Here is a 135,218-nt window from a genome sequence, read left to right on the forward strand (position 1 = left end):
TGGGAGTCAAGGTTTTGGTAATACACCATGTGACTCAGGAATCATCGCAATGATAAGGAAAACCGGAAACAGTTTCACACAACACAAGGCATGGGTGGCTCTGAGCAAAGGGAATAATAGAGACTGGCTCCTAGTCATTGCAGTACGATTGTGTCGACCACCAAGCCAACCCACATCCCAGTCGCACAACGTAGGTGAAAAGGTACACACAAGTAACATGTATTTTGTATGCACGAGCCAGGTTAATTGGTTTGAGCCGAAATCCAATCAAAAGCCGTTAGTGTTTGGGTATGAATATATTCCGACATTTTGTGGCTCTCCCACGGCAATCCGAATTAGTATATCGGCTAGTATGACCGCCTCTCACGCACGGTGCGCGGTAGAGACGGGTTCGATTCCCGTATTCGGAACATGTTTTTGCGTGCTGGGTTTAGTTGTTTGACCTTGATCCCTTCTGTCTGAGCGTTTATACTTTTCTCCCAGTAAATCACAGTGTGGTTTCAGGCCTTTCAGTTATGGCTTGATTGCTTTTGACCTGTATTTATCACATTCACTACTACGTTTCCCGTCAAAAACTGTGGGACGGGTCCAGAAACCATCTCAAATGGACATGCGGCCGCACAGAAAAGACATCAGAGCTGTTTGCACCTTGCAGCTGTTGACTGCCCGCCTGGACAGTTCCAAGGCTCAGAAGCTGGCTGGTGATGTCCAGTCCACCCAATGACATCATGGGTGTGCCTGGTTGCTTCTGCCAGAGCCCATAATGCGGGGTTGGCTCTTTAATGGCACTAAATGACAGGTGAGCCATACATATCAGATATGTTGATGTCGGACCTCGAGGCTTTGAGCACAGGAGTGTTGATGGTTACACCGCGCAACATGCATTACCTTACGGAAGCGCCAAACATGCTTTGCTGGGGCCCTCACAAACTCATGAAAGTTTTCTGGGAGGAAGGAACTGGGGAGCAAAAGACTCCCCTCTACTAAAGCTCTCACTGGCAATGCTGGGCCGTTTTGCTTACATTCAAAAGAAGTGCTAGCTCATCAGCCATTTTCTTTGACCGCGGACACCTCCTTGTTGGCAGGCTTCCACTGCGCCCCACCGCGTTTAGTGAAAAAAGCCTGCGCGCGTAGTGTTAGTGCAAACCTGCTTGGCAAAACTACGCTGCACTAACACTTATGGTTATAAGACTAAAAGTCTTTGATGAGATGAGGCATGGTTAGACACAAGCAAGTAGCGGTGGCAAACGAGCAGAGGCAAAGCAAACCTTTGATGAGATGAGGCACGGTTAGACACACGCAAGTAGCGATGGCAAACAGACAGAGGCAAAGCAAACCTGAAGACGGGAGTCAAGGGTGAGCAAAGTTTTTGAGTGAACAATAGTTGAGTGTTGAATTTCTTATGCAGACCTTTGATGAGATGAGGCACGGTTAGACACAAGCAAGTAGCAGTGGCAAACGGGCAGAGGCAAAGCAAACCTAACAGACAGCATAAGATGAGACCGGAGACTAATGAGAAGAGAAAAGATAGAAAACAGACCTGAAGACGGGAGTCATGGGCGAGCAAAGTTTTTGACAAGGCTGAAACCGCTGCACTAAAAGTAGTGCAGCGCAGCGGAAATGGGCTCACTGCGCTGCACTTTTTTATAGCGATTTTCCGCTAACGCTTCAGCTTTTTGAAAACGGAGGGAAAATTCCTCTTTTTTTAGCGGACCACAAAAGCGCCTCAGAAGCGCAAAACCGCTGCGTGGTAGCGCAGCGCAGCGGCACTTCGCTAGAAAAGCGGGATTTGCAGCGGCAAATCCTGCTTTTATAATCTGGGTTCCTGCTTTGCGCGCTTTTCCGCTTTTCACGCCTTATTAGTGCAGCATAGCTAATATTACTGCATGTTTGCCGCGATAGAGAAAAAATATACTCAAAAAGAAACAGAAACTAAAAAAGTGACCTATACCCCCCGAGTCTTGGTTGATTTTTTTGGCTGTTTAGTCTTCTTGATGTTGGACGGAGAAGATAACTTGGGGTTTTTTTTGGCAGCGTCCAGAACAGCCTGACAATCTTCAAAAACCCCACCCAACTTGACCCCGCCGCGTAACCACAAGTGGCTGCTGATAGCACGTTCAATTGATCGTATCGCAAGTCCGGCCCGCCCTGATGAACAAACATTGGCGGCAGCTGAGAAGGTGCGCTCCACCGTTGCTGAGCTAGCTGCGCAAGCAAGATAATTGCGCTTGCTTTTTGAGCTGAATTAACTGCGCAGCGCCAAAAGTGCGGAAGAAGTATCAGCTAAAAAGTGGTGCAGCGCGCAAAAGCGCCCCAGTAGCGGTTGAAAGCGCACACCGCTATTGCTGCGCTTTCCCGCAGCGAAAGCGCCGCTTTTTTGGCTGCGCTTACGCTATGTCATCCAAGGAAATAGTGGTGTTTCGCTGCAGAAAGCGGTAGCGCAGCGCGGGGACGCTACCGCTTCAGCTTTTTGGGCTGGGGGGTTAGCGGCGCCCGCTGCGCTGCGCTAAAATAGCCGCTTTCTGCAGCGTAGCGCAGCTTTTCAGTCTTGTTTTTGAGCAAACAGTAGTTGAGTGTTAAAGAAACAGTAGGAGTGGAAAGGAAAACAAGCTTTAACTGGACAACTAGGTTAGATCAGAAACTGCGGCAGAATACATGTGAGAGTATAACTAGTGACATGTAGTAGAAAACCCGTGAAACCGTCTAATAATGGTAGCCCCAGGGTTTCTCTCAGGCTAAAAAGAAGTCTTTCCTTTGAAAGATGATTTTGCAAGGAGAGCTTTGCGCCAACTCAGGCTGCAGCAGGGCCCTCCGGCGCGAGGCACAGCCAGTATGTTAGGAAGCTCATGTTTTTGTTTTTGAAGAAGTCAGATAGGAATGATTAAAATTCGGTATTAGGTTGATTAAAATATGGAATAGGTTAGTAAGCCCATGATTGTTTTGTAGAAGTAGCTACTAGAATAAGGAATATTAAAATTTGGTCTAGACAAAGATGTATTAGGGGAATGAAAAGTGAATGGAATAAGGACATTGAGATAGGAAATGATTATTGGGCAGATAGACCCGCGGAGTCGAAGTCGCTGACAGAAGTTGATCCAATAGGGCCAATTGCGGGGGTGTTGTCTTGAAGAGGTGAAAGGTTTGCAGCAGTTCTGGAGACAGCACGGGTGACTGTTTCTACGGCTCTTTTGGTTTGAGGGATTGACAGGTTGTTAGAGATGCTGGAGACGGGCGATGGAAGCGTAGAGGTGACAGCGCCAGCTGGGCTTTCTTGCAACACTTCCTCCCGGTAGTGCTCGATAGCTCGCAGAAGGGCCGTGGTAGGTTCTCCACCTTCTTTGATGTTATCAACCGCGTCGACGACTGCTGCGCTTGGCTTGATTTTCTCCGCAATAGTCGTTGTTACTTCGGCGGAAATTGGCTTGATGATGTAGACAGGTGAAGGTTGCTCTGCTGCAAGCTGGTTGGATTCAGCATTGGCCAGTTTGATGGTAAAAGCTTGAGGAAGTTTGTCGCCTATTGTCGAGGCAAGTGATCCTTGAGCTACTGCTGATACCGGAGTAATGGGGATCGATCGTCGTCTTGAATCAGGCTGAGAATAAGCATGAACTCGCGAGCCGTCATCTTCAGGCTTGGGAGCCGATTTCTTGGGGGGAGGTTCGGGCATGTTGGGTGATGATTTAGCCTCAGCTGCATTTGGACGTGAAAGTATGTCTTGTGGTGCTTGGGTTGCATTTTCTTGGATCAATGACCTCCTGGCAATTGACAGATGGATAGGCGTTCCAATCCGGATGTTGAGAGCTTCTGTTCTGACTAAGGTGGTTCGGGCATTCTTCGATGGAGTGAGTGGGACAGAGCGCGCATCAGAGACGGAAGCTGGAAGAATCAAATGCATGAAGGTCAGCTTCAGTAAGAAGAAAACACACGCATCGATTTACTTACCACTCAGCACCAGGGCTCCGGCAACAAGGGCGAAACGCATTTTAGTGGATTTGTTTGGTTTGGGAGGAGTTTAAAAGGGGCTTCTTATATTTTGAGATACCGGCTGCGAAGAGCACGAGGAAATATATTGTAGAGGTGTTCTGTGGGGTAGGATAGAGAAAGCTGTGGGAGATGTTGGTGGTGATAGAGGATGGTTCAGACCCAACCACTCGGCCTTACCCCCTCTATTTATAGACTTTTCTGCGGCACTATGCTTTCATTTGGCCCTTGCCATAAGATGACGGCCTGATTGGTGCCAATGTGTTGGTTCCGTCTGCCCACTTCTGGAGGCCGACCAGGAAGTGAATGTGAGGGAAAGATGGCTGTCAGCGATCTCAGGTCACATTGAAATCCTGCCTCAGAATTGGTGGGATGGCCGGTTTTCATGACGGGTCAAAACTGGACGTGGTTGGTCCAGGGGTAGTCAGAGCTCTGTACCTGAACTGGGCACAGACAGTGGCTCAAAGATGGCGGGGGGATTTTACCTTGACAAGCTATCCGAGAAGAAACATGGCTCTGAGGAGGGGTGAGCAGGAAGCAAGGTGCACCGTGAATAACCAAGGGCATGTCCAAATAGTTCGGTGCACTCCACATCAGGCAGGATTGGGTGCCCCTACAATTTGAGAATGATGGGTGATAAACCCAAGAACAACATAAAAATGCGAAAGAAAAAAACAATGGGATATTCCGTTTGACTTCATTTTCATGGCAGTGAAAGGAAGGATCGGCCCATCGGAATGGACCCCCTCCCGGCCTCCCCTCGGGTAATTGCCATCAGTCGGCACACCAGGCGGCAGCAGAAGCCTGCATCACGCCAGTTCTCAACCAGGCCTTCCCTCAGCTATCCATCATGGCCGATCTCAAAAAGGTGCCGGTTACGATTCTCTCTGGACAACTCGGCAGTGGCAAATCGACCCTTCTGCGCCGGCTACTGACCAACCAAAGCCAGCTCAAGATCGCGATCGTCATGAACGAATTTGCGCAAACGGCTAGCATCGAAGGTCTCCCTCACCATCTGTAATCTTCCGTCTGAAGTCCTGGTCGAGAACAGTCAAAATCTGATCTCTCTCCTGGGCCATAGGGAAATCCATCCAGCTGACCGTTGCTAACGAGGGAACTCAGGTTCAAGAATGGCTAGAACTAGATGCGAGTGACCACACTATTTGTATCCCACTCTTCCCTCTTATCTCCAGACGAATCTCGCAAAAATTAATTTTTACCCAATATCAACAGTTGATTTTGCTTATCCCTTTGGCACGCGCCTTGTGTTATCCAGAACGGCTGCTTGTGTTGCAGCGCCCAAGATCAAGGAGTCCTGGCCATAGAGTCTCTCATGCAACGACGGGGCACATTTGAGTAATGAACTACCATAAAATCAAGGAAGCATCATTTCTGGACTGACATCGGGCTTCCTAATCTTTGGCATTCGCAGTCACATCATTGTCGAAACTACAGGTGAATTTTGGATCATTGGAGGGAGGAATACGCAAGACCAGCGGTAGCACTCACCCATTTTCCAAATCGTCAAGGTATTGCCGATCCGTCTCAGATAGCTTTGCTGTTTTGGATTGATTCAGCCCTCGAGTCTCTCCTCTATCTTGATGGGATCGTTACGGTGGTAGACTGCGCACACTTGGAAAAGGTAGCTCAGCCGCTCAGAGGCATTAGTCACGATCTCTGCAGTTTCCTAACGTATTTGGAATTCGCGTTTAACCTATGCATAGCAACTGGAAGAAGAAGCCACCGCCAATAGTGGAACTGTGACCAAGTTAGGCTTCATAACAATTTCCCCTCGCTTTTCTGATTCCTGATTCCTCATCTATTACGCTTTCCGGGTATTCGAACAGACAAATAGCGGTCGCGGATTCGTTGTACTTGTCAAAGATCGACTTGGTATCTGAATCCAGACTCGAGCCGTTAAAACGGTTGATCGAGTGAGTGAATCGAGGTGCCCATCAATAGAGAAGAGATTTTAGAATTAGCACTGACAGCAACCTTCTAACCTCCAAAGTTCCTTGAACGATTCGGCACTACTGAGTCAATCAGATGACGATCTAGAAATGGTTTTGCCCAAGGTGCTCAGTCTGGATTCATTTTCAACCTATCGCGGATTGCCCCAGTCACTTGCGACGCCAGAGAGGAACACGGAAAACGTGGATTCGAGCCTAATGGCCAGGTTGACACGTCCAGTAGGCAACTCAACAGACCCGAGCTTTCGGACGACTCACGATAGCTTTTCGACGATTACCATCAATCTGCCTGCTTTCGCGAACGTCAACACCAGTGATAGCAAGTTTGATCGGACGTTCCGCAAACTACTCTGGGAGGGAATTCTGGGCGAAGAAGGAGAGCCGCGTCCTGCCGAGCCGGGCTCAGAAATTGGGGAGCCATTAATCCTTCGAGCCAAGGGCTTACTGAAAGATAATGACGGGAACTGGTTTATTCTGCAAGCCGTCCGGGAAACTTATGAGATCCAGCCGGTCCATCCTGATGTTTTGATGGATGAACATGAGCACCCCAAATTGGTTTTGATCGGCAAAGGACTCGATACTCAGTTGGAACAGCGCTTCCTCAAAGAAATATCATGATTTCTACATACGCGACTTCCTCAATGAACTCCATGGGATGCACATGCTCAATGACTTGTCCCGTTTTCGAGATTTTAAAGGTTTGAAACATTTATGAATCACCAGACCAATTCTGCAGAGCATGGCACTTATTCTCAACGGAATTAATAGTTGAGTATGATTTAACAACCTGGTGTTTTGCACGGCTCTTTATGTTTGCCCTGAATGAAAGGGTTTGTTTTCTATCGCAAAAAAAAAAGCGATCAACTAGACACGCGTGGGTCTAAGGAGAAGCCATCTGTCATTTTTTGCGAAATTACAACTGACAAACGCAGTCAAGTTGGAGGATAATTGGGGTACATGAGATTGAAAAGAAAAAGAGCATATAATCGTACGTATATAGTACTTTTGAACCTTTTGTGGGGGTTATTTTTCTCTTGCATTCAGCTGTTTTGGGCAATAATGCTTTCTGCAATAATATTTTGTACAGCTTGGAATTCACCGTCGGGTATGAGTCCTGCATGAAGCCACTGATTACAGTTCACCCATCTCTCGATGGTATGGGCTACGACGTTTTCTCGGTCGCCTGCACATGTATCAGCAGCCGCTGAGAAACAGCGCTCAAGACTCGTCGCGGTTGAGCAGCAAGCGAGGTAGTCCCGGGCCAAGAGTGACAGAATCGGGAAATCGTCCTCGTGGTCCTGTCAGAACTCAGATTAGCCAGGGCCTTAAATTTACGACGTGGTAGTGAAGCTTAACAAACCTTCCACCATTGTAGCGAGTTGTGTGCTTGAGATGCTGGAAGCTTATACTTGCCTCGGAGATATATGGATAACTCGTCCTCGGATTCCATCCCATTAGTGTCCGGAAAGAAATCGACTTCCTCGAGGGAGCCCTGCCTTCGAAGTGGTTGATCGTCCACTCGTGATGGTCCTGGTTCCTTGAACCGTAAGTTAGCCTCATACTCAATCTTGCGCTGGTTAAATTGCGCTTGGATGAGGGATTGGGCGTAGGCGTAATTTGATGGGAACCACATTTGAAATATTGAAAGTCGGTAGCTGGGATTCAGGATTGTCGCAAGGATTACTGTGTCGCAGGCCATTGCTTCGCCAAGATATTCATACGTTTTCTCAGACATCTTGGCAAACATTTTGTTGAAGTCGGTGTCGTCTGGCGAGGCATCTATCTTCTTTGCGAAATAGTTTTTGATGCCCCAGTATTCGGCAAGCATCATACTGGCCGATGGGATGTCACCCTCCATCTTCTTGGCGATATAATAAAATTCCTGTTATGTTGATCGAATTCAACCTTCGACAATTCAGCTTGGATATGTATTCAAATTAAAATAACCCACCCCAAGAACATCGTTTAGCTTTTTCACAACCTCCCAATCGGTCGAAGTGATTTCATAGTCCTTGTAATACTTCGTGCCCCCCTCTGTGCTGTGCCGTTCTTTTTCGTTCTCGATCAGTTTGTTGATCACATTTCTTGCGTTGTACGCTCGATCGCGACTTTGGAATAGGATATCCCATCGAGACAGGTAGCCCGCAATCAGGCGCGGCCCTGAATAGCCAAGGTTCTTGGACCAAGTAGCGAAATCTATACGTTTAGCCTTTGAATCGGTGATCCTTCGGATCACATAGTCCACCTGAAGATACATCAAAAACAGAGGCAACATGTCAATTAGTTTTGGGGGAAACATCGGAAAGTTAGAGCAATGAATACGAACCTTTTTTAAGACGGCATCAATCGGATTGTTCCTAACTTGGGTTTCAGTTCCGTCGATATCGGAGTCATTTTCATCGTCCGTGTCGTCATCATCAAAGCCAACATCATCATCATCATCATCGAATGTACCTGATTCCTCGGTTATTTCGGATTCTTCGACAAAGGGATCAAGTATTGCAACGAATCCAAGAGGTTCTTTCTTTGATTTTATCAAGCCAGCATCCGCAAGCGGAACCGCCTTGAAACCGGCACTCAGGATAAGTTCTATGTTATCAACAAAGCACCGGATATGGTTTCGAGACAAGTTGAGCTGAGTACCAGTTTTCGAAAGAACAAGTTGGTCGACTTCTTCGGTCATCGTGACATGGTTGGAGCCAGGCTGGGTGGTCTGAGCCAAGATGTATATACAATATCTGATGTCAATTTTGGATAACTCGTGAAACAATTCGAAGGCAGAAAAAATCACTTATCTTGGTATGAAGGTCCGACTGGGTTATGATATTTCCAAATGGAATCGCGATAGACTTTCCGTTGCGTGTCCACGGGATGTATTTGAGACCAAGATGAATGGTTTTAAAAACCCAGTCATCCGTGACATAAGCTGCTGAGATACCCAAAAAGGCCCGAGGTTTGCCCTTTGTAGCCCACACATCGTTTATAAGTGTAAACTTTGATTTGAGTTTCTGCATACCCAGGAAACACATCAGATCAATTGTGGCTAATGATAAATGAAAGAGAGAGAAAAAAGATTACCTTGAGTGGTGCGATTGCTTTGACCTGCAAATTCCGGTAAAGCATGTGGACTTGGGTTGCAGCCCAAACTTGCGAGAAAAACTTGACGCCCGGTCGAGCGTAGTTGAAAGCACATTCTAGATATTCGTCCATCCGACTCCAAGGCAGCGAAGCTCGAACTAGCCACATGAGCAACATCTGATTCAAGATTTGCAGATCGAAGCTCCCTGATGGAGCAGGCTTCGATCTAACCGTTTTCGTTTGTACAAGTTTCGTCTGAACAAGTTTTGTTTGAAAAAGTTTCTTCGTTGCTCCCTTTCCTTTCTCTTGCGTTTTCTTTTCGATCTCGCTGGTTCCCTCTCCTTTCCCTTGTGATTTCCTTTCGGGCTCTTCTACTCCCTTTCCTTTCTCTTGTTTTCTCTGTGCGATCTCTTTCGGAGTTAACGGAAGTTTGGCACCCTGGGCAATGGCTTCATTTCGTGAGGGACATGGCGTTCGGTGAAGATCCCCATCACGATGCTTGTACAGGTTCCCACGGCTTCCTGTGGCCTTCTTATATGAGTTTCCGCACCATCGACATTCGTATACCATGGGCTCACCAGAGGTCTGCCCCAAAGAAAATGGTAACAGTGAGTGGTAAAGCAAGATCCTTAATGTAAAAGAAGCCGATGTACATACCTGACCCTCCGCGAATCTTGGCTTGTGAAAATAATCATCTACATCATCCACATCAAGACCATCATCTCTCCTTTTCCGCTTCTTTGATACCTGTGAGCTATTTTGAACGACGTTCTGGGTCGAGTCCGGGACGATCGAAGTTGAGGGAAGTGATTTGCGAGAATCATTGTTTGGGCGGACGAAGTTAGTATCTGCGCGAACAGGAGTGATTGCCCGGGTAGAGTGACGGGATGGGGGGTGGGAGGCAGAGGGAGAATTAGGAGATCGGGGCATCTTGGATGATGGAGCTTCTGACCAAGTTTGGATGAGATGGGATGTTGATCTCATCCAAATCATAGATCGGGGTGGCTGGCTGGTTCGGGGTCGGCTGCCCCGGTCGTATTGCGCCGGCCGTAGGGGGCAATCCACCATTTTTGGTGGTGCAAATCTTTGCACCCGTGTCATCTATGCTTACTTTTTACCCAAATCATCTACACTTGATTTATTTGAAGCCCATGATCTGGCCTTCAATCCTACATAGTTTTTATTATCATCACTCACCGCATTACAAAGATGCAGGCAATCATAAAACCCCTATTTATCCCGCAAGGGGCTGTGGGAAACCTGACAAGCCCTGTTGAACCGAGCTTAACCAAGCCTCTCTGGAGGAGAGCCCCGCAGGGTTTCTGTCTCACAGAGAGGCTTGCCCCCAAGCCACCGATTTTGGCATGAGAGCTGACAAGCCTGGGGCCCAGCCAACCCCCATTTTTCCTTTTATCCATGATCTCACACCCATTTTTTGCCCAATAGGGACATGAGTGGTGCGGCCTTGTAGGCTTGCTTCTTGCGCCGGCAGCCATCCACAAATCAGCTTCTTATCCTCCCAGCTGGCCGCTGGGCATCCTTGCAAAATCACTGCTGAGCTCGGTCCAACAAATCAAGGTTTTTTTCCAACTGTTGTACATCAAGCATATCAATATAAATATTATGCATTGATCATGAATTGAGAATTGAACTTGTTCAAAAATATGCATTTTCATTTAATTACAAGCAGAAAATACTGCTTCCATGCACTTACTAAAGATACAGAAGTGTACAATCATTGCCAGAATCTTGGAAGCATGATTTTAAAAGCTTTGTAACTTCAAGACCTTTCAAGATAAAAATATATGGCCTATGTAGGTTTAAAGGCCAGATGCAGGGCTTCAATTTGGCACCTGGGCGGCCCATATGGCTCACAGGATGCTATGGTGGTGTGGTGTTGAAGTTTGACACCAGTCAAATGGGTTGAGGCGGTCCTCACCGCTCATGCCAAATTTCCCCACTTACTCCCAAGTCCCTCCTTCGGAGGCTTGCGCTTCGCGCGAGGGGCGCCAGCCTGCCAACTCAGAAGGAAGGACTGACTAAGTTTGCTGTTGAACCCCTCTGATTTACAGAGCAAACTTAGCCCAGCCTTCACTTTCTTGTTTTCATCCCCAGTTAAAGGGTTCAGTTTGTCAAGGTTACAAGAGATAGATGTTTATATGCACAACATGCAGGGTTATGAGCCCCTGAAAACTAAAAAAGAAAAATCATTTCCTGTGAGGTGTACAATTCAAAAGCCAAATTGGAATTGATGAATTAGGACAGTTCACATCTGAGTTTTTGACAAATCTGCTGATGCCACATCAGCAAACCAATTTAAAAAAAGTTGTAGAACTTATCTGTAATTTCATTCAGGTCAGCAAGTCACCAGCATAAACAGTTCCATCTACAGCACTGATGTGTAATGTGTTCCACTGTATACCTATGAATCATAGGTATATTTACTCACAGAAGGCCCCAAGATAAAACCAAATGGACCCCATAAATGGAATCTACATCCAAATTAACCCTCAGTCACCACTGGAAGCATAAATGGCACTCTGCTACAATGGAAGTTAGACCCTCTGGAAATCCTGAAGCACCCAGTCATCCCTCTGTCACAAATCTTGAGTAAGGATTAGATCTGGGAGGTCAAGTCCGGTACCGGGTATGCCAACATGAGATCTGGTGTACCTGGCAGTAGGCGGTACCTTATGTTGGGTACACCAGGTCTTCTCATCATAAATTTGCTGGTGGCGACATTGAATTTGTTTTGAAATTTGGCCAACTTGGTAACTCAATAAACCCTCTAGCAAGATGGCTTCAAAGCAAACCCCTGACAAAATCAAGGACCCCTCAAACTCAGACCTTGAAATGTTGACCCCCGCAGCCAATGAAACACCAAACCGGAGAATTAAGGAGAGCTGGCTCTGGCAGTTTTTCAAATGGTGATGGTTGAAAACATCTCTTACAATATCTGCCAGGTAAACTCCAATCTTGAAGGTACCAGCATCTGCAACTCAAAACTAGCAGTTGACAAAGAGTGTGGTGAATCAATTGGGTCACAAACATCAGATATATGAACAAAATGTAATTACTGGTGTGATCAGCAATTTCTTGCACAAAGGTGAGCTACTCAACCGTGACTCCTTGACTTTGGTGGTGACTTGCTTTTTTGAAACCTGCAACATTTCTTTCTACACCATTGAGGATGAAAACTTGCACTGAAAACCAACACTTGAGAAGCTTCTCTGCGGCAAATACACCATCTTGCTTGTGTTTGGAAAACCTCCTGGGATGGGAAGAATGCCCTTTGTGAGCAGCTTCAACAAATCAAATCAAAGATCAGCCTGACTTGTGACACTTGGACTTCCCCAAGCAATTGCTTGGTACTTGGAGTTACAGCACAGTGGATTGATGCCCAATTCACTCTGCATTCAATCATCCTGGGTGCTTGACTTGTGCAGGGAAGTTACACAGGAGTCTCACTTGCAAATCATTTAGGCAACATGCTCCAAGATTTCAACATGGGCAACAATTGTTTTTGCATTACCACAGACTAGGACAACACATCAAACAACCAAACAATGGGAGATCATCTAGACTATCTTGTATCATTTGATAATCAGAAGTGCCTTCTCAATTGTCTGGCACATGTGTTTAATCTTGCTGCTCAAGCGGGAATCAAAGCATTCTTCAAGCCACCCCAACCTCTGGCATCAACATCATTGGCATCAGATTGTCTATCATGCACACCCTCTCGTAAACCCACCTCATCCTCTGGGGTTCACAAGGTGTCATCAATTGAAACCTGCCCTGTCACAGACTTGTAGAGATCCGTTCTCTTTACTTCCTTGCCTCAGCAGAGAACTGACATGCAGTCTCTCTCTTTACTTCTTCTTCCTCTCAAGAGAGAACTGACATGCCGTCTCTCTGAGCCAGTGCAATCTCTGACCGGTGCTGGACCGTTGGCAGTTACTGGAAGGGAGAGTTGCGCTGGTACACCGCCTTCACAGTGGTCCAGTGAGATCTGAGGATTCAAGTGATAGCAGAAGTTGGAGGGGGGAATTTGTTGAGAGACAACAATGGATTTTTGTCGGCTGTATTTTTAATGTTCATGAGGATCAGAACAGGAAGAAGCTTGGTGTAAGGGGTCAGAAGATGTGATTCAAAGAAATGAATTGGGGAGGTTGGACTCAGGGTGGTGAGCAGTGAGAGTTTTGAACTCACAAGACACACGGACACAGAGAGGGGGATCAATAAGCTTAAGATTTGGGATTCTGAATTGACGGATGATCTGAAGGAAAAATTTGGGTTCAGACAAAGTCCATGCCGCCCCATCATCTGATTTTGAGCTGAACTCAGACTCTGGGGGCTGTGACATGCTGCAGACAGGTCATCATACATCAACAACAGCTGAAGACAGAACAGGAAGGAAAGGAAAACAAAACAGGATAAAACCAAAGAAACACACAAATAAAAAACACCAACCCACCACATACACCTCCATCCAACATATGCATGTAAGAAAATAGAAAGGAGAAAAAACAAGAAAGAAAAGAAACACAGAAAAGAGAAACAACAGAAAGACGGGGCCATAGCCAACTGAAATGCAGCCATGCACGGCCAAAGAGTTCCTGAAATGCCTTGAATCCTGTGCACATGCTGATCTTGACATTTCTTGAGGGCTGAAATTGATCCTGAAGACGCCTGGAAAGCTGAGAGTGGGAAAACCTTGGAAATCTTCTGTGCCATGGGCACCACCAAATTGATCACCACACCGGCCTCATTTTTGTTCCCCAGTTTATTAATCATCAGTGATTGACTTCCAACTTGTACTCACAACACTTACAACTTACTACTATACTCATAACAACCATTACATAGCAATAAAAAGTCTTTATACTGTGTCTTGAACAAACTCATCTTGAGCATACCACTCCTATCACCTGATCAAAACTTGCCAAGCCTATCTTGGTGGGTCTTTTAGCTTGTAGTACAGAAGGGCAGAGCTTGCAACTCCTTCATCACCTTTTCCATTCAGCAAAAGGGTTTCACAACCAAGTTTGAGTTTTACTCTGCCTGAATCAACAGTCTATGATATGGACTACTGTGAAACATTGGTGACAGCTCAGGACATCTGCTCCCAGGCTGCTAAAGGCAAGCCAATCTACCCCCAAATAAGGTTCTGATATGATGCCCCAGGTCTGGGTATAGCCTGCTCAAGATCTGTACCTGGCATATCCAGTCCCAACACCGGGTACACAATGGGTATGGCCAAAAGTTGAGCTACTGGGGCTCTGATGTGTGATGGTGGGAATACATGCTGTTTTGATCACCACCACCACCCAGAAAGCGCCCCCCAAACATGCTGCAACAGATGCCTAACCAATTGACATTCAGTTGAGCTCCAAATGCAAAGAGGAATCTTGTGATCCTCTAATCTCTTGGAAGACACATTCCAAACAGTTCCCAAAACTTGCAACAATGGCTCAAACATACCTTTCAGTACCTGCATCCAGCGCTCCAACAGAGAGAACTTTAATCTCAGCTGGTCAATACATCCAAGAATACACCCAAAATCAAAAGAAAGTCAACAGCCTTGAGCCCCTTATCTGCCTCAAAGATTGTCTTGCTGAGGCTATCATTGATGTTGATAACATCAAATTACCCACTTCACAGTTTTTTTTTGTTCCAATCCCCTCTCACACAACCAAAAAGGAACAGAATGGTAAACCATTCCTACTTTGAGAGACTTCCCTGTGACATGGCAGCAGAGGTCCAAGCAACTCCAAGCAGAGGATTGGATTTGAGGGGGTTTCAAAGTTGGTCAGATGCAACTTGCATGCACTTTTGCAAGATGGTGTTCAAGTGCATTCTTGAACATGGAGTTACAAAAGTGCATACATGTCACATTGCGAGCGTGTACAGCCTCTCCGTCAACTGCACAAAGTGCAGGAGAGGCTTGTGTCTAAAACGTGCATGCTTGCGTGTCACGGTTGGGCTTCCGAGGTCCTTTTTTTTGTAAAAATCCTATAAAATACACCCAAATACCCAGTCAATAATAATGTTGGGCAAGGTGTGCCCAAGATGGGTCTTCATCCCCATCAAGAAGGATTTTGAATTTTTCAAAAATTGTATGTGTAGGATTTTTTACAAGCCAATTTTAGTTCAACATGACTTTGTTTTTTTTTCTTCAAACCAAACCATTCCTTATGTAATCAATAGAGGACAAGATGGCCATCCCAGGATAGTAAACAGAATTTTTTTTGAGGAATTTTGTGAAGGAGGGATCCTGGTTGAGAAGCCAAGAATCAACTTCAGTTCAATCCTGAAGACAACAATGGGCCTTTACTATACAGATATTGGTATACTATAGTCATTGTATTTTTTTTGGTCCAATAACAGTACTGTTATTTCCATTTTCTGTAATGAAATTTTAATACTATATCCAATTGCATGAGGATTTTCTTTTTTGAAAATACTATATCCAAATGAAGGAAGAAACAAAAAAAATCTCAATACTATACTGGCCAGATGTGGCCAGTACCACTACTCAGTAGGGATGCAAATCTATCTATTCATTGGGCTTGGGGATCAGAGCACCCAATGCCTTTCTGGCCTCAGCAAAGTCCCCTGAGAGGGAAAAATCCTCACAAGGCCACATAAGGCTGCTGAAGGATTTTGAAGTAGTTGAGGGGAACAGACCACCATGTCTGGAGCCACAGAGAACAATCTCTCAACAGAACAAGACCTACCCAGTGTTATTGCCGCAAGGACCAGGTAGGTGGCATGGTTCACCTGTACAATCATCAGGAGCCCACATGTCATTGCCTTATGTTTACACCTGGTTAAGTGCGTTATTGCGGTAACCAGGGTCAAAAAAAGTTACTATACCTGTATTTTTTGTTTCAGAGAAAAACCACAGAATACTATACGGGCCAATTGCAGCAAGGGCCAATACTAGTACAGTTATTAGTATAGGGTGGTACAACCAGACCTATACAATAACAAAAAGGCCTGGTTATAGTAAAGTATAGTATAGGCCCATTGTTGCTGAAGAGTCAGATTTTCAGATTTTCAAAATCTTGAAAAAATTCCTGCTGCTCCAATTTTCAATATTTTCTTTTGAAAAGTGGATGAGGAGGTCCGCACCACCCTCCTCTATCTCTGACCCAACTTTTTACCTCCGGGGAGATGGATGTACAGGAGGTGCAGCCATCCAAAAGTCAGCTACACCAAAACTGGCCAACCGTGACGCGGTTGTAAGTCAGTTTTAGACTCAAGTCCTTGCTCCGCGACCAGGGCTGCCCACCCCCCCGCAGAAGAGGGACTTCCACAAGTTTGGTCACATTGTACTACACCTCCCAAACCTGCTTGAATGTTTTTTTGAATTTTAGTCATGCATGGCCAACTTTGAAGTGCCTCTCCTCTTCCCCTCCCCTTCTACCCAATTGGATACCGGGTATATTGTTTTCAGGACCCATCCCGCAACCCGACTCAACATGGTACCCGGTCGGGTAGCACCGGGTGTTCGGGGCTCGGATCGGAACCTTACCCCCGGATCGTTGGAGATGCTGAAGGGCTGCTCACGTGTTAATATTCTCACAAGGGCAGCCACTCTTCACGGGCAAACTTAACTAAGTCCCTCTCTTGCCTGAGGCTTTGCCGGAGTTAGAGCATCTCCACCGCGGGCCCTAGTTTGGGGTCGCTAAAATTCAATCTTCGGGACTGCGCAGCAGTTTTTACCGCCCCAAACTGCTGCGGCATACACCGCGAGCCTCCAAAGGGAGTCTCTAAAAATCACTGACACACCACCGATGTACAGCAAAAGCGAAAAAGCTTGCGGTCCGGCAGGCCCAATTTTGGAATCTCAGCCACGGCCCTTCAAGCCTGTATAGGTCCTGTATGTCAAGCTGCATACAGGAATATCATCGGAAGAAAAATGCTATTTCCTTCATTATTAACATTGGGGTATTGAGGGTTGCATCATTGGAATCCTGGTGCAATTTTACCCCCATCGGCCGCTTCGCCTAGATTAGCTGCCACACCCAACAGTCGGCCTGACATGCAAATCAAGCTCAACCAGTCGCCCGGAGGCGATGTGACATCCTGTACAGCGGAGCTGTACAGGTGTGTGGCTGAAATGCAGCAGGCAATTTTCGGCCTCCCGCACCCGCAAGCTTTTTCGCTTTGGCTGTACATGTATTCCATGACAGGCACAAACCGGTCATCCAGAACAAATGTACTTTGTGTGATGACCATCCGAGGTGGATACATAAATAACACTCCTTGATGGCCGTCACTAACTGGTCATCCAGAACATTTGCATGTTTTTGATGACCGCCTCGTTTGATGGCCTTCCATGGCGGTCATCGAGAAATCATGAAGTGGACTCACCTCAATGACCGGTACGAACCAGTCATTGAGGATTGATTGGTGTGTGTGTGGCTGACAACCGGTTGGTCGCTGCTGCGATGGCCGGAACGGAGCAGTCATCGAGAGGATAATAACTCTCCTCGACGGCTGGTTTGTTCCGGTCATTGATAGGAGCAATAAATCTCCTCGATGGCCGGTTCGTTCCGGTCATCAAGATGAGTAATAATTCTCCTTGATGGCCGGTTCTTTCCGGTCACCGAGAGGAGCAATACATCTCCTCGATGGCCGGTTGGTTCCGTTCATTGAGATGAGTACATATTGTAAGATTGGTTCCGTTCATCGAGGAGGTGACCAATGGAGTTTCACAATGTTGTTGTTATGTGACAGTGTCTTTTGGGTCGTTGGAGAGAGTCTCTAGGAGTCCCTACATGTACGGACTCGGGCATGAAATTTGGGGACACCTGTAAAATTTTGACGCTAATAGCGCCCGCGGTGGGTCGGGTTGAGTCGGTAAATTCCAACTAGAGACCCAATTTAGGGCCCGCGGTGGAGTTGCTCTTATGTATCAAGGCGCTTCACAGGCCAGAGCAAAACAAACAGGAAAATGACTCATTGTGGCTATTCCGGAGCTACAACATATCTTTAAAGCCACCCGGAGCCATTCCGGCCGATTCTTTCAAGACTCAACAGCCCTCCCCATCCCCCAAGGACTCTCCGGAGGCTGGACTCCACGAGCTGCAGCTGATCGGGATCTGATTAACAACGTTGGTCCTTGGGAATAATAATTGAACAGGCTCATCTCCTTCCTGGTCTTGGCTTGTGTTTATGTGCATCGCGTTTACACACACATTTGCAAGCTCACATGTCATGAGCCGGTCGTTGACTGGCGGCGACCTTCGGGCCTCCTGCTTCCGAGCCGAGGCCAGCCCCCCCCCAAAAGCTCACTGTGCTCCGGACGCTTTCTGCTTCCTGACAGTCGTTGGAAATATCGAGATTACCGGGACCGGAAGGTGATAAGAGGTAACCACAGCTGTTCAAGTTCTTCGGACTTTTGAAGTCTTCCCTGCCCATCCTGATTCTCAACCTCCAGCCCACCACACCACCTATTCCAATCCAACGTCAAGATCTTTCCGTGGCACCCCCGAGAAACGTCCAGTTATGGAAAATGCCCGAGCCGATCCGGGACCCAGTGAGACATCATTCCCCTACCTTCCGGGCGGGGGGATGATGGGTAGTACCGCGTCCCTTGTCGGGATGCTCAAAGCTGTTAGTTGCGCCTGTTGTGATGTCTCCCCATGCCAAACACGCAAATACATGCTTACAATCTGCTGCAATATTTTTTGATGCGCCTGGCGCCTATCGTTCTCTCTGAAATCAACGACAGGCCGCTTTGAGCAGCTTTCAAAATTTAGACCAGACCCTTCTCCCTGGAGACCCATCGGATGCCCGCTCAACCGATTCAAACAACGAGGAGGAAGTAATCGACGAGCAGACCATCCAAGAGCCAGCATCCGATGCCAACTCACCGTATGATGATGGTCTTGGTCCGCAGGACGCCCAACTGCGTCATGCTAGTCGAATGTTTATCAATAAGTTTGCATCCACGCTTGTCCACCAACACGACTCTGGTTCCCAACTCAATTTCGGCCCAGTCAGTCCCCAGTCGCCAAACATACTTCGGCAAGATGTAACACTATCGGCAAACAAGGAATCTGTTGTCACAAATCAAGAGTACTTCCAGTCGGTGATCGATGATTTTGGTCCTTGGAAAGGGACTGACAGCCATGGGCATCCCGAACCGGAAAGCTGGATCAAGCAGGTCCCTGGTATACTCACTCGCAGCGTATTGGTTCAAGGTTCTATGCTGCTCACCAATCGCCGGCTCTGCTATGTTGCTTATCTCCCGCCGGTTGACACCAAGGACATTATTCGCGTGAGTAAATTCTTCCGTTACTCAAGGCCGTGTCATCTTTTCCAGCCCACTATCCGCGTGTGCTAAGGCCTTTCCGCCCCGTCGGTTTCCTCGTCTCCCAGAGTGGATCCATCACCGTTCGATTGAATGGGCTGTTCAAAAGGCCAACGCGAATGTGGGTCGAGCTACGTACCGAGTGAGTCTCGTTCCTAACGACTGATTTTGCTCGGATAGGCCACTTAGAGAGCTACTCAATCTTTTCTTGGTAATGTCAGTTGTGTGACCCTGTATAGATCAAGCACGAAACTCTTCAGGCCACTCCACTCCGTTCACCTCTCTGAGATCAAGCATGTGTTACCAATCTCATCAACTCATCCCCACACCCTGAGGGTCAGATTAAGAACGGGCGAGATTGTGGACTCCAAATTCGATACTGCTGAAGCGACGAGTGCCTGGCACGCTGAATTCGTTTCCACCCTGTTCAACTTCAAGACACATCACTCCAAGAAGATTAAGATAATGATCCCTTTGCGGCGGATTCGTAAGCTCCATCGAAACACGTTTGAAAACATGGCCAAAGTCATGAGCGTGGATGTCGATTGTGCACCGTCCGCCAGAGACGTGGTTGATAATGATATAATCGAAGGGAAATTCACACTTCAAGACTTTGATCGGACTCGAATTCAACTGTCATACTTCCTCAGTCACGGCAATTTTGATGATTTGATACTTGATGCTGTCGTCCGAGCTAAATTGCAAGTCAGCCAATCCAAATCGACTTCGAAGCACCAAACTCCACCCCCCTTGCTCAAGATCACATCTAGCCAGAGCGACGGGGAAGATAGTGAAAATGAAGAAAAGCTCTCAGATCATACAGAAAACGCTGACAGCTCCGAGCATACCCTGGCCGACAAATTCGGGAAAGCCTTTGGTTTGGAGGCCAATACAAAGCTTGCAAGTACGTTGAGTCATTCTCATCATTCCGAGCCTGATGGAATCAGAAAACTGTATACTGATCAATAAATTGTGGTCTAATAGTCTACCCTTGCTCACTCCTACGTACTCTCCCCAGCCCTGGCCATGTGGCCATTAGTAAAGACTATCTGTGTAGGTGCCACTTCAATTTCTCCTCTTCCATAGTTTGCTCACGTGATGGTTTACAGGCTTCTGGTATCGAGGCATTCCTGTCCTCGGCTCAGACTACAAACTAAGGATTCCACTCAAAAGTGTCGGCAACCTCAAGCCGACTAGTGCCTTTGGCTTCCACCGGTTCGGCTTGGCCATCGAAACTTTAGGAGCACCCGATATCAGGCTAGATTTCACATCGAAATCGACGAGGGAAGAGGTGATCGAAGTACTCAAAGCTGCGGTTCAAGACTTATCCTCCAGGGATCCTAAACGGCTTCAAGACTTCCAGCCCGCAGCGTCTCGGTCTTCAGTCCCAGCCACAGAGCCGGCCAGCTATACGATCCCCATATGTAGCAGAGACAGCATGCCGGTCCTGATCAGCGGAGCCAAGATCACAAAAACTATCAGACCGCTGCGGATAGTGTGTCTTACCATCGGCAGTCGTGGCGACGTTCAACCTTATATCGTATGTCTAGCTGTTCTATAAGCTCGACAGGGAGAGGAAATTCATGACAAAAAAACGATGCGTTTCTAGTCCCTGGCAAAGCGCCTCATGCAAGACGGACACACAGTCACCATCGCTTCCCATCCAGAATACCGTACTTGGGTCGAATCGTTCGGAATTTTGTACAAGGACGTGGGGGGTGATCCGGGTGCATTAATGGCAAGTGACATACCAGCAATTTCTCACCTTCGGCTGGTCCCCAACACCTCTGAGGACTTTTCTAACTGGTAATATCTTGAATTTATCAGAACTTTTCTGTCGAGCATAACTTTTTTAGTACCGGTTTTTTCAAGGAGGGCTTGGGTTATTTCAAGACCTGGTTGAACAATTTGTTCATGGAGTCCTGGATGGCCACCAAAGAATCCGAAGCCGAATTGCTAATCGAAAGTCCATCCACTTTCTCTGGAATCCATATTGCTGAGGCATTAAGAATACCGTATTTTCGAGCGTGAGTTCTGGTTTCCTCGTGATTTCCTTGCGTCTGGTCAAGCAACATCACGCGGGAAAGGTTTAACGTTTCACCGTGTTTTTTATAGGTTTACGATGACATGGACCAGTACAACTACCTACCCACAAGCTTTTGCTTCCAGTATCGACCTTGGACCATCTTACAATTTGCTGTCCTATTCCCTTTTTGATAGTTTGATTTGGTATGCTTGGAGCCTTTTGCCCTTCAAATCGCACCGGGCTAACCTCGAATAATAAAATCAGGCGCGCAATGTCCGGACAAGTCAACAGATGGCGTAAAGAGACTCTAGGGATACCTCCTACATCGTTAGAGGTATGTTCATCGTTCTTTGCAGTAGGGTAGAATATCACACTAATAGATGGTCTTTACCGGGCGCCTAAAGCAAATGCAAACTTATAAGGTGAGCGATTTCGAGTGTATATATTCCTAAAAGAGATGTTCTGGCTGACCATAGCCAATCCTAACGTTCTAGGTCCCCTTCATGTATAACTTCAGTTCTGCTGGTAAGCGATCATTCCGATATAAACTCATGTTTCTCACATCTCTTACCCAAATTGTCTCCATTTCCGTTAATAATCAATTACCAGTCGTTCCCAAGCCGCTGGATTGGAGAGATCACATAGAAGGTAAGTAGACCAATTGATCTGCGCATCTCGGTCAGCTTGACAACTGACAAAGTGGCTAATTTCACCAGTCACGGGGTACTGGTTCCTGGACCAATCACACGGGAATTTCCAGCCACCAGATCCACTCTTAAAGTTCATCGCCTCTGCCAAGGAAGACAAAGTCCCATTGATCTACATCGGCTTTGGTAGCGTGACAGTCCCTGATTCAACGGCAGTAACCAGGTCTATATACGCTGCAGTTGTCCAAGCTGGCGTGAGAGCGATAGTTGCCAAAGGATGGAGCGATCGTGCTGAGGCGAAATCCACAAAGGAAGATATCCCATCACCACCAGAGGTTTATGTGTTACAATCCGTTCCTCACGATTGGCTGTTTCCCCAAGTGGATGCCGTTTGTCATCATGGTGGTGCTGGAACGACTGGTATATCGCTTAGGTTTGGAATTCCAACCATCATCCATCCGTTCTTTGGAGGTCAGTCTTCCAGATACTTTCGCTCGCCTTATTTATCAACATATCGTGACTGACAATGTTGTTATTAAACCCTTCTAATTCCAGACCAAACCTTTTGGGCTGATGTGAGTGTGTAGAGCTGAGACAACCCAATTATGCGCCCCAATCATCTAACATGACAAGTTTCATTCTTACTCAACACAGCGGGTTGCGAGACTTGGAGCCGGGTTGAAAATCGATTCTTTGTCTGTCAACACGCTGTGCGAGGCTTTCAACAAGGTAACGTCGGACAGAATCATCAAGGAAAAGGCTGAACAAGTCAAGGAGCAAATTCAAGCGGAAGATGGACCAAGTCGAGCCGTGCAATTCATGTAAGAATTAATCGAGAATGCAGCTCTAGCCAAGGATTATTGACTTGCACATTACTTACTTGGACATCTTTCTAATTTATCCAAAAAATAGTTATCAGCATTTGGATTTCGCACTCGAAAGAACTCTACATCGTATCGAAAGAACTCTGCCTAAAAAGGTCAGGCGATCCAAATCAGCTGGCAGTCCGAAGCGGGAGGCGAATGGTGCCATCGGCGGCGATGACGAGACTCAGATAAGATCGTCGCGCCGACAAAGTATGATCATACGAACGTTTAACAGAAGGGGTCGATCGACCAACAGGACAGGAACGTTGAGCGGCTCAGAAGCTGAGAAACAGGAGTCCAATCTGGGCACAAACTCACCAATCTTGGTAGGCCAATCCACCGGGATTTTGGGTCAGACATTCACCCCTGAACCCGGCTTGATTGCGCCCTCGAACCAGCCGAATCGTTCCGTCAGGAACAGACTCTCTAGATTATATTCTTGACCAGATCCGCCACTCATATTTATGTCGACCTTGGATACGAGTCCGATTGACTTGCATTCATCTGCATGCGACCCATTGACTGCCTCGCCGAGGAGATGGTCTAATCCTCTCCCGTTCTGAAGGAGAAGCTTGTTAAGGAGAAGCTTGTTGCCCTCTCTCCCTAGAGCAGGACTAGCGCACGTGTCAGTTCGGTATCCCGAATTCTCAGGATGACTTCTCTCTCCAATCACTTTTCATCATCCGGATCCACCTCTTTTTCTCCCACTCACCTATCATGAAAGGTATTTGCAACTTGTACTCGCTATTCGTTTACCCTTCTCTCTTGGAACTTATTAATACTTGCAAACTTTCTGTTATCTTGTAGTTGTCGTGTTTTCAAGGCGGAGTCATTCCATGAGCCTTCTGGTTGAAAGCAATTCATTTCGAGTTGATCTGGGCTATTCTATTTACATATTCAATTTTTTTGAATGTAAATACATGAAATCCGATGCACAGATATTCTTCAAGATGGGTTAATCAGATTAAAAATCTGGTACTGCACTCAGAAATCGTAACTTGGTCACCTGGGAGTGGATGACTTCCCATTGGCAAAAATGTTTATTCTGAGGGGACAGACTAACTTTACTGGCTTGTGCAAGCTAAATGAAATTGAGTTTTCACCAGCAAACAAGGTTTAGCATCTCCCTCTAAATCAAGCCATTTAGAGCATCCACCACCGTCTCTGTAAACCCGCTCGGTAAGGCATATTTAGAGCATCTCCAACGGTCCGGGGGGCAGTTGGCCTGAGTTCCCCGGCCCGCGACCCCATGTAACAGCAGTCGCGGCTCAGGTCCAATTATGGACTGGCACTTCGAAGCCGCTATCCGACTACTCCGCACCCGCCTCTGGAAATCAAATCATCATCACTCAACACCATGCAAAATATCAAAAATGTCCTCGAATGGATGGACGATGAAGACGATGTCCTAGCCTCCCAGCAAACGGTACTCAGCTTAATGATCAAAACAAAAGAGAGAAGAAAACATGGCGGTTCAACACCCGGAAGAAGAGAAATAAACCGGAATCGACTTCAGGGACACCAGCAGCTATACGATGATTATTTTGCTGAGAACCCTGCATATCCTCTTGACGTCTTCCGCCGTCGATTCCGAATGCAAAGGAGCCTTTTCCTACGAATCCTTGACGATGTTGAAAAAGCAAACAATTATTTTGTACAGAAACGTGACGCAGCTGGGAGGTTGGGCTTTTCTCCTCTTCAGAAGGCCACTGCTGCAATACGAATGCTTGCGTATGGATGTAGTGCAGACTCTGTAGACGAGTACCTTTGTATGAGTGAGTGAAATGCGTCTCTTATGTCTAATCCTTGCAATCTTATAGCCAAAATCTAACCATCTATCTGTATGACAGGTGAATCAACTGCAATCGAGAGCTTGAAGCAGTTCTGCCAAACTATTGTTCGGGTTTACAGCAAAGAATACTTGAGAAAGCCCAACGAAAATGATGCCGCTAGGCTCCTGGAAGTTGCGGAGGAGCGAGGTTTTCCCGGTATGATGGGATCTATCGATTGCATGCACTGGTGCTGGAAGAATTGTCCAGTTGCTGATCAGGGAACATATAGCGGCAAGGATAAAGAACCGACGGTTGTCCTTGAAGCGGTGGCCTCGTACGACACTTGGATTTGGCACGCATTCTTTGGACTGCCTGGTACCCTCAACGATATCAACATTCTTGATCAATCTCCCATCTTCGACCAGATTCAAGAAGGTGAAGGACTCTCAGTTTCATATGAAGTCAACGGCAATCGATATGGCCTCGGCTACTACCTTGCGGACGGCATTTATCCTCCTTATGCCACATTCATCCAAACAATCTCTCATCCGCAAGGAGCCAAGAAGAAACATTTTTCCAAATTGCAAGAAGCCTACCGGAAGGATGTTGAGCGAGCTTTTGCGGCCCTGCAATCTTGCTATGCGATTGTGCGATTCCCCGGTCGATTTTGGAAACATGAAGTCCTCTCTGATATTATGTTGGCGGTGATCATCCTTCATAACATGACAGTTGAAGATGAATCAGGAAGTGAAATGGAAGGAAACATTGAATATGAACAAACACCACGTACCAAAGCAGATATAACCACTAACGGACCGAACGACTCAACTTTTGAACAGTTTATGCTACGATACCAGGCTATTAGAGACCACAAAGCACACAATACCCTTCAGAACGATCTCATTGATCATTTGTGGAACAAACATGGCTCCGATGAAGATAGCTCCCCCAGTCCTCTTTAGCTTATTTGTTATTCTCATTGCTCAACATTAGTTTCTCTACTATTTAGCTCTTTTGTTTTATTTCTCTTGATCTTTTCGCAATTGACTTATGATTTAAAAAAAAACGGCCCAAGTTTCTCTAATATTTCTTTCTTTTGTTTTCTTTCTCTTGATCACATTGCAATTGACATGTGAATTTAAAAAAAAAAAAAAACGGTGAAGTACAAAGAGAAACAAGCAGATTCTCATTCTGTGTCTTTGCTGTCCTCGTCTTCTTCCTCGGACTCCTCCTCCATATCGGCTTCTTCTCTCTCTCTTTTCTCATTTTCTTCCCTCTCTTTTTTCTCGTTTTCTTCCTTCTCCTTTTTCTCCTTTTCTTCTTTCTCCTTTTTCTTCTTTTAGTTCGCGTTCCATGATCAGTTTTTGCTTCTTTGCGTAATAAGCTTGCCTCGTCTCGTCCGTTATTGAATCGAGATCCTTAGCCATGATGGTCTCTTCGAGTGCCATTTCGGATGCATATTTCATTGAGTTAAGGCGGTCGCGCGCAATGGTAACCAGCTCTTGTTGCATGGTCATCATCTTCCCGAGTGAGACATCCTCAGCCCGTTTTCGTTTAGCGGCTTTTGAACCCTCCATTTGTACATTCCCAAGAACCGATCGACTGGCATCAGACTCGTCGTCATCCAAATCAATTACGGTCGGGCTAGAGGCAGCAGGAGTAGAGCTGGGAACGTCGGCAGGTGGAGCTGTAGTCGATTGTTTTGCCTTCTTGCCTCGGGCTTCATTCTCTTGCTGAGTCGCCTGCCACTTTGGGGTGTCCTTCAAGATTCCCCAGCAGTGGTCGAGGTTGAAAGTGGATCCAGAGGTGGCCTTGTATAGTTCTTTGGCCTTGGTGAGCTACATAGAACAACAAAAAAATAATTTTAGATCATTGCGGCACTCGAAGCGAGAAAGCTGGCAACACCAAGATGTACATACAAGATCTTTGCGAGTCTTTCCGCTTTTCAAACAACGCTTGGTAGTTGAATAGCAGCCAGCAAATTTGTTGACATTTTTGAGAATCAGAGCCCAGCAACATTCGACGGCACTGACAGGACGCACTGGAAGGTCTTTAAAGTTTTTGACGTGTTTTTGGGACTCGTTGTATTCCTTGATGAGGTCGGCAAGATGGTCGTGGATTCGCTCCCAAAAAGTCGTGGCCTTCTGCCCTCTCCCAACGATGGCGTCTCGACTCGTGTTCAACCAAGAAATGCAGAGCTTTTTGTCTTCCTCAACCGACCAGCGAGGAAAGCCCTTCTTGGGTGCTGTTTTGTCGTCGGTCTTTGGTGTGTTTTCAATGTTGATGAGGGGGTTTTCTGCTGGTGTTGGGGTATCCACGTCGTTGGGTTGGTGCTTGGGAGTGGATTTGGCGGCCTTTGTTTTTTTTTTTCTTTCTTGGAGAGCTGCGAGTAGCAGTTGATACCGTGTCGTCCATCTTTGCGGTGTATGAAGTCGAGCGGATTCTGGTCAATTGCGGCCGGGAGGTGACCCGCAGAAGTCAGCAGGTGATTGCGGGTTGGACTGCCCCCGGCGATGTTCCCAGGGTCGTTCCGCGGGTCTGTTAGCGCGCAAAACAGGAACCCGGGCGGCCAAAGTTCGCCCCCAAACGCCCAGTCGCGGCTCCGTTAGAGATGCTCTTACCGAGTATGTAAGCAATTTTCTACCCCTAGGGCTCTTTAGCTAAATAGTTGCTCGGTAAATCTTTAAGGCTTGCTAGATTTACCAACGGCTACAGAGCCTCTGTAAGACCATTCTAGCGAGCCTGCCAACTGCCCTCGCCACAAGACCCAGCACATGTACATACACAGCAGATAAATACTTACATGCCAGTAGCTCTCCACCCCTCAACCGGTCATCGATCAACCGGTCATCAATGGGATGATTGGTCATCAATCAACCGGTCATGATAGGATAACCAGTCCTCATAACGGCCAGTCATGACCGGTCATTCAATAGGTTGACCGGTCAAATATTAAGACCACCACACTGCACTTGAAAGACTGCCGTTTGAACGGCCATTGATAGTATGACCGGTCATTTGACTGGATGACCGGTCATTCATCTCATTCATCAATCGGATACTGAACAACCGGTCATTCGACTAGATAACCGTTGATCCGATTGGATGACCGGTCAGTTGACTGGATGACCAGTCAGTCAACTGGATGACCGGTCACGGTCATACGATTTGATAGCCGGTCATCCGATTAGATGGCCGGTCATTCGATTGGATGACCGGTCAATCAATTGGATGACCGGTCAGTCGACTGGATGACCGGTCATTCAATTGGATGACCGGTCAGTCAACTGGATGACCGGTCATTCAATTGGATGACCGGTCAGTCGACTGGATGACCGGTCATTCAATTGGATGACCGGTCATTCAATTGGATGACCGGTCAGTCAACTGGATGACCGGTCATTCAATTGGATGACCGGTCAGTCGACTGGATGACCGGTCATTCAATTGGATGACCGGTCAGTCGACTGGATGACCGGTCATTCAATTGTATGACTGGTCAGACGAGTTGATGGCCGGTCATTGATGGTACAATGACCGGTCACCAATAGTATGACCAGTCAATAAGGCGACCGGCCACCAATTGTATGACTGGAGGGTGTCATCAGCGGTGTCGTGTTCCTTACAAAGGGGTGTATGTATGTACATACATAAACACAAGGGTGGAGTTGCTGCTAGTTGGTGTCGTTATCTAAATCCACGTTGCCTACCGAGCCGATACCGGCTGGCAAGGGTGGATTATTTCTTTAGCTAAGCAACCGAGCCTTGCAAGACTTGCTGGCTACCTAAAGATTTACCTAGACGGTGGTGGATGCTCTTACACTGCAAAAAAAACTTGTTCAACTGCTTGTAGTTGACATGCAGGATACTCAAGCCAAGCTGCCATTTTAATTACACCTGAATGCACAAGTGCCTTTGTTGGCACAGTCACTGTGCATGCAAGGTGCACAGTGACTGTGCATTGAAGCTTGAATTGAGTCAAACCTTGAGTAAGACTGGCTTAAGACCACAAGCTTCCTCAGAGTTACCGCATGTCAACTGCTCACAGTGGAGGACTTCCCGTCACTTTTGAACAGATCTGGAATTTCAGATTTTACAGGGAAATCCGGAATCTGGAACTCTGGATCACTTCGGGGATCTATGGGGACCCAGATTTCCCTGCAAAATTTGATATCTGGTGGCTCAGATCTGACTTTCCAGATCAACAGGAAGTCCTACAGTTGACAGAGTTTTTTTTTGTACAGCCATTCCAAAAAAGCTTGGCTTTGTTGGAAGGAATTTCCACCCAAACTTTGTATTGGATTTGCCAATAATCACTGGCAAGGTTGGACATATGTATATTCATGCCCACCTCATTCTTATATGCAGGGTGCATATACAGCAGCCAGATGCCCTCAATCATCTTGTTCCTTTCATTTCTTTCCTAATTCTGAGTTCAGAATTGAGCGATTTGGCTGATTCTACCCTGGATGGCATTCTGGTCATGGTTGCAAGGTTGGAAGGTGCTGGTCCCAGCGGCCGGCGTGTTTTTTTTTTGCTACCAAACAGCTTGATTGGTGGGATCCTGCAAGTGACTGCGCTCGCAGGTCAGGATATCATGTGTCCAACCTTGATGTTGGATGCACATACATTGGCAAATCCAGAACAAATTTCCAGCGGAAATTCCTTCCAAAGAAGCCAAGCTTTTTTGGAATGGCTGTAGTGTTAGGCAACAAGAAGTCCTTCCAAGTTCCCATTGAGATCTCCCAGATCTGAGTCAAAACGTCTACATAGATTATTGCAGGGAAGTCTAGGCTTTTGGACTCTAGATCACTTCTAGGAGGCCCCCATATCTTGATAAGAATTCCTGCAATGGATGACTTCCCACCGTGATCTGGGAGGCTCTCAGAAGTGATCAAGAGCCCAAAAAACTAGATTTCCCTGCAGAAATCAAGACTTTTGGGGTCCAAACCAACATCTGTGGGGGCCTCAGATTGCAGGCTGGGAAGTCTTCCAAGGATTATGGAGGACTTCCCATTGGCCTTTAGAGAGCTCTAGATGCTCTTCTAAATCCTAAAGACAGCTAACAAAAAAACAACAATTGCATGTGAGAGCAATGATTCCCACACATTCATTTTTTTGCCAAAAGAAAGGGGATGTGTAAATTGAAATCTGGGAGGGATGCAGATCCAAAGGGAAGCCATCCAATCATTGTCATGCTTACTCAAGAAGTTCTCCCTCTGGTGTTTGAGTAGGACTGGAGGGGACACAGATGCAGGCAAGAACATTTGCTGATTTCTGGCAACTTTAACGCAGCGAACGGCATTGGTCCGGGCTAACCCCGGGTCAGCAACCTCAGGCTTGAATCCAGGCTGAGGTCAGCTAAATTTAGCTAGCCTTGCCTGAAATCAAACCTCAGGTTAACTTGATCTGAAAATTTAGCGAACCAATGCGAATGCTCTGAGGGGATATTCATACTTTCCTCGATGGGAAAGGACCACGTCGAACCATACAACCGACGATACCACGACGATGTGTCTCCGATGCCGATGAGCCAGTCTGATCGAGGCATCGGTATCGGTGAAGATGTTTCGTTGTAACGGCAACCCGTTGTGATGTGGAAGCTAGGAAGAAAAGGTATGGATTTATGTGGGGGTGGTGTGCACGGTGTATGGTTTTAGCTGAGCTGGAGGCGGTGTGCGCTGGCTGGTTTGGGCAGTAACCCAACCGAAAAAAGCAAGCCGAACCGCCAACAAGTTGCTCAAAAGTAAGTTACCCAGCCTCCGTCGGTTAGCACTGAACGATCGAAGCTTATCCTCCATCTTCCTCCTCTTGACCATCCAAGCCACCACCAACCAACCAACCCCTTCCCCAACACAGACAACACACTCTCCAAACATGGGTGACGCTACCTCCTACGACTTCTTGTTCGTAAGTAGATATCACCACTCAGACTCAGCCGCCAGAACATCCCAAGCTGATCGCTCACCACCACCTTCCTCTCTTCTAGAAAGTCGTCCTCATCGGTGACTCGGGCGTAGGGAAATCGTAAGCCTCAAGTGGACCTCATCGTGTTCTAGTCTCGTGCTAACCCCTCTCTTGTCTTCTGTTTCCCGCTGGGTTTGATTCGTAACAGTAATCGTCAGTCCACCTCCAAGCCTCCACCTCTCTCATGGGGAAGAATGCTACTCTAACTTCATGACTTCAATCCATTCATCCTGATCGCAAAACCCTGGTGATAATCAACAAGTACTCTCGCGATTTACCAGGAACGAGTTCAACATGGATTCAAAGTCTACGATCGGAGTCGAGTTTGCAACCCGTAGTATCTCGGTTGATGGCAAGACGATCAAAGCACAAATCTGGGACACTGGTCTGTCACCAATTGGATCATTCATCTGCCCTGATACAATTCAATGCATTCTGACTGCATTCTTCTTCCTTCGACATATCTAGCTGGTCAAGAGAGGTACAGAGCAATCACGTCGGCCTACTACCGAGGCGCAGTCGGAGCTCTGCTGGTCTACGATATCTCTAAACACCCAACCTACGTCAACGTCCAAAGGTGGTTAAAAGAACTCAGAGATCATGCGGACAGTAACATTGTCATCATGCTCGTCGGGAACAAGAGCGATTTGCGACATCTGAGGGCCGTGCCCACCGAAGAAGCCCAATCTTTCGCCACAGAAAACAATTTGAGCTTCATCGAAACCTCTGCGATGGATGCTAGCAATGTCGAAACCGGTTTGTCGCTCTGGACCCGCTTTTTTTTTTTTATAACTAATCGTGCATCTCCCGTCTCGCTCGTGCTGAATCTGTTTGACATTCCCCCCCTCCTCCCCTCCAGCATTTCAAAATATCCTTACGGGTTAGTCGCCTTTTCGCCATAGAATAATAATGATTCAGAGATCACAGACTTGATTCAATGCTGACGACATGACCAACGCTTGTTACCCAACATAGACATCTACCGGATCGTATCCAGTAAAGCACTAGAATCATCGGCAGATGCAGTAGGACCCACGTCGGGCTCTACGATCACTGTCACGCCTACTTCCGATGACGCCTCAAAAGCATCCGGTGGTGGCAAGTGTTGCTGAAAACCAACTTCACATCTCCTCTGTAGCCAACTTATCACCCAACCGCAGATTTTTTTCCCCCAATCATTTTGTTTTTTTATTCTTCAAAACAAAACAAAGAAAAGTATAAGTTCTTGTGAACAAAAAATCAAGTGCGTTGGTGTGGGTGGTTTCGGATTTTTTTCTTAGTATGGCGAGTTGGGATGTTTTTTGTCTCCTTTTTTTGTCTTTCCATTCGCTATCTGGTAGACTACATTCACATACAAACTTGTTTTCACTCCGTTTAGCGCACTTCTTTGATCTAGTAAATGTTCTTATATACATTCGATAAACTTTAGGGGCGACATTTTTTTTCTAGTTTTATATAATTTGGCCTCCTCTTCCTTCTTATGTTTCTTTTTTGTTGTGTGAACTGACTATAAATATGACTGCCTAACTATAACTACAAACTCCAATTGATTGATTTGGATAGAAGCTCTGTGGCATTTGCATCTGTTTTGTTGGAACTTGATGTGACTTGTCATGCTGCTGCCATACAATTATGGTATTCAAATAGGGTGTTCAAAGTTGACTTGCATAAAATCATAACACCATAAAATTGTAAAATCTAATCTGAAAAAAATATGTTGCAGCCAAGCACTCAAATTAGAGCAGCATTTCTAGAATGATACATATGAAATCATCACTTGAAAGTTTTATGATTTTATGCATTGAAAATTTTATGATTTCAACTTTGAACACCTTAAATTGCATATGTCACTATTTATTGTGTTTTGTTGAAAGGGTGGACAAATGAGGCACTCAATGGCTTAGAGTTATGTGCTTACGCTGCACAGCAGCCTATTTTTGCCTTTGGTTTTTGCCATGCACAGCGGCAATTGATACAATCACATGCCCCGCTGGCAAGCGTCCCACCCCATCCAATCACCACCACGACGACCAACACTGCAGCCTACGGTCGGCCTCTCTCAACCACAGTAGCCTCCGATACAAATATTGCAATGGTTTTCTTGTCATACGCCCCGGACACCAAAGTTCACGCTGTTCGAATGGCCCTCAAGGGCCTGTTGTTTCCAGACATCTGACGCCTTCTCGGATGTTTGATTTTGCGGCAGTCATTTGCTTGGTGGCTTGGCCTTTACCAAGAAACTCATTGTGTGATCCGGGACCCGGATACTTACAAAAACCGTGGTCGACCGGCAGAGCTCTCAAGAGACAATTGCACCTTGATGATTGAGCTCGTGCGACTTGAACCCGGCTTGTTTCTGCACAAGATTTGTGAGAAGCTGTACGACACGACCGAAGTCCTGCTCAGCACCACAGGTGTTCACCGGAACCTTGTCAAACGGTTGTTGATCACACTCAAAAAACCCAAAACCAAGAACATTCAGAAATGTCTGGTCACTAAATACTCCTTCATGGAGCGGATGGAGTTCTATCCAGCCGAGTTCTTGGTCTTTACAGGTGTGTATCTCTAAATCCATTTTTTTTTGGCTCTCAAACCTGTTTTTTTTTGCTTTGCCGGATTTGTAGACAAAAGTGCTTTCTGTGACAAGGATCTCCTCCAATCCCTTGTCAGATCGCCACGAGGCACCCCCTTGGAGTGATTCCTTGTTAATCAGAGCGCAGCAAGACTCAGCCTTCTCCCGGCAATCTCAATTCAAGGACTGGTGACTCTGACCACAACATTTGAAACATTCACTGGTTGCCCATTTGAGCATTTTTTGGAATTCGACTTGGTGAGTTGTGCTGCTGTCAGTTTCAACAGGGTCTTCACTGACATTCTACACATTTAAAGCTCCCTCGAATGAATCCCTACCCCAACAAGAACTCGGTCCTTGTATGCGATAACGCTTCTTACCATTGAGGTGACCAAGTTCAAGCCTTGTGTGACGCCGCCGGAGTTCGACTGATGTATCTGCCTACATATTGCCCGGAGCTGAACCCAATCAAACTCGGATTTGGAGCAATCAAGCAAGAGTTGCGAGCCTCACAAGTATTAACCCGCTTGGACGACCCCAAGTGGGATATCATTCAGGTTGTTACTCAACAACTCACTGCACCACATTGCTACAAGTAGTACAAGCACTGCGGATATTGTGTCCCATCCCTCTAATGTCATTGATTACTTGCATCAAGGTCCTTGACCCACAAAAAGTTTTTTTTTTTTGTTTTTAACATCACTCGCTCCAAAGTTAGTCTGCAGCCTCTAACCCTACCAGACCTGTATCTTGTCCTTGAATGTTTTGAATTAATCTTACTGAATGAATCAAGCCAAGGCTATCTTCTCATCCAGTCTTGAAAATTTCTTTGGACCCTTGGCTCCTGTCAAGGCCCACACCGGGCCAAAAGAATCAACAAGTTGATCTGAGAAATTAATTTAAAGCTTGTCTTGGCGTAGATACGACGCGCCCGGGGTTTCTGCTTGAGGGCGGGACAGTGCACCAACACAGTTGACAGAAAGTGGTCCGATTATGCAAAGAACCAGACAAGCTCAAAGCTGAGAATGCCGCCCAAGAAAACAAAGGAGCTCCAACAAGCCAAGACAGCGCGAGTTTTGCAGAAGAAGAAGGAGCATTCGGTTGCACGAGCTGGCCGCAAGAAAGCAATGCAGCCAAGCAAAGCACCAAGGGAGGACGTGCAAGCATTGACAACTGCACCAGTGCCGCCGGTTATCAATCCATGGGACCAGGCGCAAAAGATACTCCACGTGAGCTCAACGCCCTTGTGGCTCCCATGCAGGGAGGAGGAGTTTGCGGAACTGGAGGGGGCCTTGACAGAGTCGATCTCGGAATTGAGCGGATGCTGCTCATACATCTCTGGCGTACCCGGAACCGGGAAAACGGCAACGGTCCACAGTGTCATCAGCTCTTTGCAAGAGAAATTACGCAATGGACAGCTCAATCCGTTCAAGTTCTTTGAAATCAACGGGATGAAAGTCACCAAACCAAGCCAGACTTTCATCTTATTCTGGGAATTCATCTCACAAAATCTCCTCGCAGACAATTGCAATTCACCTAGTGTTGTGTTAAGATGTGCGTAAGAAATGGGCACTACAACTGCTGCAAACCAGCATTGAATAATTCAGCTAAGTGGATTGACAAGTCTACAAGGAAAGATTGTACAAGCACTGGGTATGGTAATGATAAACTATTATAAGTGATAAATTTGGATAATAAAATGAGAGGAGGATGATAAGATTGTACAACAGTCACAAGTTGGGCTAAAGCTATGGATATTATGCACAACGGAATAATTGAGTGAAAAAAGGGGCTAGATTGACTATGGAGGACTTAAGTGGTGTCTAGATTTACTGTTGAGAATTTAAGTGGTGTTGAAATTTTGATACATTGTCGCAAAGCTGAGCAACAATGCCATCACTCAAGCCCCACTGAGTCATCTTGTCCGCTGTGATGCTCTTCAAAAGGAACATTTCTGGATGAGTGATATCTTTCTCATCAAGCACGGCAAGGACCTGATCTTGCTTATTTGGACAAATCTTGACAAAATCAATGTATTTGCAAAGCAATTGTTTGTTGGGTTCAATGACCAAAGCAGTAGAATCTGCTGATGGGCTGCGGTGGCAACGACCATTATTGACATGTGAATCGTTTAGCTTTCTTTTTTTACTGGAAGATAGTTTCTTGAATTTGATGTCGCCCGGGGGTGCACAAACGTTCACCCCCTCGGTTTTTGCGATCTAAAAACAATGGAACCAATATTACTTTAAGCATTTGAGAATGGGATCATTCAAAGCCACTCACTATGGCTTGAGCCCACTTTGTGACCACCCCGCCGGTCAATGGAATGTAACGAGTGGGATCCTTTGGATTGATGTAGACCGGCATTCGATCCTTGTACTTTTTATTGGGCGGGTGGATAGCGTAGATTTGGTTCATGACCACATTTCGGGCTTGAAAATTGCCAGGGACGAGATCTTGGCCTGGAGGGACATCATTTGATCCTTGTGAGCTGGATCCACTCGCCTCAATCACAGCTCGCTGAGTCAACATGTGATTTTGGAACGCAGCAGCAAACTTGCGTTGTTTGGCTTTTGTGGCTGGGTTCTGCATTGCGATCTCCAAAGCTGCGGAGGTGTGGTCCATGCCAAGGTCCACAACGTACCTCATCCATCTGATGAATTTTTTGTTTTCATTCAGATTTTTTGTATTCGGGGGTGGTCTTCAGACCCATTGATATGTTCCAGTCAATGTCCGATTCAGAAAATCCCGAGGCAACAGGGTTAAGAATCAGCTCTCCAGCCTCATTGTAGATCTTGTTGCATTCAGCTGCAACAATCATCCGGAACTCTTGACGGTTCATTGAGCCCGCTGAAATCGAGACATCAAAACACTTCTTGGGTTGGATCATGTTGTAGGCCTCTTTACCTGGCTTACAAAAGAAAAGCTTGAACATTGTCTTGCAGTGGATGACCTGCGCCTACATGCAGCAAAAAAAGAGAAAAAAAATCAGCACCCGTTGGAAAGGATAAAATGCTCAACTCACATTGAGTCAAGCTGGTTCTGGGCCAATCTGACGAATGCGCCAGAGCTCGTTATCCAAGAGATATCCCGGCGGTGGGTTTTCCCTACAAAAAAGGTTGATCCCAAATCACGACATTTGATGGTGGTTGGTGGGGGGATAGACGCTGGTATGTTGTGGCCCGGGTGCACTGGAATCATTGCTGCTGTGGCCAAGATGATCATTGATGACGCCATCATGGCCTTTAAGGGGTAAAAATCTGAACGAAAGAGACCTGAACAGCCTCAAACCTTGGGGGAAAATACAGGAAAATCCTGCAAATCTATCCAAGGATTATTCAAAACACAATACATAAAATCATAAAGCCAATTTTGGCTGAGAGATGTCAGTGTGCATAAAACTTTAAGTGACATCTCCCAGCCAAAATTGCAGTTTATAATTTTATGTAAAAAATTCTTATGCAATTTTGAATACCATAAATTCACCCTTGATTATTTTTACCAATTTTGGGTGTACAACTTCAAAAGTACCTTTGAACTTCATAGGAGTAATGACTCACTGAGACTCTACAACAGATATTAGGGGGGTTCACAATTGGATTTTTGGTTGCTGGTGGCCCCATAAAATGTTGCTTGCTGGTGCACAATTTGGGCCATAAAATTACCACCAGAAATGGTAAAACTTTGCTGGTCATCCAACAGGGACTAGCAAAATTTTAGACTCACAAGTGAACAGACAGGCACCCCTTCAATACCAGTCATCACCTGGAATGCATACCTCCATCCAATGGCCGGTGATCAACACGGGTCATTGGGTCGAGTACACACTCAACTCTTCCCCAACACCGGTGATTGGACACAGGCACACACCCCACTCAATGACCAACCCGGTCATCAAGTGGATACACACTCCACTCAATGACCAATTACCCGGTCATCGAGTGCACACACACTCCACTCGATGGCCGGACCGGGTCATCGAGTGGGTACAGTGTACACACTCCACTCGATGACCCAATTGGGTCATCCGTACCAACTTGATGGCCGGACCGGCTCATTGAGTGGATACACCTCCACTCAATGACCAACCCAGCCATCGAGTGGATAACTACTCCACCAATGGCCGGATTGGTCATCAAGTGGACACATACACTCCACTACACTCCACTCAATGACCCGATCCGGCCATTGAGTGGATAACTGCTCCACTCGATGAACTGATCCGGCCATTGAGTGGATAACTACTCCACTCGATGACCCTGTCTGGCCATTGAGTGGATAACTACTCCACTCGATGACCCGGTCTGGCCATCAAGTGGATAACTACTCCACTCAATGACCCGGTCTGGCCATTGAGTGGATAACTACTCCACTCAATGACCCGGTCTGGCCATCGAGTGGAGTAGTTATCCACTCGATGGTCGATCCGGGCATCAGTGGAGTAATCCACTCGATGGTCGATCCGGGCATCGGTGGAGTAATCCACTCAATGGTCGATCCGGGCATTGGTGGAGTAATCCACTCAATGGTTGATCCGGGCATCGGTGGAGTAATCGGGCATTGGTGGAGTAATCCACTCGATGGCCGGATCAGGTCATTGAGTGGAGTGTATGTGTCCACTCAATGATTCGGTCCGGCCATCAAGTCGGTACGAGTGACCCAATTGGGTCAACAAGGGGAGTGTGTACCCACTCAATGACCCAGTCCGGCCATTGAGTGGAGTAGTTATCCTCGATGACCGGTAGTGGTGATCCACTCGATGACCCAAAGGTCATCGAGTGGGGTATGTATCCACCCGATGACCGGGTTGGTCATTGAGTGGAGTGCATGTACAGCAATGTCAGAAAAGCTTGCCTAATTTTGTGGCTGAAATGACTTCTGCATTTCAGCCACAGGCCTGTACAGCTTCACTGTACAGGCAGACAAAACCCGTTCGGGCAGCTGGTTTTGCTTGACATGGGTGCAGGGCCGGGCAAGGGGCGGCAAAGGGCCGGATCGCAGTGAAATTGCTCCAGGAATCCAATGGTGGGGCCCTCAAGGCCCCAAAGTGGAAAACAAAGAAACTGGGGTTTTTCTTCTGATGGCATTCCTGATGTACAGGAGCCATACAGGCTTTGAGGCTGAAATCAGCGGTCCAAAAGCTGGCCGCAAGCTTTTCTGACATTGCTGTACATATGGGTGTTGGCTGACCCGATGATTGGCCTTTCATCAGAGGTGTATGATAAATACATACATGATGGCCAGTCTTGACCCGCCCGGGTTCAGTGTGATGGGCACCAGTATGTTTCCGTTGCTCAGCCAGCATAAAATCCTCCTGGTGTGAGGTTAAAAATTTAATTGCGCAGCGTGCGCATCTCTACTGGTGAGGTGATAAAATGTTGCTGGTGAAATCCAATCGTGAACCCCCCTATTACAAGAACTACCATGAGTATGATTCTGAAATCCCCTCTAACTGATTGGGAACAATTAGCTATCAATCTGAGGGTCCAATAAGCCTCCTTATCCCTCCTGTCCAATGGACAACTAATCCCCTGCAGAACCAGACCAAGGGTGAAAGCGCTGCACTGCCCAAAGGCAGCACAGCACAATTTGGGCTTGGTGAGCTGCACTATTCCTGCTGCGCTTCAGCTAATGGGCTTGGCGCAGATTTTTTTCAAAATTATAGCGCAATGTTTTAGCGGCAAAGTAGAGCCAAATCACTATTTTATATTGATAGTGCAGCGCTTGTGCGCTACATTAGCGGCTAAATAGCGGGATCTTTGCGCTATATACATATAGATTACTTGGTCCGCTTTATAGCAGGCTTCGATAAAACAGTGGGTAGTCATGTTATGGATAAGGGTAACATAACATTATATTTTATGTGCCAGTCTAAAAAAAATCTGTTACTAATAATGTAATGGGCCGCAGCAGGTAACAAGGATCATTATGTTACAAAAATTATGTAGATAATGTAAATTAACATAACTACTCACCACTGCATTGATGGTGGGCCTGGGTTGGGGGGGGGGGGGGGACAAGGCAAACAAAAAACAGTAAGACAAAAAACTAGCAGATGGAAACTTCTTACAAAGCTTGGGGTTCTTCTCAGCTGCACCATTAATAATCACCTGGCAGTCTTGAGATTCCCCTTCAATTTTAACACCATTCTGGAGTCACACATGGCTGCTAATACACCACTCAATTGTTTGGATTGTGAGCCCTGATCTCCCTGGCCTGCATACATTGGCTACAGCTGAGAAAGTCCATTTGACTGTTGCCAACTTGGCTGCACAGACCAGGTAATCCCTAGCCAAAAATCCTAGGATGGGGAATTACTTGCAGTATAACTATTCAAGAGAGTCACACATACTGGTTAGTCAAAAAAATCTAGAAGTTGTATACAAAATGAGGCTTACCTTCCCTTTACTATCCATAGGAAAGTTGCCCTTGCTGTAGTGTTCCAATTTGGTGTTCACTTTGGGAGCTTCAAAGTTGGGCAGGTAGAATTTGAACTCTTTTCAATATGAATTGGCATCTGAATCTGATGTCAAAGTAGCACCTTTCATTCAAGAATCCTTTGGGGTGCTTGTTAGAGGTTGAGCAGATTTCAGCTTAGTATTGCAAGCATCAAAGATTCCCTGGATGAGGTTGTTGATTTGGTACAAGTCACTGCAAAAAAAACTGTGTCAACTGTGAGCAGTTGACATGTGGTAGCTCTGAGGAAGCTTGTGGTGTTACACCAGCCTTACTCAAGGTTTGACTCAACCCAAGCTTTAATGCACAGTCACTGTGCACCTTGCACAGTGACTGTGCCAACAAAGACTTTTGTGCATTCAGGTGGATTTACAATGGCAGCTTGGCTTGAGTATCCTGCATGTCAACTGAAAGCAGTTGACCAAGTTTTTTTTTGCAGTGAGTGACTTTCAAAGTGCTTAGTAAATGGCATCAGTTGCCAGGCCGGGTGAAGGAATGTTGTGATGATGACATTATCACAATTCATTGTGATTTTGATTTACTTGTCTGCCAGCTTCATCATTGGTTCAAAAATTGGCAAAAAGGGCAATGACAAAAATTTGGCTGCTTCTGCCTTTTTTCCGGAGTGTCCCGGTGTGGTAGACGGAAAAGTGAAAAATCAAAAGTTTTTTCTCATACATATATTTACTCACAAGACACCTCAACATACCATCAAACAGACCTCAGAAATGGATTCTACAGCCAATTTTATCCCTGGTCACCACTGGAAGCATCACCTGAACCCCACTGGATTGGAACCTACACTTCTTTGGACACTGGACACCCATCACACATTCAACATACCCAGTCACCAACCTGTCACAAGCAAGGATCACAGCAGTATGCTTATACACATCACAGGATACAAACGTACATCTCCCCATCAGATTACAGTCATTACATATTATCAAGTACTCTTCTATTTCCATATTATGATGTCATCACACACTAACTCTGCAGCCTCAGACTTCATTTATGCACCCCCTGCATCCACCTGTCAACTCATGTAGTCTACTGTCACTTTACGCAGCCTTCATGCGGCCCTACTGCATTCTTCTGACATCATTTATGTACCCTTGACATATTATGACATCATTTGTATCTACTCCCACCAGCTAAAATCCCTCAAACTGTTGTCTAGATTAGTTGAAACCCTAACCCACAAGCCCTCTGGGGCTCCACTTTCGTCTATATAAGGAGCTCTCTCCTCCCCAGTTGTCAGCTCCTCAGCCCAGTACTCACCAGTTATTTACATACCACCCTTCACACTTACCATCACCACCACACATCACTACAACCCTTATATTTGCAAATAACTACTGAACTCACTCTCAAATCTCACATACCTGTCATCAAACAACTTCATCTGGAACTAGACCAGACCTATCATTTGATTAAAACTTGCCAAGCTTAGCTTGGTGGGTCTCGTTATCTGATAGTATAGAAGGGCAGAGTTTGCACCTCTATCATCCCCTTCTCCATTCAGCAAAAGGGTCTCACAACCGCTTTTGAGTCTCACACTGGAGCCAGACATACTTTTACAGAACCATGGGCAGTAGAGGGTGGTATTCTTCCATCTGCTGGGTCATCTCCAAGAATTCCTGCCATTGCCAAATGATAAAATTATGTGATAAGAAATCAATTTATTCTTTTAGAATGAAAAATATGTACCTTTAGTACTTTGTTCAAGCTATTTGTGTCCTTTCACTCCATTGAGGACAACTTGTAAGATTTAAAAAAGTGTTCAGTGGTGTGGTAAGCCAATCCTGAATATGGACCCAAAATTAAATCTTTTTTCCCCTAAATATCTGTCTGGACTACTCAAGCCCCCACTTCCCCCAAGAATCAAGGACATGAAAACTCACACCCACAGACAGGCCCCCACTACTTCTAATTTCCCCTTTTTCCCACCTCTGGGATACCCACCTATACCACATCAAAATTCCTCAAAGAACCAAGCTGGGCACATGTGGGAGAATTTCACCCATCAGACAGAGCCAGACTATTAGGATAGACCCTGCAAAATCACCATATTTTCTCTCTTCCCAATCCAGAATGGCAGTTCCCCTTATGAAATTATCCACATATTAGCCATAGAGATCCCAGCTCGGTGACTCCTTGTTCTCTTTATTACATCATACTAGCTCAGCTCCCTGTTTCAGAAGCTACATCAACCAATGATTACATCATGTATCCTCCCATGGCACCTCCCATGGCAGATTAAACCATTCATCTCACCTGTATCTTCCCTTTTTGGTACTTCTTATCTCCTTCAAGACCCTGATTCAAGCCTTGTGTTCCCACTTGGTCCTGGTGCCACATCCTTGGTTGTTTCCTGTTTTCACCAGTCACTCATTTCCCCACTGGGCCTTTGCCCATTTGTATAAAGCCTCTTGTGTTCTCCCATGCTTTTTTCCCCCATCAGATCCTGCCCCAGAAATTCAGATAGCTGTTCACCATTCATCAGCCAGCTTATGCCAATAAATCCAATTGGAAAAGCTTGAAATCCCTATTTTCTACTTTCAGCTTAGTATCCACAAAGTAAACCCTACAGAAAAAACCTCAAGAATCTCTGTAAAGCCACACCTTTCCTCAATAGTTCATGCTCTCACTGAAAGAAAAACTCTAGAAACTGCTTGCAGTTGAGATGCAAGAGCACAAGGCAAGCTGTGCCTCATGCAAGAATCAAGCACTGGTTAATTCCATGGACATTGTATAATTTATGCAAGAGTGAGTCTGAGGTACAAAAAACTGAGTACATGCAGGCTCCAAAATGCTGAGTTGATACCTGTGCACATTCCCCTTTCATGTCAAAATTCCCCTTTTATGTGCACATACCCCTTTCACGTGCACATGTCCCTTTTTTATGCATTCACCCCTTTCATAATGTGTAAATACCCCTTTATGTGCACATACCCCTTTCATGTGTGTGTATCCCTTTCATGTGTGTGTATCCCTTTCATGTGCATGTATCCCTTTCAAAATGTGTACATTCCCGGTTCATCATGCATTCATGACCCTTTGATGTTTACATGTCCCCTTTGAGTTTTTTACATCCCTTTCAATACCCCTTTCATCATTCAGGTGATTTTTACATATCCCTTTCATGTGCAAAGACCCCTTACTGCACATAACCCTTTCATGCATACATACCCCTTGAATCATTTGTGTCTTTTATGTGTCAATACACCTTATCACATTCCCCTTTCATGCGTACATATTCCTCTCATATGTAGATATCCCTTTCATGTGTACATACCCCTGTTATGCTATTCTGGCTGGATTCAATGGCAGATGGAGTGTTTGCTAAAAGCAAATAAAAGGTTGCTCAGGGGTATTCTCATTTTCAAGGTTGAAAATTTGCCTCAGCCTACTGCATGTTCAGCGTTGAGATGCTGAACAAGGTACACACTCAAGGTGCACCAGCATGGAATTTGGGTGCTTGACTCCAGCTTGAGCTGAGGCTTGATTCAAGCTTGCTGCATCTCAACTGCAAACAGTTTCTAGAGTTTTTCTTGCAGTGTCTTATACTATTTTCTTGTTCCCCTGTGAGGCAGCTCTTCAAGCACCAATCCCTCTCAAGCTCTATCCCCCCCAAGAGTAGTTCCACAGTGTCTGATTCACCTGGAAACCTCACCAAATTTTTCTCAAGAAGTTGTTTGATGACCTGGAATTTCAAAGTTTCCCAATCTGAAATAGAGTTAAAGAATGAAAGATCTTACCATTCTACCCTCATAAGCTCTTTGAAAACTCTTGTAAGCAATATTCCAAAACATTCTATAGCCACTGATGATGCGGCAACCTTTGTATCCTCATTTTGAAGCCCATAGCTTTCACTCAGCCTGCTTCTGGGGTGAGGAGGCAATTTGCCAGCAAATATAGTCAGTCTGCTCAAAAACAAGAGACATTTTTGGCATTTTTTGGTGCCAAAAGAAGTTAACACTAATACCACATAAAAAAGGGTCACTTTTAGCACGGCTACACTAACAAAACATGGCTCCATAGTTTATTTTAGTGTATCAGCCCACCCTTTGAACTACCAAATTAACACTTTAACATCATTGGGGGACAGTTCTTCTTCTTTGATTTCAAACTCTTTCTGGACTTGAGCAAAAAATGTGAGGTAGTCCTCTTGAGTCTTTTTATTTGAATCTCATGATGATGAAATAATACACTGCTTGGATGCTCTCCTAATTCCACACATAACAGACATAGATTGCCCCACTAAATAAAGAAGTTGATGGCCGGTGCTGTAACTGCTTATGTCAAGGGGAAGTGTGATCCTCAAAAAGTGATTTTTGGCTTAAACCATCTTGAGAGCGGCCTGGCAAATGAAATAAATTGTTTTTGTTTTTAATTTTGATGTAAATTGAATTTCTGTTAGCTTTCCTCTCCTATCTTTTAGTAGTTTGGTTGGTTCAATTGAAATAAAATCTGTGACAAACTTTCTTGATAGCTGATTTATTAGTGAGAAAAGAAGCACGGGTTCAACAGCAGATGAAATTTAGTCAGGATTGATTTAAAAATGCACAATCAGTTTTCTTCTAGAGAATTTATAGAAATAAATCACAGTATGGCACTCTGTAGGAAGTGCCACAGACATTTAGGACAACCTTTAGCGCCTCTTGTGGAGGAGCTAAATTGGGCCCAGCCTCAGATGACTACTTTTTTTTGTCCCCCAATTTAGGGCCCGCAGTTGAGATGCTCTTACATCACTGGTTTACTGATTTCACCTGGAGCTCCCATACTGTACTCACTTGTGGAGGGGGGGGGGGGGGGGGCAAGTTATCAGATTGAGAGTGCTGTAATGGTGTACCCCAAGTCTTTGGGAATTTTTGGCGGGGTGCCTCCATAGATGAATAAATTTGAAAAAACAGGTCAAAAAAGGAAAGTCATGAGGGTGCCAAAAATTTCAAAACTCAAATATTTAGAACTCAAGAAAAAAAAAGGTTTAGCGTTCAAGAACCATGAAAAGGAACTTGACTGGGGGATCCATATATGGCTATGTGAACTTAGACCACCTGGATGGCTTTTTCATTTTTTCAGCTTCTTTTATCCGCATTATCTTGATTTTTTCATCAAGCCACTGATGCAACCTGTTGGGCAAAAAACTACCGTGTGTACTTGTTGAAGGAGCCTTATTTTGGTAGTCAAGATGGACTTCAAGGCGCCTAATGAGTTCTTCCCAATTTTTGGCAGGAATGGGATAAGCTTGAACTTGAAGGTCCACTGTAGAATCATAACCAGTCCTTTCAAAGAGATTTCTGATCTCTGTCTTGAGTCCTCCAGGAAAATTATGGAGGAAGTGACATGGTTGCGCAGGCACGGGACCATACGGTAGACGGTACCTTCTATTCCAGGTGTCTCTGCCGAAGAGATACGTCTTTGGGTTCCCTTTTTCTAATAGTTCATCGATTTCTGTAGGTTCGGGAGTGATTGGAACTGCTTGCCTATTCAAGTCAGCCAGTATTGGCATCCAGACTGAAGGATCTGATTCCCACGACGCAGCTTGAGCCGAATTTTGATCTCCTTCATAGCATTCCTGAATTAGAATCTTTCTCAGGTGTTCCATGTCGGCCTGCCGGGCGACACCCAATACCGCTACCAACTCCTTTCTTCCATCCGATAATATGTTTATAGTCCTGCTTTCGGGTCGTGTAAAACGGAGCCTGATGGATGTGCTAGTCGTCATGTGCCCATATAACTCGGGGAGTGTTGATTCACAGATGAAATTCGAGATCCAAAGAAATTTCTTCAAAACTTCACCGTCTGATCGCCTTCTAAATTCAGTTTCAGGCTTTTCCTCATGCCACAGGTTACGCCATACCAGGAGGATCCTTGCCCAGTTCTCAGTATTAAGTGGTTTCATCAATAATCTATAGGCAAACGGAATCAAGATACGGTTTGATCGGTTTAAATGTTGCAAGGAAGCCTCTCCGGAAATGTTCGACAGTGCTCGCTGAAAGTGAATTGCCATGAAGTATGCAGCAAGCCTGGCTTTCTCGCTAATTGGTGGTGGCGTCCACTCTCGAGTTTGCTTTGACAATTCATCCCAAAACTACGTCCATTGGATCGAACAGGGGTCAGAGAATGTACACATTTCAAGATTAGTCATTTGTTGACTCTGGGGCAAAGAAGGACTTACTTCTTTTAGTTCACGTTTTGTTTTTATCATTGAGGGAGAGCCCGATTGAGGATTAGACGTAGTCGTTTCAGCATGAAGGAGAGACTTTCCAGCTGTGAAATCCATATAAGGCGCAGCTGTTTGTTTAATGATCCGATATACCGCGCCTGGCTCTTCAGGGTTCGGTAAATGCAGCCTGGCCCCATCGAACCGCGTTATCGAGCTCGGGAATCTGCGGTTTGTATATGGGGGTACATCCTGTCTCTTGTTGTCTAGAAAATGTTGAGGATATAGCCACTCAGAACGCTGTACAACTGGTGCTCGACCGTTCAGAAGATCATCTTCCTGAGAAACCAACTCGCGAACACGTTTCCGGTTATCTGTTCTTCCCCCAGCGGCAACGGAACCTACCGGCTGAGCCTCGTCTTGGGTGCCGGTGTTGATTGGTCCTGGACGGTTTGGAACATGGCCTCCCTCAGCCAGACCCTGGGGAGAAGACGATCTTACTTCTTCTTCCTCGCCTCTCGAGTGCGAATGAGGTTCAGGCATGGTCTTTTCGGAATCACTCAGATGCTTTTCAGCTATCGCATTCATAGGCGCAGCGGTTCGTAGATCGTTTTGAGACACCGGGCTTGATTCTTCGGGCTTTGGTAAATTTGGTCTAGCCTTGTCGACCCGATTTGTCAAGCTCGTGAAGATGGAGCTTTTAACGCTTGTGGCTGGTTGCTCTCTATCCTCGGCGGAAAGATCTTGATGATGCCCGTCGTCATGTGGTTCACTTATTCTTGGACGGTTTGGAACATGATCTTCCTCAAAAAGAATCTTCCGGACTCGTTTCCGGCTATTTTTTCCTTCCTCGGGGGCGTTGATAGCGACTCGAAGAGGCTCTTCAAATGCTGACTGCTGGTCTTTATGGGCGGAATGATCTTGAAGATACTCGTCTGCATGGTGTTCACCGAGGGTGATTGGTCCTGGACTGTTTGGAACATGGCCTTGCTCAGCAATAGTATTCCAATCACGTTCGTGGTAGGCTCTTGCTCCCCCAGGAGCGAGGGGAAACAGTGACAAAAGCTCTTCATGGTTTGACTGCTGTACTACATTGTTAGCGGAGATATCTTGACGGTACTCGTCTGCACGGTGTCCGCCGAGGGTGATTAATGGTCCTGGACTGGTTGGAACATGACTTTCATCTCGATTCCGGTAGTCCTTTGCTCCTCCAGCAGAAAGGGGGAAAAGGGACAGAGGCTCGGCGATAGAAAAGTGTTCCCGTTCATGGCTCTCTGGCCCCGATAGCGGTACGAAGTCAAAGCTACTGTCGGACCGGTCGATGAGTGGTTGGATCACTGAATGGTCGTTGCACGGGACTTGGGCAAATGCCCAAACGGACAGCAGAAGTAAAGCGCAATGCCGGAGTTTCATTCTTGATGGTTTTGTGGAACGAACTCTGCTGGGGCTGGGTGACCATCAGCGGGCGGAAGAAGGCTGCTGAGTGTTCATCCATTCGGCCGAAAGAACTTCAATTTCAGCTGAGTTTCATTCACCACGTTCCCAGTGCAGTGGAGTTTTCCCACGAATCCAAGCTGAGATCTGTTTCATGCTTATGGAGCGTGACCAGCAGAAGAGAAGAGTTTTGGAAACCATTGGGTGCTATTGTCCACCATTGGGCCTGTATTCGGAGCCGCTGCAAGTTTTTGGGGTGCACGGCTGAGCACTCTTCATTTTTGAGAGCACTTCTATGTGCAAATGCATTCAGCTAAACTGGGGAGTGCATATAGCCAGCTCCTCAATTTAAACTAAAATCGTACGGATCAGGTCCGGGTATCTTAAGAGAACAAAAATGCATTTGCTTTTTTTATCTTTGCCTGGGAAGAGTAGTGAATTGGGTATGAGAAGATAGAAGAAAAGTATGGCCTTAAATATATAACTACAGTCTACGGGCCCAATTGAGTTTTGGGGCTCTTGATATGATAAATATTTTTCCAATCAATGATCATGTGTTAAGGTCAATCAAGAGAAATGTCTATTGAGATGCAGGATTTCCAAAGACTGATTTCGAGGAAACAGACAGGTTAGCAGGAGGTGTGCTCGGGGTGACAGCTTGTGCCTAGACATATCCTTTTTTAAGACATCGTCTGTGCCATATATTCACGTGCTTCGTCTGATACTCTTCTGTTGCCCACAAGCAATCTGAAGTCCTCCGATTTCGCATCACTTCGGCCACTATCGGCGTTCAAATTCGTGCAAATCAATTTTATCAGACAAGATAGATTAGTAAGTTCATTTTTATAAAGGTTGGGGGCAGTTTGAAAGTCGCTTACGGTGCTGTTTCTGATTTTATTATCTCGAACTGTCATACCGCAACAGAATTAATGGGAGAGCCCCGCCGTGCATCATGTGGAAAAGGGTAGGGAGAGGGTAGGGGGCAAAAAAGGAGTTCAGATTTTTTGTACTCATTCGAAAGGCGGATTAGAAAGACAGATCTTAGTTGACTAACCCAAGAGATTGCCTTCAAATCAGGTACCGCTTGTTTCATATCTCGCGAGAATAACTGTTTTAGCCATGTGATCTTGATTTCTCTTTCCGATGCCCCTCCACGCTCAGGTTGCTTGGTGGAAATCAATCGAGTATAAGGAGCTGATGTCTCGGCCAAAACTATCGGTTTCCCTTCCCCTTCTGAGCCGTAGAGCTATGGTTTTAAATCAGCTTAGCGGCTCACCAATTGTCAAGAAACAAACACAAGGTGATCTTACCTTGGCGAATTCTTGAACTTTTTCCAGGGCTTGATGCTCTTTTGGAACCAGGTTCCGTCGTCTGGTGCCTATAAAAGGAAAGTGGTGATTGAGTCTCAAAATCTTTCGACAGTAGGGACTCTTTGGTGATATTATCCCCAGTTGCGCGCTTACCTCCAAAATGATAGTAAGAAAGTGCTAAGCATGTTTATGAAACTCATTCAGTTCAACTATTGATGGCGGTTTTCGAAGCTCTCAAAACTCCTCACAAACCTGCTATATCCACGTACTCCGCTCCAGGCCAGTATTGTGTGTAGCCACCCTTTGTGGAATTAACGTAATCCCCAAACCTAGCATTAGGAGACCACATCATATCTACGGTTAAAATTGATCAGAAGAAGCATCGGCATGGTACCATCTGTTTGTAGGCTACTTACATGTGTCCGGGGCTGCCCTCCTTACAGCAACCGCTAAAGCTCTCCATTTGTCCTTGAAAACTGGAATGAATCGGGAGTTAATCAGCCGATTCTAATCGTGAGTGGATAAATTAGTAGGGTAGCCTCACGCCAAGGATTTAGACCCCAGTTGTACCATTGACCATTCATCTGCAAACACCGCCAGAGACTTTTAGAAATTTATGCAGACAATTTCTTCGACAGACGTATACACACTTCATGTCCAAAGCGGAGCCATACGGTAACATTATTTCGATTTATCTCGGCCATTTTAGCCGCTATCCGGTTGATCTAAGAAACGGACAACCTCTGATTAGGATCGTGTGACTGGATAACACTCAACCAACTGTTGAAGGAGTAAGATTTCAAGTGAGATGAATTTTTCCAAGCGCTGAAAACTGAACTACGAAAGGCGAAACACTCAAGAGACCATGGTTCGGCATCAGAGCGATTTGGTAGACGGGCTTTCCAGGTAACTTCAGAAGTGTGTCCATGTGCTGGGTAAGAGACAAAAATTACAATCAACACCAAATTAACAAACGTCTTTCCCGTCATGATTAAATGAGCAAAAATATACCCAATCGATTTTTCTGAGTCCTTCTGCGTTTCTGTCAAGCTCAACATAGTCGCCCATCTGAGTGAAATCGAGCAAGAGAGGATAGTGCGATTAGGGGATGTTTACTTGAAAGCTGAGATGTACTAGTACCATTGACCAAGTAGGACTGGGGAGGGGTAAATCCAACAAAACAACTTACAATTGAAATAGGGCGCGGTAGCTTAGCATTAATCTCATCCGGCGTGTTAGCATAACTCCGTTCCTTGAAAGCGGGTATAGCGCCAAAGGCAATTCCATTTAACTGCAGGTTAGACGAATTCAAGCCCAAATCTGGAGACCTATCCGCGTCAACTCCAGTGGTATAGATGGCTGACAGGAGTAGCGATACCTCGAAAAATAGAACCTGAACTCGCATGATCAACCAACTGTTCGAATTTCAGAGACCCCACGGCTTTTTATGTAGATGGATCCAGCTCTGGAAGGTTTTCTGAGAAGGTAACCTGTGTTTGGAAACAAGGACTTAAGCTGAGTTGAATGGCTCTATCTATATAGCCATTGTCAGACACTCCGCGGCGATTTCTTCAAGAAGACGCTGTGTATTGGAAAGAAGAGAAAAGAAAACTCTGATCAGCTATCCGCTTCAGTCAAAGCCCTGGTAGCACATTATGATCATGATTGGATGTCTTCCGAACGAGAAACAACTTTGTTTTTTGAAAGAGGGTAACTTTGACAAATCTCTCCTACATAGTATGCGTTTACATCTGCACCACATGGTGGTCCCCTTGCAGACTCGAAAGTGTGGACTGTCCCTGAGAGGAGTACCTTTCATTGCTGGGAAGAGAGCTCGCAGAAGAGTTTTCCCTTTTTTTTTTTTTGAAAACCTCTGGAGACAGAAGAGGAGACTTTTATTGAGTGGATACTCCGCACACCTCGTCGCAAGGCGCGGGTAGGTTTTGGACTGGGCGATGTGATGAAGGGCACACATGCTGCATCGCGTCATTCTGATCACAGATACAACATAGGAATGAAGCAGAGGAGTGTTGATCGGGTTATACCACGTGGCGGAAGCCGACGGACAAGGGGTTTCGAAATTCGAATCGAAAAAGGTAGAGATATTTTAACTTGAAACCCTAATCTCTCATCCCAGAGACAACCGACAATCACCCTGTCGCCAGCGAGTGCATAGCCTGGCAATCGGTCACCCTCCACAGGCCGAGTACATATGTGGTGGGTAGATGGACGCGGTACCTGAGACCGGAGGTCTTAAGTTGAGAAATACATAGACTGAGGATGGCTCCTGCATTGCAATCATTGACCTGGCCGCGTGCCACAGGATTGCTCGTCCCTTCGCCGAAAGATAGCCGGTCGGCTTGTTCGGCTACGGCGGACTTCCGGTGACATAGTCGCTGTCTTGAATATCCTCGGCTATCCAGCTTGATTGTCTCCAGCATGGTCTCTGAAGTCAGTTGGACTTGTGAGTTGTCAGCGTTGCCTGTTCGTCTCCACACACCTGATCTCGAATCGGCACTCAAGGGAAACTCAGCATGAAGAATCAGATCACTGGTTTTACCCAAATACTTCATCATTCGTGGAGACCGATACTTCGTTAGGCGAAGCTTAGAGAAAAAAGCTTTCTACAGGGTTTGTGTGTGAGGCATCAGCTTGTGCCGAAAAGCTTTCTTTCGTCTCTATGATGAGGCATAGCTAGTATAAGTTACATGGGAACATAGGCTGTCAAACTGATGATGTTGTTGAATTTCTCGATTTTAAGCGTTTCAGTCATAACATCTTGCGTTCTTTAGATTATAAAGAACATTGTTTCGAAATTTTTGCTAAAATCTAGACTAAATGCCACTGGTCAATTTTACTTAGTATTTACCGTTCAATCCATTCTTTTTAAGGGTATACTTTTTTAAAAAAAATATCTATCTCTCTTTTTACTGCCAGCACATTTACTGCTACTAAATTGGGAAAAGCTGTGCGATTGAGAGTAAAACTAGCTTAAATCAACACATTTGTGCCTAGCTGTTGGTATCTTAAGCTGCTGCATGTACTAGAAACTGTTGGAAGTCTTCAGAGCCTCAGTCTTCAGGGATTCAGGATTATCCGCACGTAGGGGAAGATGTGGTGGAGCAGCTCATTCTTCACTGGCCTTGTCGGTCGTGAGATCCGAGGCTTCTTGACTTGAGATCGACCGACCCTGGATCCCGTCCGGCTGCGAATTGACCGCCGAATTGCCGGGTTTCCCTAAGAAGCTATCACCGTTCTTCGGGTTTTCTCCGGCCGGGGTAACACCCGTCTTGGACTTTTTGAGCGCCTCGTAAAGGGGCACAAGAGTTGCGCTCCCATCATCATCATTAAACGGGATCTTGTATGCGGAAAGGACACCCTTCATTTGCTGGATGTTCAATCGACCAGACTCTGGATAAAGTTTGTGGCCTTGATGAGCAGGGTACACTAAAATAGACAATTCATTCGAATTATATAGGAATTCAAGATTACCTGGAAAGAAGCGTTCAACTGATCCGACCTGATATGGAAGTAAGCAAATCAGCCAGCGTGTGTGAATCTTGCAAAAGATGAAATACAAACAACGTGAAGTTCCTCGCAGGTGAGCTCAAGCTTGGCGGCCAGATCATTGACGACCTATGCAGAATCAGTCAGGGAGTAAGTAGACTGATTTCAAAATCATTCAATTACAAATGTCGGGACTTACTCGGGTAACCTCTGCTCGACTTTCAAAGAGCCCCGCGTCACTTTGAAGCACATCCCTGTTCACAATGTCGAATGAATTTTGAGACGAATTATGATGATGAGAAGATATAAAATCTTTATCGGATCACTAAGCCCATCAGCTCACCGGTACGTCAAGATCTTCTGGTCCAAAATTGCACCTTGTGAGAGCGACATGATGGAAAACATTTTGGCTGGAGCATTCAAATGCAGCGGGGGCAACAGGTTTAATACTAAGACCACATATTTATTTAGGTTTAATCCAGCCGTCAAAAAGGATGTTTGATCCTACCAATATCCTTTGATTCCTTTAATGTGGATCCAACACAATCCTGTCCCCGGCGCGTCGGAAACAGTACACTGGGCAAACCCAGATCAAAACCAGGTCGACCTCCGGTTGATTCACGTAAGCCGGATTGCTGTAAGAAGGTGATTCGTTGCAGCCAGCCAAGGACAACATTTTCCATTTTATTCAAGCTGCTCAACGAGTGATAAAGTTTGGGACATTGTCAGTGCCATGCACGTACGCAGAAGTGCTTCCGACGGTGATAGCTACGAACGCTGCTTGATCCCGCGCATCACCAAAATTGAACACCACGGGGTCCGCATCATCGGCGACTGACTCCTTTTCCTCATCCTCTTCCTTGTTGATGTCTGAATTGTTGCCGTGCGAGTAGGATGGCGAAACATCGCCATACCAGCTGTGGGTCATTACTTCATCAGAGGAAACAGACACTGGCGACTCGAATCCGAAGAGTTCCTGGCCTATCGAAGAGAGGGTGTGAGCTTCGTTTGTAAATTGGTCTCCCTCGAGGGGTGAGGGGGTACTTTCTGCTCGTCGCTCTTGACCATCAGACATTATAGTGTTTACTGGTTCCGTTTGGGGGGAGATGGGACTCGGAGGGATGGGGAAGCGGGGAAGTGGGGAGAAGATAAGGAATTCTTGATTCTTGACGGAAGGTGGCTTCCGAGAGCGGTCATTGAACTTTTTAACTCATTGCCGCCCAGTCTGACAAGGCGTTTTGGGCGGGTCCCTGTGGAAGAAAAGTACCAGAAGATTCCGCGATGAACTTTACTGAAGGTCTGCATAAGCAGGGAAACTCAGCAGTAAACAATCACCTCTCCGGCCAACTTGCCACGGTTTTCGGCCAGAGCGATGCCGAGCTGAAAGAAGGTGGTAAGGATCACGATTGGGGCGTTGAATTTGACCGTTGGATGAGAAAGGCTTACTCATAAGGGACACGCCCTCTCCTACGTTCGCAACTGCCTTCCCGTGCCATCCTATATATGGACTGCCGGTCCCTTCGCCGATAGGTAACGGTCGGCTTCTTCGCACCACACACAACGCTGTGTGAGCGTGCGCAGCGCAGCGTCCATTCGGGCGCCAAAATGCAATGGCGGCACCGAACTTGACAAAGTCCCTCGAGACTTCGGGGCTGAACTCGCGAAGCGAGCCTCTGTCGGGAGGGACTTAGACCCTAGTGCCCCAAGCTCGCGTAGCGAGAATGGAATTTTGGTCTTGATTTTTTCTATAGCTCACCTATCACACCCACTCCCATGTGATTAGCTCAAGGCCAGCAGAAGATGATGGAGAAAAGAGTAGAAATTATTCTACCTCCATTGATCCCCTCCACATTTTATTGTGGACAGAACTGTGGAACTGAGGTGCTTGAGCACAGACCTTTTCCATGTAAAATCCACAGATCCAGTGTTTTTGATGTTTTTTTTTGGAGTGGAGGGAATGGATTGAGATGCCTCAAATTCTCCAGGTTAGACGGGCAGAATCCAGTCTTCAACCTCAGCAAATTCAATCTCAAGAGTGTTTTGGCAGCAAGGAATTATACACTGTTGAAAATTCCTCCCACCAAAATCCAGAATCTTGCCCCCGCGAAAAGGGGCGATAAGGCGCAAGTCCCTCCTGCCGAGGGCTGTTGGAGGCTTGCTTCGCGAGACACACACCCACAGCAGCTAGGGACTTGGTCAAGTTCGTGGCGGCACCGGCCAGCAATTGTCCGGCAACGCAGCAATGAGCCCGCTGCGCGTTTATTAGCCGCTGCGCAGCGGGCCACCGCTTTTGCTGCAAAATTGCGCATCAAAAGTGGCATGCGCGGCTGGCGGCACTTTTGTTCGCTTATAGCGGCTTCTCGCTGGGGAATTCAAAAGAATTTATAGCGCAGCGGTGCTCTGCGCTTTTGAGTTCTGTCCGCTGAGCCGCGGTTTTGCTGATAACAGCGTCGATGTTGCGGAAACCGCTCCGTTTTTGTGCGCTGCAGACCCGGGTGTTTGCCACCATTCCACCCTCCCGCCCCACCACTTGGAAGCAAAAACAAAAGCACACGTTCAGCAAATTCCTCCGCTATCTCAGTGCTCAGCACAGCGGATTCCCGCTACTTACGCTCTCAGCGCAGCAGAAAGTGTGCTGAAAAGTAAAGTTATTGTCTTTTCCAAGAAGCTTGGACAGATTTTAAAAAAAATGTTTTCAAAAATCCTTTGCAAATCACATATCTTTCATATATACTCCGAGTTTTGATTTGACAGGTGTCAGATACAGCCCAAGGCTAAATTGAAACCCAGAGCCATCATCCTTGAGAAGATGGTCTTGGAGTAGACCTCAGGAAAAACTGAGCTCATATTCGGAACCAGAGCTGCTTGTTGACCCCCCGACCATGGCACATGGTGACAGACCGCTGCCCTCTGCCCAAACGGAGGGGCCAACCAAGCACCAGATCGTTACACAACCTGCAAAGGACAAGAGGGCTGTGGGATACTCCAGCCAAAAGTTAGGCTTTGTTTGGAGCCGATATAAATATAGGTGATATAACCATTGGTTAATTCAATGAAAACTACAAAATTCAACATAAAGCCTCCAAACATTTTTTCTAGGCAACCTACAATACTGGTCTCTTCAATGATGAAGTCAGATTCAACTGATTTAGCCACATTCAGTAATGTAGTACCATTATATCGCTTTTGACCAAAACAAAGCAATATAATGGTATTATGGTGCTGAAGATGGCTGAATCAGTTAAATCTGACTTCAAATTTGATGAGACCAGTACTGCAGGTTTCCTACAAAAAAAATTGGATTCTTTATGTTGAGTTTTGTATTTTTTATTGAATTTACAAATGATTGTATCACCTATATTTATATTGGCTCCAAACGGGGCCTTAATCTCAAAATCAAAAATAAACCCATACACCAAAAAAAAATTGGAAAAGGTCCAACCTTCTTGGAAAAGACAATAGATGATTTCTGTCAGAGCAATCAGCGAGAAGGGAAGCAGCCCACCCGCTTTTGAAACAGTCGGCGAGGTGGGCCCAATTCCACTGCAATTTTGCTACGTTACCGCTGTGTGCAGCGTTGTGGTGTTGCTCTCTGGCTGCGGCGGACGTGCAGAGATACAGTCGTTGTGTTGAATATCCTGGGCTATTAATGCAGCATGGTCCCCGAAGACAGTTCGACTGGTGAGTTGTTCACGTCGTTTCGTCGCCCTCACATATCACCTGATCTCGAATCGACTCTCAAGTAAAACTTGACGTCATGATCATGACTGATTTTCGAAATAAAACGAAACACTCATCATCCACGGAGACAGATCGGTCACGTAATTTTAGTTACAGGAATAATTTTTTAGGCAGTAGCTTACACCAACGAGCTTTGTTTGATCTGAGTCATAAGACACAGCGGGTAGTGGTTACATGGTATTTATGCTACCAAATTCATCATGACGTTGCGTTTATGTATTTTTAGGGTTCCAGTCATGACATAATTATCTTCTTTTTAGAGGATCGCGCTCTTGACCAGTCTTGTCTTTCGTGAGTTACTTACAATGCTTCTTGACTTGACACTAAGCGGCCATGGATCCCGGCCGGTTGCGAATTGGCTGCTGAATCTCCCGAATTTCCCCCGGAGCTATCACCGCCCTTCTTCCTTCGATCGGGGTAACACCCGTCTTGGACTCTTTGAGCGCCTCGTAAAGGGGCACAAGAGTTGCGCTCCCATGATCATCATTAAACGGGATCTTGTATGCGGAAAGGACACCTTTCAGTTGCTGAATATTCAATCTGCTAGACTCTGGATAAAGATCGTGGCCTTGATAAGCACGGTACACTCAAATCATGAATTCAAGATTACCTGGAAAGAAACGTCTAACTGATCCGACCTGGTATTGAAGTAAGCAAATCAGCCAACATGTGCGAATCTTGGAAAAGATGGAATACAAACAATGTGAAGATCCTCGCAGCTGAGCTGAAACCTGGCGGCCAGAAAGTTGACGGCCTATGCAGAATCAGTCAGGGAGTAAGTATACTGATTTGGAAATCATTTGACTACAAATGTCGACACTTACTCGGGTAATCTCTGCTTGATTTTCAAAGCATTCTCTGCTACTTAACATATCCCTGTTCACAATGGCGATGAGACAACTTATGATGAGGAGAGAATTGTAGATAGAAATATACTCTCGATCGGAACACGAAGTTGGTTCGCTTACCGTTTCGTCATGATCTTATGTTCCCAAATAGCTACCATCGAGAGATGGAAGACGCAACAAAACGAACCTGGAGCATTCAGACATAGCGGGGGAAGCAGGTGTAAGAAAGCATGCGTCTCAATGTTTTTTTCTGCACGAAATACGACGAAACCAATGCAACGAGTGAGAAAGCACAATGAGTACCTAGCATTCGGAGGGATTCAATGGCATCACGTAGCGGGGGGTCCGGAGACGGCGTTCTAGGTCGACGTCTGGGTGAAACGCACGTCCTGCGAGATGTCCATGGTGATAAGATGTATTGGGATGCGTTCAAGACTGCCTCTTTGATTTTCCTTAAGCTGCAGGTTGGCATCATGTAGGTTGGGACTTTTGATGATTAGTCTCAAGCGCGTACATACACAGGATGCGCTTTCAACAGAGCTAGATACGCACGCTTCTTTATCCTGGTCATCGCTAAATTGCAACACCACAGGGTCCGCATTGTCGTCGACCGAGTCCGTTTCTTCTTCCTGCTCGATGTCTGGATGGGAATCTGGGGAGGAGGCTGAAGAATCATCGACATCTCCGTTGAGGTTGATCACTTCATTGGTGGTGAAAGATACTGGCGATTCATCAGTGGTAAAAGATACTGGCGACTCGACTCTGGGGTGTTCCTGGCCTATCGAAGAGAGGATGTGAGCTTCGTGTCTAAATTGGTCTCCCTCGAGACTGTCTGCACGTTGCTCTCGACCATCAGACATGGTGGTTCAGCTTGGGGGGATGGGGCTCGGACTAGGAAGTGGGAAAGTGGGGAAAAGGTATTTAAGGAATCCTTCAATCGCTTTTCCGCAAGGCGGATTTCGGCCGTGGTCGTTGAACCTTGCGAGCTCTTTTGCTGCATTCTGAGAAAGTGTTTGGGTTTGCTGGGCAGCTTCCCTTGGGAAGCAAGCCCCCACAGATGAACGTTACTGAAAGGGCACATGAGCAGACGAACGAGTGATGCAGGACTTTGGGGCAACGTGAACCCTCCACTTTCTCAGCTCCATAGTCATCACCTCTCACCGGCCAACTTGCACGGTTTTTCAGCCAGAGTGATGCCGTCTGCTGCCGTGCTGATGCCGGGCCGATGGAAGGATGTGACAATCATGATCGGGGCGTTGAATTTGACCGTTGCAAGAGGCTTACTCACGAGAGACACACCCTCTCCTAGATTACCCGATATATATATATATTTGTAAGCCCCAAATCAGCCCAAATCTAGCTTGTCGGTCATCCAACTCATCCTTCCAAGAACTCTCGTCGAGCCCCCCAGGGCAGGCCCATGTGATAAGTACATTCATCAGTAATTTGACTGTTTGGCGCTCTTTGATAAATAGAAATAAGCAAAAACATGTGAAGCAATTCTTGGTAACAAACGAGACAATGAGTAGGGACCATTTCAAGTAGGTAGGTGACGGGGATGGCTGAGGCGAGGTGGCTGGGATTTACAAGGTTTGGATAAAATTACACTACTCGTTCAAAAACAAGGTTCCGTCTACACACTAGCAATTTACAGGGAGGGTAAACACACCGCTCAGTTCGTAAAAGGCTAAACCTGAGGGTTTGGCTGAAGAAATAAAAACCAGAAGGTATAATGATCAGGAAGATGAAGGTTTACTCTAAGATCTCGTCACTCTGAGATGAAAGACGGTCAGGTTGCAGGTCTGAGTGCTTTAAGCCGCTCAGCCAATGCGTCTTCTGGGGCTTCCTGGGTGCTGACCGTCGGTTCCTGCTCGACCACCCCCACCGACGATTTCGGCACTTCGCCCAATCCATGCTTGATCTCTAGGCCTGCTTCATCGGCCACCTTTTGCATCAGCAAATCCACCTGGTCTTGGGGCATCGACGAGGCGGTTGTCTGGCTGATCGCGGATTCCATGCAGCCCGATTGGGCATCCATATCTGCGAATTGCGATTCAAATTTGTCCATGACCATCGTAATCTGTGCACAGCAAAGTACATCAATAAGGTCAAAACATGAACCGAGTATTCAGTGCGACGATCACTGAGGGAGTGCTAGTAGGTTAGTTGCTTACACGATCGAGGTTCATGCTCTCCATCGCTCGGTCCATACCCCTCACAACACCTGTCATGCTAGATGTGACGCTCCTCATAGTAACGGCAGTTTCGACCCGGCTACTAACCGCATCGATACGGGAAGACAGCCGCAAAAGATTCAAGGACTCGTTATGTTTACGGATGGCATTGGCGGCATAGATCCTCGCTCCGTCCACGTTATCTTGCTGTAAAGCCTGGTTGAGGTCGATCGTCAACCCCATATTCGACAAGTGGAATAGATGAGCCGTGCCAATGTGTTTTTTATCATGTTGCACAACAGGATGTGAGATTGGCTGACCTTCTTCAGTTTAGCTTTCTCAGCCGTTTCATCTTTGGCGGCCTTTCGGGACTGTTTCTGTAACTGTTTCGCAGTAAACTTGAGCTGGAAAAGGGATTCTGTTTGGCCAGATTCCAGTCAGTTGGTCAGTCCTCAGGAGTAGAGCTATTCGGGCGAGAGAGAGAGAGGTGGTACTTTACTTTCTAATCCAGACATGATGCACAAAATGGATGTGGCTTGCCAGCGGATCCTTTGCACCCAAAATGGAGCACATCCCAGACATGTCTGTAACCTCAAGGTGTTACGGACTGTCACGCGCCACAAAGGCTGGTGACATGGCTAGAGAAGTTCAACATCGCTCACAGTAAAAACTTCGAATCCGGATAAGGTAATGCCGATTCCATCCAAGTCTCATCCTCTCCGCAAGGACGCTCTCATTCGATTCGAAAAACTTCTTCCTGCCCAGATCACTTGAGAATCCTTGCATCCTGTCCGCAAAAAAATTATCCGAAGAAAGAGCAATGGTGTGGCCTTGTTTCGTATCAGTATTCGGGAAAGCAATATCTTCGGCATCGGAGTCATCTTCCTCCTCGGACCCATCCATCTTGGAGAGAGGTCTTTTCTTTGGGTGACTCAAGAAACACATTAGGGAGGTTCACAATTGAATTTTACTAAACTTTGGAGCCAAATTTAAGGCCTTTATGAACAAAATTTTCAAATATTTGGCAAGCTTGCCAGGACTCAGAGAGGGTGTTGCTCATCAATCAGTCTAGCTTACATGCCAATTTTTCAAAATAATGTTCATCATCAGGTTAAAATGTGTCCTAAAGTGTTTCAGTTGTGAACCCCCCCACTACGACAAAAACTCAAGAAACTGATGTCAGTTGACATGCAGTTACCATGCTAGTACTTTGATCAGTGTCTGGGTTCTTCCAGGGCACTTCCAGCTTGCTTCCAGGGGAGCTCAGCTTGGCCAGGTGCCAAGCCACAAGGCACAGCTGCTCAGTGCTCAATTTTGAGCACTGAGCAGCTGTCCACATGTCAACTGCCAGCGGTTTCTTGAGTTTTTTTCATAGTGCCCTATTGCAGATTCTTGTCCTTCTTTCATTGATAGGATCCTTTTCAAACTTACAATGGTGAAACATATCACTTCTAGTTGTCAAAGCCAGAATCTGTCATTAGGTATACTTTGAAGTACATTACAGGCTGTACATAGGTCTTACCTATAAGCCTTTAAAGAGGTGATCTTTCATGGTTGCCATTCCCTGTCTTGAATTCTTCTAAGAATTAGAGGAGACACATATATCTGCTGAAAGGTGGTGGGTACCCAATAATGGGTGAAAAAGTGCCATCTATAACCAAAATGATTGATGGGGATGATCATGGCAAAAAAGAAACTGGATACTCCAGCCAAGCTGCCATTCTAACTCCACATGGTTACATAATGTAATTTTTTTGCCATAGGCATTGTGCAACGTGCACTGGCTGGGCATTGAATCTTGGGTTGAGTTAAAATTTGAGCAGGGTTGGAGTAATACCACAAGCTTCCTTAGAGTTTCTGCATGTCAACCACCCACAGTTGACCCTTTCCTTTTGCAGTGGATGATTCTGAGGGTCTGTTCTTACTCTAAACCACTATCAACTCAGCAGTTTTAGCCCTGCAGTTGCACAGTTGGCCTCAAAAATATCTAGGATGGATTTCCATGTAACTGTATTGATGTAAATCAAGCAAAATTCTCTAGCAGAATGGCTGCAGTTGTTTTGGCAAAAAGGAGGGACTTAATTTCATCTTACATAGTGTGCCTGATTGATAGTAATGTAAGCGCACAGCACCCAATGCTTTGTGCACAAGATATGGCAGACATTTTTTTTCATCCTGACTCTGCACTTTGTTCCCTTGACTGATGATAAGACTTGGTAAGATGTCCTTTTGCACCTTCCCTTGGGTTCATTGAATCACACACTTTGATGTGTGATTCCCATCAATATGTGACTTCCTGTTTGTAAAAAATGGTAGATTGATTACTTTTTTGTAACAGTTATAATTATAAGAACCCAATAAAAGTAATACACTTGATAAGGAATAAATAGAATATAGTTAGAACAACTCTTTCATGAATAAGTCTTGATAATGAAATAAAGAAATACCTCAAAAGAATGAACTGCAGTACTGGAAACCTAGACACAATGCGCAACAATGTCGACGAAGAAGCAAGAGGAGATTCACAACAAAAACAGCCTAAGATGAACAAAAACAGTAAGACATTAATAAAACATGAATACAGGTTATTGAATGTATAAAAATAAAGCAACTACCTGCCCGGAGACTGCTTCTAGCTCCTCCTAGATGCTTAACGTTGACAAGTGTTGAGTTTGAGTCTTTGGTTTGGTTGACCGAGTCCAAATAAGAAAGACTTTGAGCAATTGATAGTTTGATGATTGTTTGGCGATAAGATCGAGAAGTGAATAGAAATTGGAAGAAGAAATGGGGAGGAATAAAGTTTGTTGGTGAGCGGAAGAGAGTTGTAGATCCGACTTCAGAGAGCGGGGATCGATTGATCGACAAGAACCACGTGACCACGTCATATGCATGGAACACATGCATAGATCAAACCATGAAACTCAATTGTACGAGTTTAAAACCACGACACTGTTGAGATCTGAGGGCCTCCCAGATGTGATCTGGTGCCTCAAAAGCTAGATTACTCTGCAAAAATGTTGACTTTTTGGGTCTATGTCTACAACTGTGAGGGCTCCAGATGTGATGAGAAGTCATCCAATAGCTCTGTAGTCTGCTTCCACCTCTCAAAATCATCTGTAAATTCCACCAAGAAATTTCTGGATGCATTATCATTGAGAAGTCACATGTTTTTTGATTTATAAAACAGCTCAATCCTTTGCTTGTCTCTGGCAGTAACTCTTTGAATATAAATACTTTGTTCTATGGGTATCTTGTTTCAGGTCACTGGCTGTTCATGTTAATGATTGTTGCATCTATTTAAGCAAGCCAAGAATTCTTTGCAATGGGGAAAAATACCGGGGGCATGTCTGATTTTGGTTAGTATCCACAGAATCCTTGTAATAGATACAGGGGATAACCCCATGGAGTTGAGCATATGTACACAGCCCCCGGAGAAGACCAGCCTGCAGTGATGGCTCCGATCAAGTTTGTCTTGGTGACGAATGGATATGAGAGCTGAAAGTACATAGCTGAGCGATTGGTTGCCTCTCGGGGCCCGGGCGTACTTGCAACAATTTTCGAGGCCCTACAGCCAACAGATGAGGCCTGACAGCAGGCTGCGAGCCGGAAGTTGCAACCTGTTGCAACCGGCGCGAATGAATGAATGAATGAATGTATGAATGTATGGATATACAGACGGCGGGCAAATGCAGAAGAAAGTCTCCGGTGGAAGTGCATACTTGATTATGTCATTCACGCCTTAAAGCCGGCCTCGGTTCACTTCAGCCGCCCTGCTGCTGCACCACATCCGCCCGGCGGCCACCAACCTCCAACCACCATGGGCGCAAACACCATCTCCCACTCGACCCCCAAACACAACGAACCCAATCCCAGAAAGAAACGCTCCTCCCAGCACCCAGCCAGCACCAGACCCCCCAAATCCCCCCCCGTCAAGTGGAGGAACAGGCAGGTCAGACCCAAACACAAGTACGTCTGTTTAGTGCACCCCATCGAGACTGTCCTGCCGAACAACCACTGACGTCTACGCGCCTCCCATAGGCTCAATGCTTCAGAAAAAAAACAGGCGTACGAGGTCTGTTGGAACTCACACCCATCTCTCTGCCGGGCCTGAAAACTGATTGCGATCTACATCCATCAACAAGCTCTTGAAAAAGTTCAGTGGGCCCAAGAAGTTTGCCTTGCCAGTCGACCTGCCGCCTTGGTCACCGCCCGCAAAGCTCGATGACATCACCTCAGACTTGATCATCTTCCGGGATTATGGCTGCAATCTTGACGAGTCCGATCGGCCTGAACCGAGGGAGGAACCAACCAGACAGCCACCCGAGCCAAAGTTCACCCGGAACGACCGGGCCAAACCCAGTAAGCAATCCCACCAGAGAGAGAGAGAGAGAGAGCTCATACACGGACTGCCGGAGATCATTTCTGAGCCTGCTTTCTGATTTTCAGCTGGGCCTCCCCCCAACCAATCATCCCAACAATCCACCTCCAGCTCTCACCCGCCAACCACGACAGCTATCAACACCGCTGTTGCCAGCTCTTCCTCAGCCTCACCCCGCCCGTTCAGCTCGCCATCGGATCCCACAAACAAGACCGACAAAGCACGGACTGGCCGGCCCACCCAGCAACGTGAATCCGCTCCCAACGGCAAGCCTCCCCCCGATGCGCAGCGTGATCGATCGGTGGAGGCTGCCAAAGACGAAGCAAAAATTCAAGCAGAGATCGATTGGAGCGGATGGGAACTCCAGAGCTACAACCCCAATGACCTTGAAAGAGTGCAACTCCAGTGAGTCCAATCCGCACGCATAGAACGACGAATGATGTCTAATGGCCCCGAAACCTTTTCAGGTATGCTCATCGCGGCAAAGAATTCAAACGGTTATCTGATTCCCAACGCCTTACGATTGCCCAAGCCCGGGGAGCCGTCCCAGGCTCTCGGGAGACGCTTACGCCGGAGTTGGTAGCGATGAGCGACCTCGCGGTCATCGGAATCGTCGACTCGCTCCTGCTCTTCACCCAATCATTCTTGGCTACTGAGCTCGTTCGCCCAATGTCTCGCGTTGATCGGTGCGCTCAATGGAGTAGCATGATTGCATTCTTGGATCTCGCTAAGACCACCACTCGTCGCTCGGGCATTGAGCTCACATGGGCGATTTGGTACGTTTTTTTCTCTTCTTCATTTCGTCTAGCTTCCTTCCATCTAGATCATTTCCACTGATCTTCCTTCCCGACACGCAGTTTGATGTACGAAAGCCTGCTCCTCGACCGCCTCGTCGAAGCCGACCGACCCATCTTGCTTCAGCAGTATTCCCAAGAGACCGATACCGAGAAGCTCCTGGACGGCTTCACGAAATTCAAGCGGGTCATGAACTACCAAGAAATCTCCAAGACCTCCTGGTTGTCGGCAGAGAAGATGTTCGACCGGATCTTATCCCCTTCCAGCTCGCCCTCCCCCCCACCAGCAACAACAGGAGGCCCAAGCGATCCGGATACGAGTTACCGGTCGGTCGGCTTACCCAAGCTGAAGGAGTTCCTCAAACGAATGCCTCTCCGGCGCCGCAACAGCACCCCGAGAATCTTGAGCGTCGATCGGCCCTACAGGTTCTGCTGGCCCCTCGACAAAACTAACCTCGATTCGATGGCCGACTTCGTCGTCTTCTCCAGATGCGCCCTCGACGAATTCCTCGAGATCAACCACGCCAAAATCCGCTTCAATCTCGCTAGATTCGACGATCACGACATCCTCTTTCCTAGCGCCAAGTCTCGCTCCTAATCACTTCGTCCCCTTCTCGTTTCTTGTCCCTTGTATCCCCGGCTCTCCGCGTTTCTTCATCTCCTCTTCCCAGTGATCATTCGAAAACCATGAAGCAAAAAAAAACCGATCTGCTGTATGCTCTCAGTTGCAGCCGCATCTATACACGCATCCATATGCAACATATTTATATCCGTTGGGGCTTCTCCAACCTGCCAGTTTCTGTCATTCTCATGTCGTATTGCAATCGTGTAACTTTCTATAGTAAATACATAATATTCCCTGGGGGTGTTCTTTTTTTTTTAAATCATATACCATAAGCTGTTCTCCAAAATGGAGTGAATACGCAATGATACACAAAGATCGGCTAACTTTCATTACTTTTTACAGATATCTACATGCATACTCTTATTGCTTGTGTGTACTTTTTGAGAGGAGAAGAGGTTGTGATGGTGAAGTGCAACTGAGTAGGGCAGTCTTGTGGGAACTTTTGGGAAACGGTGAATACAGGAGCTTCACCGGTGATATTACTGGGGTGTTCACTCAACAAATGCAATATATTAAAGGCAATATGTCATTGCAAAATAATACTTGATAAACTGTGAGCAGTTGACGTGTGGGAGCTCCAGGAAAGCTTGTGGTATTACTGCAACCTTTCTCAAAGGGTTTACTCATCAAGCTTCAATACCCAGTGACTGTGCCTAAACCATTCCAAGTGGGGTTCCAATGTCAGCTTATTTGGAGCGCCCTGCAGTTTCAACTGCAACAAGTTGACCAGTGGCAGATGTTTATTTTTCTTTTTTTTCACAAAAGATGAGGAAATAAACTTGGTAAAACATATTTTGAGAAAAAAACCTAGCTTTGACAAAAGGCAACATAAATCTTCTGAAAATCTTTCCCTATCAGAATCATCATCAAGCAGTGACTTTGATCAAGACATGTATGATTAGAGTTTAGACTCTTTATGTAAGAAAAGAAAGGATGAATATGTCAAGACTTCATATCTGAACTCTAAGTTGAAGGTTGTATGAATAATACCTAGAGAAAAGAAAAGAAAAATGATTTGTAATCTGTCAGACTATGTATCCAGAATTCAATCCCATTAGATATATGGAGCTTGAGAATCGTAGGATCACAGATACAATAATCTATATCATGGGACCCTGTTGCTTGTGCATGCCACGGTTGAGAATTTGCTTAGTGTATTCATCTAATGAATTAGATGAGTAGTCAGTGGCCTGGCCCTTGGATGTAAGAATAATCATTCCATGATATTAAACTAACAAACCCTTTGAATAATCCCTTGCAGGGGCTTCAATTTCCTGAGCAAGTTCCTTCACCTCTCCTGAATCAGTAGTCAATGTTTAGCAAAATAGAAATTGAGAAAAATGATAACAGCAATCAGTGAAAGATCAATTCTGCTATAAAATATAAATCTCACCAGTGACCTCCTCTCCCAACCCACCATGAGTATGAGAAAATCGGTTTTTGCCCTTTCTCAAACGCTGAAGGTCCACACGGCCATGTTGGATTAAATGTTGGGCCAAAATTGCACGATCTAACAGATGAAATAAGAAGTTTTGTTTTGCCATGAACTTGGATGTAACACACATCATTCCTCAAAATTCATTTCACATACGCTTTTTTACATCAAGTCCTGACTCATTTATAAGCTTAATCTTGCCCTGAGCTACAAAAATGATTGATTGATTGAATATTGCCATCATCAAAAAGGTATAATGAATCAACAAAAATATCTGGATGAAAAAGGCCACTTACAAGGAGGGCCCCAATGGGGAATTCCTGCATCATCTGATGGAGTTAAAACATGAGATGAAAGGTTTGTTTTGAACTTGGGTGCAACAAAAATAATTTGTCAAGAAGGGAAGCACTGACACTTTTCTGTTGTGATGGGTGTATCATCTTGAATTTTTACACTATCTCCAAGCTTTGCTTCAGCTGAAAAATTGAACCAATGATCATTATCAAAATCAAAAACTGTAGAATTTTTGTAACAACTTGGACACAAAGCCTGCATGACAAAGGAAACTTACAGAGTACCGAGCTTTCTACAACTTCTCTGGTTGGACCAACTTTCTCAGCATTTTCAATTCCATGCATTCTCCTTATGAGATGGTTTGAACCCTTGGGAAGTGCTGAAGCATTGTAGTAATGTAAGAGCTGAAGAGCAACTAAGAGCTTGGTTAATAACATGGCAGCGTATTGATGATTTTATGTACGGTTTTCAAAATATAAACAGATGAACAGATGATGGAATTGGGGGTGGTGGTGAGAAGAGGGCAGTGAGAGAATGGTGCTATTTATAACCTAAACCTTCCCAACGTTTCTCAGTAAGGGACTATGGTTACCAGCAGCACCAGGCTTGTTGTTCCCAGCTATTTCTGTTTTGCAGAGGATAATGTACTGGCAGCTAATTCCTCTCAATGAAACGGCTCCAAATTCTGTCTTATCCAAATAAACCACACTATCACCTGGCTCTTGCTTATGCTCAAATCTTGTACTGCCAGTGGATTCTTTTGCTGGGACATTTTTGACTTGATGAAACCACTTGTATTATTGGATACAATGATTGGTATTGGAATCAATCTGGGTCTGTATCTTGGTTTGACTCAAAGAAACAATTTTCCATATGTGGATGGCACAAACAGCCTTGTAGTCTGTTGTTTCAAGATAGTGTTGCCCCACTATCTAACCCAACAACACCAAGCTATGGCTATGGCTCCACAGCACAGAAATTTTAGAGTCCTGGAAGAACTGCCAAAATATCTGTATCTGTGTGTCACAACACACCCAAAATACAACTCAACACCTTTCCCTTGCCTCCATAACAGGTTTAATAAAACTCATCTTGTTTTTTCCCCTATCACATAAACAAATTTTTCACATGTATGCTGTTGTGGTGGGTGTTGCAACAAGCAAATTGTGACTGGTTGGTTTCCAAAGGAAACTCCCTGTTACAAATATTTGTGCCATAGCACAGAAATTGGATTGACTAGGAAGCGCGGCCCCACTGCACTGCACAGAATCAACAATTTTTGCAGTGCAGCACTTTCAAATTTGGAAAAGATAGCTGGATACTCCTAACAACACCTGTAAGATTCAGAATCCTTTTTAGTTTCAAATAGATCTAATTTCAACCCCAGTTGTTATGGAAGGAATTTAGGACAAGAAAAGGCCAAGGCTGCCCCTTTTTTTCCAGGTTTCAGGGGTCACGTGGTTGGGATGGGCCCCCTCCCTGCCTACAAGTGGTTTACACTGCTGTCCAAATAGGTATTTTATTGAACAGGTAATCATCCTGAATAAGGTTTTCCCTTTCACACCTGGTCCGTTGGCTTCAAAACCCTCCCCTCCCATGCTTTTGAAATTTGCCACTTTTCCCTTCCTGGCCTGGCTTAAGTTCCCTTATTGGCTCCCTGCCTATTTCTGCCACCACAGAGGCTTTGCCCAAGCAGTTGCAGATTTTTTCAAGTGTAAGTTCAAGTTAGGAAGTCACCCTTCATATCAGCATCCACCTGTACATTTAAAAATGCAGCATTGGAAAACACCATCAAATACCAAAAGCAGGGGAGAAGGATGAGTCTTGGGCTGCAGAAAAACCCACGCTGGTGGCGAAATGCTGAACCAAACTGTTTCCTCTTATATTTCATGTAATAATCTTGCTATTGGTGGACAGTAAAATGCACAGGAGCAAATTTGAAAGAATGGCAAGAATTTTTTTTGAAGAGGAAAGCTGGTTTGAAGTGGAGAGAAGAATATAAAAATGGACTCAAAACCTATCTGGGGAGTAATATTATCATGAATTCAATCCTGTTTGATTGATTTTTTCTGAAGTTGAAAGTCTTGTGGTAGGGATGATGAATATCTATACTTCTTCAATTCTTGAGTCCAACCAATTAAATAAAGAAACAATCAGTGATAATGCACTAGAGTGTAAAAAAACATCATTTGCTGGGATTCAGATGGCAAACCTCTGACGGATGAACTTAGTGCCTTTTCGTAAGCTTTGGTTCACAACCACATGTTTCCTCCACTACAGGAATAATGATGAATTTTCATCAGCATTAACAATAGTAAAAATATATTAAATATCAACCTGGATCAAATAATAGATGAAAAGCTGATGCCCACCAATAATTGCCACATCAGCGACAAAACTAATGGATGATGAGAACAGTCAGTACCCTGGCCCTTGGATTTGAACATAATTGTTCACTGATATTCAAATAGTTACAAACATTCTTTTGTTCCAAAGTCTCCCTCAATTCCTAGGCATTGAAGTAACCCCAAACACCTGTATGGAGCAGAAACCTCTATTGATTTTTGTTAACATTCAAAGGGAGAAAATGCCACTTATCAGTTTCAAACAATTCATGCTACAAAAAGATGATTACTGACCGTCATCTGCACGCCTCACCCCAGATTGAAAATCCTCCAACGCTCTGAAGATCTCCGATCGTAAATTTCCTCGTCCCTCAACTGATGGATCTAATGGGTGAGATGAAGAGTTTGGGCACGAAAAATATTATCCGCGAAGATTTAAAGCACATACCATTTTCTGTTTGACGCAATCCCTCATCTGAAAGGCGTCTCCCATCTCTGAGACTTGATTCAGCTGCCGGAATTTGTTCTTGTATCGTCGATATCGAAGATCAGGCAAAATTGCAACGACTTGGAAACAAAGGCTAGACAATAGATTCAACTTACGCTGAGCATCTCCAATGGTTTCTCTGGATTGATCAAATTGATTGCATGGTCGAAGCTCCTCCATTTGTATAACGTGATGGTTTGAGGACAAGGCCGGTGGAATCGCTGAAGCAGTATAATAATGTAGGAGCTGAAGAGCGAGCAAGGCCTTGGTCATTAACATGGCTATGAATTGATGGTTTTTTATACAATTTTTCCAATGAGAGCAGATGGACGGATGGAGAGGATGGCGGGGAGAAATGGACAGGGCATGAATGGGGCCGTTTATGTTCTGAACCTGCCTGACTCTTCTGCTTTCCTGGTCAAGGGAGCACGGTACAGGCAGCCCCGGCTCTTCTGCAGATGTATGTATATAATCATGGACGCGAAAGTTGAGCTTCGTGGGCCAAGATGAGACATGAGGAAACGTTGCAGGTTGTTTTGCTTCAAACTCGTATCAATCCGAATTCATCTGAATCAAGACCACCCTCCCATGACTCTTGCTTTTGCTCAGATCTTGTACGCGAAGCACAGTTTCTCTCGGGGACGTTTGTCCAGCCGATCCCCCTGGCAGTGAGATTTGGGATCAGTATCTACTCGAGGAAACCGGTGGTCTTATCCGGTAAGATTCTTCATTGGCTTCAGACCCCAGGTATGCCCAGTATCACCCTTGAAACTCACCGCCATCTCTTCTGAAGCTGAAAACTGATTGCAATCTACAGCCTTCCTTGAAGTTCAGCAATGGGCTCAAGAAGGTTGCTGATGTACTGACACAGCCCCTGCCAGTGCTGCATCAGCTTCACCCGAAACGCTCGGCTCTCCATCGGAGCTGATAACCAAACCGGACAAAGCAAGTAAGGGCCATCCCCACTGGCAAAGTGAACCCGCTCCCAACAGGAAACATGGCTCTGAACCGCATCCTGATCGACCAATCAAAGGCAAAGAAAGAAACTAATCTGAGATCGATTGGACGGCATGGGAACCACAATCCTTCAACCACAATGACCTTGAAAGACTGCAACCCACGCATGGAACGATGAATGATGTCTAATTACCGCGAGAGCTGTTTTTGTTTTGCTTCCAGGTATGTATGCTCATCGCCCCAAAGAATCCGAACCCTCTCTGATTTCCAGCGCTAACAGATTTCTCAAGCCCGGATCTAGCCTTACCAGACCCTCGGGCAACATCTACGCCGTACTTGGCAGCAATTAGCAGCCTAGCGGCCGTCGAATGTGTCGACTCGCTCCTGCTCTTCACCCAATTGGTCCACCAACCATGTCTCGTAGTGATCTGATTGATGTGCACATGGGAGTACCTTGATGCCATATCGGGATCTCGCTAAAGCTACCACTTGCCGCTGGGCCATCCAGCTCACACAGGCGATTTGGTATGTTTTTTTTTTCATTTGTTCTGGAATCCTTCCATCTACTCCACTTCTAATTATGCTTAGCCCCACAGTTTGATGTACAAAAGCCTGCTGATCGAACGACTCGTCGAAGCCAACAGGCCCATCTTAATTCAGATTCATGACGATCAGACTAATATACCTAGAAGCTCCTTGACGGCTTCACAAAACTCAAGCGGGTCATGAACCGCTAGTGAAATTCGCCAGGCGTCTTGGTTGTTGACAGAGAAGATGTTCGATCGCCTCTTATTCTCTTTGAGCTCCCCCTCCTCTTCCCCACGAGCGTCAACAGGAGACCCAACTGATCTGGATAGGGGTGGCCGGACGGTCGACGTACCTAACCTAAAAATGTCACCGAAAAAAATGCTTCTTTGCCAACGTAACCACACCTTGCGAATCTTGAGCGTCGATCAGCAAACACGACTCGATGGCCGGACCTGCGCTCGACGAGTTAATTCCTTATTATTAACCGTTGTAAAATCTGCTTCCAACTCGCGAGATTCAATGATTATATTATCCTCCTTGCGAATTTCACACCGGTCATCAGCTGCATGCTGCTGGCCGTGCTTAGCTGTGTATGAGTCCTGACGCCGGCGGGTCAGCTGGTGTGGACTTGGAGGGGGTCTCCCGCCGAGGGGCATTGACAAGTCAGGGGCGGTATTTGTGGCAACGTTGTAACAGCTGCGCTGCTTTTAGGGCAGCGCAGCGGTTAGCGCAGCGGTTTTTTGTGCCGCTGCGCTAAACGCTGCGCGCAGCGGCCAGACCGCTGCGTTAACCGCTTTTTGTTTTCCTGGGAAAAAAAAAAAAAATTTAGCGCGCTAAAAGAAGCAGTCACATAGCGCTGAACCGCTGCGCTTCAGCAGTAGCGCAGCGGTTTGAAAAAGAAGAAAGAAAATGGTCTAAATCATGTTAAAAGAGGTTTAACATGCAGTTAAATTCCGCTATCCGCTAAATTAGCGGATAGCGCAGCGGATTTCCACTTCCGCTGCGCTATCTCTAATTGCCCTGGGTGGGTAGCGGGCAACCGCTGCGCGTAGCGAGTAGCGCAGCGGTTTTTTCAACAGCTTCCGCTACTTGCCTCTGGGACGTAGCCATGTGACCGCTGCGCTGCGCTAAATGACCGCTTTTTTTAGCGCAGCGCAGCGTTTATAACGTTGTTTGTGGATGTGGCCAAGTTGTTATTTCAGGGGCGCAAAATCTTGTTTCTTATTGGTCACATTGTGTCAGGGCCTCATAACAACCAATCCAATTGGGCAATTTTATCTGAAAACAGAGACTTCCAACATGCATCAAAATCTCATATCTTTGATTGAGGAGCATGTGTGGTATTTGATTGGACTCTTTCACCTTATTATGAATCAAGTAGAGTCTATTGGAACCCCTCAGCTTCTGAAAACTGAATTGATGAAATGATCCAGCTATTTGTTAGATGTCATATATGCTAATATGAATTCAATATTCCAATATGCTTCTATACTATAGTCATTCTTTGGTCATGCATTTAGTCTATCAGAGCCTTGATCCCCAACCTCTTCCTCACTGAATACACAACCACATTAGGGGGGTTCACAATAGAACAAAAATAAAATTTCAGAGTCAATTTTAAGGCCTTTATCAACAAATTTCTAAAAATCTGGCAAGATTTACAGGACTGGGTGTCCCCTGAGTATCAGTGCAAGTTCTTCATTTTTTAGAAAATTGTTCATAAAGGCCTTAAAATTAGCTCTAAAGTTTAATTTTATCCTATTGTGAACCCCCCTATTATATCTTTGTACCTGTCCCACCTGTCACAAGACAGTCCGGTATTCTCAGTCCTGCAACTCCTGTGCCCCTCAACACCATTTTTATCCAAAGCCAACCATTGCCAGCATATTTGGCTGGGATGAATTCATCCCAGTTTAACTGGGATGCACTCATCCAATAAAATATAAAAACAAGGGGGGTACCTTGGATTTATATTTCATCAGTTGAGATGAACCACATTTAAATTGGTTGAGTTCATCCCAGTTTAACTGGGATAAACTCAACCCAGCCAATTATTCTGGCAGTGAACTTTGTCATTCCAAACTGCTATTCAGTCAAAAAAACCACTATGATAGGTCTAAATGCACTCAGTTTTTTGCAAAGTTTTCCAAATCCAATTTGAGTGTTTCCCATTAAATCTTGAAAAACCATATCACCCCACTTTGTTGCACTATGGCACAAATCTTCCCTGTAGCAAGTTTCCTTTGAAAACCAACCAGCCACACTTTGCTTGTTGGCACACCCACCACATCAAAATCCTTGTTTATTTTTTTTTCTGTGACAGGAGAAAGCAAGGGTGGGCAGTTAAGTTACGGTATGTTACAGAGGGCTGTTTGGATACTGTAGCTTTTTTTGAGTTATCCAAATTAGCCATTTTGGTAACATAATATTTTTTTTGGGTAACATAGCGTGAATTAAATTTTTTATTTTATTTTTGAGTTTTGGAGGTTTTGGATAACATAACTTTTTGGACTTACTTTGCGCACTGCAAAAAACTCTTTGCGCACTGCACAGTGCGCGCAGTCCCAAACACTTTGCGCACTGCGGGTTATTTACACAACTTTTTCAAGATTTTTTTTTGACCAATCAATAGAACGCCTTTTAATTGGCCTCTCTGAATTTTTTGGGAGTTTCTTGAAGCATTCTTCTATGTTGAAAAAAAACATAAAAAACCAGAACAAAGGTAGGATGTGGGGAGTCGCAACTCTTGATGACCAGTCAGACTGGCCTTCAAGGGGACTCATTCTCCTCTCAATGACTGGTCTTTACCGGTGTGAGAACTCCTTTGGGACGGGTGGCAGTTCTGCGAGGGGGAAATACCAGTTATAATAGTTCAAATATGTAAGAAGCTATTACAACTGTTACAGGTGGTTTGAAAGACCTGCCCCTCTATGATACTACACAAGAGTAGAGATGGCAATCGGGTACTTGTTGCCGGGTACCCGGTACCCGTTGGCAGGTACCCGTTTGGCCCAACAGGTACCCGCCGGCGGGTGCCGGTGTCCAGAAGTCTGGGGGTGAGGAAGGCGGGTACCTGGACGGGTACCCGACCAACTTTCCCAGCGCTGGGACGGGGGGAATCAAGGGCAGCCTTGGTTTTTGCGTGTCCCACGTTCTGGATCTCCAATTCGGCGCCGGATATCAATTGACCCCTATTCCTAGTCCACGGCACCAACTCCTTATCCTCCCCGACCCACCTAACCTATCCCCATCCACCATGGCAGGAAACAGCAGGAAACGTCGCAAGGAATTGGAATCACAAGCACCTGAAACCTCGGGGTCTGAAAGGCCTGCTCAATCTCAAGACCGAACACGCCAGAAGAAACACACCAGTACAACTGTGGCTGTCAACAATTTGGATGATGAACAACAAGGATCCAATGGTGACCGTGCAACGTCTCAGGGGCTGTCCAATGAACAAGAGCTGAGCAAGTCTCTCATAAATATAATCCTCATCATCGGTCAGCTGAAAAAAATTAAAAGACTAACCTCATGTTCTTCATTACAGAAAGGGCACTGAAAGTGCATTGAAATCAACTCAGCTTATGTTATGCTTCTTACAACCGCCCAGAGCTATCCGACCAGTTGGACAAAAATGGCCGAAAGATGATAGCTTACCCTTGTAAAATGTGAGTTATTTTTCTTTTTCTCCAACGGGTTTTTTCAATTTAATCTACTGACACACTGTTTCCATGATAGCTGTGGGACTAAAATTCACCGCCCCACATACGACACCTCTCCAACAAACCTTTCCAAGCACATTGCTGCTTGCCTTAAGAAACAACAAGAAGTCGAGGAAACACAAAAATTGGCTTCCCTGGGGGTTTTGGGCACTGGAGACATTGATCCACGGGAGGTAAGTCAACCAAAATCCTTCTCTCCCCCAGAAATAGTCAGGAGATCCACATATTTACATTGTCAATTACCACAGGTGCCCCAGCTATGTGCGATATGGTGCGCAGAGGGTGCTCAGCCATTTTTGGCTCTTGGGGAACAGGCGCACAGATCCATATTGCACCCGGAGGTCTTGAAGAACCTACCTAAACAACGGGCTGTTTCCTCCGACATCACCCGTTTATATTGCGCAGTCCAAGAGAACTTCATCAAATCCCTTGCGGTGAGATTCCTTTTTCACTCATCAGAGTTCTCGTATTTTTTCTTATCAATTGATTTTTTCTCACTAGAAAAATAAGGGAGCAATGTATCTAGGGCTAGACGCTTGGCAGTCACCAAACGGTTACGATGTTCTTGGAACGGTCATATATTGCTTGGTCGAGGATGGTACGGGTGGTTTCGAATTGGAGGCCATGCCTCTGGACTTTGTGATGTTAAAAGAAAGACACACAGGTGTTTATCTAGCCAACACAGTACGTGTTATTGTTGAGAAATTTGGAGTTCAAAACCAGGTAAACACTCTCATGCTTCTGAATTGGCTTTCAATGTTTTGATTTTGTTTTGCATTTTTTCCACAGATCTGTGGTATTGTTACAGACAACGCTTCCAACAACAAGAGCATGATCAACGAGATCAAAAAATTTAAGTGGCCCCGATTCAAAGGCCAAGCAAATTGGGTTCAATGTTTTGCACACATCTTGAATCTGATTGCCCAGGTTATAATGCGACCATTTGGAAGCCACAAGAAAAAGAAAACTAACAGCTATTTGGATGATGGAGAAGACTCGGAAAACTCCGATGACGATCAAAATGAGGTTGAACATCCAGACAAGCAAATTCTAGGGTATGTTTCTTGTCTCCTCGCTAGTGATCCTCATGCTTCTCGTCTGCTTGGTAGTGTCTTGTTTTTCTGATGGTGATGCGTTTGCACACAGGTTGAATAAAGAGGGTTCCAAAGATGAAGATGAAGAAAACGATTATGATGAGTCAGGGGAGGATAGAACCCTCGCATGCGAGCTGATCAATGACGACGACATGGAATTGGAGACTACTGATGTGAACGGTTTCAGTGATGAAGATGATGACGACTCTTATACTTCCGAATCATGCAAGAAAACCCTTTCCAAGGTATGAATCAATTCTTAGCCGTGTACAATATGATTGGTAGCTTACATGAACAAATTTGGTTGTAGTTTTGAGCAATTGCCCAAAAACTCAATAAGTCACCTAATTCAAAGGCACTGTTTGTGAAGTTGTGTCGGGAGAAAAACTGCCTCAAGCCCCACAATGTCGAGCGCAATGTGAAGACTCAGTGGAATTCAACATTGATGCAGTTGAACAGTATCCTGCGATGTTCGGGCGCGATGTGAGTTGATCTTTCCTATTCAAGACACCAACCTGGAGCACTTATAAAACCCTGCCTAAAGTCTCGAATGGCAGAAAGATAAGCGACATGGGCTTCAACAAGAACATTTAATCAACCAGAATGATATAGACTTGGCCAAAGACCTCGCCGAGGTCCTTCAGCCTTTTGACGAAATCACCCTCCAGGTATCGACTCGGGGTGGTGCTCAAATAGCTGAAGTGGTTGTTTACATTGACCAAATCACCGGTCATCTTTTGAATGTGATTTCCGACAAGGAAAGCAGATACCCGGCCGCTTTGAGGAATGCCTGCCGGGCGGGTATTCAATTGACCAATAAGTACTATACTCTTACAGACTGCTCCCCACTATACCGAGTTGCTATGAGTTCGTCTTTCTCTTTATTTTACTGTTGGTCATTTGATTCTGATAGCACACTTTTTTTAGTTCTTCATCCATCGTTCAAGGATGAATATTTTAAACTCGCCAAGTGGGAACCGGAATGGATTTCCGAAGCTATCCGACTTGCTTGTGAGATGTGGGAAACTCACTACAAAAGCGGAACTCAAGAAACTCAATCAATGTCACAAGAGCCTGCTCCTACAAAGGTTAGTATTTGCTATCTTCTCCTATCTACTCTATGATTCAAGCTTGACTGGTCCACACTTCACAGCGGCCTCAGACGGGTGTGCTTGCCATGCTGAGTGGTGCGTCTGAAGCGCGATCGGGGCAGATCTCAACTGACCCGCTAAGCATGTGGCTTGCTGGGGGTTTGCATCTGGATTCGGGAGGACTCCCAGTCAACCCCCTTAAATGTTGGATTGCGCAAGGGCGCTGTGGAAACTCTTACGGCGGTCTCATTCAAATGGCTCTCGATGTGCTCAGCTGTCCAGGTCAGAAAATTACTCTTTCATTTTCACTATTAATTTGGTACTAACGGCTAATTGATCTACAATAGCAACCACTGTGGACGTGGAAAAGTCATTTAGCTTTGGAAGGGATTATGTGTCCAACCGAAGGCACCGACTCAGCGCTTCATCTGTCACTACAGGGATGACCGTGGCGTTTTACTCCAAGAACGGTCTAATCAAAAGGGGAGTTTTGCGTCAATGGAAGCAAGAACAAAATAAAAAAAGAAAGGAGGAGGATATCGAAGAATTAACAGTAGAATGATTGACTACAATAAGTTTTTTTTTGTTCAATGAATGAGAAGCAATTATAAAAAGGATATATTAGTACCAGATGTACTTCTGGTAAGCCCGGGTACCTGCGCCTGGCACCCGGGTACCTCCCGCTCTGCACCCGGGTACCTCCCATGGCGGGTGCGGGTGTGAGAAATTGGTCTAAAAACAGGGGGGTACCCGCACCTGCCACAGGTACCCGGGTGCCATTTGCCATCTCTACACAAGAGCTATCACAACAAATTTATTTATTGTTGTGGCAAACTAATGAAAGAGAAAACTATGTGCAGCAGTCTCTTATCAGACCTAAATCAAACTTGAATTCAGTGGAAAGTGGATTTTGTACGGGAAATGGAGTTAGAGTGGTTTACAGCAGCCTTGAGTCAGATAATGGAAATGAGTCTTAACATAAGATATGTTTTATATGGTTTTATATGTTTGTGATGTGAAGGCGGAGATAAACTGATACAAGACTTCTGAGAGAACTGATGTTATATGTGAACTATTCAAAGTGTCTTTGCCCTCTTCCTTAACCTTCAGTTAAGAACAAAATTGGTTAAGATCACTTTGACTTGTTAAGAGCACAAGTGGTGATACTAGCTACTTGACTACTTAGAACTACTCTGAGGCATGAAAGATGTTGATGGGTAACTTGATTGAGATCACACTACTGGATTTTATGTGGATGAGGCTTGTAACTCTGAGTGAGATGTGTGTTCTGGTTAGGATTGCCTGAGTGGCATGCCAAAAACTGAGGAGGGAAAATCTCCTCCTTTTATAGTAAAATGTGAGGGATTTTTGCTGGTGGGGATCCTTGTGAGGGATTTTTGCTGGTGTGACCACCACACAGGTGTCCATGTGGTGATGGTGTCCATGTGGTTGTGGTGATGGTGTCCATATGGTATCCACGTGGTTGTGGTGGTGGTGTCCATGGCGCCTACACAATTATGGAGGTGTCCACAGGTGGAGCCATGCTGTGGTACGTGGGTGGAGCCAAACAACAACCCTGGAGGTGTCCACAGGAACCATGCCATGGGCAGATCCAAACCACGCCACTACATACACTATAAATATGTCCTTGAGTCTAATTCTATACTATTTACTATCAAAATATCTCAACAGTATGTAATTATGCTTATGAACACAGTATAATACTAGTAACTTTTAACTGAGTGCAGCTAGCCTAGTGGTTCCAGTGAGTGACTAGGGGTTAAATGACCTGTAGAATCCAATTATGCAATAATACATCTAGAAATATGTCTCCTTCTCAATAGTAAACTGTGACTTTATGTGATTTGATACTTGAAACACATTTGGCACACCACACCGGTCACCGAGTGGACTCATATCTCCTCGCCATATGGTCATTGAGGGAAGTTACACCTCTCCTCAATGACTGGTCTGTATTGGTCATTGAGGGGAGTAACCTTGATGAACCTCAATTACCGGTACAGACCACCAGTCATCAAGACCTCCTCTCATCTGTGCTGGTCATTGAGAGGGGCTCAACTTCTCTACAAATGTGGTACAACACCCACCCATCTCAGATTGCCAAGTTGCTAATTTCTCTACAAATTCCTCCAATATCTGACCAACAAATCTAAACATCAGATCAACAAACCTCTCAACACAATCTTCATCTTTCAAGATTTTTGACAAGGTTGGACACTCACTTGATTTCAATCATGGTGAACTTACACTCTAGCAGTCTTATTGATCTGCGCAAACAATGATTCATTCTAGAGATGGACCAGTATTTGAACTGATGCCAACAGATTTTTACCATTTGCAATCAAGTGATATCCATGCACAACCTCAAATGCCCAATCTTGAGCCTTGAATGCTAGCTGTCTCTGTAATTTTTTTACATTTTTCCCAAATTTCATTGAACTTAACCCTCAGGATATTTCCAACCTCTCAGACAAGCAAAGTTGTCAGAAAGTCAAATTGAATTGCAAGGCTTGGTTTGCACATAGAAATGGAGGAAAAGCCAAAAATGTGGAGTGCACATAGTAAAATTTTGGAGTACATTCAGGCTGGGACTACTTTTAATTCAGGGAATATTAATTTGACATCAATTAAAAGGTACTGCGGCCTAAAGACCAACCTGAGAGAACTATGGGATCTCAATATTAGAAGTATATTCTACCCCCTTTGAGCATTTAATAGAACTTTGAAAACATCGATCTGGTCAGATCAATGTCTATGATTAACTAATATCTTCCTGAAGTATGGTGTTGTGAGCCAGTTTGGGTACATGTCAAAATTCAACCAAAAAAAAGGCCAAGCGTGTGTGGCCAATCCCATAGCCCGCTTGGCCAATCCCAAAGCCTGCTTATCCAATCCCAAAGCCCGCCTGACACACTCCCAACCCCTGTTTGGCACATGGAAAAGCTTGCCGGGTTTGGGACAAAGCCCTGCTGGGCCGATTTCAAGTGAGGGTGCCACACTGCCAAAAGCTGTGCCTGCCATCAAGGAGAAACATTTCCCCTCCTCAAGGGATTTTGTTGCTGCCTTTCAAGGCAGAGGCAAGGGCTAGAGTCTGATCACTGCCATGTGCAGTGTGCATTCCAAGTCACATATTCCATTGGCCCAGAGATTGATGATGAGCAAGACAAGCACTATGAAAAAAACTCGAGAAACTGGTGTCAGTTGACATGCAGTATACTGGAGTTCAGTCCCCCTTGAAACAAGCCTGATACAAAGCAAATCCCAGGGTGGTGCAACCTGGAATATTTGGAAGTTGCTCAACAGCCCAGGCTAAGCAGTATTTTAAGACTCTACTTAGCCACACCAGCTGCACCTTAACTTAGTGCACTCACTTTTGAGTTGCTCAGCTGGCACGGCAGTAGCACCTCGGTACATGTCAGCACCTTTGTCAAGCAGGTGGAATCCCCCCAGCCAATTGACTAGGCAAAATCCACCCATGTTGACCAAGAGGGATCCCTCCTGGTCAACTGATACTCCCGGTGTGGAACTCTGAGCGGTGCTGGGCCGTCGGCAGTTACTGGAAGGGATGAGTGCGCCTAAACGCTGCCTTCGCGGTGGTCCGGGTAGATTGAGGATTCTGGGATTTGAGGGAATAGCGTTTTGGGATGGGGATTTTTATGAGAGACGACAGAAGGTTGATTTCTGTTGGCGGTGGTTTTGATGTTAAGGATCTGAGACAAAGAAAAGCCGGCGAGTTGAGCCGGAGGAAAGTGATCTAAAAAAAGTAAAGGGATCTAGAAGAGGATCGGCGCGGGGCTGAGAGGATCAACTCAGAAGCTCCGCGAGTATATCGGCAAACAATCGGATCAATAAACTTTGGATTTGGGATTCTGAGGTCAATGGATGATCTGAGATAAAATTTTATGGTTCAGACAAAGTCCATGCCCCCCCCCCGCCCCCATCATCTGAGTTCGAACTGAACTCAGACTCCGGGGACTGCGACATCCTGCGGACAAGTCATCATACACCCGCGCGCAACAACAACCAGGAGAAACAGAAGGAAAAGAAAACAAACACAGAAAGAAGGAAAACACAGTGATAGGAAAAAGAAAAGAACCAAAAGTGAAACAAAACAGAAAAAGAGAAAAGGGAAAAGACAGAAAACGCTTAGGGCAGGCAATGACAAACAAGAAAGAAACAGAAATCAGAAACAAAACCCACAGCAGGCGCTGTGTTAGGACCAAGAAAGAGAAGAGGGGGAAAGCAAGGAAAAAAAAAGAAAAAGGGGTTTTGAGGAAGGGGGAGTTGGAGGAATGAGCAGGGATAGAGAGTCTGAATCTTGAGGATCTTGACGCCTTGAGGGGGGGAAATTCTTGATCCTGATACACCTTGATGAGATCTTGAAGTCCCGCCGGATATCCCTGCGCGCCGCGGCGCACAAGTATGGTCACCACACCAGTTGACTGATACATAGAATAGTTGTCCGGGAGGGATCCTGATACCTCCCGGACAACTGCTTCATACAATTTTTGACTGGGAAGAATCCCTCCTGGTCAACAAATATGTACATAGAACAGCCGACCGAGAGGGACCTCTCCCGGTCAACTGCTTCATACAGTACTTGACCCGGATGGATCCCTCCCGTCCAACAAAGACATAGGACAGTCGACTGGGAGGGATCCCTCCCAGTCAACTAATACATGGAAAAGTTGTCCGGGAGGCATCCCTCCCGGTTGACTGATAAATAGAATAGTCAATGTGAGAAAGAAAGCTGGTTAGCTGGTGAAGAATGTCCGCTGACCGCCTTCCTCAAGAATATTGATGTCCAGGCTGTGTGATTGTTGGTAACTCGGCTCCGCACTGCTACTTTCCGCTAGCCTTCAGCGCTCCTCTACCGAGCCTGATCTATAGCGTAATAATCCGCAAGTGAATAAAGCTCCGCACTTTGTAAACGTAAGAATCCGCAGGAACTCTCCAATCAGAATAAGAACACCAATAATCTCCAATAACTCTTGTACGTCCGTAGTTGTAAGTACAATGATGAGAGAAATCCGTAATAAAAAATGATAGGATGATGATAGTAGGATGAGGAAAAAAAAGAGGAGAAAACCCTGAGCCACCCCCGTCCTTCCCTCCACGCATGTGACCGTTCCCACCCAATCCTGCACTCCTGACACTTTCCCGCACTAGTCCTCCAGCTCCGCCTGCTATCCCGCTTGTCACTCTCCCAGACTCCGCTCCTCTCCGACGCTTGTCCTCCCACCGTCCTCTGTCTAGCCCCCGTCAGTCGTTCTCTCGCCACCGCCTTCACCCCGGTTCCACCCGCTCTGGCTGTCATGGCTCACCCGCTGACACACCGCTGCTACCAGTCCACGTGTGTAGTCCCGCCGCAGTCCAGCCCTGTCTTTTCCGCTCCAATCCAAAATCTGTGATCCGCGATCCGCAATCCGTGCATTCCAATCCGCGCGTGACTTTCCATAAGCTTTCCTAGCGTGCTTTCCTGACCTCATCCTCAGTGCTTATGTCACCGGAATGCACTCTGCCCGAGCGGCTTTGTGCATTCCCCGCCCGCACTATCCCCCGTGGACATTCTACCGCGCTCGCCTATATAAATCACCACATCCGCCCCAGTTTTGAAGTCCTGCCCCCAGGATCTTCCCACCCATTCGCCCGCTCCCACACTTGTCACACATACCCATACAACATCATCCTCCTTTCCCACACATCTCCTCCCGTTCAGTATGGTAGCTTGCAATTGCTGCACTTGACTCGGACTACCCGGCGTCTACTCCCGCACTGGTTATGCATGTAACAACTGTAGAGATTCGAAACGCTGCTGCTCCGCCTTCACTCCCAAATCCGACAGCTCCTGCAGAAACCGCGAATCGCAAAACCGTCCACCGCCGTCTGGATCCCGAATCTCTCGTGCGGAACGTTCCCCGTCTGTTATCTTGGTCAGTTCCCGCACCAAGTCGCCCTCCGCACATGGTGAAGACCTTATGACGCCGCCGCCCAATTGTGCCGACTGCTCAAGCGCCAAAGAATACGTCCAATAAGCCCAGGCGTGGGCCCGTAAACACGGCGTCAACAGACCTTTAGTCAACGAGCGTCTCAAACGTCCTCAAGAACCCGCATTGACCCCTGCCACTGGAACTTCATCGGCTCCCAGGCCTTCTCCCACTACTGGTTCGAAGCGCCCCTCAGCAGATTCTACGGATTGGTCCTCTAAGCGTCCATGCCCAGCTGGTCCGCCAACTCTAGATCTCGCAGCCCGTTTTTCCGCTTGTCCGCGTGACCCAACTCCAATCGTTCTTTCTCCAGAGCCCACGTTTCCCCAGGCTCCCGGTAGGTAATCTTTCCGCTTCTGCTTGTCGCCTCACCGCTAACCATTTTTTTTCCGCTCCAGCCACCCCAGCAAAGGACACCAAGATGGCACCTGAAGACCCGGCTCACCACCCAGTTCCCTGCAGTCCGTTCCGCACGCCGAGATCCCGCAAGCCAGAACCGCCCGTGCCGCCTTGATCCACACGTTGGAGTCCACGGACCAGCCTTCTCCGCCGACCGATACCACTCCAAAGGCACCTCGACTCCTTGCCCCGCCAGCCGCTACTGTTTGAGCCGCGTCCTGTGACTCTCCGACTCCACGCCCTTGAGCCTTGTCGGTACCTACCCATCTACCGCCGCCTGCCGAGCCTGCCGCGGACACCAAAGATGGGTTGCTAAATTGCCAACTCGCGGAAATCTCCCGCGATCTACGCGACACCTTCCCCAACAACCCCCTATGGGAGCAAGCCGTGTTCCCCGCCGCCGCCGTACTCGACTTCGTAGGCGCCTTCCGCAATATGTACCGCGCCCTGCTTCACATCTCCGCAATAATGCCCGCACAACGCCGCCGTAGGTACGCATTCTTCCTTGTCGGCATCAACCAGCTTGTCAAACGACTCAAGCTAGCCATTGTTGTTCCGCCAACGAACGTACTCTCCGAGCTCGACAGAACATGGAGGACGCGCTACGGAACGAACTGCACCCCGCACAACCTACCACTGCGGACTATGACGCTCCTATCCCTGCAGAGCACATTTGTACAGAGCGTACCTGCCGCTCCTCTGACTCCCGACTTCCCTAGCTTCCCTTTTTCCACTTCCTCTTCTCCTTCTCTGGTGTCGTCGCCCCCCTTGTATATAGTCCTGTCCTGCGGAAAAAATGCTCAAAATACACGCGCATCCTGAGCTCTGCACCCGGATCATTTCCACCTAGAGAGAGAAAACTACTGAGAATCCACAGCAAAGTGAGCAAAAAGGTCCACCATCCCAAAAAATATTTTTATAAGTGCCTGGACCGCCCCAGAATGAGAACCACTTTAGTCCCCGCACTACGTTTTCCATTTTTATCCTTCTTTTTTTTTTTTTTTTTTTTATATCCACCACCCTTTTACCGTAACACAATCCAGAAAGAAACCGCAATCCACAAGAGAGAAATTGTGCAAGGTACCTGGTCCGCCCCAGAAGGATTTTTCCGCACAAAAATCCCCGTACCCCGCACCTAGAAATACAGATAGACAACAAGCCAGTGAAACGTATAACAAAGCTGAAACCGAACTCTATAAGATAACAAACATTCTGGGGTGGCTATGTAACCTGGCTGTAGACCAGATAGCGCACCCCCTCACCAATGATCACTTGTGGCTTTTGCCTGCCACGGCTTTCCCCGCCCCAGCCTTTTTACGGCTGTCCCCAGCGGTCCGCAAATGCCGACTCCGTCGCAAAGGCAAAGGTGCCTGATCCGCACCGTCCTCTTCCGACACCGCTTCCAAACCCAAATCCTCATTGCTAGATGCCGGATCTGTGTCCTCCGCACCATCTGAACTCGCTGAAGACAAGACTTCCTCAGGGACCCAAACCTCCTCCTCAGAATCATCAGATTCCGCTGTCTGGTCGAAATCCGTAGAACCCCGTGCATAAAACCGCTTGACATGCGTCGCTGCCGCCCGCCGCTTCAGAAGCGTCCCGTCCAGTTCCTCCAGCTTGTAACTTCCCCCAGGAAATTGTGACACAATGCAATAAGGACCATTCCATCGGTTAGCAAACAGCTTACCCCACTGAGACTCAAGGCTACGATTGTAAAGGAGAACCAATTCCCCCTTGCGGAGAGAATCCCGCAAGCGATGAGAACACCGACGGTCCCAATACCCGACCGCCTTAGCACGACTCTCCTTAAGGCGCGTTGCCGCCTTTGCGATAACTGCATCCCGCCGCAACAGCTGCTCCAATTGCGCTAAAAGCAAGTCATCCGCCGATTTAACTTTCCACCAGTCTACCGCCAGATACGTGAACATCTCTATATCTACCGGCAAGACCAGCTGACACCTAAACAACATCTCGTACGGCAAATAACCTGTTGTCCGCTTAGTGGAAATCCGATTGGCAAACAAAACGGCGGGCAGATATTGCTGCCACTTCTTACCATCCTTGCCACACAGTTTCACCAGAGCGCTCTTGATCGGCTGATGGCCACGCTCAATCATTCCCGCACCTTCTGGGTAGTACTCCGTCACTTTACCAAACTTAGCGCCACACGACTCCACCAATTTCCGCAAGCCGCCACAAAATTCCGCACCGCCGTCCACCGTGATAAGTCGCACACTCCTGAACCGCACAAACCAGTCCTCTTCCAAAAACTGCTTGACTTTCGCCGCCGTAAGATTAACCAGAGGTCGTGCCTCCACCCAACCGGAAAGATCATCTCGCGCTACAATCAGGTACTTGAATTTCCCTGCCTTAATGTGCACCGCATCCATGGATATCCTACTGAATAGTGTGTCCGTTTACGTAGGCTTCCCAATTTCTTTAGGCAGACGCTGACTACGCCTCTGGCATTGCTTGCAACTCCGAAACCATTGCCGCACACTCCTTGTAACACCCGGCCACCAAAACCGCGACTGCACTCGCCGTCTAGTTTCCGCTTTGCCTCGATGACCCAGCTCCTTGTGCAAACTCCGCAGGACAGCTTCCTGATTGATGCGCCGCATCACTACCACCAAGTGCACTGGTGCGCTCCGACGCCATAGTTGACCCTCATGCACGAAGAAGTTCGCCGCTTTACGCTTGATCCAGCGCTGAACTGACGGCCCGATTCCCGCAGGATAGCGAAGAGTCGTCAGGAACACCACTACACCGCAAGAAAACTCTAGAAACTGCTTGCAGTTGAGATGCAAGAGCTCAAGGCAAGCTGTGCTTCATGCAAGAATCAAGCACTGGTTGATTCCATGCACATTGTCTAATTTATGCAAGAGTGAGTCTAAGGTACAAAAAACTAAGTACAGGAGTTGATACCTGTGCAAAACCTGTGCAAATTCCCCTTTCATGTGCACACACCCCTTTCATGTGCATATATCCCTTTTGTATGCATTCACCCCTTTCATAATGTGTACATAGCCCTTTATGTGCACATACCCCTTTCATGTGTGTATATCCCTTTCATGTGCATGTATCCCTTTCACAATGTTTACATACCCCTTTCATCATGTGTTCATGACCCTTTCATGTTTACATGTCCTCTTTGAGTTTTTTAGATCCCTTTTAATACCCCTTTTATCATTCAGGTTTGCATACCCCTTTGATGTTTACATATCCCTTTCATGTGCAAATACCCCTTCTGCACAAGCCCCTTTCATGCATAAATACCCCTTTCATGCATACATACCCCTTTCATCATGTTTACATATCCCTTTTATGTGTCAATACACCTCCTCACATTCCCCTCTCATGTGTACATATTTCTTTCATCTGTACATATCCCTTTCATGTGTACATACCCTTTTTATGTTATTCTGGCTGGATTCAATGGTGCATGGAGTGTTTAATAAAAGAAAATGAAAGGGTGCTCAGGGGGATGCTCATTTGCCTCAGCCTACTGCATGAGCACTACAGCATGTTCAACATTGAGATGCTTAACAAGGTGCACACTCAAGGTGCACCAGCACAGAATTTGGGTGCTTGACTCCAGCTTGAGCTGAAGCTTGATTGAAGCTTGCTGCATCTCAACTGCAAGCAGTTTCTAGAGTTTTTCTTGCAGTGCTAAGTACTTGTACCTCGGCGTCTGAGTCACTGGCAAGCCTCCGCCCCCCTTCACGGCCGCATCCTTTGCCATTTGCACATCAAGAATCCGCCGCTCCACTTCCAGCTGTTCCGCCAACGCGAATCAATCCTCATCGTCACCCAGGGGAATGCGGGAAAGCGCTTCTGGCAACGTGAACGCCTTGCCCAACACGTGCACCACTTCAAAAGAAAACAGCTGCAAGAATGCCACCCACCGCGTCATAGGGGCATTAGGCAACAACGGACAGTTGATCATCCGCACCAACGCCTCCGCATTGACCAGTAATTTGAAATAGACGCCCCACAGTATGTGTTGCAATCTCCGCACGATTTTTGCCACTCCGCACAGCTCCAACTTTGGCTGAGAATATTGCGACTCCACATCTGTAAACGTCACCGATTCATACAGCACGGGTTGATCCTTCCCGTCCTCTTCCTGGGTGAGTACTTCGCCCGCACCAAAATCACTTGAGTCCACTGCCAAACAAATTCCGCCGTTATTGTAGTTGAGTTCCTTTAACAAGATCTTTCGGCCTACTATGTCCTTCAACATTGTGAACGCCTCATCACACTCTTGGGTCCAGTTCCACTCCGCATTCTTGCGTGTCAATCTCCGCATTGGACTCGCAATTTCCGCAAACCTCTTGATAAACATGCGCACAAAACTACATAACCCAAGAAACTGCAGGATATGAGACGCCGTGTGTGGTTTTGGCCAATCCAGTATCTTGTTCCGCTTAGGTTCCGCGACCCGCCGTCTGTCTTTAGACACCTCGTGCCCTAGGACCTCCAGCGCCGGTACACAAACCGCAAACTTCTTTCCTGAAACTGTAAGGCCCGCTTCCTTGATCCAAAACAAAACCCGCTCCAGAGCCACCGTGTATTCCCAGATAAACCGACAAATATTAGGATTCACCGCCAAAGTCGCTCCGCCGTAGTCACTCCTCGGTCCTTTTACGGCCGCATTGTTGATCAATATCTGCGCTGTATGAGGTAACTCATCCTGAAGGATCCAGGACATCTGCGCCTGATACACCGCCACCAAATTTGTAGCCCCCTGCGGAAGCCGAGTAAGCTGCAAGCGCCCCAATTGTGTCTCGAACGCCGTCAGCGGCCTTGATTCCGTATGCAATTCCCGCTGGTCATATCCGCCCATTACGTCCACCAGACCATAGCAAACCCGCCCCGCCATAGTGTCTATGAACTCCTCTATGCGTGGCGGCAACCCAGCGTCCCGTATAGTGACCGAATCAAGCCGTTGCAAGTCATGCACGATCCGCAGACTCTTCTTGTCCTGCTTAATTACCGCAAAGATTGGGCTAGAATAGCTGGAGCATGATTGCTCATACAACCCCGTCCGCAACCGTTCCCGCACCAGCTCCGTCATCTCTCCTCAAATCGCCGCTGGTATAGGAATGGGCCGTATCTGCCATGGCTCATGCGGAACCGTGGGTATTCGATAAGGATCCCCAATACTCCGCTTGAGTAAGCCTCGATCTTCCGGTCCAAATGACAACGCCTTCTCCCGCAACGTGATGGCTTCGGCCAATAAGTGGAACTCCTCCTCGTGGAGCCATTCCGGTGGCCCAAAGTTGAGACTGGCCATCCGCTTTGTCGGCTCAAACCTTGGCGGAACCCGATGCAGAGGTGTCTTGAACGGATCCCGGCTCCACTTGATCTCCCTTAATGGCGGGTTGAGCTCCTGCGGCATCACCACATTCCGCGGCCGCACCTTCTTTGCCACCGGTTTATACCTCCCACCGTTGACTCGGCCCATTATTGCCTCGCCGTCGCCGCCGATTTTCCTAGCCACAATCAAACCCCTGCGCGGACGTCTCATTTCGCTCACGATCGTGGCACAGTGGTAGGGTTTCGTAGAAAGCCGACTCAGAATTGCATACTCGGGAGGACTTACTTGTACACTGCTCGCCTCCGCCGCACAGCTCCTGATTTCCGCACCAATTTTTCTGCTCTAGTCCATTCCCGCTTTCCGCTTGTCACTCGTCCCTGTCGCAGAGTAACGGCTCATCACAGTGGCGCTGTGGTAGTGCTTTGATCCTTCCACACTCAGAGATGCACACAATGGAAAGCTCACTTTGGTATTGAACTGCCTTGCTGTCCCTTCGCCAATGCCCTCCCGCTTCTTAAATGTCGGCCGTCCAGGCTGAGTCAAAGCTTCCTCTGCCCGGATAGCTCGGCCAACAACTAAAAATCCTCCGCAGGAGGCTCCGCACAGTGATGCAGTGCCCCATTGCCCACCTCCGTCACCCAATCTCCGCTTTGAGGCTGGTAGATGATTGTCTTGTACTGCTTCCTGTGAGTCCCTTCCACCCGCATCACTTCCTCTTGCCTTGCGGGACAGAAACGCAGCTGCGCTGGTCAACCAAGGATGATCTCGTGAGACCTAGTCACCAAGAACAATAACTTCTTGACCACTCTCGCCACCTCCACGGTCTCCGCCTCCGCTACCCCGTCCACTTCACAAGTAAACCCACCCATCCTGCGGATTTTTATGTGAGTCTTCCGCAGCACCAAGTTAGCCTCCGACGCCAAATCCGCCGGGAGAATGTTGATCATGGACCCCGTGTCGATCATAGCCCATTTCGTGAAGTTTGCTACCCTCATACTCACGTATCCCAGTGGGCAGGACACGGCCGTAGATGGTAGAACAGGAATTGAATCCAGCAAGTGTCCAAACTCAAACTCCGCACACTTAACCTCTGCCGTTTCCGCGTTAGTGGTGACAGCCGTCGCTGCTGGCTTCCTTTCACCTGACGCCTCTTTCAACACGCTGATCATCTCTTCCGCCATCACCGGGGAAATTGCCGCCAGCTCCCTCAAGGTAAGGGCTACCGTGGTTTCCGCGCCCATTGCTTGCCGTGCAACTTCTGCCGCCTTTTTCTTGTTGCCCCCCGCCACCGGAGCTACCGGAAGCTGCTTGACCGGCTCCAGTCTGGCTTTAGGAGCGGAAATGGGATCCAAATCCATCTTTTCCAAACGCTCCCCTAAGAAGACTTCCCCCGTTTGCACGCACTTCACACTGCTGGCCACTGCCGGCGGCTTCCACACCATGCCCTTGATCATCCCAATATTCACTTTCCATTCCACCTCTTTTCCTTTTGCCAAAGGTTGCCCGGCCCGCACCACGTCCCTTGGAACCGGTCCATCCACTGGCGTACGATCCGGCCAAAAAAAAGTGCGCCCCCACGAGGAAACTTTTCCCGCAGCCCGATCTGTTTCGAAGTACTTGCACTGATTCCGCATATGGCCAGTTTCCTTGCAGTAGTCACACACCGGAGGTCCTCGCCTCCACGGCGGCATCCTGCCAGCCTGCGGAGCACCGTCCGTTGGAGGAGCCACAGGAGCGGCTGCTGGTGCCACGACCGCCTGTTGTTCCTTTGGTTGCTTGTGCGCCGCTCTCTGCATGAGCAACTTCAATTCTTTCAGCATATCCGCCAGGTCACTCACGTCTTTGACCGTCACCGGCGCCTGCGGAGCCGGTTCCGCCCTCACAACTGCATCTCCTTGGCTGTTGTTCATGAGCTCCAACACTTCGAGTTCCGCCTTGACAGCAGAGCGCAGCTCCTTCATGCTGGGCAGCAGTTTTGGCCCACCTAGTCGTGGTTTGACCATCAGTCCTTGCTCGTTAAGTCCCCAAAGCACCTTCTCAGTGAAGGTCCGGTCAAATCCCTTCAAGAAAATCCGCTTTGTCGTACCCATATTGGCCGTCACGATCTTGTTCCTCTCCAGATACCGCAGAACCTGGTCGAAACTAGTAATGTAGGACACATACTCCACTCTTGTCTGCACACCGCCCTTTTCCGCACGCTCCAAAGCCACTTTCTCCAAGTCACTCTCCCAATACCTGGGTCCACGATCTTCCCACCTCTCAAGTATCTCCTCCTTGAGCTTGGTCCAATCTTTACTCTCAAACCCCTTCATGTCCTCCACTTCCTGCAAGTCCTTGCCTTCCGGAAAGAAGTTGACCACCTGGTACGCTTTATCTGCATCCGTCAGACCTTCTTGCAGAGCCGCTCTTTCGAACCGGTCGATAAAATGCTCCACCTCCGCCTCTGAAAACTTAAGGTGCGGATAATCCCTGGGCCATATCTTCACTCCGCTTGGGGCAGGAGCCGCAGGTTGTTGTCCACCTAGCGCTTCCTCCATGGTCTCGTCTTCTGTCTCCTCTGGTCAAACTCCTCAAGTTCCGCTTGTTGTTCCTCCCGCTGGCACCGCTGGTCAATCGTTCAGGGTGCTCCGCTGGTACAACTGTTGCCTCCTCGCTGCGATTGACTGATTAGGTGAAAACTGACTCCGCGTCAACGAAAAAGATATCTGTCCTAGTCTCGGTCCTCCCGCTGGTCCCAACCACGATTGTCTTTTGGCTGGTCTTGAAGAAGAACCTTCTCCGTTTTCCGCAATTACTGTGTCTCCGCTGTCCGAGCCGCCTGATCTGATCTGAGATTCTTTGTCACCTGGAGTAAAGAATTCCCCTTCCGAAGGGTTCATTCAACAATTCCGCGCAAGTCTACTTCCCAAGTATCCAATAACAACACAAAGTTGGGTTCCCGGCCAGACCCCCACTTGTCAGAAAGAAAGCTGGTTAGCTGGTGAAGAATGTCCACTGACCGTCTTCCTCAAGAATATTGATGTCCGGGCTGTGTGATTGTCGGTAACTTGGCTCCGCACTGCTACTTTCCGCTAGCCTTCAGCGCTCCTCTACCAAGCCTGATCTATAGCGTAATAATCCGCAAGTGAATGAAGCTCCGCACTTTGTAAATGCAAGAATCCGCAGTAACTCTCCAATCAGAATAAGAACACAGATAATCTCCAATAACTCTTGTACGTCCGTAGTTGTAAGTACAATGATGAGAGAAATCCGTAATAAAAAATGATAGGATGATGATAGTAGGATGAGGAAAAAAAGAGGAGAAAACCCTGAGCCACCCCCGTCCTTCCCTCCACGCATGTGACCGTTCCCACCCGATCCCGCACTAGTCCTCCAGCTCCGCCCGCTATCCCGCTTGTCACTCTCCCAGACTCCGCTCCTCTCTGACGCTTGTCCTCCCACCGTCCTCTGTCTAGCCCCCGTCAGTTGTTCTCTCGCCACCGCCTTCACCCCGGTTCCACCCGCTGGTGGAACCCGCTCTGGCTGTCATGGCTCACCCGCTGACGCGCCGCTGCTACCAGTCCACGTGTGTAGTCCCGCCGCAGTCCAGCCCTGTCTTTTCCGCTCCAATCCAAATACCCAATCCAAAATCTGCAATCCGCGATCCGCGATCCGTGCATTCCAATCCGCGCGTGACTTTCCATAAGCTTTCCTAGCGTGCTTTCCTGACCTCATCCTCAGTGCTTATGTCACAGGAATGCACTCTGCCCGAGCGGCTTTGTGCATTCCCCGCCCGCGCTATCCCCCGTGGACATTCTACCTCGCTTGCCTATATAAATCACCACATTGACCAAAAGATATCCCTCCCGGTCGACTGCTTCATACAATAGTTGACTGGGAGGGATCCCTCCCAGTCGTCCGGGAGGGCTCCCTCCCGGACAACTGATACATACAGTAGTCAACCGGGAGGGAATACATTTATCAGTCCTCCGGGAGGGATACCTCCCGGACGACTGCTCCATACAACAGTTTTCCGGAAGGGATGCCTCCCGGACGACTGTTCTATGTATCAGTTGTCTGGGAGGGATGCTTCCCGGAGGACTGATATATGTATCAGTCGTCCTGGAGTCATCCCTCCTGGTCGACTATTGTATGAACCTCTCGACCGGGAGGGATGCCTCCCAGACAAATATTCCCTATATCAGTCAAACGGGAGGGATCCCTCCCGCAGGACTGATAAATGTATCAGTTGACCAGGAGGGATCCCTCCCGGTCGACTGCTCCATACAACAGTCGTCCGGAAGGGATGCCTCCCGGACGACTGTCCTATGTATTAGTCAACCGGGAGGGATGCTTCCCGGAGGACTGATATATGTATCTGTCGTCCGGGAGGCATCCCTCCCGGTCGACTATTGTATGAACCTGTCGTCCGGGAGGGATCCCTCCCGGATGACTGATACATAGAACAGTCGTCCGGGAGGCATCCCTTCCGGACGACTGTTGTATGGAGCAGTCGACCGGGAGGGATCCCTCCTGGCCGACTGATACATTTATCAGTCCTCCGGGAGGGATCCCTCCCGGTCAACTATTGTATGAACCTCTCGACCAGGAGGGATGCCTCCCGGACGAATATTCCCTATATCAGTCGAACGGGAGGGATCCCTCCCGGACGACAGGTTCATACAATAGTCGACCGGGAGGTATCCCTCCCGGACAACTGATACATACAATAGTTGACCGGGAGGGATCCCTCCCGGTCGGCTGATAGGTCGACATGGGCTGGTCGACATGAGTGCCCTTTCATCTAGCCTTGTCGACCCCGCCTAGGACAGGAGGGTTTACTACTAGTCGAAATGGGCGCATATTCTGGTCGACCTGGTGGAATTCCCTCCAAGGGCTTGTATTATGTGTATGGAAATAAATCCCCTTGTTGATGACCAATGAGCACCAGTACAGCTCCGGAACTTGGTGCATGCAAATACTGAGCTAGCTGAGCTGCCCTGTGATTAATCAAGGAATGAACGTGGATGTCCTGGAAGTCTCACCCTGGATTACGCATGTCAACTGACGGCGCTTTCTCAAGTTTTTTTCACAGTGAAGGGGTCTGAGGGCGAGTGGAGTGTGAGCAGAATAAATCGTAGATTGCATAAGTAAGATATGGACATGATAGGAAAACATGAGAGGATGAGAAAGGAGAATGAGAAGGTACTATACCTGAGGGCAAGTGGAGTGTGAGCAGAATGGATGAGGAATCCATTCTGTCACCGGCAGCTCCTCAGGTATAGTACTCTATGTGTGACACCTGTGCAACAGGCATGTAGCATACGCGGAAAGGGGCTAGAGGTCTAGCTCAACACCCCCCCTTGCTACATACCTGTTGGTATGGTCAGAGTGGAAAAGAGAATAAGAAGGGAAAAAAAGATAAGAAACTTTGACATGAGACTGTGACATAAGAGAAAGTGAGATAAAAGAAAAGATGGAACAATGAGAAATAGGGACAAGGATGGATTGACGGAGAGAAAGGGATCAGGGGACAATGCCGAAGAGATGTCAATGTTTTTCTAAGAGGACTCAAGATAGCGGTTTTGTCAACATGTCTGCGAGCATGTTGTTCATGGAGACATGGAGAAGAGAGATGGTGTCGTCCTTGATGCATTCACGGATGAAGTGGTACCTCGCGCGGATGTGCTTCGTCCTTGCGTGATGTTCTGGATTCTTTGCCAGGGCTTCGGCTCCCTTGTTGTCAACATGGATGGGGATCGGATCGCTGGGGCGGAGAGACAGTTCAGTGAGAAGTTGGAAAAGCCAGAGACCTTCCTTACATGAGTCGGAAAGTGCTTTGTATTTGGCTTCCATGCTGGAAAGGGAAACGGTTGCCTGTTTTCTAGATTTCCACAAGATAGCGCCATCACCCATGCAGTAGGTGTATGCTGAGGTTGATCAACGGTCATCACAATCTTCCGCCCAATCTGAGTCGGAATATCCTGAACATTCAAGAGAACCTCCCAAGCGCAGCTTGAGGTCCGCCGTTGTGACCAAGTAGTTGAGGATGCGCACAGCTGCGTACCAGTGGGAGAGGGAAGGATTGCTTAGATATTGCAACAGTTTGTTGACGGCAAAGGATACGTCCGGACGAGTACATTGAGAGATCCACAAGAGAGATCCAATGATTTGAGGATACGGCCCAGGAGACAACGGATCAAAGGAAGTCTTGTGGGTTAAGTTTTTGGAGTAGGATTTGGTGGGAGTAGAAACAGTGTGTGAGTTACCGTCTAGAAATTGCTTGCTTATTTCTTTGATGTAGTGGGCTTGATTAAGGAATACATGGCGGTTTGGAATATCTCGAGTGATTTTGATAGACAGGAAGTGATTGAGATCCTTGTCCGCGCCAATCACAAAGCGTTTTCTAACCGCCGAGATGAGATTGTCCACAAACGGTGGTTCACCGACAATCACAAGATCGTTGACATGAGTTGTGAGAGTGCCAACTAGCTTACCCGAGTGGATTTTGAAGTAGAGAGTAAGATTGTAGGCGGAGTTGGATAGCCCAAGGTTGAGAAGAGCTTTGTGTATTTTGATGTTCCATTGTTGAGGAGACTGCTTAAGCCCGTAGAGTGAGCGGTTCACCTTGCACACCCAGTCGGGATGCTGAGGGTCTTTGAAGCCCGGTGGTTGTTCCATAAAGACCGGGGTGTCGAGATGGCCATTGAGGAAAGCCGTTTTGAAATCGACTTGTTAACCTTTCCAGCTTCAGCTTCCGAGGAGTCCGAGAATTAAATGAAGTGTTTCTAGTCGTAGTGTTGGGGAGAACACCTCGTCGTAGTCAATACCTTGGATTTGAGAATATCCCATGGCGACCAGGCGAGCCTTGAGTTTTTGGATTGTACAATCGGGGTGTCGCTTGATTTTAAATACCCACTTTGACTTGATGATTTTGCGTTTCTCGGGTTGGGGAACCAGTTTCCAAGTGTGCATACCGAGCAGCAAAGAGTATTATTCATCAGCAGCCTTCAGCCAGCGCTGTTTGTTTGGTGATTTGAGAACCTGTCGCCAAGTTTTGGGTGTGTCGAGATCAGCATCCACATTGGCTGCCTTAGCCCAGTGGCCTAGACGATTGGGAGGCTTACGTTATTGAGAAGATGTGCGCTGGGGAGGAGAGTCCGCAGGAGGTGGAGGAGAAGGGGATGGGGGTAAGGGGGGGAGGTCAGGGAGAGAAATGAAGGACAGGTTATCTTTGGATGAGGAGGGAGTTAACGGGGTTCTGTCTTCATTCTCTTTGACTGAGAGAGGAGGGGATATGGAGGTGAATTTTTGAGAAAGGGGAGCAGTGACAGGCCAGGAGATTTTGACCAAAAGATGTTTTGGGGAAGATTTCAGGGGTGATCCATAGGGGAAGACAAGTTCGCTGAATACAATGTCTCTATTTGATGACAGATTGTTTTTTGAGATCCCACAGGCGGTAGCTGTTGCCGTTGGATAGATAGTAGAGGAGGATGGAAGATCAAGCCTTTGGGTCAAGCTTCTTTCGATTGGGTTCAGGGACTTTTTACCACGTTAGACATCCGAAGGGTCAAATCGTGGAGAAGTTAACTTGAGGGAGATTTAGGATGGAGTTAGGGGATTTGAAACCTGCTGGTGTGTGACAAGGGAAAGAGTTGTAGGGGAAGAGGGAGTGGCGGAGTGCATCTACCCAGAAGGATTTGGGTAGGTGGGCGGTGAGAAGCGCAGATCAAACAAAATTGTGAATGGTTCTGTTTGTCCGCTCGGCTACGCCATTGAGTTGAGGGGAGTGCGGAGGACCGGGATTGTGTTTGATTCCTGAAGACGTGAGATAGCTGGTGAATTTGAGAGATAGGTATTCTCCGCCGTTATTGGTCCAGAGTGCTTGGATTGTGTGCAAGCCGGATTTTTCAAAGAAAGTGTGATAGGTCTTGAAACAAGAGAAAGAGTTGGATTTGTTTTTCATTGGGTAGACAGTGAGGGACTTTGAATGATCATTGACGAAGGTGATGAAGTACCAATATCCTTTGCGCAAAAGTACTTCATAGGAGGCAACATCGGAGTGAATAAGTTTGCCGGGCTTGGAGGAACGGTAGGGAGAGCGGGACCAGAAAGGATGTTGGTGCATTTTGGTTTGAACACAGACTTGGCACTTTGGAACATTGATGTTGTTTGATATAGAGGGAACAACTCCATTCAATTTGAGGAGGAGCTTGAGAGCCTTAAGGCCTAGGTGGGAGAAGCAGATATGATATCCAAGAAGGGAGGTGTCAGAATAGGAAGGGGAAGTTGGAACAGAGGAACATTGGCTCACTGGGTGGGAAGGCAAATAGTACAGGTTGCCCCAACAATACCCGCGGCCAGCCAATGTTCCTGTCAGCTGTAAGTTAGACGGGTCAAAGATGTTGCACAAGGATTTTTTAAAAATGATCGTGAGTCCTTTGTTGCACAGATTTGCAATGGAAAGGAGGGGCTAGTGAAGGGAAGGGATGGCAAGAGTTGTGACGGAGGTTGAACCGTTGACCGGGAGCGTTAATGTGCCTTTGTGAGAAGCCTCTACAATCAAGTGGTTGGCTAGATGAACGGGGGTGTTTTTGGGAGTTGGATTTTCAACCGAGTCAAGGTAGGGGGTCATAGACATGGAACAGCCCAAATCAAGGTTTGGATCACCTGATGGTCGCATGTTGGGCGGGGTAGATAAAGCCAGAACTGCATTTTTGGCTGTCACACTGCATTCGGATCCGGAGTAATCTGAATTGTTGTCACGGCGTACTTCAGCATAGCTCCCCAGAGGTGCAGCGGATGTTTGACCAGCCCGTGTTTGTGGTTTGGAGGACGAAGTCGAAGTCAAGGATTCTGGTTGAGAGGCCTTCCAACAAGCCTTTTGGGCAGCTTTGTGCTCTATAATGAGGTTCTTGATGTTATTTCAGGAGTTTAGATCGTGCCCATCCCGGTTACACAGTGGACATCTTGGCTTCTCTTCCTGTGCACAAGACTTCGCAGGAGGTTGAGCTGACTTGATTGGTTTTGGCTTTGTGGAAGACACCGATATGATTTTGCCTTGAGATTCACAACGAACGGACTTGTTTTTAAGAGCTTTGACAATCGTTTTGGTTTTGAATCCTTCCTGGTTCATCAAAGCCAAAACGCAGTGGATCCATTCGGGAGGAATTGAGCTTAGGAGGGCTGCGACGTGGACATTGTCGGGAGTGAGTGGCTTGTCTGGGGTGACAAGAGAGTTGAGGCGCTTGTGGGACTGAGCCAGGGAGTCAATGTGTGCGTCAATGTTGTCTCTGGTCATACGTGCGTTGACAATTTTTTGGATCCAGTAGACACGACCCCCAGTGGAAGAGTCTTGATGAGCTTTTGAGAGAGACCCCCACATACCGGCAGCATCGTCAGTGTGTTCTTGAAAATAGCGGAGATTGCTTTGTTTGACTATTTGAACAAGTATTGCACAGACAGTGTCGTTGTTGTCTTCCCAGGTTGCAGGGCGAGCCGCCGGTTCCATGGCAGGGAGGACATATTGAACCTTCGCTGATTTGAAGACTTGGTTGACTACAAGCTTCCAGTCAAGATAGTTCGACTGCGGACCCAGTGCTTCAAAAATCGGGAGCCGTGCGGTTGAGATTTGTGGGGACGGAGTCGACATTGTGGTGGGTTTGATGTCAAGAGTGAGGTGAGGAGCGGAAGCGTCTTTTGTGGGATTGCTGCCGCTGTTGGTTGACATGTAGACCAAAAGAATGGGAAAAGGTGATCCAACCTAGTTCCCGTCGTGCCTGATTGACCTTGAAATTGTGTGATGTTTTAGCTGGAGGCTAAATGGAGCTCATAACCTGATGAGCGAGACAAGGGGTCTGAGGGCGAGTGGAGTGTGAGCAGAATAAATTGTAGATTGCATAAGTAAGATATGGACATGATAGGAAAACATGAGAGGATGAGAAAGGAGAATGAGAAGGTACTATACCTGAGGGCAAGTGGAGTGTGAGCAGAATGGATGAGGAATCCATTCTGTCACCGGCAGCTCCTCAGGTATAGTACTCTATGTGTGACACCTGTGCAACAGGCATGTAGCATGCGCGGAAAGGGGCTAGAGGTCTAGCTCAACAATTGATCCTGACCAAGCAGGACTTGGCTGTGTGCAAAGTTCTGCCTCTCATCAATCCTGCCTGATCAAGCCCCCTGGGCACATACCAAAACCCCAGTGTCACTTGGCCAAGTAGTTGGGCATGTGCCCAGACATTCTTGCAAGACCATATGTATGTATATCCTCAGGAAGAGGCTTTCCATCAGCAGACTTAGGCTAGAATAAAATCATAAACCTTCAAGCCAAAAAAAATATGTATGACCCTAACACTTCAAGGAGTGTGTTAATTCTCAAACAGTACATAAAAAATCAGCACTCAAAAGCTTTGTGGTTTTATGATTTTATGCTTACAAATTCATGATTTCAAATTTGAACACCATTATTTAAGGTGTTCAAAGTTGAAATCATGAAATTTTCATTACATAAAATCATAAAACTTTCAAATGATGATTTCATATGTACCATTTTAGAAATGTTGCTCTAATTTGAGTGTTTGGGTGTACATATTTTTAAGTCAACTTTGAACACCCTAATTGAATAGGAAATCCAGAGATCACTTCATGAGGATCACAATTATTCCATACAGCTTAGATGCTGAGACCTGGGAGTGTAGCGGCGAAGCCGCCTTAGCCTCTAGTCTATAGTATAATACATAAATTCCTTCTAAATGAAATGAAATCTGACAAAATCAGCTCGGAGAGAAACAATTCCCCCAAAACCAACATAGCTGGTGTAATTGAGGCTAGCTCACCCTCCCCTAATCAATTTTCACCAGCCATTAAAGGTTACCCCATCCCTCTAGATTAAGCATTTTAGCTGATGGGAAATCCTCCACTTGTCAGGTTGGAGAGCTGGCTATTTTCTCTTTTTTAGCATAGAAACTGCTCCTTTGAAAATAGAAAATAGCATTTAGCTACTCTTCTAAACCAAATGGAACTCCTTGTAGCCAGCTGACAATATTTCTGAACGAAAAAGCGCACATAGAAGCCATGGAAATGTGTATGGTGCATGCTTTGAGAACGAAAAAGGGTTGAGCGAGTTTTTCCGTACCTACCGACGGATCGTGCTCACACATACATACAAATTCTCATCACATGTACCATGCCCATTGACCGCCACCAAGTCTAGATTTGGTTGTCCCCTTGGAAATATCGCAATCATCTCTTGGGCTGCAAGTTGCGTGACGGCTGGGTGAAGTGAAAAATAAGCCCATATACATATATCCTCCGTTTTGATGCTGCTTTGTGTGCCCCCGCCGAGTTTCCATATCAACCAGGCGTTTAATGCTATGGACCTATGTGGCGACTCTTGGCAAAGATGTGTCTCCATTGAGGTCGGATCTCGGGCTTACTTATACACTAGAGGCCAAGTTGTACATGTAAAACTGGTTGTCCCTCGGATTCCAGGCGGCCGTTCCTGCACGCCGTTCCACAGAGGGGGCGCTGTGTGATCGCACGCGAGGAGTTCAACTCCCAAGCTGTTGTGCAGCTGATGTGAAGGTATGTAACCTGAATCACCTGTGTTGCTTCAACGCATGGTTGTGCACCATGATACAACATAGAGACTTGAGATGAAACCACCCCACTCGGGGTTTACGGGGAAGTGTACACGGGCACTAACTTAACAAAGTCCCTCTATTTGAGGGGGGACACTGTCCCGCCGGGACCCTCCGAAGGAGGGCGCAATGCGACCAGTGTTTTACCACTCCACCTGTAGGAGAGTGGGACTTAGTTAAGTTAGACACGGGCATGACCTTTTCTTCGGTGTGTTCGGACAGATTTGTCCGACCGGACACGCTCACTGCACGCTGATAGGATGCAGAAATGGTCCGGCAGACCACCCGATAATCGATTGGATCCGAGGGTGCTCAAACAGCTGTTCAGAAGCCCCTGCAACCATGCTAATGTACATAACTCCGGAACATGCCCGCTACATAAATACCAATTCTACACTTCACGTGAGCATAGCAAGACCCTGCTTGTTGCATTGCACTACTGCCATGAGTACACTTTTTCTCTTTCTATGGCTCAGGCCAGCTCGGGCCACTCGGTCTGTATTGTCTAGAGCAGGTTTAAGTTCGCACGTGGTCCATGAATTTCCTTCCATCTCCTCGTACATCCAAGCGGACGGGGATGATCGGCATCGGAGTCATCTGCGATGTATTTTCCGGCCTGTATGTACGAGGCTTCGGAGCACAGCAGAAGGGAGTGGCACTGGTCCTGTCGATAAGCCTTATAAAATAGCCCTGGAGTTTCCCAAAGGGAGTGCACGTGCGAAGAGTCAAAAGAGAACTCGCCCGTGAGCCGAGAGGGCACCCTTGCCCCCCCACTGGCCGGCCGGGCTGGGTGGGGAAGCAATCTAAGCTGATCACAAGTGGAGTCACGGTAGATCGGCGTCATCAAACAGAAGACCAACAATTAGATTGGCCGATGGCTCGTTAGTGTTGTGAGTCGTGACCCAAGTACATGCATAAAAAGTACTGTGGGTTGACGCCGAAGTCCTTGAATGTTCAAACATTCTTCAAAAGATGGGCAAGCAGGCGCTACGATAAGATCTTCATACAGAGCTGAGAATTATTATTTTTGGGCATCAGAATACGTCACTTGTTGGCCACAGCGTATGAACTAGGGCTACATGTATGCACATCCATCCCCACCCCTCAATTGTTTTGTGACCAAGCAACTCGTTGAGAGGGGGGGTACATCAACCATTCGAGCAATTCTTTTGGTAATACTTGTGCCATCAACAATTTCTTTTTAATATGTGTATGTTTGAATATAGAAGTCCCAGTCGCGAGCCTCAACTCTCAAGCTTGATTCTACTTAATGCCATCTAAAGTAGCTCTTTGCAAACCAAAGACGGCTCAGCGTCAAGGTGTCATCTGTCGATGGCACTTTTGTTTCTCCGGCTTGCCTTGCAATGACATGGCCCGCGGGATCAACCTCATCTTTCACACCACTTTGTATCAGCATCCAACGCAAAATAAACATTAAAGAAGGACAATCTTCATCAAGTGAGAAATTTTTCATTTTGCTTTTTACATGATGGTCAGAGCAACACGCGTTTTTGTGAGCCCTTCTTGCGGGGGGGGGGGGGGGGGGGGGGGGGGGGTTGAATGGCTTTTTCACCATCAACAACTGCCTCAGGTTGGGAGATCTGTTCGTGTAAGGGAGCCTTGGTGGTTTATTTATTGGGGTGCAAAAGGCTCCTTTCAAGGATCCACCTCAGCCGCCTCCTGAATCGCATAAAAGGGCAGCAAGACGCTTTTCTAACTGCTGAGTTTCGCAGCCATCTGTGTGGGGATGCAATAACTCGAGGCTATGATTATGGCAGATGCTGTGGGACAGTGTCATACCTGTAGTCTTCGGCGGCCCTGCAAGAGGACATGCGGGGATATGTTGTAGCAAGTGGTGGTGTGGCTCAGGTTCGGTGGTGTCCAGACTCCACTCCATCATGAATGAGTCTGGGTCCTTGCAGTCTTGTAGAGCCGTCAAGTCAGAGTGAAAGTCCGAAACGCTATTAAAAGACTGCGGATCGGTGCCGGCGAAGATCTCGAATATATTTATCTGTTAAATCTATGCGATTCAAGCCATCGGTCCACATAGCCCTGTCATCTTGGCAGTTTGAACCGTCGGCTCCCGTTTATCTACAACTTTGAAACACTCGTCAAATACCCTTCCTGCGTTTCACGAACAAGCTTCTTGGTTCAGGATTGTAAAAAATGTGCGAACACAAACTGTCAACATTTCGTTGCGTGTGGTGTCGGCGGAGGTGATCACAGGACCGCGCCTTCCCTCGTTTTGGCTCTGTTCTGTCTCTAGAGTCGGCACTCGGCAAGGAGCTTATCATCTTGCCCTTGAGAGTCTATCCCCGTTCAACACATCCGCATTCGCGGGTCAGAAAGAAAAGGCATGGATGGCAAGGTGTCGAGTGTCAAAGTTGCGCAGTGATATGAGCAAGCAAGCCTGCTGCTCCTTAGTTTCATAATGGCGGTAGTTCGAGCATCTTTTCTCGGATGTTCACGCCGAATCACGGCGAGGTTCAGAAGGAAACCCTGCCGGTTAAATTAAGGACCACCACTCCTTCGGCTTCCCCGCTCTTCCGTCGTGCAGTCCCATGTGATATGAGATCTCAAGCGGCAGCCGGCTTCTTACCGTGCCACGTTATTTCTGTCTGGAGAATCTGCCAGAAAAAAACAGAGCCGAGACAGAAGATAGCCAGAAAAGCGGCGACCATCGGAGTGAAATGGACGATCAACGGATGGCTCGATGATTATGATGATCCGACGGGCGGCCGTCGGTCCGAGGATCACCATTCGATCATGGGCCCGCTTCATCTTGACGTTACAATGCTATCAGCAACATCCGAAATGAAGCGCTCGGCACGCCGTTGGAGATGTCAAATACTGGTGATCTACAGCGATAAACTTACGATTGACGTCCATCTCTTCTTTACAAACGCATCGGCAAGAGGGTATCGATGTTTATGTCCCCGTGTCTAATAAGTGGCGGGGCAGTGGGCACTCAATTCACTGGTCATTTCGGGAATCCCGGGCCCAATTAACATGCAGCCGCCCCACCGGTGGAGTCCTCCCCCTGGCCTTGAAGCCTGGCAAACACCCATGTCTCAATTCATTGAGGAAGGGCACTGATGATGATGATGAAGGTATGATTTCTTGTTTTCCAATCTTTGACCTCTGTTTGTCCATAACTTCATCTCATCGGCCATCGCCGGGGAAGTCCTGATGGGAAACGTGGATTGATTTTTTTAGCAGCTCATCAGGATGCTCGATCAAGAGAGACGGAGCGGGCTAGTCTCCTGAAGTGTGTCTATACCATTAACCTGCTCAGCCTATCCGTAAAAAATATCCTTGTGGGTACATACTCTTCGGCAAAGGTTTCTTGCAACACTTGAGAGAGAAGGCCGAGCCCCTTGGTGTTGTTGATCTGCATCAGCAGCAGCTGCACCGGCACATAGCAGATAGCTGCCTTCCATATGCATCTTCCCTCTCTCCTATCTGTTATGACAGCTTATGACCCTTTTGTAGATGTTGAGCATCTCTCCTCCTGCTTCCTCCGGCCTTACATACTCTATAATTAGGATCAGGCCGATTTCGATTGTTGTTTCTCTCCTGATCATTGTCCTCGTCGATTGCCCGTACAGTAGGGAACTTGCCAAAAAGAAATGTCGAACTTCTGTTGTGGCGATTTTTCAACCGGTCTGAAGTTCTGGTGTGCATTTGACTGGTTTCATGTCCTCCTTTCCTTTTATGTATAAAAACATGTAAAAATGTCGGATGATTTCGGCATCCCAAGGAATTCTTCGGGTGCCCAAGCTAATAATTAGCAAGCATTAAAGAGTGCGCTCGTTAGCCTTATCTTGGACGGTGGGAATGGATAGGCAAGTCTTGTGCAGGCCAGCCGCATGTCGCGCGTGCAGACAAAAACTTGGATCAACCTAACGCAATGGATGGATGGATGGCTGGACTTGAAACCGATGCTTCGAGGTGTACAATCTTGTAGATAAATATGCAACAGTGCACAGTACTTATGATTGAGTTTGGGTTGACAAAGTTTCCCACTGTTCCCAACTTTTGATTGGAACTCCTCCGGTCCATCCACTCGGGAACCGATCCGCCGGCCTGATGATAATTGGATGGGTCAGAATCATTCGGCGTTAATCACCCGGCAACGGCGGCCGCCCCATGCGATGCCGAAGGAGAGGAACAGCATTCCTACACATTAGATGCATATCGTCGTAACGCAACACAAGCTTCTCAAGCTACATACTATTAGACTCGTGTACAAAGTCACTTTTTTTTGTTCAATCACCTGACAATCACATGAAAGGCCCTTTTTTCTGTTACACAAACATGTCGCTCTTTTTTCGGGGGGCTTGGATAAGAAATGCACACCCAGTCCCCACCCATCACCAGTTCATTCCGGGCTCTGATCCTGCTTTTCTCCAAGCTTTGGTGGCTGGAATGTCATGGGAGGTGATTGGTGAGTTTGATCACTCTGTAGGACTTTTGCTCGTTCACATAAATTTACATACATATCCACGGCCATCGGCCGCCCCTCCCCCTGATCGGCGAGCAGAACCACCAGCGCAAGAAAAACTTTTACTTAAATATGTGTGTAGCATAACCGGCCAGCCTGCTCCGAATAAATATCCCAACTCGGCCATACACTATCATCTCTGGACACTGCGCCTGAGCTTATCCGTACAATACTCCTCCTCGGAGCTGATTCTTCCTTCCAAGCGCGGGGGCCGTAGATATCCGATAGAAGCCTGTCAGAACAGTCAGTCCTCTCTCTCCGTCTCTTTAATCTTTCTTTTGTCTGTCTGTCAAGCGTCTAGCCACAACAAGCTGCCACCTCAAACTAAATATTAGACTCAGCTCGATTGACCAGCCAAAATACATACTCTTTTGGGTCTCCAGCAGCAAGCTCCGACACAACCCTGTACGAGTCGACAACAACAGCCTGGTTTTGTCCTCGACTCCAGACTCTGCCCTGCCTCCACACTGCTCCTCGCCTCCCTAACCCAGCCCCTCCCGCACTGTGATTACATATTTATCATCATCAGCATCAATCATCATAGTCGGGATTATTGCAGTACATACTTCTTATCTATATCACCATCATCAACCATTTCTTCCGCTGCCTCTCTCCCTCTCTTCAAACTCGCCACCCCTTCAACTCCTTCTGCATCCACACCCCTCAGCTCGACGGCGATCAGTGCTTGTGAGTTGTCAGATTTCAGCTCAATCATCATCTTTCCTCAACCCCGTGTCCCCGGCGATGGCCTCCGTTACTCTCTCTCCCTCTGCAACCTCTCTCTCTCCCTCTTTCTCTGCCTGGAGTTACACCCAGACAATTTGCCCTGTACTTCCGTTGGCCAGGTTGTCGGTTCTATCCATCTTGAGTCTCCTGATCTATCGACGCTTAACCGGTCGATCCGAGACGAGAGTTAATCTTGTCAAGCCTGAACCTGGTCCATAGTCTACGTACCGTACAGCTACGCAGGCTCAGTTGAGCCGATGATGCTCGACGGTATTTGCCAACTCCTTATACAACTTTGCTCTACTTCTCTAACCCGCCCAAAAAAAGACAGCAAAGTCATTCCCAAAAATAACCCTCTTTTTTCAAAAAAAAAAAAAAAGTTTATCGATCAACTCTCTCTTCTCCTGAGTCTTCGACTCTCCCTACGTGAGCAAGCCTACGTGGGCACCACTTTATATCACATCCACCTGAGACGGCCGCTTGAGGACTCAGGTTTGCGTAGCAGTGTAGCACGTATTCAATTATTCATATCAGAGATCCATAATACGTTACTTGAGTAGAGTCTACCACATCTGCCTGCTCGTCGATTGACCACGACTCCATCACGACTGGGACTGCTTTGATGCTACCGCAGTTGTCCTCAGTGAGTCTTGCTTTAGGATCCACTCAGATTATGTAGTTCGGACCACCATAACCACCTCCAACCTTACAAGCACTACCTGCAGGGTTGAGTGAACCCCTGCCACAATTCTTTCAACAGATCTCTTGCAGCCTGCTCTTGGTCCTCAACCTTCCGGCTCAACCAGATCCACACATCCACAAGATTTCTTTGTGCAACCAACCCTAAAAATCTTATACCCTCCACACCCAACTCCCGCGCGGTCATCCTGCCCAAAATCATCATCTCCAATTCCACAGTCACCGTACATAAGAAACAGCTAGAGATTATAATTTAAATAGGCCGTCGCTGCCGAGTCATCTTTCCCCCTTTGGACATCCTCCAAGCAGCTCTTGGGCCAAACTTGGATTGTTCTCTGTCAACTCTTCGCTCATCTGCGCTAGTCCTGCTCGCTCAATTTCCATTACATAGCATCCAAAAAAAAAAATTGAAGAAAAAAAACACCCTACAAGTCTACTTATCTGCATACACTGCCATAGAACATTGTTAAAGGGTGGTGCTACCGCTCGTTCCTTTTCTTCTCACCAACAGCGTTGCTGCACACTATCTTTTGTAATACATACGATCTCTCTACAAACTCCGTCCCCGAGCTACATAGTTTCCTTCTATCCTCCTTGGCCTGCACTTGGCCAGTCCACCACCCTCCAGAGTCACCCGAGCTTCACTACCAGCCATCCGCTCTCTCTCTCTCCCCTCCACCACCTCAGCTGATTTCATCTGGTCCGGGTCTAACAGCATTTCCTTTTTTTCTGTACCAATCCGGGCTCAGCAGACTCCAGCCAGCCCCACATCATCACCGCTTCTGCTGTTATTAAAGTCCTCAACTACGCCGCGGCCGAACTGGTGATTGCTAGTCCAGCCCGCTCATCCTCAAGCGTCCTCGTCCAATTCAGATATCCGACTGTGTGTACACACCCAACCCACCCACCCAGAACAGCACGCCCTCTCTGGTCCCAGTCCGCCGCAAACAACCACTCAACCCAGCTATCTTCGGTAAACCCGGCTGGAATCAGTCTGTACACACTAGGACCAGCGTGAGTTGATTTGAATCCGATGTCCTCAAAAGGCGCTCCATTCGTCCAACTAGACCCTCTGGCTCATCATCCCCCATCCGACATACATACACAATAATAACAAAAATAATATTTATATTCATTTAATTTCCTTCCCCCACCTTCTTCCCCTCCTCACCACCCTCCTCACCCTACGCTCGGATCTTGGCACCCCGTCCTATCTTGCCCTCTTGTTCTCTTTATCCTTTAGAGGCTGGCTTGACTGAGCCTTACAGCTATTTAAATATAAATACATACTTGTAATTCTCCGCAGACCCACATCCAAATACATAAATAAATATCTCCTCTGCCCTCAGCCTCCACCGTATCTCTCTCTCCCTTCTCGTTGATCGAAATACTCCCTGCTTTCCACCATCTCCCGCCCCCCTCACCTTCAGCCCCTACTTACATATTTCCCTCTGTGGTTATACTTCAAGTTTATCCTCGTAAATAGTTCTCTGACACCAAACTCTCCTCCACACCACCAAACAGCTCAGACCACCCCCTCTCCCAACAACCAAAATCCACAAAATGTCTTCAACCACCACCTCCAGCCGTGACCCTTACTACGGCTACGGTCCTATCTCGATGCTTTCCACCTCGATTGTGACCACCCTCTTCCCGCCCATGGTCACTAACCAGGACGAGCCTTACCCCGTCACTGAGACTGGCAAACGCATGCCCAAATTGGTCGACTTCATCGTTAGTCTTTTTTTCCTCTGCTGCTTCACAATCTGTAATCACGTTCTCTGACAACATGAAACAACATACTTCAATTTCCGCACAGGCCTATGCCTTGTATCGCACCCGTTTAAACGATGCCATCGTGCATTCGTCTTTACTGCTGTTAACCAGACTTAAGCAGCGTTACCCTTCCGCCCGAGGAACTCCCTCCAGCCCCCACCGTCTGTTCCTGTCAGCTCTGATGCTGGCATCAAAGGTATGCATTTATTTAATCATCTCGATAAAAGCCATGGTTTGGTGACTAATCGAGCTACCCCACTCCCCTTAGATGTCAATGGACGACACCTACTCTAACAAATCGTGGGTTATTGTCGGTCAAAACATGTTCAGTATCACCGAAGTCAACCGGATGGAGCGCGAACTGTTTGGTTTCCTGAATTCCAACTGCTACGTAACCAAGGAAGAGCTGAAGGAATGGTGCCACGAATGGTGTGGCCCTGTTGAAGAGGACGATACCGATGACTTCTATGAGATGCAGGAGCCCGTCCTTAACAGCGGTCCATCGATGGCTGCCTCAGAGCCCACTGGCTGCGACTCGAGCGATTCCAACAGCCCCATCTCCTGCTCGACTGCCACCACATCGTCTCCTTCGCCACGAACGCCCGAGGAAGGCAGTGAGGGCGAAGTCGAATCGCGCAACCGATGGAAGTCGATCGAGCAGCATCCCGTCAGCCTGATCCCCGCCTCCGCCAACACCAAACCTTCGGCACATGCTACCAGCACCATTCAACATATCCTCAATTCCCCGTACTGACTCAAAAAGCGACCTCACCAAGCATACTCTTCCCATCACATGCTGTAGCCTAATCCTCATCATCTTGTTTACTCTTGCTTCGCTTCCCCTCATCCCTTGGACCTTTCTTCATTGTTATATTTGATCTATATAAGAAATCCTCAACCTTTCTTGCTCCCCTTCCTCTTTCATGATGTTGTTTGTTTTGGTTATCCTATGAATTTGTTTGTGTGTGTTTAAGCTTGTATCACAATCTCTCCCGATGAAATACCACCCTCCTCTCAATTCCTGTTTTTTCGCCTGTTTTTATTGTTATCTTTCTTCTATCTAAACCTTGTTATGATACATAATCATCTTAAATCTACATCCTCCCCGTTTTTCCAATACCAGACCTCCCCTAACTGATCTAATTCTCTTTTTCTCCATTTTCTTATCCTACTTCAAAAACACCATTTATAAACACAAGCAAAAAAAATTGAACTGAACATTTGAACATTTGAATAAATCTTTATTGCGAAATGAATAACAACAAAAAGACAGTATGTTTAACCTTTGGCAAAATGCTCACATCGTACAATATCTCCAACATAAGCTGGACTCGATACAAAAGTGAGGCAGAACTTTCGCATAGGAGTGTCAGTTTCAAACCAACCTGCACAAAGCTGACAGTTTTAGAAATCAACTGTTGGTCAATTATTGACATGTCTTTAATTGTCTCATTACTCTTGATCTATGGAGAGTTGACTACTCTCTGTGAAAAGCATTTCAATTCTTCCGTCGATTACACATATCTACATATCTAGAGAGTCCTGCTGTCACCGCAGGAAGAGCTCGGTCAAGCAGGCGTCTCGCCAAACGTATGTTTTTTTGTCGTTTAGACGGCTAATTTCGTTTCTAACTTGGTGCGTGTACATAAATACTTTGACAAATTTGGAATATATTGATTGAGGAAAGATAAGCGAAGGAAAATGATCCCAGTTTCGAGCTATGTATACGCCATGAGACAGAAATAGAAACAAGGTTTTAGCCTTGATAATGATCTGATCTCTGCAGAACAAGCTTGAGTATGAGCGGAGGGAAAGGTGTTGAAAATTGCTTCGAGTCGAGCTGCGTTTTCGACTCATGTGGCGCAAGTTCTTGATCCTACTAATTAAGGCCTCTTCGACGGGGGCGAAGCTCGGTGTGCTTGCGGCGTGTCGTCGGCCGGCCCTCCTTCATGACATTAGTTGTCCACCGTATCGTTTGAGAAGAAGAACTTCAAAGGAGCTCTGCGGCAATGAAGAATATCTCGACACCATTTAGGGCGGTTTTCCTTCTCCAGCGGCAGGGCCTCGTCCTCGTCGATGGGACAGCACAGTCACGCCAGCCGTTTTCCACGAAGCTTCATGGTCATTTTCTGCTCATACGCGTGAGGCTCCTTTCCGACCAGTCTTATTTTCCTCGTTTAAATTTCCTTCTTGCCGCTTTCCCGGCTTGCCTGGTGTCATTACTCCACCACTTACATACGTTTAGTCGAGGGTGTGCTCTTCGTTTTTCTGTATGATTTGCTGATTTCTTTTTGTCCCTCTCATGCCTTGTGGCTCCACCTTGGGTAGGCATCTCCAACAAGTTTCAGATAGCCACGATCGTGAAAAGCTTCAACGGCCCTGCGGGGAAATAATGAACTTGCCAAATTTATCCTCCGCCGGCGCAGTGCGACAAGTGAGGACAAGTGTGGCCCCACTCGGCGAGACAATTTGTAAAATGCTTCAGACATTTGGAGTGTCCGCTCCTTTTTTACTTTTCTTCTTCATCGACATTACCGTCTCGAGCAAACACACTGTTACTTAGCACACTCACCCACTCACAACTCGCCACTTCAGTTTTCATCGTTGCGCCTCTCGAATTCACGGTTGTTGTGTTTTACGCAGCTGCTGTTAGTTTTTACGCACCTGAAATTCCCTTCGGTTTTGACTCTTATCACAATCCTCCTTTTCATTTCGAAATCTGACCCAAAAAATCCGAGCACACATCCTGAAGAACGCAATTGAAATTTTCAATTGGGTTTGTCTAAAGCTGACTGAAACTTTAGTGAATGCATCATGAAGATCAATCATGTGTTCATTGCTGGCTGGCTGTTTTTTGCACACCCCGCCCTCAGTGCATTTACTGCGACCACATCCGCCGGGAGAGCAAGCGCACGAGCTTCAAAAGGAGGCGCCACGGTTGAGGAAATTGAAGATCTCAGCAGAGAAGCAAATGTTTTATCGACCAATCCCCGCCTTGATTCACAGCAATCATTGCATCGTGCCAGTGAAAGCAATATTCCAGAAACTCCAACCACTGTTTCAGAACCCTTACCTACGCCATCTATGGCGATAGGAGCAAAAGATATAAAAGTGGATGAAAAGAAATCTCGCAAGATGGCCAAGTCCTATCAGAATGCTAGAACTGATTTTGCCGCAAAAGAAATCTTGAAGGTCTTCAAACAGGTTAAAAAACAACAGAAACCCAATTTATTTAATGAAAGCTCTCAATCAAGTCTCATTTCCCGTCTGAATATGTTTTACGCGCATATTTGGAAGAAATTCAGGGAATGGAGACTACGGAAAAAAATAGCATTGATTTTAAGAAAACAGCCAAGCTGGCTCCAGAGGTGGGCACAGAATGTGGCAATCTATCATGGAGTTGATTTCAGATCTGAAGAATCAGCATTGGACGTAAAGACACAAAGAGAACTAAAAAATGCAGCAAGTTTTATTCAAAAACATCAACCAGAATTGATGGCAACTTACAAAGAAAGTGATGCCTCCAAACTCTTGGAAAAAGCTCAAATCTACAACACTGGAGCAGTTGAAAATGATTCTGAATATATTGGACACTTTGAAATAGGAAGAAACAATTTATCAAATCAGCATCAACTTGATTCACAGCGTTCAAAAAAATCTCAAAAAATGGCTAAGTCTTATCAGAAAGAGAGAATCAAGTTTGCAGCTAAAGAAATCTTAGAGGCATTTAAAAAAGTTGAATATACAAGCCCACCAAGTTCCTTTTCCTTTCTCAATAAATTATTCCGCATCTGGAAGAAATTTACCATAGACAGGAGACTACGTAAAAAAATAGAATTTTTATTAGCAGAGCAGCCAAGCTGGCTCCAGATCTGGGCACAGGATGTGGCAATCTATCATGGGGTTGACTTTAGATCTGCAGGGTTAGATTTGAGTATCAATGCAGCAAAAAAACTGAAGAAGGCAGCAATGTTTATTCAAAAACACCAGCCAGAATTAATGGCAACTCATAAGGAAATTGATGGTTTCAAATATTTGGAAAAAGCTCAAATCTTAAACACTGGAGTAGCAAGAGAATAATAAAATTTCTAAAGAATACAATTAAATCAAAAGAAATAACAAAAAAAACTTTGGAATTATGAAGCCGACCTCAGCTTTCAAGTAGTAATCCTGATATCATACCCTCATAGAAACATGACAGACTTTTAATTTCATCAGAAAATGTGCTAATAGTAAAGGAATTCCCCATGATTTCTAGGAAAAATACTAGAGGCCAAGGCAGCTGCGCCGCTGCAGGGCCATGTTATGTACTGCAAATCCACAATCCCCCCAGCCTGCTCTGCCGCGGCTTGCTTGTTCCCCTCCCCCAGGCGTCCTCTGCCGCTATACTTCCAGCGTGCGGTTTGTCTTCAACCCCCTCCGCTGTTGCACTCGCACAGTTTGAGGGGCTCTACTTGGTGGCCCCCCTTTGAATAATGCCTTCAATGCGGCGCGCCGGGAGCCATCCACCCACTATTTTAAGCCCTGCTAGACAGAGTTCAAATGTCACTAACCACATCTTGAGTACCAATAGGGACCAGGACTGGCCGTAGCCAACAACCCTGGTTGCGGATTTAATAGGATATCACAAAAAGATTGACGGTCATGCACAAGTACAAGAATTCATTATATTGAACTTCTGGTGCAGTCCTGCAAGCTCTACAAGTGCTGGTGGAGCAGACTTGGAGCAGCGCTGGAGCAGCTCTGGAGCAGAAACCAAAGCTGCATCATGTCACTTGCCATCAAGTGACTATATTTTTTCCTGGTGCAAGAGTGTCCATCACATCATGATCAGTGACAGTCATTCAGATATGGACTTTGAAAGGGGAATTCCAAGGCTGAGGGAGTTTGAGCATAGTTTGGGTGTTGTGGTGTGCTACCACTCATCATATGCTTTCAGTATGATATTTTTTGTTTCAAAAAGGCCTTGTAGACACAACACTACCACACTTGACTAAAAAACAATTTTTGGTATGACTCCCACACAGAGATGGCCATGGGTACTGGCTCTATGTGCGGGTGCCCGCCTGGCAGGTGTAGGTGTTGAGCATTGCCAGGAATAAATGAGTGGGTACCCAGGCAGGGAGTGTACCCACCTATCTGACTGGGCCATATGTAATTGATAAGGATGCATATGGATTAGCGTGCTTGTGTAAGAGATGTTGCTTAGAGATGGCAAACAGGTACCTGTCTGATTTCAATAAAACCGCTTCTTGAGTGCTTGTGATCAAATAAATTCAATATGTAACAATTCCATGTGATGAAGAACTACTTGAACTTGAGTATGACACTCAGCTAACTGCATGGTAAGGCACACATACAAGTGCAGATGGCAAATAGCTCACAGGAGGTACCTGCCAGGAGGTACCTGTGGGCTATTTGCCAAAACTCAATTTTTGCGGGGAAATGCTGTCCCAGGGGCTGCAGATCTGGTTCTGCAGGGTCTGCAGATCTGGTTCTGCAGGGTCTGCAGATCTCGACGGGAAGTCCTCCAGTCCTCCATTCATCTCATGAAGTTCTTGTGGAATTCCTCTTCTTGGCCCCCTTTGAGAAACCACGAGGGGCTCTTCGCGCCGACGCGGTGGGCTTGCACGCAGTCGCATGCTTGGCTGATTCCCCCTTGATCGTCTCCTCAGAACTCACCCTCAGTCTTCTACATACACACATCCTCAATCATCCAATCTTTTTCTCTGTCGCTCCCATAACTGAGCTTCCTTATCGATCTGCAGAAGATGGTGCGGTCTGCTTCCGATAATGGCGATACGCCTGAGCCGCCCATAACGCGAAGTCTGAGGTCAAGACAGGTACCCATCGTGACTGAAATTCCGGACAGTGGCGACGACTCTTCTAGCAATCTAACCGAGCAAGCTTCGCCCGATCCATTGGAACTTTCGAATGGGAGTGCTAGCTCAGATGATCAAGCAGGGAAGAAGCGACGGAAACTCAGAAGTGGCGACAAAAACCTGGGCGGCCGCAACCACGAAAACGTCCGTAGGAGCACCCGCGATGCGCGAAATCGAACCAAATATGACTTTTCGACGGGTATTGAGGACGATGAAGGTGATTCATTCGCACCCGAGGAAGATGCCTCGGCAAAGACAAAAAGAACAGGTCGACGCAGTCGCAGAGCAGTGGAATCCAGTGGCGGTTCTGACGAGGATGATTTACTGGAATTGTCTCGCGAAAATGCATCCAGTCGTCGTTCTCGACAGGTTACAAGCGCCCACGCCAACACCAACACTTCCGAGAGGGCATGCGATGAGCATCAAGCAGTAAGCCAAGCTCTAGAGTTCACTTTTTTTCGTCTATGATCATATCAAATAATCCATAATTTTTGACGTTATTGCCTCTAATTTGCAGACATGTTCCAGATGCTCTGAGAAATATGAACCTAACCTTGTGCAACTTTGGATCCGAGCCAATAAGAATCGTAAGGGGAAGCCGAGGGCCGGCAGCTTGCTAGATCGTTTCCAAACTCTTGATGATGTTTACAGGCAAGGTTGTTGGTTAGAATGTTCAGGTTGCACCAGTGCATATCATTTTGGATGTTTACCGGCCGATATGAAGAAAGATATTACCACCCAGCACCGAAAAGAGCGACTAGAACTCATTCGACAAAGAGATGCTCGGGATCCTAAAACGGACGAAAAGGAAGTCGAGATTCCACCCGATAAAAGAGAACAACAACCTGATATCAAGTTATCCCTTAAATGCCCCGCATGCATCAAGCCATACGGCTCTCAATGTATGATATGTGGTCAAAATCACTCTACTGGCGACGTCACGCAGGATGAGGTTAAAGCGGCTCCAGCCATCGAAGCTCAAGAAAAGACTCGCAAGGAAACTCCTGTGGGAGGAGTCGACGGCAAATCGCAAGTTGGGGGTCCCGAGGAAACGGTCACCTCGAAGCCATCGAAAGAACCTATAATATTCAGATGCACGAGTTGTAAACGGGCCGCCCATTATACTTGCTTACCTGCGGTTGGGGACGACTATCCGACAGAGTTGGAAGATATTGCAGAATACTGGCAGACCGATTGGACCTGTGCTGAATGCGATGAATTGGCCGATATTTCCGTCGAGATCATCCTTGCCTGGAGGAAGCCGGTACCCAAAGCGCTCGATCCTGTCAAGGACTCGCAGTCTGGAAATCGAGAGTTAACCGGATCATTGCACGACAAACCAAAAGGCAGATCCAAGGACTCTAAAACTCGTCAGATCCTTCCCAACCCCAAAGATCCATTCGAACAAGCCGAGTACTTGTGCAAGTATGAAACCTTTAGCTTTACCGATTGCTCTTGGGTTACGCACTCGTAAGCAACCTTCACAGGATTTTCAAAACACTCAGCTTCCTTCGGTGATGTCCTAACTCAACAGCCGCTTTTCGTCTTTTTCAGGTACCTTGTCGCCAAGCATCCGGCTAAATTACGCAACTTTTTAAGCAAGGGTCCCGCCTTAGATCTAAAACAGTTTTCCGGCGGTGATCATGACGACTCGGACGACTCTGACTCCAATGCTGACTCTGAACAGGATGATGATGGCTTGCCATTCAATTTGGACCCGGATCAAGACGCCCAGCTGAAAATACCCAAGGCTTGGCTCACACCTGAAAGGGTTTTGTCGATCGAATTTGAAGATGAGCTTCTGATTGAAGATGTCAAAGAGGCCGATATTCCGGAGACACCAGAGGAGATGTACGAAATGATGGACCGAGCTTACATCAAATGGGAAGAGCAATCTTACGCTGATGGTAATTTATTTTTTCCCCGCTATCCCTGGTCACACAGGACTGTAGCTGATTTATTTTTCCTTATAGCCACCTGGTCTGAGAAGACACCCAAAGACTCGCCGTATTTTCCAGCGTTCATGTCAGCTTTGGAGAGGTTTATGCAGTTCCGAAAATTTGTTGTTCCTACCGTCAAGAATTCAACAGAGTTGGCCAAATTGGACGCGCCCCGTAGGGAAAGCTCTTTTTCCGCGCTTGAAAAACAACCGGATTTCATTCCCAACCAACTGATGGGATTCCAGTTGGAAGGAGTTAACTTCTGCTATTTGTGAGTCCAAAATTGAAATGGCCTTTCGTGTCAAATAACTCACTGACGTATCTATCATCTCATTTTTTTATTTTTTTATTTGGGGATAAAGCAACTGGCACCGACAACATCCCACAATTTTGGCTGATGAAATGGGTCTGGGCAAAACAGTGCAAATATGCTCGCTGATTGCCGTCCTAAAGAACAAAGAACGACGCATGCCATTTCTAATTGTAGTACCGAACAGTACGCTTGGAAAGTAAGTCGATTTCCGATTCCATTATTAAGCCTTTCCGCTAATGATGTACTATTTTTCAGCTGGTCTCGTGAATGTGCCAAGTGGATCCCAGATGTAAAGTGTGTCTCACTTCCTGGAGATTCTGATTCTTGCGAGGTTGTGCAGAATTGGGAGCTATTCAAAACTTCAGGGAAGTCCAAACGACAGCTGGCGGCCCCCGTCGTACTAGCAACGTATCAATCCGCAGAGAAGAATGCACACCTGCTCCGTGAGATTCAACGCTGGGAGGTCGTCATCGTCGATGAAGGCCAACGTCTGAAATCTGGTCCGAAGGGCGGCTTATTTCGGGCTCTGAGTAGCCTGCAAGTTGGACACCGAATTTTGATGTCTGGCACGCCGCTTAACAACAACTTACGAGAACGTATGTGCACAAGAAAAAACCCTGATATTTTGTTACCCATAGTGACTGATTGTATCTTCCTTTTATTCAGTTTTCAACTTGCTGTCGTTCTTAAACCCGCAGAAGTATCCGCCGGATGTGATCGATGAAATGGAGCTGCGATATTCCGCGTGAGCTCGATGTCTTCCAGCGTCGTGACCGCTACTAACTTTCGAATGGTTTTCAGCTTAACTCCGGTACTCATCGACGAGCTCAGAGGGACCATCAGACCTTACATGCTTAGAAGTGAGGGCTTCACTTAAGTCGAGATCTTGCGCATTCTACTAACAGATTGGGTTGCAATCTTTGCAGGGACGAAGGAAACAGTCTTGGATCTTCCTCCTTTGACGGAAATCATTGTTCCACTCACCATGAGGCCGTTACAGAAACAGGTGATGACTTAGTCTTACTTCCCTCAAAAACAATCTTTCCATTTTAACCGTCTTGCACCCTTTGTGTTTCTAGGTTTACCGAGGTCTTCTCTCAAGGAATGCCAATCTTATTACCTCGATATATTCTAAAGGTTCAAAACAAAAGAAGACCCGAGCGGGCTTCCAAAACTTGTTGATGCAGCTGAGGAAAACGCTGGCACACCCATATCTCTACGATCGAGAAATCGAACCCGACAATGTCACCGATGCACAAGTCCAGGAAAACTTGGTCGAGGCTTCAGCTAAATTAATTTTCTTGCGAAAATTCTTGCCAAAGCTTTTGGCCCGTGGTCATCGGTTGTTGATCTTTTCACAATGTGAGTTATGCTTGGTTGCAATCGAACTTTTCGGTCGCCATACTTCTTATACAAGTATTGTGGATGTTGATCCCTAGGGTATTTCGTTGATCTTTGTAGTCACCATGTTTTTGGACGTCATGGAAAGATTTCTTGATGGTGAAAAAATGGATTACTTACGTCTGGTCCGTCACTTGGAGTTTTTTTTCTTCTCTGTAATGTTTTGCTGTTTCAGCTTTGCTCAATTCCAGATTTCTTTAGGACGGTAACACATCTCAATTAGACAGACAGACTCGCATAGATCATTTCAATCGCAAGAACTCGAATTATAACATCTTCCTGCTATCAACCAAAGCAGGCGGAGCAGGTATCAATCTGGCTACTGCTGACGTGGTCATCGTTCTAGACCCAGATTGGAATCCACATAACGATTTACAAGCAATCAGTCGCGCTCACAGGTTCGGCCAAAAAAAGCCAGTCTCAGTCTTCAAGTTGATGGTCAAAGGCTCGGCGGAAGAGAAGATTGTCCAAACCGGCAAGAGAAAACTAGTGCTGGTATGTATTTCCATATATTGCATCTAATCTGACCCTGGGTCTACAATGTTCTAACTGATTCGCCCTTTTGCCACAGGATCACCTCGTAATCCAAAAAGCTTCAGAAGAAGAGATCGAGGCTACTGATGTTGCTAGCATTCTTCAATATGGTGCACAAGAGTGTCAGTTTGTAAATATATGCTCCACAGTCGGCTGCTTGACTGAAGTGTTTTTTATCTAGTGTTAACCGCGTCCGACGAAGCCCTTCAGAAAGACGTACGATATACCGATGAGGAGTTGGACGACTTGATACAACGAACTGCCGAAGGAGCCAAGTCGAAAGAGGTCGCTGATGGAGAATCCGCCAAACTTGACAAATCTTTCGCATTTGCAAGAGTTTGGGAAGGTCGAGAGAAGGGCTTGACAGAGCTCGATGTCGATGTAGCCGAGGATGAGAAAGATGCAAGTAACGCTCAAGATCAACGGTCGTTTTGGGACAGCATTTTGCAGGCCAACGAGGCAGAGAGAGCCAAAGAAAACCCAGAAGAGACCGGGACGGGTAGGGGACACCGCAGAAGGAAAGATGTGTCCTATAATATCTCACAACAGGACATCGACTCGCCCCAGAAGAAGGATCGGGGCGACGATGACATGAGTAGTCAAGGCGATGACAACTACGAACCGACAGCACTGAAAGAAGTAGACAGCGAGTCGAGTCAATCGGAAGGAGAGCAAGAAGTTCTTCCGGATCTTATGGAAATCACCGCCCCAGCACCGACGCGGGAGCAACTCGAGCAAAATCGGAGAGATGAAGAACGGATGAAGGCTGAAAGAAGAAGACGAAAGTGGGAGAGAAAGATCAGCGGGGTTCTTCTGCAGCCCGGCGTATCTATCGCTAGCGGTTCAGGGAGCTCTCAACCGATAGGCGGCCAAAATCAACTCAGCTGGGATTATGTTACCCAAACTTATCGCTCGAATGACGTGGGGAAAAAGTCATCACATGAGGTTCATAGTCGCCCTGCGAAAGTAAGTCGAGTCGGTTCAATCAAACTATCAGAACTCCAAGGCCTCAGCAATCAGGAATATCGAAGCAAGATGGACGAGCTCTGGGTAAGGGGTTTTCTTTTTTTTTTTTTTTTTGGTTTGTATCAGTGACGATTTCGGTAAGGATGTTGACGATCTGATCGACTCTACATCAGTTTTGGCTTACTTCAAAAGCCAAAGCGTTACAGAATCCGATGCTTGACTCTCTATTGGCTTCGGCCCGAAATCTAGGGCATGCGGAGCAGGTGGTGCGGATGAACGAGGCAAGACAGCTGGTTAAGCAACTGGTCTCCAACCGAAAAAGTCTCCCGCCGGTCCAACCGATTCCCGTGCCGACGGGCACCAGCCAACGAAACTCTGTCCAACCGATTCCCGTGCCGACGGGCACCAGCCAACGAAGCTCTTACGACTCGCTCTCAGCCCGCATGGCCATGATACAAGCATCGAGCCAGCAGATGACTGGCCTGCATCAGTCGGGCAATCCGGCAGACATGAGCCGCCGCTCCTCGTCCTCGTCCTCGTCGCACTACCGTCAATCCATTTACCATCCAGCTCAAAGTGCGATCAATCACCAACAACCATCCGGGCATCATTCCCCGCACTACCCAGCCGAGGTCCCGCCTGGACAGCGGGCCCCGAAAGGCGCAGTGGCTGGACATCATCATTCTAAGCCGGCTCTAAGCAGCCGCCCCTCCGGCTCGGGCTCCGCCCATATCCCGTCCCTCTCCACTGCTGCCAATCATAATGCAACGCTCCCTCCCCCGAAGTTCAGCCAGACCAACCCAGCCTCGATCAAACCTATGCTTACACAACAAAACGCTGGCTTATATTCCACTTTCACCCGCCCCCGCCCTTCAACTTCCTCCAAACGAAACCACAAGGGCGATGTTATTAACTGATGCCGGCAAGCTTTTTGGATGATATTTCTTGGGTCTCATGCTCAATCTTCGGGTGTGTTTGGTTGGAAGTATATCTGATCCTTGCTTGTCTCATCAGTCGACTATTATCTTGATACCTTTGCATTCTTGATCTTCCCTTAATTGCACATTGCCATTACTGGACAAGAACATGCAATCCCTTTTTTGTACACAAAGAGAAAAAAAAAAGTTTTGGGTTATGTTTGTTTTTAGTTTGGTTTATGCAGCCTTGTCACACTACAACATCCGAGTTTTACTACAAACTATCTCCATGCCAACAATGAAAAATGTCAGCTCCTGTCTCTTCGGTGACAAGGAGTTGATAGGGTTTTTGAGTTACGCTATAACGGCTTAGACAGCGGTTAGCGGAGAGTGGGCCGCACTATAGCTTAAAAAGCCAGTGGGAATAAACCTCACCTTGACGCTGAATAGCGGAGGGGCTAGCTCCCTTACAAGTGTAAGGGGACGCGGCGATTACTCAAGCCATGCGCCGTAGCTTTGGATAAGAAGAGGTTATTTTCTAGGTTACAGGTGTGATAACAATCACCTGTACCTAGAAATTACACAAGTAGAGGTCTAAAAAGCTGTGAAAGGAGGAAAATGTCAGTTGATTATTTAGAAACCCCACTCACTATAACTTGTAGTAAGGTGCACGGGTTTGTATGGTAATAATCTTGGGGGGAAGAATCTCTCCAGGGGAAAGACCCCCCCTTTTATATTACGGGGGTCAGCTCCCTCCTTTGAGTCAAGGTCCTGAGGGATCCTTAACTCCAAGGAGGTGAGTAGTCCACGGAATTCAGGTGAGGGATTTTCATAAATACTTCTGTAATCTCTCAGTTTGTGTGTAAATTGTTCTTAATGTGGATAAATACATAGAGAGATAAGATTATCTCTCTCTGTATGAAAAAATAAGTAATCAATGTGAAACAAGGTTAATTGCATACTTAAAAAGTGTGAAATATTATGGTTTAATCCATAATAAATGTACATAGAAATAAAAGGTACAATATTAACGTAAAGACAGGGAATTGAACTCATGACTTCATGTACATGAGTTAATTACTAACACTGCGGGCATCTCAATGTTGCTGCGGGCTGCAGCAACATCATGACGCTGCACAATATTTTCATTTGTCAGTTGCAGCAACAACTGCACAAGCCCGCAAACCACCCTGATGGCCGGCGCAGGGCTGGACATTGGCGGAGTATTTAGGTACATAGTACATATACACCCCTTGATGGCCAGTACAAACGGGCCATCGAGAGGATACACACTCCCCTCAATGGTCGGCACCGACTATCAAGGAGTACACACTCCCCTCAATGGTCGACACCAACTATCGAGGAGTACACACTCCCCTTGATGGTCAGCACCGACTATCAAGAGGAGTACACACTCCCCTCAATGATCAGCACCAATGGCGACTGGTCCAGTGGTCATTGAGAGGAGTACACAATACTCCCCTTGATAGTTGGCACCGACTGGTCATTGCGAGGAGTACACACTCCCCTCAACGGCCAGGCGCTACCAGTCATCAAGGAGTCCACACTCCCCTTGACGGCCAGGTGCTACTGGTCATTGAGAGGAGTCCAAACTCCCTTCAATGGCTGGCCAGCACAGACTGGTCCGCACCTCCTCCGACGCCTGGCACAAATGACCAGCCCCATTGAGGGATCGTGTGCAGTGATTCCCTTGATGACCGGTCAGCACCGGCCATTGAGCTGACCAGTCAACAAGAGCACACCATGAGCCCTCAATGAGTGGTGCTCATCAAGAGGAGTACTTTTCCCCCAGACAGCGGTCAGCACCGGTGATTGAGGGGAGTGTGTATGTATGTATCATTCCTCTGGATGACCGGTCAACACCGGCCAGGGTAGTGTGTACACACTCACTCAACCAACGACCGGTCTGTTTTTAGGCGGGAAAGATTTGGGGGTGACACAGGGCCACTGGCAGCGAAATGTTGCTGCAGCCAAATGTTGCCCGGGGTTTGAATCCCCACTGAGTCGTCAGATGTTGCTGCAGCCGCAGCAACAACGAGATGTCCGCAGTGTAATGAAGTCTTTAACCATTAGGTTATAAGAAATGTACTTTCCAATTGTAGACACATGGACTTAGTGTCTCAGTGTCTGACAAAAAATGTATGTGTGTGGGTCAATTAAGGCTATTGTTCTTGACAGCTTTTGTTAGCTTGTGTTTGGGATCTGATCCTCAAGGAGAGAAATAACCTGGAATGAACAGTAATCACCTCAAATTTCAAGTTGTCCAAATGTCAGAGGCCCTGTTTGGATGCATCATAACTGTACAACAGGAAAATAAAATAGTCATTTGATGACAAGTGACATCACACCAGCTCCAGCCAGCTACCCACCATCTATCCAATATCTATCCACTATCTACCCCAATCTCCCAACCATCTCCTCAACTTCCAAAATTTACCAAGGAGGTCCTATTCAGTTTTTGATGAGCCCAACTGATCCTCAGTTCTGTCCAGCTGATACTCAGCTTTGGTACCCAGCTCATACTCAGATTTTTTGCCCAGCTCATACTCAGCTTTTTCACACAGCTCACTCTCAGAAGTGGACCAGTACTTTCCCAGGTGATGCTCAGCTTTGTACTAGTCCTGGCGCAGCTGATGCTCAGCTTTTTACCAGTCCTTGCTCAGCCTTTTCCTAGTCCTGTCCCAGCTGATGCTCAGCTTTGACCCAGTCCTGGGACAGCTGGCCATCTGATGCTCAGCTTGCTGAGTACCAGCTGAGCCAGGCCAGGGACAAAGATGGGAATCAGCTTGGACGGGATCAGAGCTGAAAATCAGCTAGGCTAGGGCCAAAGCTGAGCATCTGCTGAGCCATGGCCAAGGCTGAGAATCAGCTTTGCCAGGTCCAAAGATGATCATCAGATGGCCGGTGCCAAATCTGAGCATCAGCTGGGCCAGGTCAAAAACTCAGAATCAGCTGAGCCAGGGTCAAAGCTGAGAATCAGCTGGGCCGGGGCCAAAGCTGAGCATCAACTTGTTTTTTCACATGGAGTGCTTTGATCCTGACACCTGTCATGTGAGCCCTAGATGTGCTGGTGGAGAGGAGCAGCATTGGAGCAGAAAACAAAGCTGCATCATTTCACTTGCCATAAAGGGACTACTTTTTTTTCCTGGTGGTAGGTGTTAGGGTGCGTACCATAGCGGGAAAAAAATAGATTCTTGCACTAGTTTCCTTTTTTTTTTGTGAGAATCTATTTTGACTGAGAATCACGTACCATGGCACCCAATTTCTGGTAAAATTTAAGAATACAGTTGCGCGCGGCATTCTGCTGTACAAGGTTTTGGGCCGGTCCCAAATGGTGGGGCCCAAGTACTGGGAAAAATACAGTTTTTGCACATATTTTTGGGCGGCTGGGACATGGTATGGTGTCCCAGATATGGTGTCAGCCTTAGAGTCAACACAGTTGACCTAAAACTGCCTTTTATCTCCATTTTATACCTAAATGTGCTCATATCTTTTTAACCTTAAGACATAAGGTTGTTTTCACTTCAGATTCTGATTTCTCATGCAATTTTGAACCTAGTGTTCACTGATCACTTTACAATATCTCTACTCCTTCATAGAGTTTGTGGTTTGTGACACACATGCGCAGCAGCGCCATGTAGTCGCGCCTGAGCGCTCCCAACCACATGTACATGTGTGATTATGTCATCCAACTTTGAAAATTTTCGAAGTCAGGATCCCCCATGCAGCTGGAGGATCCACAGACTTCAGCACACCAGAACCATACCCCAGAGACACCCAGGATCACTAACCAGAGGCCACTTCACTCCCAGTATCACCACAGGATATTGACAGTAAGTACCCTCTTCTACTGACCTTGTTTATCTCAGAGGAAACTCTGTTGCTCTTGACTGCTCTCTCCCTGCTTCTGTTTCTCTCTTCTGCTCCAAAAGATCCACAGGTTATCTCTTGTTAAGACCTTTAAAACCAGAGCAGAGTAGTCAACCTACTTCTGAATCCCACCACCGTTTCCTTGGTGTGAGTGGAGACTGTTGCATCTCTAGCACAGTTGGCAGCCTACTTTTCCAGGTAGAGCTTGGCCCATATTAAATCATAATTCAAACAGATCAAGTTTCTCTCTTCTCAGTTTCTCTCTTCTATTCCTCTTCTCTCCACTGCTTGTATTTCTTTATCCCAAGGAATTCAATCAGTGCCCACCCATTTTTCTTGTGTCCTGTTGTCACATAAGAGACACAGGCTCACAATTGGGTGCCTCATCGGGAAAATTACTCATCTTTTTCATAATTCTAGACTGCTTAAAGCCAGAGGACTGATCATCCTGATTAAATCAAACAGAAACTCTTAAAATTTCAAAAATTCACTAAACAAATCTTTCTACATATCTTAATAATGTCAAAATTATTCAAAAACATCCTAAAATTGATTCTATATTGATAAATTTCCTAACTGAACCCTTGAAAAAAAAAAATTATACCCTTTGTACTCGTGAAAGTGCAGAATTGCGACTCCTCCGCACCGCTATTTACCCTTTTGTTGGACTTATTCCCCATTGCATTGTCTATATCTTCGAAACAAGAAGAGATAAAAAAAATCTAAATGCGCTCAAAAGATTCCTCGGCTTCTTATCTGTAATTGCCGATATAGACCGCAAAAAGTTATCAAACGCCGCAGGACAGCGCAGAGGAAGAAAACATCTGAGCTGATCGATATGCCTCCGCCCCTCAGAGATGGCCGAGATATCTCAACCAAGCAACACCTCCGTTACAAACTTAGCCCTGCCGCCAAAGAGAGGCTTCGAAGACGTAGAGTCAGCCTTGCTTATGGTCAACAAGGATCTATTGGTCTTTGCGGAAGGGAAACCCCTCCCGCAGGAGACGGTAATCACATTAGCCCTGTACAACTCGAGAGCCACATCCATGGCCATGGAGTCGAATCAATTCAATCCCATCCCTCGTCAGGTGGAGCAAGAGACGGCGAGTGCAGCGGAGAACTGCCCAAGAGCAAGCTACAACGAGCTGCTGAGCCGTTTGTTTGTGACCAGTTCTACAGCCACCCCTCACGAAAGCTTACAAACGAAAGCCTCCCCAAGCCCATCCCTCCTTCCGCTCGCTCCGGCCCCACGCATGGAGAGTTCTTCCGGGTCGATGGAAGTCATTCGAGAGGAGTAGGAGGTGACGAGTCTAGTCCACCTTTTCAACGTCCAGTTCAACCTCTTCATCAGAGCCCGGGAATCACTGAACATCCAGTCCATGTGAATGCTCCTGTCCTAGGCCGCAACGACCCAAGACAAGATAGTATAGATAGTCGGGAGGGACGAAGCCAGTCGACTCTGCCAGCAATGGCTCCCTCGGGACAAGCTGGAAAGCTTAGAAAGGTCCCTCTTCTACAGGACCACCGGCACCAAGCCGCCAAACAAACCAGAGCAAATAGCTCAGACCCATCCCAGCCTAGCTATAGCTCCGCACCCCAGCCACCAGCCCTTGATGGCTACACCGACGCCAGAGCCGCCGGATTTTTAACACCGAGCGCACTGAGTAGATTACCGGGATCCTACCCGCTCCTCCGACCAGCCGCTTCAACGCGCGCTCCCGTCGCCGCTGCAACAGCAAATGGCAAGATGCCATCCAGCTTCCACACAGCTCGATGCGAACCTAGCGTCGCGACACCATCCCTACGAGCGCCAGGACGCGAACTACCAACAACATCAACCTCCTTATCCGCACGCCGACGTGCTGCACGCGGGCAGACAGACCCAAGCCCCTTCGCGCGGCTTGAGAGGATCCGGGAAAAACAGGAACCTTCCCATGGTGGACACCAAACAAATCCTCAATGTAGGGGAGTTCTATATGAGACTCACTCAAACTACAGGGAGGGACAACAGGAGAGGCAGAGGCAGAAGCACTCCTCAATAAGTTCAACCTCTCCCATTGGTTTAAGTTTAGACGTAGAAAATCCCTCTAGGCCCTCTAGGAGAGAATTATTTCTAAATACCTTGAAAGATAACTTATCCAATAATGGCCCCTTGTTGCTGGAAGGAAAATTAAAAGTACTCTTCTCTAAATTCCTGTCTGAGTTATCTGAAAATTTTGAAACCACCCCCGGTAAATTGTTAGAATCTTGTGTCCATAACTTCAGAGAAGTACTGAATGATTCAATCATTGACATCTTTAGAGAGGAATTTATGCCCAAATTGCTTGATCAATTCCTGAACCAAGTGGGAGACTGTGCCAAAGAAAGACCACCTGGGAACACCAATGAGTTAGAACAATTGAGAAAACTCATTGAGGAGAAGCTGGAAGGTGTCCAAGAGAAATTGGAAGGAGTACAAGACCTTATTCTAGTCAATGAAGCCCAATGCCACTCTAACATGGACACACTTGGTAAGAACTTAGATGATATGGAAGACAAAATGCATCACAAGCTTTCTTCTTTAGAAAACAAAATGAGTGATCTTCAAGCTAATGGTCATAACAGGTTTGAGCAAAGTATGAGAAGATTTAGTGATATTTCTTCTGTGGTACATCAAACCAATACCAAGTTAGAAAGTTTCATTGCACCTGCTAATAGGGATTGTCCTCCTCATCTTAATTATAATAACCCATTGCTTAATGTGCAGAGTGAGAGTCATCACAATCAAAGCAATCAGAGAACTCCTTCCCAATATGATTCTCACAAAGCTCCACATGCCATGGACAATACTCCTCTACCTGACCCCCACAAATCTGCTAGAGTCAATTCCTCCAAGTCAGCTAGCAATGATAATAATCTAATTACCAATGATGAATTCCCTTATATTGATCATGAATCAATTGATTCTGAAATGAGGAAAGAGTTGTGGAAAGGCATACCAAAGAATAGTGACTGGGAGAAGTTCTCAGGAGAATTGCCATACAACCATGAGTTATGGATTAAGAACACAGATATTTTTGTCAGAGATTACTTAATGTTGGACAGCATGATAATCAGCAGGTTGACCACTCTTCTTACTGACACTGCTAGAAATTGGTACCTTGGACTCAGAGATGAATATGGGAACAAATCTTGGGCTTGGTGGAAAAACACCATTAGGAATAAGTTTGGTACTGAAAACTGGAAATGGAGAATGCAAGAAGAGTTTGAGAATGACCACTTTGATTATGATGGTAGAAAAGTCCACAAATGGTTTGGAACCCAAAGAGAAAGACTCAGAGCTTATCAGCCTGAACTCAGTGATTATCTCATCTGTGAGAAGATCTTGAAACAGTGTCCTGGCAACCTTGAGCATGCTGTTAAGAGCAGATACAAGAAAGATGCCACTGAGATGAACTTTGAAGACATGGTTATAATTGTTGAGGAAGTCATAGACAGAGTTATGAAAAGCAATAAACCTGTAGCCAACAACTATACCAATCCAAATAGAAACAATTGGAAAAATACCTCAGCAGTTGATAAAGCTGAAAATCCAATTGACTCTTTTGCAAGAAGGAACCATGTCCCAGATCCAGAAAAAGAAAAACTCATTTGCCATTTTTGCAAACAAACAGGTCACTTTTCTAGAGAATGTCCCAGAACAAGAAGTGAGTTACATAATGTAGGCATGTATTCTGATGATGACTCCAAGAATAAGAAAGACAAAGAAGTAGACTCCAATCAAAAGGAAGAATCTGAGTTGGATGATGAAGAAGACAATCATAGAAACAACCACATGAGCCTAGCCATGAAACATGAGAATATTTCCAATTATGATCCCCTGATTGACTTCAACTTTGGAACATATGCAGTTGAATGTGAAACCCAAGCAGAGACACATCAGCCCCAGACTTGGGATAATTTCTGCTGAACCTCTCAAGAGAAGATGCATCCATCCTGTAAGGAGGCCCAGTAGTGTGAAAGTTTCTACCTTCTTGGTTTCATTTCTTATGGAAATCAAACCTCTTTGGTGGTAGGGAATGTCAGCCTTAGAGTCAACACAGTTGACCTAAAACTGCCTTTTATCTCCATTTTATACCTAAATGTGCTCATATCTTTTTAACCTTAAGACATAAGGTTGTTTTCACTTCAGATTCTGATTTCTCATGCAATTTTGAACCTAGTGTTCACTGATCACTTTACAATATCTCTACTCCTTCATAGAGTTTGTGGTTTGTGACACACATGCGCAGCAGCGCCATGTAGTCGCGCCTGAGCGCTCCCAACCACATGTACATGTGTGATTATGTCATCCAACTTTGAAAATTTTCGAAGTCAGGATCCCCCATGCAGCTGGAGGATCCACAGACTTCAGCACACCAGAACCATACCCCAGAGACACCCAGGATCACTAACCAGAGGCCACTTCACTCCCAGTATCACCACAGGATATTGACAGTAAGTACCCTCTTCTACTGAACTTGTTTATCTCAGAGGAAACTCTGTTGCTCTTGACTGCTCTCTCCCTGCTTCTGTTTCTCTCTTCTGCTCCAAAAGATCCACAGGTTATCTCTTGTTAAGACCTTTAAAACCAGAGCAGAGTAGTCAACCTACTTCTGAATCCCACCACCGTTTCCTTGGTGTGAGTGGAGACTGTTGCATCTCTAGCACAGTTGGCAGCCTACTTTTCCAGGTAGAGCTTGGCCCATATTAAATCATAATTCAAACAGATCAAGTTTCTCTCTTCTCAGTTTCTCTCTTCTATTCCTCTTCTCTCCACTGCTTGTATTTCTTTATCCCAAGGAATTCAATCAGTGCCCACCCATTTTTCTTGTGTCCTGTTGTCACATAAGAGACACAGGCTCACATATGGTTTTAGACCCACCAGGCACTCCTGAAAGCACTGCATGACAGTTTCTGCCTTCATTTTTGGGTTAAGTGCCTAACCAGGAGGCACAAGTATGGGTTTAGAACCCAATACATATGTACTTATGCCCGTATGTGGAGGTGGGTCCCAAAATATGGGCTGTAAACAAAAAAAATAAAAATTGGTTTCCACTTTAGATTTGGAATCTACACACTCTGTAGACTCCAAAAATGTACTCTTTTAGAGTGCTGGACCCCCGACCCAGCTGGTGTTTTCCCCTGCGTAGCCCAGCAAGTTTTGCGGGCAGCTCTGTACAGTAGAATGCCGCGCGCAACTGTAGATTCCAGCTGAAAAACAAGTGTTTTCAGAAACAGGTGTCCACCTGTTTCTCCAACTCTGGGAAACAGTTTCTCACCATGTCATCCCCCACCAACATCTCACATCAGCCTCACCATGTCATCCCCCACCGAAATCTCATCAGCCTCACCGTGTCATCCCTCACCAACATCTCATCAGATCTTTTCATCACTCACCAGCAATTTTCTCCAGTGACCTCAAACAACTCAAAGATGGCAAAATCCCCAGCAAAGAAAGCAAACCAGAAGAAAACACAATAAGACACCTCTTCACTGCTGGACTTTTGATCAAAAAGACCATCTCCTCAAGTTAGTTGTGCATTACACAGGCAAAAGCTTTGGACAGTGGCCTCAACAAGCTTGGATGTTTGCACCTTTTGAGTGATTTCAACAAACGCTTTGAACCCAATCTCTCCTGCAAAAAAATCAAGAATCACAAGAGCAATCTCTGCAATTTTTAAATTGACTTCAAGTTTTTGCGTGAGCAGAGCGGCTTTGGATGGGATTTGTAAAAAAACATAGTCACAGTGGACTTGGCAACATGGGAGGAGCTGATCAAAGCTCATCCTTGCCGTGCATTTGCAAAAATCAAGGACAAAACCTTCCCCCTTACCCAATCTTCCTGATCCAATTCCTATCATCACTCAATACCACTCAAGTTAACTTGCAGCCTCTAACAACCATCAGATTTGTAACCTCATTCAAAAAAAATTGAATTATTTTAAATAAAAAAACATGTCTTGTGCTCATCCAATGGTGCAATCAAACAGATTGGTGACGGAAGCTTAAAGGTGGTTGTGCAGTGGATGACTTGTGGCTACATGCAGAAAAAGAAAAAAAAAATTAGCATCCGTCAGAAAGAATACAAATCTCAAGTCACGTTGAGTCAAGCTGGTTCTGGGCCAATTTGGTGAATGGGCCAGAGCTTGCTATCCAAGAGATATCCCAACGGTGGGTTTTCCATACAAAAAAGGTTGATCCCAAATTGAAAAATTTGATGGTGGTGGGTGGGGGGATAGACACTGCTATGATGTGGCCCGGGTGCACTCGAATCATTGCTGCTGTGGCCAAGATGATCATCAATGACACCATCATGGCCTTTAAGGGGTAAAAATCTGAATGAAAAGAGACTTGAACAGCCTCAAACCTTGGGGGAAAATACAGGAAAATCCTGCAAATCTGTCCAAGGATTCTTAAAAACACAATAGATATAATGAAGTAGAAAAAGGCAGACTTTAGGCCAGCTGCGCTGGCTCTAAGGCTGACAAAGAGGATGTAATTTCCAATCCAGTGGGGTTCTGGTGAAGCTTCCAGTGGTGACTAGGGGTAAAATTGGCCTTAGAATCCATTTCTGAGGTCCATTTGGTGTTATCTTGAGGCCTAGGGTGAGTAAATATATGTATGAGAAAAACCTTTTGATTTTTCACTTTTCCGTCTACCACAATGTTGGCTTGGCTTGGAGGAAACAATTGGCTGTGAGGATTTTTTTTCTGGTACTGAGAGGGGTCTTTTGAATTGCCAAACAAGATATATGATCTTGAGTCGCCAATATTGCCTAGGGATGGGCCCAAGCAGGATTCCTGTGAGCCATTCGGATTGTTGGGGAATGGGAGGGGCGGAATGGTTGAGCTGCAGTGGGTATACATGGAATCCTGACAGGTTCAACATGGCCAGATCCGCATTAAAAGGTGCTGGGAACAAAATCATGATAAAGAAAAACTTGCCAATAGGGTATTTTGCCGGGTATGAATTTTGGTGCAGGTGGAATACAGATTGACTGGAATCAAGATGTGGCACCGGTGGTTTGGAGGGGAGGACAGTCAGGAGGTAATATGGGGGGAGGGGACTGGAGAAAAGTCACTCACAAGGGGGCCAACAAAATTTTTTGGTTCAATTAGTGAGGTTGATTGATGGGTGGTGGCTGGCATAAAAGTCGGATGGCCAGAATGTGGGTGGGGGGGGGGGGGGGAGGGACAGTGGGCAGCAGGATTTGGGAGGGGGGGGGGGGGCATGGGGAGAGGAGAGATAGATACAGAAGCTGTATTCTTCTGTTGGCTGAATTCAAGTTGGCGGGCCAAAGTTGGACCGCTGGAAACGCAAGCTTTCTCAACATTGCTGTACATGCAACACCCTCTCACTTCAGAAAACTCATCTGGTTGCCTGCCAGGTAGGCAATAGCCTAAGTAAGCCTCTCAAACGCAGGAGGAGCTCTCTGTAGGAGAGCCTTATGACTTATGTCATACTTTTTAGTTGAGAGGTTGGGCCTTCTGTGGCTTTTTATGCCCTTTTTTCCTTTCACCCTCCACACAGAAAAAACTGGCAAACCTCTGCTGAAGCTCTGAAGGGTCAATATAGCTGACCATCTTGGCTTCAGATCCCTGTCCTGATAATGAGGATTGGATGCACAAGCTGTATTGGCTGAGGCATATTAACCAGAGCTTGGAGAGCTTGGATCCTGTGAAATTGAATTGAATGAGCATACTGTTTTCCAAGTTCAGTTCAATCCACACATGTCATAAAGCCCAGTCATGGGAGGAGAAATCTTGGAGTTCCAGAGACTTGTGTGGCGGCAAAAGATAGGGAAGAGTGAGATGAGTTTCATGATCCAAAGGGCATGCCTGGGGCCCTTTGGGAACAGAGTCAAAAATTGAAAGGCACAAAATTGCCTGCAAAAACTTTGGGAAGATCAGAATCTCTCAGGCCAAAATGTGGACATTGGTCCCAAGTCCCTCCTTTGGAAGTCGCACTTTGCGCCAGCCCAGGCTCTACCAGGGCCCTCCAAAGTGGGGTACTTGTGTTAAGTTGGAGGTAGGCAAGAAGCTGGCCCCTTCTTTAGCTGAGGATGCCAGGGCGCCACATACTTGTGGCCCGTCATCACTTCGTTTGTGGAGGACAGTCTTTCCAAGGCAACATACCCGGGTGGTCCTCGTTGTCAAGACCTGATCTTCTAATTCCTCAAGCTTGGTTGGAGTAACAAAGAAGCCGTCAACTTCCACCATGTCTAGTTCATCTGTACTTTGAGTTTCCGTATCCCATATTCTCTTTTTCTTTTTCTATGCGCCGGCGATAAGCTGACTTAGCCAAGTACCTTCCCGGGTGAGCGAAGCGACCTCCAAAGGAGGAGGGTCCCTGCGGGACGGCGTCCCCCCTGAAAGGGACTTACTGAAGTAAGGGCAATAAGTCTCCTTCAAGGAGGTGTAAGTTTGACTTGAGATATCATCTTCAAGTAGCCGGCGAAATTTGATGTCAAATTGTGCTTAACATCGCGGGCATCAGTGCAGACAGCAGTCCCTCAGCTGAAGCAACAAATGGGCGGTGCCAGTCGTTGCCAGCACTGGTCATCGACACACTGGAGGATCAGCTCGATAACCCCTTGGTAAGCTCGTTGGGTACGTACGCGGAAAAGGGGGTACGCAAAAACCGGGTACAAACGCGGAAATACCCGGGTACGTTTAGTAACCCCCTATCATTATGTCCACTTTGAATCACTGATTCAACAATTTGATTAAGATATATCAATCCCAATAGTCACTGAGCCCAAACCGAGCCCAATAGCCTCCTTGTGTTGTTGAACAAGTCAATTGTTAAACAACTAAATTGCAGGCCTTATTGGCCCTCATACAAGACCGATGTGAAACTGCGGCTAAGGCCTCGCGCGGCTCAATCTGCTAGTTACAAAGTTTATGAAAATCTATCTACAAGCTAAATAACCTTGGTACTGAGCCCAGAGCTTTTCTGCGAGTCGTGCCTGCCTTGATTTTATAGCAGCGTCATCAGATTTGGTTTGGCGGTGAGGTATCATTTCGTCTTCTTCAGTTGGGCCTGAAAGGTCGTCTTCGGCCTTGAGAACCTCGTTATCATCCAACTGCTGATGGCGACGAAGGAAATTCCAAAGGGCTGCGAGGGCATAGACTAGCTGCACTTGTCTGTCGATGTCATGTTTGGAGGGTTACCGGAGTATTTTAAACTTTGCTTTCATACATCCAAAGATCCGCTCGACCATGTTACGCAAGTTGTAAAGCTCTTTTGGGGTGGCCGGCCTCAAACAGGCGGCGGCTTGCTCCTTGAGGTTATATCTGGTAGCTCGATAGGGAGTTAAAATGCCTTTTTGAAGCCCGTACCCAGCATCGGCGAGGTAGTACTTCCCATTGGGGATCGTGAAATCCTTCGTAAATGCATCCGCCAACACGGTACTGTCATGGGCACTGCCCTCCCAACCAGCAAGTAGATAAACAAATTCGAAGTTGAAGTTCACTACGGCGAGGACATTCTGTGCAACAAACTGTTTGCGGTTGCGGTACGGAGCTTGAAGGTGGACCGGAATGGTGACTGGGATGAAGACCCCTTCAAGAGCTCCCAAGCATTTTTTGAAAGGCGCGTACTTGGGGTCTTGAAGTCGTTCCGGTGTACCTTTGGGTGGTTTTAAATTGACATATTTCGGGTACAAGGCCACCAACGCGTCAAGGACATCATGAAAGTACCTGGGTCCCCAAAAAAATCCAATTGTTAGCACCCAAGGGGATCAATAGAGCTGATAGAAAGTACCTTTGCACCGTATACAAACCACGACGATACTTGACAGCAGTTTGCCGCATTGAGTTGTTGCTGACAACACCATCAAGGAACATCAATACTTGCTCCTCAACGGTGACAGAGCGACCGTTCACGAGGAGACCTTGTCGTTGGAATTCTGCCACAAGGGCATCAAAAGTAGGAAGGTCAAGGGCCGTGACTTCTTGGAATAGCTCGGGCCTTGCTTCTTCAAGGAGGAATCGAGCTAGGGTTGCTTTACCGCCATCGCTGTAATATGCCTCGTTATCGCTTGTTTCCCAGAGGAAAAATATGCCAACCAACGCGATTGCCGCCCGTACTAGAATGGTCCTCCGGCGGTGGTTGTCCATGGTAGGTTTGAAGCGGTTGGTCGGTGGTCAGGGGCTGAGGGCTGGTCTTGATGGAGTGATTGATTGCTGCTCAGGTTTGCAAGAATTCAAACGACTAAGAGATATGTTGCTTATCAGGGTCATGTTTATGATACAAGTTTTTTAATAGAAAAGAACAAAAAGAGCTCAGGTCATACCTAAGAGCAGGAGCGCGATTTGATAAAGCAGCGAGTGATGAGAGAAAACACTAGATAGTGTGCGAGACAATGGAATGGTCGAAGAATCAAAGAGATGAAAGGAGAATTGCTTGAGAGCAGGAAAAATGGAAAGAACAAGGAAAAGAGAATAATCAGATGATCGGCACGAGGTTGTCGATGTACTGAAGTGGGTGTAAGTGTTGTATGAAAGCGCTGATGTGCGGGTAGGATCGGAGATGAATGTGTTGGTCGAGTTGTGAACAAGCTGGGGATAGCTAAGATGTGGAAAGAATGCAACAAAAGAAGAGCGAGTGAAAATGAGCTTTAGAGTCTCCTTTTAAGGAGGAAACAAAGACTCTCTTACAAGTAAGGTAGTACCGTTTGGCGTCGCTATGCACTGACCCTCTTGGGGTTCAGGTTGTTTGCGGTATGCAGGTCTTGACCAGACTGGTCGTAGGGCTTAGGCAACTGGGCTTCGTCTGTGACGGTAGGAAGGGTCTGGTTAGTTGCTGGACCCTGGCTGCTTCAGTCTTAGACTGGTATGTATGTGAAGAAGGCTTACCTGTTCCATCAGGGACTGACTGATTAGACCCGTTGACGCTTTGATAGATGAGACCGGGTTGCTGGGTTACCGGTGGCTGAGACGGATGGGTTGCAAGACTGTTGACGGAGTCCAAGCGTGCCGGTTTGTCCCTCAAGCTTTCACGTGAAGTTTCACAAGGTTATGTACCGGTATACCTGATGCTATGGTACGCTTTTTAGCACATTGGGGATTGTGAGCTCGGATAAATCAGGCGGGAAAATAATCCCCGCAAACCGATATTTTTGGAGGCTCGGAATCCGAGCTCCTAATCCGCGGAAAGCTATGGTACAGGCCCTTAGTTTTGTTTTTCTTTGCTTCTTTGAGCAGCAAAAACCCATGGCTATTGTTTATTTGTGTTTGCGAGGGGTATGCTTAAAACACCTTGCAGCGCAGGGGTGGATCCCAAACTAGTATTGTAAATAAATGTACATAATCAAAAGGAATAAACCTATCCCTTATCTTAATCTTGGCCAGGTGATTCTTTTTGGACACGTGATTGTTAGAGGCAGATGTGCATGTCCCTCGCCGCGCGGCGACGAGCCCGCCCGGCCCAATGCCCGTGCTTGGGCGCGATCCTCCGCTGCAAGTTAGGGCTGTTTTTCTTTTTCGGGCTTTTCAAATCCCAAAGACAAGGGTACAAAGCGCATGCCTGAATGTAGCCCAACTAATCATAAATGAAATTGGTTGCAGATTGGCGAAGAAAGCCAAAAAAAACAAGTACAGTGAAAAAAACCGCACAAAAAAAGGAATGTTACATAAAATCAATAAAGTCGTGATGGCTACAGTAACTACAGAGTACCAATGGCAACGACAAACAAATTCAGCGAC

At 46.7% G+C, this 135,218-nt stretch overlaps 15 protein-coding genes across 15 annotated transcripts; 7 read left to right on the top strand and 8 right to left on the bottom strand.

The window, feature by feature from the left end:
• Positions 1 to 3,046: 3,046 nt before the first annotated feature.
• On the bottom strand, positions 3,047 to 3,982 carry PtA15_5A575 (uncharacterized protein; the record flags this gene model as incomplete). Its single annotated transcript, XM_053169351.1, has 2 exons — positions 3,047 to 3,876; positions 3,943 to 3,982. 2 exons carry the CDS (start codon positions 3,980 to 3,982, stop codon positions 3,047 to 3,049), a joined length of 870 nt encoding a protein of 289 aa, XP_053020557.1.
• An 849-nt stretch (positions 3,983 to 4,831) lies between these two features.
• PtA15_5A576 (uncharacterized protein) lies at positions 4,832 to 6,569 on the top strand (the record flags this gene model as incomplete). The annotated part of the gene is made up of 8 exons (XM_053169352.1): positions 4,832 to 4,982; positions 5,063 to 5,127; positions 5,258 to 5,337; positions 5,414 to 5,436; positions 5,511 to 5,623; positions 5,706 to 5,749; positions 5,829 to 5,915; positions 5,993 to 6,569. 8 exons carry the CDS (start codon positions 4,832 to 4,834, stop codon positions 6,567 to 6,569), a joined length of 1,140 nt encoding a protein of 379 aa, XP_053020558.1.
• A 3,034-nt stretch (positions 6,570 to 9,603) lies between these two features.
• Positions 9,604 to 9,959, bottom strand: PtA15_5A577 (uncharacterized protein; the record flags this gene model as incomplete). Its single annotated transcript, XM_053169353.1, has 2 exons — positions 9,604 to 9,614; positions 9,692 to 9,959. 2 exons carry the CDS (start codon positions 9,957 to 9,959, stop codon positions 9,604 to 9,606), a joined length of 279 nt encoding a protein of 92 aa, XP_053020559.1.
• Positions 9,960 to 18,545: 8,586 nt separating this feature from the next.
• Positions 18,546 to 23,335, top strand: PtA15_5A578 (uncharacterized protein; the record flags this gene model as incomplete). The annotated part of the gene is made up of 17 exons (XM_053169354.1): positions 18,546 to 18,653; positions 18,772 to 19,320; positions 19,422 to 19,495; positions 19,575 to 20,257; positions 20,338 to 20,406; positions 20,463 to 20,893; positions 20,963 to 21,127; positions 21,181 to 21,380; positions 21,469 to 21,582; positions 21,644 to 21,713; positions 21,784 to 21,801; positions 21,874 to 21,904; positions 21,989 to 22,027; positions 22,096 to 22,497; positions 22,582 to 22,601; positions 22,681 to 22,847; positions 22,939 to 23,335. The coding sequence occupies 17 exons, from the start codon at positions 18,546 to 18,548 to the stop codon at positions 23,333 to 23,335; spliced, it is 3,537 nt and encodes a 1,178-aa protein (XP_053020560.1).
• A 7,206-nt stretch (positions 23,336 to 30,541) lies between these two features.
• On the top strand, positions 30,542 to 31,743 carry PtA15_5A579 (uncharacterized protein; the record flags this gene model as incomplete). Its single annotated transcript, XM_053169355.1, has 6 exons — positions 30,542 to 30,574; positions 30,654 to 30,691; positions 30,913 to 31,016; positions 31,100 to 31,387; positions 31,491 to 31,511; positions 31,607 to 31,743. The coding sequence occupies 6 exons, from the start codon at positions 30,542 to 30,544 to the stop codon at positions 31,741 to 31,743; spliced, it is 621 nt and encodes a 206-aa protein (XP_053020561.1).
• A 2,485-nt stretch (positions 31,744 to 34,228) lies between these two features.
• On the top strand, positions 34,229 to 36,755 carry PtA15_5A580 (uncharacterized protein; the record flags this gene model as incomplete). Its single annotated transcript, XM_053169357.1, has 2 exons — positions 34,229 to 34,660; positions 36,750 to 36,755. The coding sequence occupies 2 exons, from the start codon at positions 34,229 to 34,231 to the stop codon at positions 36,753 to 36,755; spliced, it is 438 nt and encodes a 145-aa protein (XP_053020562.1).
• A 7,945-nt stretch (positions 36,756 to 44,700) lies between these two features.
• PtA15_5A581 (uncharacterized protein) lies at positions 44,701 to 47,241 on the bottom strand (the record flags this gene model as incomplete). Its single annotated transcript, XM_053169358.1, has 2 exons — positions 44,701 to 45,756; positions 45,844 to 47,241. 2 exons carry the CDS (start codon positions 47,239 to 47,241, stop codon positions 44,701 to 44,703), a joined length of 2,454 nt encoding a protein of 817 aa, XP_053020563.1.
• A 701-nt stretch (positions 47,242 to 47,942) lies between these two features.
• On the bottom strand, positions 47,943 to 49,977 carry PtA15_5A582 (uncharacterized protein; the record flags this gene model as incomplete). The annotated part of the gene is made up of 12 exons (XM_053169359.1): positions 47,943 to 48,042; positions 48,141 to 48,169; positions 48,317 to 48,508; positions 48,573 to 48,640; positions 48,726 to 48,749; positions 48,825 to 48,926; positions 48,989 to 49,048; positions 49,117 to 49,156; positions 49,223 to 49,297; positions 49,411 to 49,503; positions 49,584 to 49,640; positions 49,762 to 49,977. 12 exons carry the CDS (start codon positions 49,975 to 49,977, stop codon positions 47,943 to 47,945), a joined length of 1,056 nt encoding a protein of 351 aa, XP_053020564.1.
• Positions 49,978 to 51,699: 1,722 nt separating this feature from the next.
• Positions 51,700 to 53,384, bottom strand: PtA15_5A583 (uncharacterized protein; the record flags this gene model as incomplete). Its single annotated transcript, XM_053169360.1, has 8 exons — positions 51,700 to 51,983; positions 52,065 to 52,092; positions 52,155 to 52,208; positions 52,279 to 52,333; positions 52,423 to 52,489; positions 52,588 to 52,772; positions 52,856 to 53,288; positions 53,372 to 53,384. The coding sequence occupies 8 exons, from the start codon at positions 53,382 to 53,384 to the stop codon at positions 51,700 to 51,702; spliced, it is 1,119 nt and encodes a 372-aa protein (XP_053020565.1).
• Positions 53,385 to 56,407: 3,023 nt separating this feature from the next.
• Positions 56,408 to 57,528, bottom strand: PtA15_5A584 (uncharacterized protein; the record flags this gene model as incomplete). Its single annotated transcript, XM_053169361.1, has 6 exons — positions 56,408 to 56,458; positions 56,521 to 56,574; positions 56,645 to 56,696; positions 56,789 to 56,855; positions 56,972 to 57,126; positions 57,221 to 57,528. 6 exons carry the CDS (start codon positions 57,526 to 57,528, stop codon positions 56,408 to 56,410), a joined length of 687 nt encoding a protein of 228 aa, XP_053020566.1.
• Positions 57,529 to 58,457: 929 nt separating this feature from the next.
• On the bottom strand, positions 58,458 to 59,357 carry PtA15_5A585 (uncharacterized protein; the record flags this gene model as incomplete). The annotated part of the gene is made up of 4 exons (XM_053169362.1): positions 58,458 to 58,748; positions 58,843 to 59,058; positions 59,163 to 59,260; positions 59,342 to 59,357. 4 exons carry the CDS (start codon positions 59,355 to 59,357, stop codon positions 58,458 to 58,460), a joined length of 621 nt encoding a protein of 206 aa, XP_053020567.1.
• A 3,302-nt stretch (positions 59,358 to 62,659) lies between these two features.
• On the top strand, positions 62,660 to 64,593 carry PtA15_5A586 (uncharacterized protein; the record flags this gene model as incomplete). Its single annotated transcript, XM_053169363.1, has 6 exons — positions 62,660 to 62,808; positions 62,881 to 62,914; positions 62,985 to 63,201; positions 63,289 to 63,625; positions 63,688 to 63,880; positions 64,564 to 64,593. 6 exons carry the CDS (start codon positions 62,660 to 62,662, stop codon positions 64,591 to 64,593), a joined length of 960 nt encoding a protein of 319 aa, XP_053020568.1.
• Positions 64,594 to 65,739: 1,146 nt separating this feature from the next.
• PtA15_5A587 (uncharacterized protein) lies at positions 65,740 to 66,805 on the bottom strand (the record flags this gene model as incomplete). Its single annotated transcript, XM_053169364.1, has 7 exons — positions 65,740 to 65,801; positions 65,880 to 65,936; positions 66,033 to 66,149; positions 66,231 to 66,281; positions 66,371 to 66,403; positions 66,488 to 66,550; positions 66,646 to 66,805. 7 exons carry the CDS (start codon positions 66,803 to 66,805, stop codon positions 65,740 to 65,742), a joined length of 543 nt encoding a protein of 180 aa, XP_053020569.1.
• A 40,627-nt stretch (positions 66,806 to 107,432) lies between these two features.
• On the top strand, positions 107,433 to 108,399 carry PtA15_5A588 (uncharacterized protein; the record flags this gene model as incomplete). Its single annotated transcript, XM_053169365.1, has 3 exons — positions 107,433 to 107,603; positions 107,689 to 107,841; positions 107,914 to 108,399. The coding sequence occupies 3 exons, from the start codon at positions 107,433 to 107,435 to the stop codon at positions 108,397 to 108,399; spliced, it is 810 nt and encodes a 269-aa protein (XP_053020570.1).
• Positions 108,400 to 113,416: 5,017 nt separating this feature from the next.
• On the top strand, positions 113,417 to 119,598 carry PtA15_5A589 (uncharacterized protein; the record flags this gene model as incomplete). Its single annotated transcript, XM_053169366.1, has 15 exons — positions 113,417 to 113,956; positions 114,045 to 114,997; positions 115,082 to 115,434; positions 115,501 to 115,738; positions 115,830 to 115,976; positions 116,036 to 116,376; positions 116,447 to 116,525; positions 116,582 to 116,640; positions 116,707 to 116,786; positions 116,860 to 117,142; positions 117,242 to 117,306; positions 117,383 to 117,676; positions 117,753 to 117,837; positions 117,897 to 118,765; positions 118,855 to 119,598. The coding sequence occupies 15 exons, from the start codon at positions 113,417 to 113,419 to the stop codon at positions 119,596 to 119,598; spliced, it is 5,130 nt and encodes a 1,709-aa protein (XP_053020571.1).
• Between the last annotated feature and the right edge of the window lie 15,620 nt (positions 119,599 to 135,218).

Source organism: Puccinia triticina, chromosome 5A, assembly GCF_026914185.1.
Source record: "Puccinia triticina chromosome 5A, complete sequence".
Lineage (NCBI taxonomy): Eukaryota > Fungi > Basidiomycota > Pucciniomycetes > Pucciniales > Pucciniaceae > Puccinia > Puccinia triticina.